Here is a 144,179-nt window from a genome sequence, read left to right as displayed (position 1 = left end):
ACGATGGAGGTCTACCTTCTTCCAGGTATACGATTGGGCTCCCCTATCCCCTGATGTGACCAGTGGAATTTACAGCAGTCCTGGTGACAACCTGGGTATTTCAACACGCTGTCTACTGTATGTTTCAGATTGAACATAAGACATCAGAGAGAGAGTAACAACCTTCATTCACGTGGACTCTGGTGATATCCGGGTGAGAGGTGATGGGATTCTTACCACAGTCCACACCATTTGATCTTCAAACGACAATGGTATTTTTTTTCTGTCTCCAACATTCATTATTGCTCTCTTTTATATGCAGCACTTCAGGTAACAAATTATAGCTTCCTTACCACTACTACAAGCATCGGATGTTTTTACTTCTTCATTTTACGATAATGTCGAAAAATAAACATTTGCTGACTGAGGCATTTGCAAGTGTCCAGGAATCTCATCTTGGTATTCCTGGCTGTAGTCATGACCATGGTTTTTGGCAGGTTTCCTATTAGCTGGTGCCTTCTCTCTGTTTTCGTCTTAAAGTTCGACACACATCCAGGTAGATTCCATGGGTTTCCTAAAACTGGAAAGGACGGAGGGACCTCGCAGTTGACCAGAAGAAAACAGGTGGCTTTAATCACACTTGTCACATGTCCTTTTCAGATCCGAGGGAAGAGATCCTAGAGAAAGCAACAACTGTCTTTCATGTGGAACTTTGCGGATATCCAGGTAAGCCCTGAAGTCATTCTCATCGCGATAAATACCATGTCCTCTTCGAAAACAAGGTTAAGTTTCATCCTGCCCCTGGCATTTCTTTTTACCGTGCGTTCCCTACAGTAATTCAGGTAAGAATCGATAGTTTCACTACGAGTGCTAATAATCATGAGAGATTCCTGATTCCTACTCTATTGATCATGTACATTTAACCCTGGCAGTGATTGAAGGTTTTAGAGGTATCTAGGCAAGCCATCGTGTTTTTACAGCACAGTAATGACCCTGAGTTCTTTGTCGGTATTCACTTAAGAGACGGGATTGCCTCCAACAACGTTCTGACCGAGGAGTTCACGGAAACCCAGGTAGATTATAAGGGTCCCCTGTCACTTGATGGGTGGGATGAATGCAATTTTCAGTGTCACACTGAAATCCCGTGTCTTTAAACACAGTAGTCGACTCTCTCTTTCAGATGAGAAGGAAGAGATCATGGAGAAAGTGCCATTTGTCATTCCCATGGAACTTCGCTGTTAGCCAGTAAATTGTCATCTGCTTCTAAGCACAGTATAGACTGTCTGATCTTCAAGCAAGCAGGTACGTGATTCCCCGTCCCTAACATTTATCATTACTATATTCTTTATGTGGTAATTGCAGTAAGAAATGACACTTTCCCTATCGATACTATTAAGCATAACATATATCTCATTCCTACTTTCTGGATAAATTATATTGAACCTTGGTAGGGACCGAGTCTTTTTCAGTTCTCCAGGTTACTCATCCTTATTTCTCATCACAGTAAAGACCGTGAGCTCTTTGCAGGTGTTCACTCAAGAGACGTGATTGTTTCCGTCCACGCTTTGGACGATGGAGGTCTCCCTCAATCCAGGTATACAATCTGCCTCCCCCGTCACCTAATGTGACCAGTGGAATCTGCAGCAGTCCTGGTGAAAATCTGTGTATTTCCACACGCCGTACCCTGTGTTTTTTCAGATTGGACGTCAGACATCGGGGAGAGATTAACCATCTCCCTTCACCTGGGTGTTGCTGATAACAAGGTGAGTGGTGATGTGATCCTCACCGCAGTACACAGCATCTGATCTTCAAACAACCAGGTAAGTGACTTTTGTGTCTCCAACATTTATCAAGACCTTGTTTTATATGAAGGGTCTCACGGAATAATGTACATTTTTCCCCAGCCCTAGGACAGCACGCGCGAGATCTTACTATTTCTTCGTGCAATGAAGAGGGCGAAACACACGTTTTGGTTTTCAGGGATTAGCAGCTATGCAGGTACGATCTCATGGTGTTCATCACCACAGTAGGAAACTTGGACTCTCTACAGCTGTTTGTAGAAGACACATCACTGCCTGAATCTACGTTTTGACCGTGGAGTTCCACATGAATCCAGGGAGATGCTGGATCCTTTCGCGCTAGAGGAGATTTCTTTGGTTTGCCAGTAGAAAAACTGTGTCTTTTTACACACAGATATGTTTTCCAGGGTCTCGGAAGGAGAGCGGGTGGATCCTAAGAACAGTGGCTGATGGGAGACTTCGCTCTCATCCAGGCTAGTGATGATGTGGGCCTTAACCACAGCGCACATCATCTGATCTTTAGAAACCAGGGCAAGTAAAATGGTTTCCCTAAAATTCCTTGTAAACACGTTTCTTTAAACCAGAGTTCAGGTTAGGCATGAACGCATCACTACAGAAACTAACTAGCTAGGGATTTCATTACATCCTAACCTGGTGACAATAGGTGCGTAGCCTCGTAGTGACTGAGGGGTTTGCAGGTATCCAGGTGAACTCGTCATGCTGTTCCTCCCCAGAGTAGTGACCATGGGTTTTTGCAGGTGTCCACCCGATAGACGTTGGTATCTCTGACTATGTTTTCACCTTGAACTCGTGCACGGTTTCAGCTGGATTTCGTGCCTTTCCTCCTACTAGGAGAGCCCAATGGACGCTGCAGGATTCCCAGCAAAACCGTGTGTCTTTCAACACACTTGTCACCTATCTGTCTCAGACTGCGGAGGAGAGACCATAGAGAATGTAACACGGGTCATTCCCACGGGAATTTACTGATATCCGGGTAAGTCATCCCGTGATTCAAATGTCGGTACACAGTATCCGAGCCTCCAGGAACACGGTAACTGATTTTTCCGTCTTTAACGTTTCTCATGACCATGTTGTTCTGCAGTCATTCAGGTAAGAAATGCCATTTCGCTCTCAGTAATAATAAGCATGAGATACTGCTGATCCCTTTTGCACTGATCATATATATTTCACCTTTGTAGTAACCGCAGGTTTTGGGGTTCTCCGGGAAGTCATCGTGATTTTACATCGTGCTAATGATCACGAGCTCTTTGCAGGTATTCACTCGAGAGATGTGATTGTGTCCAACAAAGTTCTGACCAAGGAGTTCACGGAAACCCAGGTAGATTATAAGGGTCCCCTGTCACCTGATGGGATGAATGCAATTTTCAGAGTCACACTGAAATCATGTGTCTTAAACCCAGTAGTCCAATTTCTCTTTCAGATAAGAAGGAAGAGATCATGAAGAAAGTAACATTCGTCGTTCCCGTGAGACTTTGCTGTTAGCCAGGTAAGTTGTCATATGCTTCTAACCACAGTATAGCCCATCTGATCTTCAAGCAACCAGGTACGTAATTCTCCTGTCCCTAACGTTTACCATTAAACTGTTCTTTATGTGGTAATTCAGGTAAGAAATGACACTTTCAGTATCGATACTATTAAGCATAATAGATAGCTCGTTCCTACTTGTAGATAAAGTATATTGAGCCTTGGTAGGGACTGAGTTTTTTGTAGCTCTCCAGGCTACTCATCCTTATTTCTCATCCCAGTAATGACCATGAGCTCTCTGCAGGTGTTCACTCAAGATGTGATTGTTTCCATCCACGTTTTGGGCGATGGAGGTCTACCTTAGCCCAGGTATACGAGTGTGCTCCCCTGTCCCCTGATGTGACCAGTGGAATTTGCAGCAGTCCTGGTGAAAACCTGCATATTTCCATACACCATATCCTACGTTTTTCAGATTGGACGGAAGACATCGGGGAGAGATTAAACATATGACCACAAGGTAAGTGATCATGTGTTTCTCTCCACACTACATGCCATCTGATCTTCAAGCAACAAGGTAAGGGACTTTTCTGTCTCCAACATTTATCATGAAAATGTTTTATATGAACAATCTCACAGAATAAATTGCATTTTCTTTAGAACCACGGGAGCAAGCTTGAGATCTCGTTGTCTTTACGTAATGAAAACTTGTCAAACAGCCATTTCCGTTTTGAGGGATTTGCATGTGTAGAGGTAAGTCCTTGTGGCGTTCATCAGGACAAATGCAAACTCGGACTCTCTGCCGGAGTTTATAACAGACATGTCGCTGTCTGAAACTAAGTCCTCACCCACGGTGTTCCACGTGAATCTAGGGAAATATGCTGGGTCCTTCCACACTAGAGAATCATTCTCTTGTGTGCCCGCAGAAAAGATGTGTCCTTTTACACACAGATATCAATTTCAGGGTCTCAGGAGGACATCGTGGGGAACCTAGGAATGGTGACTTACGGGACCAGGCAAATGACGATGTGGGCCTTAACCGTAGCACATACCTTCTGATCTTTAGAAACCAAGGCAAGTAAAATGGTTTTCCAGAAATTGCTTGTTACCACGTTTCGTTTTACAGGAATTCGGGTTAGGCATAAAACTGTCACGACAGATACTCACCAGAATGCTACTTCCTTGCTTCCTAACTTAGTGATAATATGTGCTCAGCCTCCAAGTGACTGAGGGATTTGCAGGTATCCAGGTTAAGTCATCCTGCCGTCCCTCACCACAGTAGTGACCATGAGTTTTTGCCCGTGTGCACCCAGGCTGCGTTGCTGTCTCTGTCTGTGATTTCACCTCGAAGTTGTCCACGGCTCCAGCTTGATTTCATGACTTTCCTCATACTAGGAGTGACCAAGGTTCTCTGAACATTTCCCAAGGAAACAATGCGTCTTTCAACACACTGGTCACCCATCTTTTTCACACTGGAGAGGAGAGACCATGGAGGAAGTAGCACTACTTATTCTCGTCAGAGGTTGCTGAAATCCAGGTAAGTCATGCTGTGATTCGAACGCAAGGATACATCATCCGAGTGTGTAGGAACACGGTAAGTGATTTTTTCATCTCTATCACTTATGGGGACAATGTTGTTGTGCAGTAATTCAGGTTAGAAATCACATTTCACTACCAGTAATCATAATCATGAGATATTGCTGATTCCTACTGTACTGATCATGTATATTTGACCTTGGAAGTGACAGAAGGTTTTGGAGTTCTCCAGGCAAGTCATCATGATTTTTTAACACAGTAATGATCATGAGCTCTTTGCAAGTATTCACTTAAAAGATGTAATTGTCTCCAACTAAGTTCCGACCAAGAAGTTCTACGGGAACCCAGGTAGACTCTAAGAATGCCCTGTCACCAAACAGGACGAATGCAATTTTCGGAGTCACACTAAAATGATGTGTCTTTAATCACACTCGTCCAGTGTGTCTTTCGGAGGACATGGAAGAGATCATGGAGAAAGGAACAATTGTCATTCCCATGGGTCTTTGCTGATAGCCTGGTAAGTTGTCATATGCTTCTGACCACAGTATACACCCGCTGATCGTCAAGTAGCCAGGTAAGTATTTCTCTTGTCCTTAACATTTATCATTACTATCTTCTTTATGCAGTAATTCAGTTGAGAAACAACAGTCTCATTACCGATACTATTCAGAAGAACATGTATCTCATTCCTACTTTCCTGATAAAGTGTATTGAACCTTGGTAGGGACTGCCTTTTTTGCAGTTTTCCAGGCTAGTCATCCTTATTTCTCGTGACGGTCAAGACCATGAGTTCTTTACCGGTCTTCACTCAAGAGATATGATTGTTTCCAACCACATTTTGCACGATGGAGGTCTACCTTCTTCCAGGTATACGATTGGGCTCCCCTATCCCCTGATGTGACCAGTGGAATTTACAGCAGTCCTGGTGACAACCTGGGTATTTCAACACGCTGTCTACTGTATGTTTCAGATTGAACATAAGACATCAGAGAGAGAGTAACAACCTTCATTCACGTGGACTCTGGTGATATCCGGGTGAGAGGTGATGGGATTCTTACCACAGTCCACACCATTTGATCTTCAAACGACAATGGTATTTTTTTTCTGTCTCCAACATTCATTATTGCTCTCTTTTATATGCAGCACTTCAGGTAACAAATTATAGCTTCCTTACCACTACTACAAGCATCGGATGTTTTTACTTCTTCATTTTACGATAATGTCGAAAAATAAACATTTGCTGACTGAGGCATTTGCAAGTGTCCAGGAATCTCATCTTGGTATTCCTGGCTGTAGTCATGACCATGGTTTTTGGCAGGTTTCCTATTAGCTGGTGCCTTCTCTCTGTTTTCGTCTTAAAGTTCGACACACATCCAGGTAGATTCCATGGGTTTCCTAAAACTGGAAAGGACGGAGGGACCTCGCAGTTGACCAGAAGAAAACAGGTGGCTTTAATCACACTTGTCACATGTCCTTTTCAGATCCGAGGGAAGAGATCCTAGAGAAAGCAACAACTGTCTTTCATGTGGAACTTTGCGGATATCCAGGTAAGCCCTGAAGTCATTCTCATCGCGATAAATACCATGTCCTCTTCGAAAACAAGGTTAAGTTTCATCCTGCCCCTGGCATTTCTTTTTACCGTGCGTTCCCTACAGTAATTCAGGTAAGAATCGATAGTTTCACTACGAGTGCTAATAATCATGAGAGATTCCTGATTCCTACTCTATTGATCATGTACATTTAACCCTGCAAGTGATTGAAGGTTTTAGAGGTATCTAGGCAAGCCATCGTGTTTTTACAGCACAGTAATGACCCTGAGTTCTTTGTCGGTATTCACTCAAGAGACAGGATTGCCTCCAACAACGTTCTGACCGAGGAGTTCACGGAAACCCAGGTAGATTATAAGGGTCCCCTGTCACTTGATGGGTGGGATGAATGCAATTTTCAGTGTCACACTGAAATCCCGTGTCTTTAAACACAGTAGTCGACTCTCTCTTTCAGATGAGAAGGAAGAGATCATGGAGAAAGTGCCATTTGTCATTCCCATGGAACTTCGCTGTTAGCCAGTAAATTGTCATCTGCTTCTAAGCACAGTATAGACTGTCTGATCTTCAAGCAAGCAGGTACGTGATTCCCCGTCCCTAACATTTATCATTACTATATTCTTTATGTGGTAATTGCAGTAAGAAATGACACTTTCCCTATCGATACTATTAAGCATAACATATATCTCATTCCTACTTTCTGGATAAATTATATTGAACCTTGGTAGGGACCGAGTCTTTTTCAGTTCTCCAGGTTACTCATCCTTATTTCTCATCACAGTAAAGACCGTGAGCTCTTTGCAGGTGTTCACTCAAGAGACGTGATTGTTTCCGTCCACGCTTTGGACGATGGAGGTCTCCCTCAATCCAGGTATACAATCTGCCTCCCCCGTCACCTAATGTGACCAGTGGAATCTGCAGCAGTCCTGGTGAAAATCTGTGTATTTCCACACGCCGTACCCTGTGTTTTTTCAGATTGGACGTCAGACATCGGGGAGAGATTAACCATCTCCCTTCACCTGGGTGTTGCTGATAACAAGGTGAGTGGTGATGTGATCCTCACCGCAGTACACAGCATCTGATCTTCAAACAACCAGGTAAGTGACTTTTGTGTCTCCAACATTTATCAAGACCTTGTTTTATATGAAGGGTCTCACGGAATAATGTACATTTTTCCCCAGCCCTAGGACAGCACGCGCGAGATCTTACTATTTCTTCGTGCAATGAAGAGGGCGAAACACACGTTTTGGTTTTCAGGGATTAGCAGCTATGCAGGTACGATCTCATGGTGTTCATCACCACAGTAGGAAACTTGGACTCTCTACAGCTGTTTGTAGAAGACACATCACTGCCTGAATCTACGTTTTGACCGTGGAGTTCCACATGAATCCAGGGAGATGCTGGATCCTTTCGCGCTAGAGGAGATTTCTTTGGTTTGCCAGTAGAAAAACTGTGTCTTTTTACACACAGATATGTTTTCCAGGGTCTCGGAAGGAGAGCGGGTGGATCCTAAGAACAGTGGCTGATGGGAGACTTCGCTCTCATCCAGGCTAGTGATGATGTGGGCCTTAACCACAGCGCACATCATCTGATCTTTAGAAACCAGGGCAAGTAAAATGGTTTCCCTAAAATTCCTTGTAAACACGTTTCTTTAAACCAGAGTTCAGGTTAGGCATGAACGCATCACTACAGAAACTAACTAGCTAGGGATTTCATTACATCCTAACCTGGTGACAATAGGTGCGTAGCCTCGTAGTGACTGAGGGGTTTGCAGGTATCCAGGTGAACTCGTCATGCTGTTCCTCCCCAGAGTAGTGACCATGGGTTTTTGCAGGTGTCCACCCGATAGACGTTGGTATCTCTGACTATGTTTTCACCTTGAACTCGTGCACGGTTTCAGCTGGATTTCGTGCCTTTCCTCCTACTAGGAGAGCCCAATGGACGTTGCAGGATTCCCAGCAAAACCGTGTGTCTTTCAACACACTTGTCACCTATCTGTCTCAGACTGCGGAGGAGAGACCATAGAGAATGTAACACGGGTCATTCCCACGGGAATTTACTGATATCCGGGTAAGTCATCCCGTGATTCAAATGTCGGTACACAGTATCCGAGCCTCCAGGAACACGGTAACTGATTTTTCCGTCTTTAACGTTTCTCATGACCATGTTGTTCTGCAGTCATTCAGGTAAGAAATGCCATTTCGCTCTCAGTAATAATAAGCATGAGATACTGCTGATCCCTTTTGCACTGATCATATATATTTCACCTTTGTAGTAACCGCAGGTTTTGGGGTTCTCCGGGAAGTCATCGTGATTTTACATCGTGCTAATGATCACGAGCTCTTTGCAGGTATTCACTCGAGAGATGTGATTGTGTCCAACAAAGTTCTGACCAAGGAGTTCACGGAAACCCAGGTAGATTATAAGGGTCCCCTGTCACCTGATGGGATGAATGCAATTTTCAGAGTCACACTGAAATCATGTGTCTTAAACCCAGTAGTCCAATTTCTCTTTCAGATAAGAAGGAAGAGATCATGAAGAAAGTAACATTCGTCGTTCCCGTGAGACTTTGCTGTTAGCCAGGTAAGTTGTCATATGCTTCTAACCACAGTATAGCCCATCTGATCTTCAAGCAACCAGGTACGTAATTCTCCTGTCCCTAACGTTTACCATTAAACTGTTCTTTATGTGGTAATTCAGGTAAGAAATGACACTTTCAGTATCGATACTATTAAGCATAATAGATAGCTCGTTCCTACTTGTAGATAAAGTATATTGAGCCTTGGTAGGGACTGAGTTTTTTGTAGCTCTCCAGGCTACTCATCCTTATTTCTCATCCCAGTAATGACCATGAGCTCTCTGCAGGTGTTCACTCAAGATGTGATTGTTTCCATCCACGTTTTGGGCGATGGACGTCTACCTTAGCCCAGGTATACGAGTGTGCTCCCCTGTCCCCTGATGTGACCAGTGGAATTTGCAGCAGTCCTGGTGAAAACCTGCATATTTCCATACACCATATCCTACGTTTTTCAGATTGGACGGAAGACATCGGGGAGAGATTAAACATATGACCACAAGGTAAGTGATCATGTGTTTCTCTCCACACTACATGCCATCTGATCTTCAAGCAACAAGGTAAGGGACTTTTCTGTCTCCAACATTTATCATGAAAATGTTTTATATGAACAATCTCACAGAATAAATTGCATTTTCTTTAGAACCACGGGAGCAAGCTTGAGATCTCGTTGTCTTTACGTAATGAAAACTTGTCAAACAGCCATTTCCGTTTTGAGGGATTTGCATGTGTAGAGGTAAGTCCTTGTGGCGTTCATCAGGACAAATGCAAACTCGGACTCTCTGCCGGAGTTTATAACAGACATGTCGCTGTCTGAAACTAAGTCCTCACCCACGGTGTTCCACGTGAATCTAGGGAAATATGCTGGGTCCTTCCACACTAGAGAATCATTCTCTTGTGTGCCCGCAGAAAAGATGTGTCCTTTTACACACAGATATCAATTTCAGGGTCTCAGGAGGACATCGTGGGGAACCTAGGAATGGTGACTTACGGGAAGCTTCGCTATCGTCCAGGCAAATGACGATGTGGGCCTTAACCGTAGCACATACCTTCTGATCTTTAGAAACCAAGGCAAGTAAAATGGTTTTCCAGAAATTGCTTGTTACCACGTTTCGTTTTACAGGAATTCGGGTTAGGCATAAAACTGTCACGACAGATACTCACCAGAATGCTACTTCCTTGCTTCCTAACTTAGTGATAATGTGTGCTCAGCCTCCAAGTGACTGAGGGATTTGCAGGTATCCAGGTTAAGTCATCCTGCCGTCCCTCACCACAGTAGTGACCATGAGTTTTTGCCCGTGTGCACCCAGGCTGCGTTGCTGTCTCTGTCTGTGATTTCACCTCGAAGTTGTCCACGGCTCCAGCTTGATTTCATGACTTTCCTCATACTAGGAGTGACCAAGGTTCTCTGAACATTTCCCAAGGAAACAATGCGTCTTTAAACACACTGGTCACCCATCTTTTTCACACTGGAGAGGAGAGACCATGGAGGAAGTAGCACTACTTATTCTCGTCAGAGGTTGCTGAAATCCAGGTAAGTCATGCTGTGATTCGAACGCAAGGATACATCATCCGAGTGTGTAGGAACACGGTAAGTGATTTTTTCATCTCTATCACTTATGGGGACAATGTTGTTGTGCAGTAATTCAGGTTAGAAATCACATTTCACTACCAGTAATCATAATCATGAGATATTGCTGATTCCTACTGTACTGATCATGTATATTTGACCTTGGAAGTGACAGAAGGTTTTGGAGTTCTCCAGGCAAGTCATCATGATTTTTTAACACAGTAATGATCATGAGCTCTTTGCAAGTATTCACTTAAAAGATGTAATTGTCTCCAACTAAGTTCCGACCAAGAAGTTCTACGGGAACCCAGGTAGACTCTAAGAATGCCCTGTCACCAAACAGGACGAATGCAATTTTCGGAGTCACACTAAAATGATGTGTCTTTAATCACACTCGTCCAGTGTGTCTTTCGGAGGACATGGAAGAGATCATGGAGAAAGGAACAATTGTCATTCCCATGGGTCTTTGCTGATAGCCTGGTAAGTTGTCATATGCTTCTGACCACAGTATACACCCGCTGATCGTCAAGTAGCCAGGTAAGTATTTCTCTTGTCCTTAACATTTATCATTACTATCTTCTTTATGCAGTAATTCAGTTGAGAAACAACAGTCCCATTACCGATACTATTCAGAAGAACATGTATCTCATTCCTACTTTCCTGATAAAGTGTATTGAACCTTGGTAGGGACTGCCTTTTTTGCAGTTTTCCAGGCTAGTCATCCTTATTTCTCGTGACGGTCAAGACCATGAGTTCTTTACCGGTCTTCACTCAAGAGATATGATTGTTTCCAACCACATTTTGCATGATGGAGGTCTACCTTCTTCCAGGTATACGATTGGGCTCCCCTATCCCCTGATGTGACCAGTGGAATTTACAGTAGTCCTGGTGACAACCTGGGTATTTCAACACGCTGTCTACTGTATGTTTCAGATTGAACATAAGACATCAGAGAGAGAGTAACAACCTTCATTCACGTGGACTCTGGTGATATCCGGGTGAGAGGTGATGGGATTCTTACCACAGTCCACACCATTTCATCTTCAAATGACAATGGTATTTTTTTTCTGTCTCCAACATTCACTATTGCTCTCTTTTATATGCAGCACTTCAGGTAACAAATTATAGCTTCCTTACCACTACTACAAGCATCGGATGTTTTTACTTCTTCATTTTACGATAATGTCGAAAAATAAACATTTGCTGACTGAGGCATTTCCAAGTGTCCAGGAATCTCATCTTGGTATTCCTGGCTGTAGTCATGACCATGGTTTTTGGCAGGTTTCCTATTAGCTGGTGCCTTCTCTCTGTTTTCGTCTTAAAGTTCGACACACATCCAGGTAGATTCCATGGGTTTCCTAAAACTGGAAAGGACGGAGGGACCTCGCAGTTGACCAGAAGAAAACAGGTGGCTTTAATCACACTTGTCACATGTCCTTTTCAGATCCGAGGGAAGAGATCCTAGAGAAAGCAACAACTGTCTTTCATGTGGAACTTTGCGGATATCCAGGTAAGCCCTGAAGTCATTCTCATCGCGATAAATACCATGTCCTCTTCGAAAACAAGGTTAAGTTTCATCCTGCCCCGGGCATTTCTTTTTACCATGCGTTCCCTACAGTAATTCAGGTAAGAATCGATAGTTTCACTACGAGTGCTAATAATCACGAGAGATTCCTGATTCCTACTCTATTGATCATGTACATTTAACCCTGCAAGTGATTGAAGGTTTTAGAGGTATCTAGGCAAGCCATCGTGTTTTTACAGCACAGTAATGACCCTGAGTTCTTTGTAGGTATTCACTCAAGAGACGGGATTGCCTCCAACAACGTTCTGACCGAGGAGTTCACGGAAACCCAGGTAGATTATAAGGGTCCCCTGTCACTTGATGGGTGGGATGAATGCAATTTTCAGTGTCACACTGAAATCCCGTGTCTTTAAACACAGTAGTCGACTCTCTCTTTCAGATGAGAAGGAAGAGATCATGGAGAAAGTGCCATTTGTCATTCCCATGGAACTTCGCTGTTAGCCAGTAAATTGTCATCTGCTTCTAAGCACAGTATAGACTGTCTGATCTTCAAGCAAGCAGGTACGTGATTCCCCGTCCCTAACATTTATCATTACTATATTCTTTATGTGGTAATTGCAGTAAGAAATGACACTTTCCCTATCGATACTATTAAGCATAACATATATCTCATTCCTACTTTCTGGATAAATTATATTGAACCTTGGTAGGGACCGAGTCTTTTTCAGTTCTCCAGGTTACTCATCCTTATTTCTCATCACAGTAAAGACCGTGAGCTCTTTGCAGGTGTTCACTCAAGAGACGTGATTGTTTCCGTCCACGCTTTGGACGATGGAGGTCTCCCTCAATCCAGGTATACAATCTGCCTCCCCCGTCACCTAATGTGACCAGTGGAATCTGCAGCAGTCCTGGTGAAAATCTGTGTATTTCCACACGCCGTACCCTGTGTTTTTTCAGATTGGACGTCAGACATCGGGGAGAGATTAACCATCTCCCTTCACCTGGGTGTTGCTGATAACAAGGTGAGTGGTGATGTGATCCTCACCGCAGTACACAGCATCTGATCTTCAAACAACCAGGTAAGTGACTTTTGTGTCTCCAACATTTATCAAGACCTTGTTTTATATGAAGGGTCTCACGGAATAATGTACATTTTTCCCCAGCACTAGGACAGCACGCGCGAGATCTTACTATTTCTTCGTGCAATGAAGAGGGCGAAACACACGTTTTGGTTTTCAGGGATTAGCAGCTATGCAGGTACGATCTCATGGTGTTCATCACCACAGTAGGAAACTTGGACTCTCTACAGCTGTTTGTAGAAGACACATCACTGCCTGAATCTACGTTTTGACCGTGGAGTTCCACATGAATCCAGGGAGATGCTGGATCCTTTCGCGCTAGAGGAGATTTCTTTGGTTTGCCAGTAGAAAAACTGTGTCTTTTTACACACAGATATGTTTTCCAGGGTCTCGGAAGGAGAGCGGGTGGATCCTAAGAACAGTGGCTGATGGGAGACTTCGCTCTCATCCAGGCTAGTGATGATGTGGGCCTTAACCACAGCGCACATCATCTGATCTTTAGAAACCAGGGCAAGTAAAATGGTTTCCCTAAAATTCCTTGTAAACACGTTTCTTTAAACCAGAGTTCAGGTTAGGCATGAACGCATCACTACAGAAACTAACTAGCTAGGGATTTCATTACATCCTAACCTGGTGACAATAGGTGCGTAGCCTCGTAGTGACTGAGGGGTTTGCAGGTATCCAGGTGAACTCGTCATGCTGTTCCTCCCCAGAGTAGTGACCATGGGTTTTTGCAGGTGTCCACCCGATAGACGTTGGTATCTCTGACTATGTTTTCACCTTGAACTCGTGCACGGTTTCAGCTGGATTTCGTGCCTTTCCTCCTACTAGGAGAGCCCAATGGACGTTGCAGGATTCCCAGCAAAACCGTGTGTCTTTCAACACACTTGTCACCTATCTGTCTCAGACTGCGGAGGAGAGACCATAGAGAATGTAACACGGGTCATTCCCACGGGAATTTACTGATATCCGGGTAAGTCATCCCGTGATTCAAATGTCGGTACACAGTATCCGAGCCTCCAGGAACACGGTAACTGATTTTTCCGTCTTTAACGTTTCTCATGACCATGTTGTTCTGCAGTCATTCAGGTAAGAAATGCCATTTCGCTCTCAGTAATAATAAGCATGAGATACTGCTGATCCCTTTTGCACTGATCATATATATTTCACCTTTGTAGTAACCGCAGGTTTTGGGGTTCTCCGGGAAGTCATCGTGATTTTACATCGTGCTAATGATCACGAGCTCTTTGCAGGTATTCACTCGAGAGATGTGATTGTGTCCAACAAAGTTCTGACCAAGGAGTTCACGGAAACCCAGGTAGATTATAAGGGTCCCCTGTCACCTGATGGGATGAATGCAATTTTCAGAGTCACACTGAAATCATGTGTCTTAAACCCAGTAGTCCAATTTCTCTTTCAGATAAGAAGGAAGAGATCATGAAGAAAGTAACATTCGTCGTTCCCGTGAGACTTTGCTGTTAGCAAGGTAAGTTGTCATATGCTTCTAACCACAGTATAGCCCATCTGATCTTCAAGCAACCAGGTACGTAATTCTCCTGTCCCTAACGTTTACCATTAAACTGTTCTTTATGTGGTAATTCAGGTAAGAAATGACACTTTCAGTATCGATACTATTAAGCATAATAGATAGCTCGTTCCTACTTGTAGATAAAGTATATTGAGCCTTGGTAGGGACTGAGTTTTTTGTAGCTCTCCAGGCTACTCATCCTTATTTCTCATCCCAGTAATGACCATGAGCTCTCTGCAGGTGTTCACTCAAGATGTGATTGTTTCCATCCACGTTTTGGGCGATGGAGGTCTACCTTAGCCCAGGTATACGAGTGTGCTCCCCTGTCCCCTGATGTGACCAGTGGAATTTGCAGCAGTCCTGGTGAAAACCTGCATATTTCCATACACCATATCCTACGTTTTTCAGATTGGACGGAAGACATCGGGGAGAGATTAAACATATGACCACAAGGTAAGTGATCATGTGTTTCTCTCCACACTACATGCCATCTGATCTTCAAGCAACAAGGTAAGGGACTTTTCTGTCTCCAACATTTATCATGAAAATGTTTTATATGAACAATCTCACAGAATAAATTGCATTTTCTTTAGAACCACGGGAGCAAGCTTGAGATCTCGTTGTCTTTACGTAATGAAAACTTGTCAAACAGCCATTTCCGTTTTGAGGGATTTGCATGTGTAGAGGTAAGTCCTTGTGGCGTTCATCAGGACAAATGCAAACTCGGACTCTCTGCCGGAGTTTATAACAGACATGTCGCTGTCTGAAACTAAGTCCTCACCCACGGTGTTCCACGTGAATCTAGGGAAATATGCTGGGTCCTTCCACACTAGAGAATCATTCTCTTGTGTGCCCGCAGAAAAGATGTGTCCTTTTACACACAGATATCAATTTCAGGGTCTCAGGAGGACATCGTGGGGAACCTAGGAATGGTGACTTACGGGAAGCTTCGCTATCGTCCAGGCAAATGACGATGTGGGCCTTAACCGTAGCACATACCTTCTGATCTTTAGAAACCAAGGCAAGTAAAATGGTTTTCCAGAAATTGCTTGTTACCACGTTTCGTTTTACAGGAATTCGGGTTAGGCATAAAACTGTCACGACAGATACTCACCAGAATGCTACTTCCTTGCTTCCTAACTTAGTGATAATGTGTGCTCAGCCTCCAAGTGACTGAGGGATTTGCAGGTATCCAGGTTAAGTCATCCTGCCGTCCCTCACCACAGTAGTGACCATGAGTTTTTGCCCGTGTGCACCCAGGCTGCGTTGCTGTCTCTGTCTGTGATTTCACCTCGAAGTTGTCCACGGCTCCAGCTTGATTTCATGACTTTCCTCATACTAGGAGTGACCAAGGTTCTCTGAACATTTCCCAAGGAAACAATGCGTCTTTAAACACACTGGTCACCCATCTTTTTCACACTGGAGAGGAGAGACCATGGAGGAAGTAGCACTACTTATTCTCGTCAGAGGTTGCTGAAATCCAGGTAAGTCATGCTGTGATTCGAACGCAAGGATACATCATCCGAGTGTGTAGGAACACGGTAAGTGATTTTTTCATCTCTATCACTTATGGGGACAATGTTGTTGTGCAGTAATTCAGGTTAGAAATGACATTTCACTACCAGTAATCATAATCATGAGATATTGCTGATTCCTACTGTACTGATCATGTATATTTGACCTTGGAAGTGACAGAAGGTTTTGGAGTTCTCCAGGCAAGTCATCATGATTTTTTAACACAGTAATGATCATGAGCTCTTTGCAAGTATTCACTTAAAAGATGTAATTGTCTCCAACTAAGTTCCGACCAAGAAGTTCTACGGGAACCCAGGTAGACTCTAAGAATGCCCTGTCACCAAACAGGACGAATGCAATTTTCGGAGTCACACTAAAATGATGTGTCTTTAATCACACTCGTCCAGTGTGTCTTTCGGAGGACATGGAAGAGATCATGGAGAAAGGAACAATTGTCATTCCCATGGGTCTTTGCTGATAGCCTGGTAAGTTGTCATATGCTTCTGACCACAGTATACACCCGCTGATCGTCAAGTAGCCAGGTAAGTATTTCTCTTGTCCTTAACATTTATCATTACTATCTTCTTTATGCAGTAATTCAGTTGAGAAACAACAGTCTCATTACCGATACTATTCAGAAGAACATGTATCTCATTCCTACTTTCCTGATAAAGTGTATTGAACCTTGGTAGGGACTGACTTTTTTGCAGTTTTCCAGGCTAGTCATCCTTATTTCTCGTGACGGTCAAGACCATGAGTTCTTTACCGGTCTTCACTCAAGAGATATGATTGTTTCCAACCACATTTTGCACGATGGAGGTCTACCTTCTTCCAGGTATACGGTTGGGCTCCCCTATCCCCTGATGTGACCAGTGGAATTTACAGCAGTCCTGGTGACAACCTGGGTATTTCAACACGCTGTCTACTGTATGTTTCAGATTGAACATAAGACATCAGAGAGAGAGTAACAACCTTCATTCACGTGGACTCTGGTGATATCCGGGTGAGAGGTGATGGGATTCTTACCACAGTCCACACCATTTCATCTTCAAACGACAATTGTCTCCAACATTCATTATTGCTCTCTTTTATATGCAGCACTTCAGGTAACAAATTATAGCTTCCTTACCACTACTACAAGCATCGGATGTTTTTACTTCTTCATTTTACGATAATGTCGAAAAATAAACATTTGCTGACTGAGGCATTTGCAAGTGTCCAGGAATCTCATCTTGGTATTCCTGGCTGTAGTCATGACCATGGTTTTTGGCAGGTTTCCTATTAGCTGGTGCCTTCTCTCTGTTTTCGTCTTAAAGTTCGACACACATCCAGGTAGATTCCATGGGTTTCCTAAAACTGGAAAGGACGGAGGGACCTCGCAGTTGACCAGAAGAAAACAGGTGGCTTTAATCACACTTGTCACATGTCCTTTTCAGATCCGAGGGAAGAGATCCTAGAGAAAGCAACAACTGTCTTTCATGTGGAACTTTGCGGATATCCAGGTAAGCCCTGAAGTCATTCTCATCGCGATAAATACCATGTCCTCTTCGAAAACAAGGTTAAGTTTCATCCTGCCCCTGGCATTTCTTTTTACCGTGCGTTCCCTACAGTAATTCAGGTAAGAATCGATAGTTTCACTACGAGTGCTAATAATCATGAGAGATTCCTGATTCCTACTCTATTGATCATGTACATTTAACCCTGGCAGTGATTGAAGGTTTTAGAGGTATCTAGGCAAGCCATCGTGTTTTTACAGCACAATAATGACCCTGAGTTCTTTGTAGGTATTCACTGAAGAGACGGGATTGCCTCCAACAACGTTCTGACCGAGGAGTTCACGGAAACCCAGGTAGATTATAAGGGTCCCCTGTCACTTGATGGGTGGGATGAATGCAATTTTCAGTGTCACACTGAAATCCCGTGTCTTTAAACACAGTAGTCGACTCTCTCTTTCAGATGAGAAGGAAGAGATCATGGAGAAAGTGCCATTTGTCATTCCCATGGAACTTCGCTGTTAGCCAGTAAATTGTCATCTGCTTCTAAGCACAGTATAGACTGTCTGATCTTCAAGCAAGCAGGTACGTGATTCCCCGTCCCTAACATTTATCATTACTATATTCTTTATGTGGTAATTGCAGTAAGAAATGACACTTTCCCTATCGATACTATTAAGCATAACATATATCTCATTCCTACTTTCTGGATAAATTATATTGAACCTTGGTAGGGACCGAGTCTTTTTCAGTTCTCCAGGTTACTCATCCTTATTTCTCATCACAGTAAAGACCGTGAGCTCTTTGCAGGTGTTCACTCAAGAGACGTGATTGTTTCCGTCCACGCTTTGGACGATGGAGGTCTCCCTCAATCCAGGTATACAATCTGCCTCCCCCGTCACCTAATGTGACCAGTGGAATCTGCAGCAGTCCTGGTGAAAATCTGTGTATTTCCACACGCCGTACCCTGTGTTTTTTCAGATTGGACGTCAGACATCGGGGAGAGATTAACCATCTCCCTTCACCTGGGTGTTGCTGATAACAAGGTGAGTGGTGATGTGATCCTCACCGCAGTACACAGCATCTGATCTTCAAACAACCAGGTAAGTGACTTTTGTGTCTCCAACATTTATCAAGACCTTGTTTTATATGAAGGGTCTCACGGAATAATGTACATTTTTCCCCAGCACTAGGACAGCACGCGCGAGATCTTATTATTTCTTCGTGCAATGAAGAGGGCGAAACACACGTTTTGGTTTTCAGGGATTAGCAGCTATGCAGGTACGATCTCATGGTGTTCATCACCACAGTAGGAAACTTGGACTCTCTACAGCTGTTTGTAGAAGACACATCACTGCCTGAATCTACGTTTTGACCGTGGAGTTCCACATGAATCCAGGGAGATGCTGGATCCTTTCGCGCTAGAGGAGATTTCTTTGGTTTGCCAGTAGAAAAACTGTGTCTTTTTACACACAGATATGTTTTCCAGGGTCTCGGAAGGAGAGCGGGTGGATCCTAAGAACAGTGGCTGATGGGAGACTTCGCTCTCATCCAGGCTAGTGATGATGTGGGCCTTAACCACAGCGCACATCATCTGATCTTTAGAAACCAGGGCAAGTAAAATGGTTTCCCTAAAATTCCTTGTAAACACGTTTCTTTAAACCAGAGTTCAGGTTAGGCATGAACGCATCACTACAGAAACTAACTAGCTAGGGATTTCATTACATCCTAACCTGGTGACAATAGGTGCGTAGCCTCGTAGTGACTGAGGGGTTTGCAGGTATCCAGGTGAACTCGTCATGCTGTTCCTCCCCAGAGTAGTGACCATGGGTTTTTGCAGGTGTCCACCCGATAGACGTTGGTATCTCTGACTATGTTTTCACCTTGAACTCGTGCACGGTTTCAGCTGGATTTCGTGCCTTTCCTCCTACTAGGAGAGCCCAATGGACGCTGCAGGATTCCCAGCAAAACCGTGTGTCTTTCAACACACTTGTCACCTATCTGTCTCAGACTGCGGAGGAGAGACCATAGAGAATGTAACACGGGTCATTCCCACGGGAATTTACTGATATCCGGGTAAGTCATCCCGTGATTCAAATGTCGGTACACAGTATCCGAGCCTCCAGGAACACGGTAACTGATTTTTCCGTCTTTAACGTTTCTCATGACCATGTTGTTCTGCAGTCATTCAGGTAAGAAATGCCATTTCGCTCTCAGTAATAATAAGCATGAGATACTGCTGATCCCTTTTGCACTGATCATATATATTTCACCTTTGTAGTAACCGCAGGTTTTGGGGTTCTCCGGGAAGTCATCGTGATTTTACATCGTGCTAATGATCACGAGCTCTTTGCAGGTATTCACTCGAGAGATGTGATTGTATCCAACAAAGTTCTGACCAAGGAGTTCACGGAAACCCAGGTAGATTATAAGGGTCCCCTGTCACCTGATGGGATGAATGCAATTTTCAGAGTCACACTGAAATCATGTGTCTTAAACCCAGTAGTCCAATTTCTCTTTCAGATAAGAAGGAAGAGATCATGAAGAAAGTAACATTCGTCGTTCCCGTGAGACTTTGCTGTTAGCCAGGTAAGTTGTCATATGCTTCTAACCACAGTATAGCCCATCTGATCTTCAAGCAACCAGGTACGTAATTCTCCTGTCCCTAACGTTTACCATTAAACTGTTCTTTATGTGGTAATTCAGGTAAGAAATGACACTTTCAGTATCGATACTATTAAGCATAATAGATAGCTCGTTCCTACTTGTAGATAAAGTATATTGAGCCTTGGTAGGGACTGAGTTTTTTGTAGCTCTCCAGGCTACTCATCCTTATTTCTCATCCCAGTAATGACCATGAGCTCTCTGCAGGTGTTCACTCAAGATGTGATTGTTTCCATCCACGTTTTGGGCGATGGAGGTCTACCTTAGCCCAGGTATACGAGTGTGCTCCCCTGTCCCCTGATGTGACCAGTGGAATTTGCAGCAGTCCTGGTGAAAACCTGCATATTTCCATACACCATATCCTACGTTTTTCAGATTGGACGGAAGACATCGGGGAGAGATTAAACATATGACCACAAGGTAAGTGATCATGTGTTTCTCTCCACACTACATGCCATCTGATCTTCAAGCAACAAGGTAAGGGACTTTTCTGTCTCCAACATTTATCATGAAAATGTTTTATATGAACAATCTCACAGAATAAATTGCATTTTCTTTAGAACCACGGGAGCAAGCTTGAGATCTCGTTGTCTTTACGTAATGAAAACTTGTCAAACAGCCATTTCCGTTTTGAGGGATTTGCATGTGTAGAGGTAAGTCCTTGTGGCGTTCATCAGGACAAATGCAAACTCGGACTCTCTGCCGGAGTTTATAACAGACATGTCGCTGTCTGAAACTAAGTCCTCACCCACGGTGTTCCACGTGAATCTAGGGAAATATGCTGGGTCCTTCCACACTAGAGAATCATTCTCTTGTGTGCCCGCAGAAAAGATGTGTCCTTTTACACACAGATATCAATTTCAGGGTCTCAGGAGGACATCGTGGGGAACCTAGGAATGGTGACTTACGGGAAGCTTCGCTATCGTCCAGGCAAATGACGATGTGGGCCTTAACCGTAGCACATACCTTCTGATCTTTAGAAACCAAGGCAAGTAAAATGGTTTTCCAGAAATTGCTTGTTACCACGTTTCGTTTTACAGGAATTCGGGTTAGGCATAAAACTGTCACGACAGATACTCACCAGAATGCTACTTCCTTGCTTCCTAACTTAGTGATAATGTGTGCTCAGCCTCCAAGTGACTGAGGGATTTGCAGGTATCCAGGTTAAGTCATCCTGCCGTCCCTCACCACAGTAGTGACCATGAGTTTTTGCCCGTGTGCACCCAGGCTGCGTTGCTGTCTCTGTCTGTGATTTCACCTCGAAGTTGTCCACGGCTCCAGCTTGATTTCATGACTTTCCTCATACTAGGAGTGACCAAGGTTCTCTGAACATTTCCCAAGGAAACAATGCGTCTTTAAACACACTGGTCACCCATCTTTTTCACACTGGAGAGGAGAGACCATGGAGGAAGTAGCACTACTTATTCTCGTCAGAGGTTGCTGAAATCCAGGTAAGTCATGCTGTGATTCGAACGCAAGGATACATCATCCGAGTGTGTAGGAACACGGTAAGTGATTTTTTCATCTCTATCACTTATGGGGACAATGTTGTTGTGCAGTAATTCAGGTTAGAAATGACATTTCACTACCAGTAATCATAATCATGAGATATTGCTGATTCCTACTGTACTGATCATGTATATTTGACCTTGGAAGTGACAGAAGGTTTTGGAGTTCTCCAGGCAAGTCATCATGATTTTTTAACACAGTAATGATCATGAGCTCTTTGCAAGTATTCACTTAAAAGATGTAATTGTCTCCAACTAAGTTCCGACCAAGAAGTTCTACGGGAACCCAGGTAGACTCTAAGAATGCCCTGTCACCAAACAGGACGAATGCAATTTTCGGAGTCACACTAAAATGATGTGTCTTTAATCACACTCGTCCAGTGTGTCTTTCGGAGGACATGGAAGAGATCATGGAGAAAGGAACAATTGTCATTCCCATGGGTCTTTGCTGATAGCCTGGTAAGTTGTCATATGCTTCTGACCACAGTATACACCCGCTGATCGTCAAGTAGCCAGGTAAGTATTTCTCTTGTCCTTAACATTTATCATTACTATCTTCTTTATGCAGTAATTCAGTTGAGAAACAACAGTCTCATTACCGATACTATTCAGAAGAACATGTATCTCATTCCTACTTTCCTGATAAAGTGTATTGAACCTTGGTAGGGACTGACTTTTTTGCAGTTTTCCAGGCTAGTCATCCTTATTTCTCGTGACGGTCAAGACCATGAGTTCTTTACCGGTCTTCACTCAAGAGATATGATTGTTTCCAACCACATTTTGCACGATGGAGGTCTACCTTCTTCCAGGTATACGGTTGGGCTCCCCTATCCCCTGATGTGACCAGTGGAATTTACAGCAGTCCTGGTGACAACCTGGGTATTTCAACACACTGTCTACTGTATGTTTCAGATTGAACATAAGACATCAGAGAGAGAGTAACAACCTTCATTCACGTGGACTCTGGTGATATCCGGGTGAGAGGTGATGGGATTCTTACCACAGTCCACACCATTTGATCTTCAAACGACAATTGTCTCCAACATTCATTATTGCTCTCTTTTATATGCAGCACTTCAGGTAACAAATTATAGCTTCCTTACCACTACTACAAGCATCGGATGTTTTTACTTCTTCATTTTACGATAATGTCGAAAAATAAACATTTGCTGACTGAGGCATTTGCAAGTGTCCAGGAATCTCATCTTGGTATTCCTGGCTGTAGTCATGACCATGGTTTTTGGCAGGTTTCCTATTAGCTGGTGCCTTCTCTCTGTTTTCGTCTTAAAGTTCGACACACATCCAGGTAGATTCCATGGGTTTCCTAAAACTGGAAAGGACGGAGGGACCTCGCAGTTGACCAGAAGAAAACAGGTGGCTTTAATCACACTTGTCACATGTCCTTTTCAGATCCGAGGGAAGAGATCCTAGAGAAAGCAACAACTGTCTTTCATGTGGAACTTTGCGGATATCCAGGTAAGCCCTGAAGTCATTCTCATCGCGATAAATACCATGTCCTCTTCGAAAACAAGGTTAAGTTTCATCCTGCCCCTGGCATTTCTTTTTACCGTGCGTTCCCTACAGTAATTCAGGTAAGAATCGATAGTTTCACTACGAGTGCTAATAATCATGAGAGATTCCTGATTCCTACTCTATTGATCATGTACATTTAACCCTGGCAGTGATTGAAGGTTTTAGAGGTATCTAGGCAAGCCATCGTGTTTTTACAGCACAATAATGACCCTGAGTTCTTTGTAGGTATTCACTGAAGAGACGGGATTGCCTCCAACAACGTTCTGACCGAGGAGTTCACGGAAACCCAGGTAGATTATAAGGGTCCCCTGTCACTTGATGGGTGGGATGAATGCAATTTTCAGTGTCACACTGAAATCCCGTGTCTTTAAACACAGTAGTCGACTCTCTCTTTCAGATGAGAAGGAAGAGATCATGGAGAAAGTGCCATTTGTCATTCCCATGGAACTTCGCTGTTAGCCAGTAAATTGTCATCTGCTTCTAAGCACAGTATAGACTGTCTGATCTTCAAGCAAGCAGGTACGTGATTCCCCGTCCCTAACATTTATCATTACTATATTCTTTATGTGGTAATTGCAGTAAGAAATGACACTTTCCCTATCGATACTATTAAGCATAACATATATCTCATTCCTACTTTCTGGATAAATTATATTGAACCTTGGTAGGGACCGAGTCTTTTTCAGTTCTCCAGGTTACTCATCCTTATTTCTCATCACAGTAAAGACCGTGAGCTCTTTGCAGGTGTTCACTCAAGAGACGTGATTGTTTCCGTCCACGCTTTGGACGATGGAGGTCTCCCTCAATCCAGGTATACAATCTGCCTCCCCCGTCACCTAATGTGACCAGTGGAATCTGCAGCAGTCCTGGTGAAAATCTGTGTATTTCCACACGCCGTACCCTGTGTTTTTTCAGATTGGACGTCAGACATCGGGGAGAGATTAACCATCTCCCTTCACCTGGGTGTTGCTGATAACAAGGTGAGTGGTGATGTGATCCTCACCGCAGTACACAGCATCTGATCTTCAAACAACCAGGTAAGTGACTTTTGTGTCTCCAACATTTATCAAGACCTTGTTTTATATGAAGGGTCTCACGGAATAATGTACATTTTTCCCCAGCACTAGGACAGCACGCGCGAGATCTTATTATTTCTTCGTGCAATGAAGAGGGCGAAACACACGTTTTGGTTTTCAGGGATTAGCAGCTATGCAGGTACGATCTCATGGTGTTCATCACCACAGTAGGAAACTTGGACTCTCTACAGCTGTTTGTAGAAGACACATCACTGCCTGAATCTACGTTTTGACCGTGGAGTTCCACATGAATCCAGGGAGATGCTGGATCCTTTCGCGCTAGAGGAGATTTCTTTGGTTTGCCAGTAGAAAAACTGTGTCTTTTTACACACAGATATGTTTTCCAGGGTCTCGGAAGGAGAGCGGGTGGATCCTAAGAACAGTGGCTGATGGGAGACTTCGCTCTCATCCAGGCTAGTGATGATGTGGGCCTTAACCACAGCGCACATCATCTGATCTTTAGAAACCAGGGCAAGTAAAATGGTTTCCCTAAAATTCCTTGTAAACACGTTTCTTTAAACCAGAGTTCAGGTTAGGCATGAACGCATCACTACAGAAACTAACTAGCTAGGGATTTCATTACATCCTAACCTGGTGACAATAGGTGCGTAGCCTCGTAGTGACTGAGGGGTTTGCAGGTATCCAGGTGAACTCGTCATGCTGTTCCTCCCCAGAGTAGTGACCATGGGTTTTTGCAGGTGTCCACCCGATAGACGTTGGTATCTCTGACTATGTTTTCACCTTGAACTCGTGCACGGTTTCAGCTGGATTTCGTGCCTTTCCTCCTACTAGGAGAGCCCAATGGACGCTGCAGGATTCCCAGCAAAACCGTGTGTCTTTCAACACACTTGTCACCTATCTGTCTCAGACTGCGGAGGAGAGACCATAGAGAATGTAACACGGGTCATTCCCACGGGAATTTACTGATATCCGGGTAAGTCATCCCGTGATTCAAATGTCGGTACACAGTATCCGAGCCTCCAGGAACACGGTAACTGATTTTTCCGTCTTTAACGTTTCTCATGACCATGTTGTTCTGCAGTCATTCAGGTAAGAAATGCCATTTCGCTCTCAGTAATAATAAGCATGAGATACTGCTGATCCCTTTTGCACTGATCATATATATTTCACCTTTGTAGTAACCGCAGGTTTTGGGGTTCTCCGGGAAGTCATCGTGATTTTACATCGTGCTAATGATCACGAGCTCTTTGCAGGTATTCACTCGAGAGATGTGATTGTATCCAACAAAGTTCTGACCAAGGAGTTCACGGAAACCCAGGTAGATTATAAGGGTCCCCTGTCACCTGATGGGATGAATGCAATTTTCAGAGTCACACTGAAATCATGTGTCTTAAACCCAGTAGTCCAATTTCTCTTTCAGATAAGAAGGAAGAGATCATGAAGAAAGTAACATTCGTCGTTCCCGTGAGACTTTGCTGTTAGCCAGGTAAGTTGTCATATGCTTCTAACCACAGTATAGCCCATCTGATCTTCAAGCAACCAGGTACGTAATTCTCCTGTCCCTAACGTTTACCATTAAACTGTTCTTTATGTGGTAATTCAGGTAAGAAATGACACTTTCAGTATCGATACTATTAAGCATAATAGATAGCTCGTTCCTACTTGTAGATAAAGTATATTGAGCCTTGGTAGGGACTGAGTTTTTTGTAGCTCTCCAGGCTACTCATCCTTATTTCTCATCCCAGTAATGACCATGAGCTCTCTGCAGGTGTTCACTCAAGATGTGATTGTTTCCATCCACGTTTTGGGCGATGGACGTCTACCTTAGCCCAGGTATACGAGTGTGCTCCCCTGTCCCCTGATGTGACCAGTGGAATTTGCAGCAGTCCTGGTGAAAACCTGCATATTTCCATACACCATATCCTACGTTTTTCAGATTGGACGGAAGACATCGGGGAGAGATTAAACATATGACCACAAGGTAAGTGATCATGTGTTTCTCTCCACACTACATGCCATCTGATCTTCAAGCAACAAGGTAAGGGACTTTTCTGTCTCCAACATTTATCATGAAAATGTTTTATATGAACAATCTCACAGAATAAATTGCATTTTCTTTAGAACCACGGGAGCAAGCTTGAGATCTCGTTGTCTTTACGTAATGAAAACTTGTCAAACAGCCATTTCCGTTTTGAGGGATTTGCATGTGTAGAGGTAAGTCCTTGTGGCGTTCATCAGGACAAATGCAAACTCGGACTCTCTGCCGGAGTTTATAACAGACATGTCGCTGTCTGAAACTAAGTCCTCACCCACGGTGTTCCACGTGAATCTAGGGAAATATGCTGGGTCCTTCCACACTAGAGAATCATTCTCTTGTGTGCCCGCAGAAAAGATGTGTCCTTTTACACACAGATATCAATTTCAGGGTCTCAGGAGGACATCGTGGGGAACCTAGGAATGGTGACTTACGGGAAGCTTCGCTATCGTCCAGGCAAATGACGATGTGGGCCTTAACCGTAGCACATACCTTCTGATCTTTAGAAACCAAGGCAAGTAAAATGGTTTTCCAGAAATTGCTTGTTACCACGTTTCGTTTTACAGGAATTCGGGTTAGGCATAAAACTGTCACGACAGATACTCACCAGAATGCTACTTCCTTGCTTCCTAACTTAGTGATAATGTGTGCTCAGCCTCCAAGTGACTGAGGGATTTGCAGGTATCCAGGTTAAGTCATCCTGCCGTCCCTCACCACAGTAGTGACCATGAGTTTTTGCCCGTGTGCACCCAGGCTGCGTTGCTGTCTCTGTCTGTGATTTCACCTCGAAGTTGTCCACGGCTCCAGCTTGATTTCATGACTTTCCTCATACTAGGAGTGACCAAGGTTCTCTGAACATTTCCCAAGGAAACAATGCGTCTTTAAACACACTGGTCACCCATCTTTTTCACACTGGAGAGGAGAGACCATGGAGGAAGTAGCACTACTTATTCTCGTCAGAGGTTGCTGAAATCCAGGTAAGTCATGCTGTGATTCGAACGCAAGGATACATCATCCGAGTGTGTAGGAACACGGTAAGTGATTTTTTCATCTCTATCACTTATGGGGACAATGTTGTTGTGCAGTAATTCAGGTTAGAAATGACATTTCACTACCAGTAATCATAATCATGAGATATTGCTGATTCCTACTGTACTGATCATGTATATTTGACCTTGGAAGTGACAGAAGGTTTTGGAGTTCTCCAGGCAAGTCATCATGATTTTTTAACACAGTAATGATCATGAGCTCTTTGCAAGTATTCACTTAAAAGATGTAATTGTCTCCAACTAAGTTCCGACCAAGAAGTTCTACGGGAACCCAGGTAGACTCTAAGAATGCCCTGTCACCAAACAGGACGAATGCAATTTTCGGAGTCACACTAAAATGATGTGTCTTTAATCACACTCGTCCAGTGTGTCTTTCGGAGGACATGGAAGAGATCATGGAGAAAGGAACAATTGTCATTCCCATGGGTCTTTGCTGATAGCCTGGTAAGTTGTCATATGCTTCTGACCACAGTATACACCCGCTGATCGTCAAGTAGCCAGGTAAGTATTTCTCTTGTCCTTAACATTTATCATTACTATCTTCTTTATGCAGTAATTCAGTTGAGAAACAACAGTCTCATTACCGATACTATTCAGAAGAACATGTATCTCATTCCTACTTTCCTGATAAAGTGTATTGAACCTTGGTAGGGACTGACTTTTTTGCAGTTTTCCAGGCTAGTCATCCTTATTTCTCGTGACGGTCAAGACCATGAGTTCTTTACCGGTCTTCACTCAAGAGATATGATTGTTTCCAACCACATTTTGCACGATGGAGGTCTACCTTCTTCCAGGTATACGATTGGGCTCCCCTATCCCCTGATGTGACCAGTGGAATTTACAGCAGTCCTGGTGACAACCTGGGTATTTCAACACGCTGTCTACTGTATGTTTCAGATTGAACATAAGACATCAGAGAGAGAGTAACAACCTTCATTCACGTGGACTCTGGTGATATCCGGGTGAGAGGTGATGGGATTCTTACCACAGTCCACACCATTTGATCTTCAAACGACAATGGTATTTTTTTTCTGTCTCCAACATTCATTATTGCTCTCTTTTATATGCAGCACTTCAGGTAACAAATTATAGCTTCCTTACCACTACTACAAGCATCGGATGTTTTTACTTCTTCATTTTACGATAATGTCGAAAAATAAACATTTGCTGACTGAGGCATTTGCAAGTGTCCAGGAATCTCATCTTGGTATTCCTGGCTGTAGTCATGACCATGGTTTTTGGCAGGTTTCCTATTAGCTGGTGCCTTCTCTCTGTTTTCGTCTTAAAGTTCGACACACATCCAGGTAGATTCCATGGGTTTCCTAAAACTGGAAAGGACGGAGGGACCTCGCAGTTGACCAGAAGAAAACAGGTGGCTTTAATCACACTTGTCACATGTCCTTTTCAGATCCGAGGGAAGAGATCCTAGAGAAAGCAACAACTGTCTTTCATGTGGAACTTTGCGGATATCCAGGTAAGCCCTGAAGTCATTCTCATCGCGATAAATACCATGTCCTCTTCGAAAACAAGGTTAAGTTTCATCCTGCCCCTGGCATTTCTTTTTACCGTGCGTTCCCTACAGTAATTCAGGTAAGAATCGATAGTTTCACTACGAGTGCTAATAATCATGAGAGATTCCTGATTCCTACTCTATTGATCATGTACATTTAACCCTGGCAGTGATTGAAGGTTTTAGAGGTATCTAGGCAAGCCATCGTGTTTTTACAGCACAATAATGACCCTGAGTTCTTTGTAGGTATTCACTGAAGAGACGGGATTGCCTCCAACAACGTTCTGACCGAGGAGTTCACGGAAACCCAGGTAGATTATAAGGGTCCCCTGTCACTTGATGGGTGGGATGAATGCAATTTTCAGTGTCACACTGAAATCCCGTGTCTTTAAACACAGTAGTCGACTCTCTCTTTCAGATGAGAAGGAAGAGATCATGGAGAAAGTGCCATTTGTCATTCCCATGGAACTTCGCTGTTAGCCAGTAAATTGTCATCTGCTTCTAAGCACAGTATAGACTGTCTGATCTTCAAGCAAGCAGGTACGTGATTCCCCGTCCCTAACATTTATCATTACTATATTCTTTATGTGGTAATTGCAGTAAGAAATGACACTTTCCCTATCGATACTATTAAGCATAACATATATCTCATTCCTACTTTCTGGATAAATTATATTGAACCTTGGTAGGGACCGAGTCTTTTTCAGTTCTCCAGGTTACTCATCCTTATTTCTCATCACAGTAAAGACCGTGAGCTCTTTGCAGGTGTTCACTCAAGAGACGTGATTGTTTCCGTCCACGCTTTGGACGATGGAGGTCTCCCTCAATCCAGGTATACAATCTGCCTCCCCCGTCACCTAATGTGACCAGTGGAATCTGCAGCAGTCCTGGTGAAAATCTGTGTATTTCCACACGCCATACCCTGTGTTTTTTCAGATTGGACGTCAGACATCGGGGAGAGATTAACCATCTCCCTTCACCTGGGTGTTGCTGATAACAAGGTGAGTGGTGATGTGATCCTCACCGCAGTACACAGCATCTGATCTTCAAACAACCAGGTAAGTGACTTTTGTGTCTCCAACATTTATCAAGACCTTGTTTTATATGAAGGGTCTCACGGAATAATGTACATTTTTCCCCAGCCCTAGGACAGCACGCGCGAGATCTTACTATTTCTTCGTGCAATGAAGAGGGCGAAACACACGTTTTGGTTTTCAGGGATTAGCAGCTATGCAGGTACGATCTCATGGTGTTCATCACCACAGTAGGAAACTTGGACTCTCTACAGCTGTTTGTAGAAGACACATCACTGCCTGAATCTACGTTTTGACCATGGAGTTCCACATGAATCCAGGGAGATGCTGGATCCTTTCGCGCTAGAGGAGATTTCTTTGGTTTGCCAGTAGAAAAACTGTGTCTTTTTACACACAGATATGTTTTCCAGGGTCTCGGAAGGAGAGCGGGTGGATCCTAAGAACAGTGGCTGATGGGAGACTTCGCTCTCATCCAGGCTAGTGATGATGTGGGCCTTAACCACAGCGCACATCATCTGATCTTTAGAAACCAGGGCAAGTAAAATGGTTTCCCTAAAATTCCTTGTAAACACGTTTCTTTAAACCAGAGTTCAGGTTAGGCATGAACGCATCACTACAGAAACTAACTAGCTAGGGATTTCATTACATCCTAACCTGGTGACAATAGGTGCGTAGCCTCGTAGTGACTGAGGGGTTTGCAGGTATCCAGGTGAACTCGTCATGCTGTTCCTCCCCAGAGTAGTGACCATGGGTTTTTGCAGGTGTCCACCCGATAGACGTTGGTATCTCTGACTATGTTTTCACCTTGAACTCGTGCACGGTTTCAGCTGGATTTCGTGCCTTTCCTCCTACTAGGAGAGCCCAATGGACGCTGCAGGATTCCCAGCAAAACCGTGTGTCTTTCAACACACTTGTCACCTATCTGTCTCAGACTGCGGAGGAGAGACCATAGAGAATGTAACACGGGTCATTCCCACGGGAATTTACTGATATCCGGGTAAGTCATCCCGTGATTCAAATGTCGGTACACAGTATCCGAGCCTCCAGGAACACGGTAACTGATTTTTCCGTCTTTAACGTTTCTCATGACCATGTTGTTCTGCAGTCATTCAGGTAAGAAATGCCATTTCGCTCTCAGTAATAATAAGCATGAGATACTGCTGATCCCTTTTGCACTGATCATATATATTTCACCTTTGTAGTAACCGCAGGTTTTGGGGTTCTCCGGGAAGTCATCGTGATTTTACATCGTGCTAATGATCACGAGCTCTTTGCAGGTATTCACTCGAGAGATGTGATTGTGTCCAACAAAGTTCTGACCAAGGAGTTCACGGAAACCCAGGTAGATTATAAGGGTCCCCTGTCACCTGATGGGATGAATGCAATTTTCAGAGTCACACTGAAATCATGTGTCTTAAACCCAGTAGTCCAATTTCTCTTTCAGATAAGAAGGAAGAGATCATGAAGAAAGTAACATTCGTCGTTCCCGTGAGACTTTGCTGTTAGCCAGGTAAGTTGTCATATGCTTCTAACCACAGTATAGCCCATCTGATCTTCAAGCAACCAGGTACGTAATTCTCCTGTCCCTAACGTTTACCATTAAACTGTTCTTTATGTGGTAATTCAGGTAAGAAATGACACTTTCAGTATCGATACTATTAAGCATAATAGATAGCTCGTTCCTACTTGTAGATAAAGTATATTGAGCCTTGGTAGGGACTGAGTTTTTTGTAGCTCTCCAGGCTACTCATCCTTATTTCTCATCCCAGTAATGACCATGAGCTCTCTGCAGGTGTTCACTCAAGATGTGATTGTTTCCATCCACGTTTTGGGCGATGGAGGTCTACCTTAGCCCAGGTATACGAGTGTGCTCCCCTGTCCCCTGATGTGACCAGTGGAATTTGCAGCAGTCCTGGTGAAAACCTGCATATTTCCATACACCATATCCTACGTTTTTCAGATTGGACGGAAGACATCGGGGAGAGATTAAACATATGACCACAAGGTAAGTGATCATGTGTTTCTCTCCACACTACATGCCATCTGATCTTCAAGCAACAAGGTAAGGGACTTTTCTGTCTCCAACATTTATCATGAAAATGTTTTATATGAACAATCTCACAGAATAAATTGCATTTTCTTTAGAACCACGGGAGCAAGCTTGAGATCTCGTTGTCTTTACGTAATGAAAACTTGTCAAACAGCCATTTCCGTTTTGAGGGATTTGCATGTGTAGAGGTAAGTCCTTGTGGCGTTCATCAGGACAAATGCAAACTCGGACTCTCTGCCGGAGTTTATAACAGACATGTCGCTGTCTGAAACTAAGTCCTCACCCACGGTGTTCCACGTGAATCTAGGGAAATATGCTGGGTCCTTCCACACTAGAGAATCATTCTCTTGTGTGCCCGCAGAAAAGATGTGTCCTTTTACACACAGATATCAATTTCAGGGTCTCAGGAGGACATCGTGGGGAACCTAGGAATGGTGACTTACGGGAAGCTTCGCTATCGTCCAGGCAAATGACGATGTGGGCCTTAACCGTAGCACATACCTTCTGATCTTTAGAAACCAAGGCAAGTAAAATGGTTTTCCAGAAATTGCTTGTTACCACGTTTCGTTTTACAGGAATTCGGGTTAGGCATAAAACTGTCACGACAGATACTCACCAGAATGCTACTTCCTTGCTTCCTAACTTAGTGATAATGTGTGCTCAGCCTCCAAGTGACTGAGGGATTTGCAGGTATCCAGGTTAAGTCATCCTGCCGTCCCTCACCACAGTAGTGACCATGAGTTTTTGCCCGTGTGCACCCAGGCTGCGTTGCTGTCTCTGTCTGTGATTTCACCTCGAAGTTGTCCACGGCTCCAGCTTGATTTCATGACTTTCCTCATACTAGGAGTGACCAAGGTTCTCTGAACATTTCCCAAGGAAACAATGCGTCTTTAAACACACTGGTCACCCATCTTTTTCACACTGGAGAGGAGAGACCATGGAGGAAGTAGCACTACTTATTCTCGTCAGAGGTTGCTGAAATCCAGGTAAGTCATGCTGTGATTCGAACGCAAGGATACATCATCCGAGTGTGTAGGAACACGGTAAGTGATTTTTTCATCTCTATCACTTATGGGGACAATGTTGTTGTGCAGTAATTCAGGTTAGAAATGACATTTCACTACCAGTAATCATAATCATGAGATATTGCTGATTCCTACTGTACTGATCATGTATATTTGACCTTGGAAGTGACAGAAGGTTTTGGAGTTCTCCAGGCAGGTCATCATGATTTTTTAACACAGTAATGATCATAAGCTCTTTGCAAGTATTCACTTAAAAGATGTAATTGTCTCCAACTAAGTTCCGACCAAGAAGTTCTACGGGAACCCAGGTAGACTCTAAGAATGCCCTGTCACCAAACAGGACGAATGCAATTTTCGGAGTCACACTAAAATGATGTGTCTTTAATCACACTCGTCCAGTGTGTCTTTCGGAGGACATGGAAGAGATCATGGAGAAAGGAACAATTGTCATTCCCATGGGTCTTTGCTGATAGCCTGGGAAGTTGTCATATGCTTCTGACCACAGTATACACCCGCTGATCGTCAAGTAGCCAGGTAAGTATTTCTCTTGTCCTTAACATTTATCATTACTATCTTCTTTATGCAGTAATTCAGTTGAGAAACAACAGTCTCATTACCGATACTATTCAGAAGAACATGTATCTCATTCCTACTTTCCTGATAAAGTGTATTGAACCTTGGTAGGGACTGACTTTTTTGCAGTTTTCCAGGCTAGTCATCCTTATTTCTCGTGACGGTCAAGACCATGAGTTCTTTACCGGTCTTCACTCAAGAGATATGATTGTTTCCAACCACATTTTGCACGATGGAGGTCTACCTTCTTCCATGTATACGGTTGGGCTCCCCTATCCCCTGATGTGACCAGTGGAATTTACAGCAGTCCTGGTGACAACCTGGGTATTTCAACACGCTGTCTACTGTATGTTTCAGATTGAACATAAGACATCAGAGAGAGAGTAACAACCTTCATTCACGTGGACTCTGGTGATATCCGGGTGAGAGGTGATGGGATTCTTACCACAGTCCACACCATTTCATCTTCAAACGACAATGGTATTTTTTTTTTCTGTCTCCAACATTCATTATTGCTCTCTTTTATATGCAGCACTTCAGGTAACAAATTATAGCTTCCTTACCACTACTACAAGCATCGGATGTTTTTACTTCTTCATTTTACGATAATGTCGAAAAATAAACATTTGCTGACTGAGGCATTTGCAAGTGTCCAGGAATCTCATCTTGGTATTCCTGGCTGTAGTCATGACCATGGTTTTTGGCAGGTTTCCTATTAGCTGGTGCCTTCTCTCTGTTTTCGTCTTAAAGTTCGACACACATCCAGGTAGATTCCATGGGTTTCCTAAAACTGGAAAGGACGGAGGGACCTCGCAGTTGACCAGAAGAAAACAGGTGGCTTTAATCACACTTGTCACATGTCCTTTTCAGATCCGAGGGAAGAGATCCTAGAGAAAGCAACAACTGTCTTTCATGTGGAACTTTGCGGATATCCAGGTAAGCCCTGAAGTCATTCTCATCGCGATAAATACCATGTCCTCTTCGAAAACAAGGTTAAGTTTCATCCTGCCCCTGGCATTTCTTTTTACCGTGCGTTCCCTACAGTAATTCAGGTAAGAATCGATAGTTTCACTACGAGTGCTAATAATCATGAGAGATTCCTGATTCCTACTCTATTGATCATGTACATTTAACCCTGGCAGTGATTGAAGGTTTTAGAGGTATCTAGGCAAGCCATCGTGTTTTTACAGCACAATAATGACCCTGAGTTCTTTGTAGGTATTCACTGAAGAGACGGGATTGCCTCCAACAACGTTCTGACCGAGGAGTTCACGGAAACCCAGGTAGATTATAAGGGTCCCCTGTCACTTGATGGGTGGGATGAATGCAATTTTCAGTGTCACACTGAAATCCCGTGTCTTTAAACACAGTAGTCGACTCTCTCTTTCAGATGAGAAGGAAGAGATCATGGAGAAAGTGCCATTTGTCATTCCCATGGAACTTCGCTGTTAGCCAGTAAATTGTCATCTGCTTCTAAGCACAGTATAGACTGTCTGATCTTCAAGCAAGCAGGTACGTGATTCCCCGTCCCTAACATTTATCATTACTATATTCTTTATGTGGTAATTGCAGTAAGAAATGACACTTTCCCTATCGATACTATTAAGCATAACATATATCTCATTCCTACTTTCTGGATAAATTATATTGAACCTTGGTAGGGACCGAGTCTTTTTCAGTTCTCCAGGTTACTCATCCTTATTTCTCATCACAGTAAAGACCGTGAGCTCTTTGCAGGTGTTCACTCAAGAGACGTGATTGTTTCCGTCCACGCTTTGGACGATGGAGGTCTCCCTCAATCCAGGTATACAATCTGCCTCCCCCGTCACCTAATGTGACCAGTGGAATCTGCAGCAGTCCTGGTGAAAATCTGTGTATTTCCACACGCCGTACCCTGTGTTTTTTCAGATTGGACGTCAGACATCGGGGAGAGATTAACCATCTCCCTTCACCTGGGTGTTGCTGATAACAAGGTGAGTGGTGATGTGATCCTCACCGCAGTACACAGCATCTGATCTTCAAACAACCAGGTAAGTGACTTTTGTGTCTCCAACATTTATCAAGACCTTGTTTTATATGAAGGGTCTCACGGAATAATGTACATTTTTCCCCAGCCCTAGGACAGCACGCGCGAGATCTTACTATTTCTTCGTGCAATGAAGAGGGCGAAACACACGTTTTGGTTTTCAGGGATTAGCGGCTATGCAGGTACGATCTCATGGTGTTCATCACCACAGTAGGAAACTTGGACTCTCTACAGCTGTTTGTAGAAGACACATCACTGCCTGAATCTACGTTTTGACCGTGGAGTTCCACATGAATCCAGGGAGATGCTGGATCCTTTCGCGCTAGAGGAGATTTCTTTGGTTTGCCAGTAGAAAAACTGTGTCTTTTTACACACAGATATGTTTTCCAGGGTCTCGGAAGGAGAGCGGGTGGATCCTAAGAACAGTGGCTGATGGGAGACTTCGCTCTCATCCAGGCTAGTGATGATGTGGGCCTTAACCACAGCGCACATCATCTGATCTTTAGAAACCAGGGCAAGTAAAATGGTTTCCCTAAAATTCCTTGTAAACACGTTTCTTTAAACCAGAGTTCAGGTTAGGCATGAACGCATCACTACAGAAACTAACTAGCTAGGGATTTCATTACATCCTAACCTGGTGACAATAGGTGCGTAGCCTCGTAGTGACTGAGGGGTTTGCAGGTATCCAGGTGAACTCGTCATGCTGTTCCTCCCCAGAGTAGTGACCATGGGTTTTTGCAGGTGTCCACCCGATAGACGTTGGTATCTCTGACTATGTTTTCACCTTGAACTCGTGCACGGTTTCAGCTGGATTTCGTGCCTTTCCTCCTACTAGGAGAGCCCAATGGACGCTGCAGGATTCCCAGCAAAACCGTGTGTCTTTCAACACACTTGTCACCTATCTGTCTCAGACTGCGGAGGAGAGACCATAGAGAATGTAACACGGGTCATTCCCACGGGAATTTACTGATATCCGGGTAAGTCATCCCGTGATTCAAATGTCGGTACACAGTATCCGAGCCTCCAGGAACACGGTAACTGATTTTTCCGTCTTTAACGTTTCTCATGACCATGTTGTTCTGCAGTCATTCAGGTAAGAAATGCCATTTCGCTCTCAGTAATAATAAGCATGAGATACTGCTGATCCCTTTTGCACTGATCATATATATTTCACCTTTGTAGTAACCGCAGGTTTTGGGGTTCTCCGGGAAGTCATCGTGATTTTACATCGTGCTAATGATCACGAGCTCTTTGCAGGTATTCACTCGAGAGATGTGATTGTGTCCAACAAAGTTCTGACCAAGGAGTTCACGGAAACCCAGGTAGATTATAAGGGTCCCCTGTCACCTGATGGGATGAATGCAATTTTCAGAGTCACACTGAAATCATGTGTCTTAAACCCAGTAGTCCAATTTCTCTTTCAGATAAGAAGGAAGAGATCATGAAGAAAGTAACATTCGTCGTTCCCGTGAGACTTTGCTGTTAGCCAGGTAAGTTGTCATATGCTTCTAACCACAGTATAGCCCATCTGATCTTCAAGCAACCAGGTACGTAATTCTCCTGTCCCTAACGTTTACCATTAAACTGTTCTTTATGTGGTAATTCAGGTAAGAAATGACACTTTCAGTATCGATACTATTAAGCATAATAGATAGCTCGTTCCTACTTGTAGATAAAGTATATTGAGCCTTGGTAGGGACTGAGTTTTTTGTAGCTCTCCAGGCTACTCATCCTTATTTCTCATCCCAGTAATGACCATGAGCTCTCTGCAGGTGTTCACTCAAGATGTGATTGTTTCCATCCACGTTTTGGGCGATGGACGTCTACCTTAGCCCAGGTATACGAGTGTGCTCCCCTGTCCCCTGATGTGACCAGTGGAATTTGCAGCAGTCCTGGTGAAAACCTGCATATTTCCATACACCATATCCTACGTTTTTCAGATTGGACGGAAGACATCGGGGAGAGATTAAACATATGACCACAAGGTAAGTGATCATGTGTTTCTCTCCACACTACATGCCATCTGATCTTCAAGCAACAAGGTAAGGGACTTTTCTGTCTCCAACATTTATCATGAAAATGTTTTATATGAACAATCTCACAGAATAAATTGCATTTTCTTTAGAACCACGGGAGCAAGCTTGAGATCTCGTTGTCTTTACGTAATGAAAACTTGTCAAACAGCCATTTCCGTTTTGAGGGATTTGCATGTGTAGAGGTAAGTCCTTGTGGCGTTCATCAGGACAAATGCAAACTCGGACTCTCTGCCGGAGTTTATAACAGACATGTCGCTGTCTGAAACTAAGTCCTCACCCACGGTGTTCCACGTGAATCTAGGGAAATATGCTGGGTCCTTCCACACTAGAGAATCATTCTCTTGTGTGCCCGCAGAAAAGATGTGTCCTTTTACACACAGATATCAATTTCAGGGTCTCAGGAGGACATCGTGGGGAACCTAGGAATGGTGACTTACGGGAAGCTTCGCTATCGTCCAGGCAAATGACGATGTGGGCCTTAACCGTAGCACATACCTTCTGATCTTTAGAAACCAAGGCAAGTAAAATGGTTTTCCAGAAATTGCTTGTTACCACGTTTCGTTTTACAGGAATTCGGGTTAGGCATAAAACTGTCACGACAGATACTCACCAGAATGCTACTTCCTTGCTTCCTAACTTAGTGATAATGTGTGCTCAGCCTCCAAGTGACTGAGGGATTTGCAGGTATCCAGGTTAAGTCATCCTGCCGTCCCTCACCACAGTAGTGACCATGAGTTTTTGCCCGTGTGCACCCAGGCTGCGTTGCTGTCTCTGTCTGTGATTTCACCTCGAAGTTGTCCACGGCTCCAGCTTGATTTCATGACTTTCCTCATACTAGGAGTGACCAAGGTTCTCTGAACATTTCCCAAGGAAACAATGCGTCTTTAAACACACTGGTCACCCATCTTTTTCACACTGGAGAGGAGAGACCATGGAGGAAGTAGCACTACTTATTCTCGTCAGAGGTTGCTGAAATCCAGGTAAGTCATGCTGTGATTCGAACGCAAGGATACATCATCCGAGTGTGTAGGAACACGGTAAGTGATTTTTTCATCTCTATCACTTATGGGGACAATGTTGTTGTGCAGTAATTCAGGTTAGAAATGACATTTCACTACCAGTAATCATAATCATGAGATATTGCTGATTCCTACTGTACTGATCATGTATATTTGACCTTGGAAGTGACAGAAGGTTTTGGAGTTCTCCAGGCAGGTCATCATGATTTTTTAACACAGTAATGATCATGAGCTCTTTGCAAGTATTCACTTAAAAGATGTAATTGTCTCCAACTAAGTTCCGACCAAGAAGTTCTACGGGAACCCAGGTAGACTCTAAGAATGCCCTGTCACCAAACAGGACGAATGCAATTTTCGGAGTCACACTAAAATGATGTGTCTTTAATCACACTCGTCCAGTGTGTCTTTCGGAGGACATGGAAGAGATCATGGAGAAAGGAACAATTGTCATTCCCATGGGTCTTTGCTGATAGCCTGGTAAGTTGTCATATGCTTCTGACCACAGTATACACCCGCTGATCGTCAAGTAGCCAGGTAAGTATTTCTCTTGTCCTTAACATTTATCATTACTATCTTCTTTATGCAGTAATTCAGTTGAGAAACAACAGTCTCATTACCGATACTATTCAGAAGAACATGTATCTCATTCCTACTTTCCTGATAAAGTGTATTGAACCTTGGTAGGGACTGACTTTTTTGCAGTTTTCCAGGCTAGTCATCCTTATTTCTCGTGACGGTCAAGACCATGAGTTCTTTACCGGTCTTCACTCAAGAGATATGATTGTTTCCAACCACATTTTGCACGATGGAGGTCTACCTTCTTCCATGTATACGGTTGGGCTCCCCTATCCCCTGATGTGACCAGTGGATTTCACAGCAGTCCTGGTGACAACCTGGGTATTTCAACACGCTGTCTACTGTATGTTTCAGATTGAACATAAGACATCAGAGAGAGAGTAACAACCTTCATTCACGTGGACTCTGGTGATATCCGGGTGAGAGGTGATGGGATTCTTACCACAGTCCACACCATTTCATCTTCAAACGACAATGGTATTTTTTTTTTCTGTCTCCAACATTCATTATTGCTCTCTTTTATATGCAGCACTTCAGGTAACAAATTATAGCTTCCTTACCACTACTACAAGCATCGGATGTTTTTACTTCTTCATTTTACGATAATGTCGAAAAATAAACATTTGCTGACTGAGGCATTTGCAAGTGTCCAGGAATCTCATCTTGGTATTCCTGGCTGTAGTCATGACCATGGTTTTTGGCAGGTTTCCTATTAGCTGGTGCCTTCTCTCTGTTTTCGTCTTAAAGTTCGACACACATCCAGGTAGATTCCATGGGTTTCCTAAAACTGGAAAGGACGGAGGGACCTCGCAGTTGACCAGAAGAAAACAGGTGGCTTTAATCACACTTGTCACATGTCCTTTTCAGATCCGAGGGAAGAGATCCTAGAGAAAGCAACAACTGTCTTTCATGTGGAACTTTGCGGATATCCAGGTAAGCCCTGAAGTCATTCTCATCGCGATAAATACCATGTCCTCTTCGAAAACAAGGTTAAGTTTCATCCTGCCCCTGGCATTTCTTTTTACCGTGCGTTCCCTACAGTAATTCAGGTAAGAATCGATAGTTTCACTACGAGTGCTAATAATCATGAGAGATTCCTGATTCCTACTCTATTGATCATGTACATTTAACCCTGGCAGTGATTGAAGGTTTTAGAGGTATCTAGGCAAGCCATCGTGTTTTTACAGCACAGTAATGACCCTGAGTTCTTTGTAGGTATTCACTGAAGAGACGGGATTGCCTCCAACAACGTTCTGACCGAGGAGTTCACGGAAACCCAGGTAGATTATAAGGGTCCCCTGTCACTTGATGGGTGGGATGAATGCAATTTTCAGTGTCACACTGAAATCCCGTGTCTTTAAACACAGTAGTCGACTCTCTCTTTCAGATGAGAAGGAAGAGATCATGGAGAAAGTGCCATTTGTCATTCCCATGGAACTTCGCTGTTAGCCAGTAAATTGTCATCTGCTTCTAAGCACAGTATAGACTGTCTGATCTTCAAGCAAGCAGGTACGTGATTCCCCGTCCCTAACATTTATCATTACTATATTCTTTATGTGGTAATTGCAGTAAGAAATGACACTTTCCCTATCGATACTATTAAGCATAACATATATCTCATTCCTACTTTCTGGATAAATTATATTGAACCTTGGTAGGGACCGAGTCTTTTTCAGTTCTCCAGGTTACTCATCCTTATTTCTCATCACAGTAAAGACCGTGAGCTCTTTGCAGGTGTTCACTCAAGAGACGTGATTGTTTCCGTCCACGCTTTGGACGATGGAGGTCTCCCTCAATCCAGGTATACAATCTGCCTCCCCCGTCACCTAATGTGACCAGTGGAATCTGCAGCAGTCCTGGTGAAAATCTGTGTATTTCCACACGCCGTACCCTGTGTTTTTTCAGATTGGACGTCAGACATCGGGGAGAGATTAACCATCTCCCTTCACCTGGGTGTTGCTGATAACAAGGTGAGTGGTGATGTGATCCTCACCGCAGTACACAGCATCTGATCTTCAAACAACCAGGTAAGTGACTTTTGTGTCTCCAACATTTATCAAGACCTTGTTTTATATGAAGGGTCTCACGGAATAATGTACATTTTTCCCCAGCCCTAGGACAGCACGCGCGAGATCTTACTATTTCTTCGTGCAATGAAGAGGGCGAAACACACGTTTTGGTTTTCAGGGATTAGCAGCTATGCAGGTACGATCTCATGGTGTTCATCACCACAGTAGGAAACTTGGACTCTCTACAGCTGTTTGTAGAAGACACATCACTGCCTGAATCTACGTTTTGACCGTGGAGTTCCACATGAATCCAGGGAGATGCTGGATCCTTTCGCGCTAGAGGAGATTTCTTTGGTTTGCCAGTAGAAAAACTGTGTCTTTTTACACACAGATATGTTTTCCAGGGTCTCGGAAGGAGAGCGGGTGGATCCTAAGAACAGTGGCTGATGGGAGACTTCGCTCTCATCCAGGCTAGTGATGATGTGGGCCTTAACCACAGCGCACATCATCTGATCTTTAGAAACCAGGGCAAGTAAAATGGTTTCCCTAAAATTCCTTGTAAACACGTTTCTTTAAACCAGAGTTCAGGTTAGGCATGAACGCATCACTACAGAAACTAACTAGCTAGGGATTTCATTACATCCTAACCTGGTGACAATAGGTGCGTAGCCTCGTAGTGACTGAGGGGTTTGCAGGTATCCAGGTGAACTCGTCATGCTGTTCCTCCCCAGAGTAGTGACCATGGGTTTTTGCAGGTGTCCACCCGATAGACGTTGGTATCTCTGACTATGTTTTCACCTTGAACTCGTGCACGGTTTCAGCTGGATTTCGTGCCTTTCCTCCTACTAGGAGAGCCCAATGGACGTTGCAGGATTCCCAGCAAAACCGTGTGTCTTTCAACACACTTGTCACCTATCTGTCTCAGACTGCGGAGGAGAGACCATAGAGAATGTAACACGGGTCATTCCCACGGGAATTTACTGATATCCGGGTAAGTCATCCCGTGATTCAAATGTCGGTACACAGTATCCGAGCCTCCAGGAACACGGTAACTGATTTTTCCGTCTTTAACGTTTCTCATGACCATGTTGTTCTGCAGTCATTCAGGTAAGAAATGCCATTTCGCTCTCAGTAATAATAAGCATGAGATACTGCTGATCCCTTTTGCACTGATCATATATATTTCACCTTTGTAGTAACCGCAGGTTTTGGGGTTCTCCGGGAAGTCATCGTGATTTTACATCGTGCTAATGATCACGAGCTCTTTGCAGGTATTCACTCGAGAGATGTGATTGTGTCCAACAAAGTTCTGACCAAGGAGTTCACGGAAACCCAGGTAGATTATAAGGGTCCCCTGTCACCTGATGGGATGAATGCAATTTTCAGAGTCACACTGAAATCATGTGTCTTAAACCCAGTAGTCCAATTTCTCTTTCAGATAAGAAGGAAGAGATCATGAAGAAAGTAACATTCGTCGTTCCCGTGAGACTTTGCTGTTAGCCAGGTAAGTTGTCATATGCTTCTAACCACAGTATAGCCCATCTGATCTTCAAGCAACCAGGTACGTAATTCTCCTGTCCCTAACGTTTACCATTAAACTGTTCTTTATGTGGTAATTCAGGTAAGAAATGACACTTTCAGTATCGATACTATTAAGCATAATAGATAGCTCGTTCCTACTTGTAGATAAAGTATATTGAGCCTTGGTAGGGACTGAGTTTTTTGTAGCTCTCCAGGCTACTCATCCTTATTTCTCATCCCAGTAATGACCATGAGCTCTCTGCAGGTGTTCACTCAAGATGTGATTGTTTCCATCCACGTTTTGGGCGATGGACGTCTACCTTAGCCCAGGTATACGAGTGTGCTCCCCTGTCCCCTGATGTGACCAGTGGAATTTGCAGCAGTCCTGGTGAAAACCTGCATATTTCCATACACCATATCCTACGTTTTTCAGATTGGACGGAAGACATCGGGGAGAGATTAAACATATGACCACAAGGTAAGTGATCATGTGTTTCTCTCCACACTACATGCCATCTGATCTTCAAGCAACAAGGTAAGGGACTTTTCTGTCTCCAACATTTATCATGAAAATGTTTTATATGAACAATCTCACAGAATAAATTGCATTTTCTTTAGAACCACGGGAGCAAGCTTGAGATCTCGTTGTCTTTACGTAATGAAAACTTGTCAAACAGCCATTTCCGTTTTGAGGGATTTGCATGTGTAGAGGTAAGTCCTTGTGGCGTTCATCAGGACAAATGCAAACTCGGACTCTCTGCCGGAGTTTATAACAGACATGTCGCTGTCTGAAACTAAGTCCTCACCCACGGTGTTCCACGTGAATCTAGGGAAATATGCTGGGTCCTTCCACACTAGAGAATCATTCTCTTGTGTGCCCGCAGAAAAGATGTGTCCTTTTACACACAGATATCAATTTCAGGGTCTCAGGAGGACATCGTGGGGAACCTAGGAATGGTGACTTACGGGAAGCTTCGCTATCGTCCAGGCAAATGACGATGTGGGCCTTAACCGTAGCACATACCTTCTGATCTTTAGAAACCAAGGCAAGTAAAATGGTTTTCCAGAAATTGCTTGTTACCACGTTTCGTTTTACAGGAATTCGGGTTAGGCATAAAACTGTCACGACAGATACTCACCAGAATGCTACTTCCTTGCTTCCTAACTTAGTGATAATGTGTGCTCAGCCTCCAAGTGACTGAGGGATTTGCAGGTATCCAGGTTAAGTCATCCTGCCGTCCCTCACCACAGTAGTGACCATGAGTTTTTGCCCGTGTGCACCCAGGCTGCGTTGCTGTCTCTGTCTGTGATTTCACCTCGAAGTTGTCCACGGCTCCAGCTTGATTTCATGACTTTCCTCATACTAGGAGTGACCAAGGTTCTCTGAACATTTCCCAAGGAAACAATGCGTCTTTAAACACACTGGTCACCCATCTTTTTCACACTGGAGAGGAGAGACCATGGAGGAAGTAGCACTACTTATTCTCGTCAGAGGTTGCTGAAATCCAGGTAAGTCATGCTGTGATTCGAACGCAAGGATACATCATCCGAGTGTGTAGGAACACGGTAAGTGATTTTTTCATCTCTATCACTTATGGGGACAATGTTGTTGTGCAGTAATTCAGGTTAGAAATGACATTTCACTACCAGTAATCATAATCATGAGATATTGCTGATTCCTACTGTACTGATCATGTATATTTGACCTTGGAAGTGACAGAAGGTTTTGGAGTTCTCCAGGCAAGTCATCATGATTTTTTAACACAGTAATGATCATGAGCTCTTTGCAAGTATTCACTTAAAAGATGCAATTGTCTCCAACTAAGTTCCGACCAAGAAGTTCTACGGGAACCCAGGTAGACTCTAAGAATGCCCTGTCACCAAACAGGACGAATGCAATTTTCGGAGTCACACTAAAATGATGTGTCTTTAATCACACTCGTCCAGTGTGTCTTTCGGAGGACATGGAAGAGATCATGGAGAAAGGAACAATTGTCATTCCCATGGGTCTTTGCTGATAGCCTGGTAAGTTGTCATATGCTTCTGACCACAGTATACACCCGCTGATCGTCAAGTAGCCAGGTAAGTATTTCTCTTGTCCTTAACATTTATCATTACTATCTTCTTTATGCAGTAATTCAGTTGAGAAACAACAGTCTCATTACCGATACTATTCAGAAGAACATGTATCTCATTCCTACTTTCCTGATAAAGTGTATTGAACCTTGGTAGGGACTGACTTTTTTGCAGTTTTCCAGGCTAGTCATCCTTATTTCTCGTGACGGTCAAGACCATGAGTTCTTTACCGGTCTTCACTCAAGAGATATGATTGTTTCCAACCACATTTTGCACGATGGAGGTCTACCTTCTTCCATGTATACGGTTGGGCTCCCCTATCCCCTGATGTGACCAGTGGAATTTACAGCAGTCCTGGTGACAACCTGGGTATTTCAACACGCTGTCTACTGTATGTTTCAGATTGAACATAAGACATCAGAGAGAGAGTAACAACCTTCATTCACGTGGACTCTGGTGATATCCGGGTGAGAGGTGATGGGATTCTTACCACAGTCCACACCATTTCATCTTCAAACGACAATGGTATTTTTTTTTTCTGTCTCCAACATTCATTATTGCTCTCTTTTATATGCAGCACTTCAGGTAACAAATTATAGCTTCCTTACCACTACTACAAGCATCGGATGTTTTTACTTCTTCATTTTACGATAATGTCGAAAAATAAACATTTGCTGACTGAGGCATTTGCAAGTGTCCAGGAATCTCATCTTGGTATTCCTGGCTGTAGTCATGACCATGGTTTTTGGCAGGTTTCCTATTAGCTGGTGCCTTCTCTCTGTTTTCGTCTTAAAGTTCGACACACATCCAGGTAGATTCCATGGGTTTCCTAAAACTGGAAAGGACGGAGGGACCTCGCAGTTGACCAGAAGAAAACAGGTGGCTTTAATCACACTTGTCACATGTCCTTTTCAGATCCGAGGGAAGAGATCCTAGAGAAAGCAACAACTGTCTTTCATGTGGAACTTTGCGGATATCCAGGTAAGCCCTGAAGTCATTCTCATCGCGATAAATACCATGTCCTCTTCGAAAACAAGGTTAAGTTTCATCCTGCCCCTGGCATTTCTTTTTACCATGCGTTCCCTACAGTAATTCAGGTAAGAATCGATAGTTTCACTACGAGTGCTAATAATCATGAGAGATTCCTGATTCCTACTCTATTGATCATGTACATTTAACCCTGGCAGTGATTGAAGGTTTTAGAGGTATCTAGGCAAGCCATCGTGTTTTTACAGCACAGTAATGACCCTGAGTTCTTTGTAGGTATTCACTGAAGAGACGGGATTGCCTCCAACAACGTTCTGACCGAGGAGTTCACGGAAACCCAGGTAGATTATAAGGGTCCCCTGTCACTTGATGGGTGGGATGAATGCAATTTTCAGTGTCACACTGAAATCCCGTGTCTTTAAACACAGTAGTCGACTCTCTCTTTCAGATGAGAAGGAAGAGATCATGGAGAAAGTGCCATTTGTCATTCCCATGGAACTTCGCTGTTAGCCAGTAAATTGTCATCTGCTTCTAAGCACAGTATAGACTGTCTGATCTTCAAGCAAGCAGGTACGTGATTCCCCGTCCCTAACATTTATCATTACTATATTCTTTATGTGGTAATTGCAGTAAGAAATGACACTTTCCCTATCGATACTATTAAGCATAACATATATCTCATTCCTACTTTCTGGATAAATTATATTGAACCTTGGTAGGGACCGAGTCTTTTTCAGTTCTCCAGGTTACTCATCCTTATTTCTCATCACAGTAAAGACCGTGAGCTCTTTGCAGGTGTTCACTCAAGAGACGTGATTGTTTCCGTCCACGCTTTGGACGATGGAGGTCTCCCTCAATCCAGGTATACAATCTGCCTCCCCCGTCACCTAATGTGACCAGTGGAATCTGCAGCAGTCCTGGTGAAAATCTGTGTATTTCCACACGCCGTACCCTGTGTTTTTTCAGATTGGACGTCAGACATCGGGGAGAGATTAACCATCTCCCTTCACCTGGGTGTTGCTGATAACAAGGTGAGTGGTGATGTGATCCTCACCGCAGTACACAGCATCTGATCTTCAAACAACCAGGTAAGTGACTTTTGTGTCTCCAACATTTATCAAGACCTTGTTTTATATGAAGGGTCTCACGGAATAATGTACATTTTTCCCCAGCCCTAGGACAGCACGCGCGAGATCTTACTATTTCTTCGTGCAATGAAGAGGGCGAAACACACGTTTTGGTTTTCAGGGATTAGCAGCTATGCAGGTACGATCTCATGGTGTTCATCACCACAGTAGGAAACTTGGACTCTCTACAGCTGTTTGTAGAAGACACATCACTGCCTGAATCTACGTTTTGACCATGGAGTTCCACATGAATCCAGGGAGATGCTGGATCCTTTCGCGCTAGAGGAGATTTCTTTGGTTTGCCAGTAGAAAAACTGTGTCTTTTTACACACAGATATGTTTTCCAGGGTCTCGGAAGGAGAGCGGGTGGATCCTAAGAACAGTGGCTGATGGGAGACTTCGCTCTCATCCAGGCTAGTGATGATGTGGGCCTTAACCACAGCGCACATCATCTGATCTTTAGAAACCAGGGCAAGTAAAATGGTTTCCCTAAAATTCCTTGTAAACACGTTTCTTTAAACCAGAGTTCAGGTTAGGCATGAACGCATCACTACAGAAACTAACTAGCTAGGGATTTCATTACATCCTAACCTGGTGACAATAGGTGCGTAGCCTCGTAGTGACTGAGGGGTTTGCAGGTATCCAGGTGAACTCGTCATGCTGTTCCTCCCCAGAGTAGTGACCATGGGTTTTTGCAGGTGTCCACCCGATAGACGTTGGTATCTCTGACTATGTTTTCACCTTGAACTCGTGCACGGTTTCAGCTGGATTTCGTGCCTTTCCTCCTACTAGGAGAGCCCAATGGACGTTGCAGGATTCCCAGCAAAACCGTGTGTCTTTCAACACACTTGTCACCTATCTGTCTCAGACTGCGGAGGAGAGACCATAGAGAATGTAACACGGGTCATTCCCACGGGAATTTACTGATATCCGGGTAAGTCATCCCGTGATTCAAATGTCGGTACACAGTATCCGAGCCTCCAGGAACACGGTAACTGATTTTTCCGTCTTTAACGTTTCTCATGACCATGTTGTTCTGCAGTCATTCAGGTAAGAAATGCCATTTCGCTCTCAGTAATAATAAGCATGAGATACTGCTGATCCCTTTTGCACTGATCATATATATTTCACCTTTGTAGTAACCGCAGGTTTTGGGGTTCTCCGGGAAGTCATCGTGATTTTACATCGTGCTAATGATCACGAGCTCTTTGCAGGTATTCACTCGAGAGATGTGATTGTGTCCAACAAAGTTCTGACCAAGGAGTTCACGGAAACCCAGGTAGATTATAAGGGTCCCCTGTCACCTGATGGGATGAATGCAATTTTCAGAGTCACACTGAAATCATGTGTCTTAAACCCAGTAGTCCAATTTCTCTTTCAGATAAGAAGGAAGAGATCATGAAGAAAGTAACATTCGTCGTTCCCGTGAGACTTTGCTGTTAGCCAGGTAAGTTGTCATATGCTTCTAACCACAGTATAGCCCATCTGATCTTCAAGCAACCAGGTACGTAATTCTCCTGTCCCTAACGTTTACCATTAAACTGTTCTTTATGTGGTAATTCAGGTAAGAAATGACACTTTCAGTATCGATACTATTAAGCATAATAGATAGCTCGTTCCTACTTGTAGATAAAGTATATTGAGCCTTGGTAGGGACTGAGTTTTTTGTAGCTCTCCAGGCTACTCATCCTTATTTCTCATCCCAGTAATGACCATGAGCTCTCTGCAGGTGTTCACTCAAGATGTGATTGTTTCCATCCACGTTTTGGGCGATGGAGGTCTACCTTAGCCCAGGTATACGAGTGTGCTCCCCTGTCCCCTGATGTGACCAGTGGAATTTGCAGCAGTCCTGGTGAAAACCTGCATATTTCCATACACCATATCCTACGTTTTTCAGATTGGACGGAAGACATCGGGGAGAGATTAAACATATGACCACAAGGTAAGTGATCATGTGTTTCTCTCCACACTACATGCCATCTGATCTTCAAGCAACAAGGTAAGGGACTTTTCTGTCTCCAACATTTATCATGAAAATGTTTTATATGAACAATCTCACAGAATAAATTGCATTTTCTTTAGAACCACGGGAGCAAGCTTGAGATCTCGTTGTCTTTACGTAATGAAAACTTGTCAAACAGCCATTTCCGTTTTGAGGGATTTGCATGTGTAGAGGTAAGTCCTTGTGGCGTTCATCAGGACAAATGCAAACTCGGACTCTCTGCCGGAGTTTATAACAGACATGTCGCTGTCTGAAACTAAGTCCTCACCCACGGTGTTCCACGTGAATCTAGGGAAATATGCTGGGTCCTTCCACACTAGAGAATCATTCTCTTGTGTGCCCGCAGAAAAGATGTGTCCTTTTACACACAGATATCAATTTCAGGGTCTCAGGAGGACATCGTGGGGAACCTAGGAATGGTGACTTACGGGAAGCTTCGCTATCGTCCAGGCAAATGACGATGTGGGCCTTAACCGTAGCACATACCTTCTGATCTTTAGAAACCAAGGCAAGTAAAACGGTTTTCCAGAAATTGCTTGTTACCACGTTTCGTTTTACAGGAATTCGGGTTAGGCATAAAACTGTCACAACAGATACTCACCAGAATGCTACTTCCTTGCTTCCTAACTTAGTGATAATATGTGCTCAGCCTCCAAGTGACTGAGGGATTTGCAGGTATCCAGGTTAAGTCATCCTGCCGTCCCTCACCACAGTAGTGACCATGAGTTTTTGCCCGTGTGCACCCAGGCTGCGTTGCTGTCTCTGTCTGTGATTTCACCTCGAAGTTGTCCACGGCTCCAGCTTGATTTCATGACTTTCCTCATACTAGGAGTGACCAAGGTTCTCTGAACATTTCCCAAGGAAACAATGCGTCTTTCAACACACTGGTCACCCATCTTTTTCACACTGGAGAGGAGAGACCATGGAGGAAGTAGCACTACTTATTCTCGTCAGAGGTTGCTGAAATCCAGGTAAGTCATGCTGTGATTCGAACGCAAGGATACATCATCCGAGTGTGTAGGAACACGGTAAGTGATTTTTTCATCTCTATCACTTATGGGGACAATGTTGTTGTGCAGTAATTCAGGTTAGAAATGACATTTCACTACCAGTAATCATAATCATGAGATATTGCTGATTCCTACTGTACTGATCATGTATATTTGACCTTGGAAGTGACAGAAGGTTTTGGAGTTCTCCAGGCAAGTCATCATGATTTTTTAACACAGTAATGATCATGAGCTCTTTGCAAGTATTCACTTAAAAGATGTAATTGTCTCCAACTAAGTTCCGACCAAGAAGTTCTACGGGAACCCAGGTAGACTCTAAGAATGCCCTGTCACCAAACAGGACGAATGCAATTTTCGGAGTCACACTAAAATGATGTGTCTTTAATCACACTCGTCCAGTGTGTCTTTCGGAGGACATGGAAGAGATCATGGAGAAAGGAACAATTGTCATTCCCATGGGTCTTTGCTGATAGCCTGGTAAGTTGTCATATGCTTCTGACCACAGTATACACCCGCTGATCGTCAAGTAGCCAGGTAAGTATTTCTCTTGTCCTTAACATTTATCATTACTATCTTCTTTATGCAGTAATTCAGTTGAGAAACAACAGTCTCATTACCGATACTATTCAGAAGAACATGTATCTCATTCCTACTTTCCTGATAAAGTGTATTGAACCTTGGTAGGGACTGACTTTTTTGCAGTTTTCCAGGCTAGTCATCCTTATTTCTCGTGACGGTCAAGACCATGAGTTCTTTACCGGTCTTCACTCAAGAGATATGATTGTTTCCAACCACATTTTGCACGATGGAGGTCTACCTTCTTCCATGTATACGGTTGGGCTCCCCTATCCCCTGATGTGACCAGTGGAATTTACAGCAGTCCTGGTGACAACCTGGGTATTTCAACACGCTGTCTACTGTATGTTTCAGATTGAACATAAGACATCAGAGAGAGAGTAACAACCTTCATTCACGTGGACTCTGGTGATATCCGGGTGAGAGGTGATGGGATTCTTACCACAGTCCACACCATTTCATCTTCAAACGACAATGGTATTTTTTTTTTCTGTCTCCAACATTCATTATTGCTCTCTTTTATATGCAGCACTTCAGGTAACAAATTATAGCTTCCTTACCACTACTACAAGCATCGGATGTTTTTACTTCTTCATTTTACGATAATGTCGAAAAATAAACATTTGCTGACTGAGGCATTTGCAAGTGTCCAGGAATCTCATCTTGGTATTCCTGGCTGTAGTCATGACCATGGTTTTTGGCAGGTTTCCTATTAGCTGGTGCCTTCTCTCTGTTTTCGTCTTAAAGTTCGACACACATCCAGGTAGATTCCATGGGTTTCCTAAAACTGGAAAGGACGGAGGGACCTCGCAGTTGACCAGAAGAAAACAGGTGGCTTTAATCACACTTGTCACATGTCCTTTTCAGATCCGAGGGAAGAGATCCTAGAGAAAGCAACAACTGTCTTTCATGTGGAACTTTGCGGATATCCAGGTAAGCCCTGAAGTCATTCTCATCGCGATAAATACCATGTCCTCTTCGAAAACAAGGTTAAGTTTCATCCTGCCCCTGGCATTTCTTTTTACCATGCGTTCCCTACAGTAATTCAGGTAAGAATCGATAGTTTCACTACGAGTGCTAATAATCATGAGAGATTCCTGATTCCTACTCTATTGATCATGTACATTTAACCCTGGCAGTGATTGAAGGTTTTAGAGGTATCTAGGCAAGCCATCGTGTTTTTACAGCACAGTAATGACCCTGTGTTCTTTGTAGGTATTCACTCAAGAGACGGGATTGCCTCCAACAACGTTCTGACCGAGGAGTTCACGGAAACCCAGGTAGATTATAAGGGTCCCCTGTCACTTGATGGGTGGGATGAATGCAATTTTCAGTGTCACACTGAAATCCCGTGTCTTTAAACACAGTAGTCGACTCTCTCTTTCAGATGAGAAGGAAGAGATCATGGAGAAAGTGCCATTTGTCATTCCCATGGAACTTCGCTGTTAGCCAGTAAATTGTCATCTGCTTCTAAGCACAGTATAGACTGTCTGATCTTCAAGCAAGCAGGTACGTGATTCCCCGTCCCTAACATTTATCATTACTATATTCTTTATGTGGTAATTGCAGTAAGAAATGACACTTTCCCTATCGATACTATTAAGCATAACATATATCTCATTCCTACTTTCTGGATAAATTATATTGAACCTTGGTAGGGACCGAGTCTTTTTCAGTTCTCCAGGTTACTCATCCTTATTTCTCATCACAGTAAAGACCGTGAGCTCTTTGCAGGTGTTCACTCAAGAGACGTGATTGTTTCCGTCCACGCTTTGGACGATGGAGGTCTCCCTCAATCCAGGTATACAATCTGCCTCCCCCGTCACCTAATGTGACCAGTGGAATCTGCAGCAGTCCTGGTGAAAATCTGTGTATTTCCACACGCCGTACCCTGTGTTTTTTCAGATTGGACGTCAGACATCGGGGAGAGATTAACCATCTCCCTTCACCTGGGTGTTGCTGATAACAAGGTGAGTGGTGATGTGATCCTCACCGCAGTACACAGCATCTGATCTTCAAACAACCAGGTAAGTGACTTTTGTGTCTCCAACATTTATCAAGACCTTGTTTTATATGAAGGGTCTCACGGAATAATGTACATTTTTCCCCAGCCCTAGGACAGCACGCGCGAGATCTTACTATTTCTTCGTGCAATGAAGAGGGCGAAACACACGTTTTGGTTTTCAGGGATTAGCAGCTATGCAGGTACGATCTCATGGTGTTCATCACCACAGTAGGAAACTTGGACTCTCTACAGCTGTTTGTAGAAGACACATCACTGCCTGAATCTACGTTTTGACCGTGGAGTTCCACATGAATCCAGGGAGATGCTGGATCCTTTCGCGCTAGAGGAGATTTCTTTGGTTTGCCAGTAGAAAAACTGTGTCTTTTTACACACAGATATGTTTTCCAGGGTCTCGGAAGGAGAGCGGGTGGATCCTAAGAACAGTGGCTGATGGGAGACTTCGCTCTCATCCAGGCTAGTGATGATGTGGGCCTTAACCACAGCGCACATCATCTGATCTTTAGAAACCAGGGCAAGTAAAATGGTTTCCCTAAAATTCCTTGTAAACACGTTTCTTTAAACCAGAGTTCAGGTTAGGCATGAACGCATCACTACAGAAACTAACTAGCTAGGGATTTCATTACATCCTAACCTGGTGACAATAGGTGCGTAGCCTCGTAGTGACTGAGGGGTTTGCAGGTATCCAGGTGAACTCGTCATGCTGTTCCTCCCCAGAGTAGTGACCATGGGTTTTGCAGGTGTCCACCCGATAGACGTTGGTATCTCTGACTATGTTTTCACCTTGAACTCGTGCACGGTTTCAGCTGGATTTCGTGCCTTTCCTCCTACTAGGAGAGCCCAATGGACGTTGCAGGATTCCCAGCAAAACCGTGTGTCTTTCAACACACTTGTCACCTATCTGTCTCAGACTGCGGAGGAGAGACCATAGAGAATGTAACACGGGTCATTCCCACGGGAATTTACTGATATCCAGGTAAGTCATCCCGTGATTCAAATGTCGGTACACAGTATCCGAGCCTCCAGGAACACGGTAACTGATTTTTCCGTCTTTAACGTTTCTCATGACCATGTTGTTCTGCAGTCATTCAGGTAAGAAATGCCATTTCGCTCTCAGTAATAATAAGCATGAGATACTGCTGATCCCTTTTGCACTGATCATATATATTTCACCTTTGTAGTAACCGCAGGTTTTGGGGTTCTCCGGGAAGTCATCGTGATTTTACATCGTGCTAATGATCACGAGCTCTTTGCAGGTATTCACTCGAGAGATGTGATTGTGTCCAACAAAGTTCTGACCAAGGAGTTCACGGAAACCCAGGTAGATTATAAGGGTCCCCTGTCACCTGATGGGATGAATGCAATTTTCAGAGTCACACTGAAATCATGTGTCTTAAACCCAGTAGTCCAATTTCTCTTTCAGATAAGAAGGAAGAGATCATGAAGAAAGTAACATTCGTCGTTCCCGTGAGACTTTGCTGTTAGCCAGGTAAGTTGTCATATGCTTCTAACCACAGTATAGCCCATCTGATCTTCAAGCAACCAGGTACGTAATTCTCCTGTCCCTAACGTTTACCATTAAACTGTTCTTTATGTGGTAATTCAGGTAAGAAATGACACTTTCAGTATCGATACTATTAAGCATAATAGATAGCTCGTTCCTACTTGTAGATAAAGTATATTGAGCCTTGGTAGGGACTGAGTTTTTTGTAGCTCTCCAGGCTACTCATCCTTATTTCTCATCCCAGTAATGACCATGAGCTCTCTGCAGGTGTTCACTCAAGATGTGATTGTTTCCATCCACGTTTTGGGCGATGGAGGTCTACCTTAGCCCAGGTATACGAGTGTGCTCCCCTGTCCCCTGATGTGACCAGTGGAATTTGCAGCAGTCCTGGTGAAAACCTGCATATTTCCATACACCATATCCTACGTTTTTCAGATTGGACGGAAGACATCGGGGAGAGATTAAACATATGACCACAAGGTAAGTGATCATGTGTTTCTCTCCACACTACATGCCATCTGATCTTCAAGCAACAAGGTAAGGGACTTTTCTGTCTCCAACATTTATCATGAAAATGTTTTATATGAACAATCTCACAGAATAAATTGCATTTTCTTTAGAACCACGGGAGCAAGCTTGAGATCTCGTTGTCTTTACATAATGAAAACTTGTCAAACAGCCATTTCCGTTTTGAGGGATTTGCATGTGTAGAGGTAAGTCCTTGTGGCGTTCATCAGGACAAATGCAAACTCGGACTCTCTGCCGGAGTTTATAACAGACATGTCGCTGTCTGAAACTAAGTCCTCACCCACGGTGTTCCACGTGAATCTAGGGAAATATGCTGGGTCCTTCCACACTAGAGAATCATTCTCTTGTGTGCCCGCAGAAAAGATGTGTCCTTTTACACACAGATATCAATTTCAGGGTCTCAGGAGGACATCGTGGGGAACCTAGGAATGGTGACTTACGGGAAGCTTCGCTATCGTCCAGGCAAATGACGATGTGGGCCTTAACCGTAGCACATACCTTCTGATCTTTAGAAACCAAGGCAAGTAAAACGGTTTTCCAGAAATTGCTTGTTACCACGTTTCGTTTTACAGGAATTCGGGTTAGGCATAAAACTGTCACAACAGATACTCACCAGAATGCTACTTCCTTGCTTCCTAACTTAGTGATAATATGTGCTCAGCCTCCAAGTGACTGAGGGATTTGCAGGTATCCAGGTTAAGTCATCCTGCCGTCCCTCACCACAGTAGTGACCATGAGTTTTTGCCCGTGTGCACCCAGGCTGCGTTGCTGTCTCTGTCTGTGATTTCACCTCGAAGTTGTCCACGGCTCCAGCTTGATTTCATGACTTTCCTCATACTAGGAGTGACCAAGGTTCTCTGAACATTTCCCAAGGAAACAATGCGTCTTTCAACACACTGGTCACCCATCTTTTTCACACTGGAGAGGAGAGACCATGGAGGAAGTAGCACTACTTATTCTCGTCAGAGGTTGCTGAAATCCAGGTAAGTCATGCTGTGATTCGAACGCAAGGATACATCATCCGAGTGTGTAGGAACACGGTAAGTGATTTTTTCATCTCTATCACTTATGGGGACAATGTTGTTGTGCAGTAATTCAGGTTAGAAATGACATTTCACTACCAGTAATCATAATCATGAGATATTGCTGATTCCTACTGTACTGATCATGTATATTTGACCTTGGAAGTGACAGAAGGTTTTGGAGTTCTCCAGGCAAGTCATCATGATTTTTTAACACAGTAATGATCATGAGCTCTTTGCAAGTATTCACTTAAAAGATGTAATTGTCTCCAACTAAGTTCTGACCAAGAAGTTCTACGGGAACCCAGGTAGACTCTAAGAATGCCCTGTCACCAAACAGGACGAATGCAATTTTCGGAGTCACACTAAAATGATGTGTCTTTAATCACACTCGTCCAGTGTGTCTTTCGGAGGAGATGGAAGAGATCATGGAGAAAGGAACAATTGTCATTCCCATGGGTCTTTGCTGATAGCCTGGTAAGTTGTCATATGCTTCTGACCACAGTATACACCCGCTGATCGTCAAGTAGCCAGGTAAGTATTTCTCTTGTCCTTAACATTCATCATTACTATCTTCTTTATGCAGTAATTCAGTTGAGAAACAACAGTCTCATTACCGATACTATTCAGAAGAACATGTATCTCATTCCTATTTTCCTGAAAAAGTGTATTGAACCTTGGTAGGGACTGACTTTTTTGCAGTTTTCCAGGCTAGTCATCCTTATCTCTCGTGACGGTCAAGACCATGAGTTCTTTACCGGTCTTCACTCAAGAGATATGATTGTTTCCAACCACATTTTGCACGATGGAGGTCTACCTTCTTCCAGGTATACGATTGGGCTCCCCTATCCCCTGATGTGACCAGTGGAATTTACAGCAGTCCTGGTGACAACCTGGGTATTTCAACACGCTGTCTACTGTATGTTTCAGATTGAACATAAGACATCAGAGAGAGAGGAACAACCTTCATTCACGTGGACTCTGGTGATATCCGGGTGAGAGGTGATGGGATTCTTACCACAGTCCACACCATTTGATCTTCAAACGACAATGGTATTTTTTTTTTCTGTCTCCAACATTCATTATTGCTCTCTTTTATATGCAGCACTTCAGGTAACAAATTATAGCTTCCTTACCACTACTACAAGCATCGGATGTTTTTACTTCTTCATTTTACGATAATGTCGAAAAATAAACATTTGCTGACTGAGGCATTTGCAAGTGTCCAGGAATCTCATCTTGGTATTCCTGGCTGTAGTCATGACCATGGTTTTTGGCAGGTTTCCTATTAGCTGGTGCCTTCTCTCTGTTTTCGTCTTAAAGTTCGACACACATCCAGGTAGATTCCATGGGTTTCCTAAAACTGGAAAGGACGGAGGGACCTCGCAGTTGACCAGAAGAAAACAGGTGGCTTTAATCACACTTGTCACATGTCCTTTTCAGATCCGAGGGAAGAGATCCTAGAGAAAGCAACAACTGTCTTTCATGTGGAACTTTGCGGATATCCAGGTAAGCCCTGAAGTCATTCTCATCGCGATAAATACCATGTCCTCTTCGAAAACAAGGTTAAGTTTCATCCTGCCCCTGGCATTTCTTTTTACCATGCGTTCCCTACAGTAATTCAGGTAAGAATCGATAGTTTCACTACGAGTGCTAATAATCATGAGAGATTCCTGATTCCTACTCTATTGATCATGTACATTTAACCCTGGCAGTGATTGAAGGTTTTAGAGGTATCTAGGCAAGCCATCGTGTTTTTACAGCACAGTAATGACCCTGTGTTCTTTGTAGGTATTCACTCAAGAGACGGGATTGCCTCCAACAACGTTCTGACCGAGGAGTTCACGGAAACCCAGGTAGATTATAAGGGTCCCCTGTCACTTGATGGGTGGGATGAATGCAATTTTCAGTGTCACACTGAAATCCCGTGTCTTTAAACACAGTAGTCGACTCTCTCTTTCAGATGAGAAGGAAGAGATCATGGAGAAAGTGCCATTTGTCATTCCCATGGAACTTCGCTGTTAGCCAGTAAATTGTCATCTGCTTCTAAGCACAGTATAGACTGTCTGATCTTCAAGCAAGCAGGTACGTGATTCCCCGTCCCTAACATTTATCATTACTATATTCTTTATGTGGTAATTGCAGTAAGAAATGACACTTTCCCTATCGATACTATTAAGCATAACATATATCTCATTCCTACTTTCTGGATAAATTATATTGAACCTTGGTAGGGACCGAGTCTTTTTCAGTTCTCCAGGTTACTCATCCTTATTTCTCATCACAGTAAAGACCGTGAGCTCTTTGCAGGTGTTCACTCAAGAGACGTGATTGTTTCCGTCCACGCTTTGGACGATGGAGGTCTCCCTCAATCCAGGTATACAATCTGCCTCCCCCGTCACCTAATGTGACCAGTGGAATCTGCAGCAGTCCTGGTGAAAATCTGTGTATTTCCACACGCCGTACCCTGTGTTTTTTCAGATTGGACGTCAGACATCGGGGAGAGATTAACCATCTCCCTTCACCTGGGTGTTGCTGATAACAAGGTGAGTGGTGATGTGATCCTCACCGCAGTACACAGCATCTGATCTTCAAACAACCAGGTAAGTGACTTTTGTGTCTCCAACATTTATCAAGACCTTGTTTTATATGAAGGGTCTCACGGAATAATGTACATTTTTCCCCAGCCCTAGGACAGCACGCGCGAGATCTTACTATTTCTTCGTGCAATGAAGAGGGCGAAACACACGTTTTGGTTTTCAGGGATTAGCAGCTATGCAGGTACGATCTCATGGTGTTCATCACCACAGTAGGAAACTTGGACTCTCTACAGCTGTTTGTAGAAGACACATCACTGCCTGAATCTACGTTTTGACCGTGGAGTTCCACATGAATCCAGGGAGATGCTGGATCCTTTCGCGCTAGAGGAGATTTCTTTGGTTTGCCAGTAGAAAAACTGTGTCTTTTTACACACAGATATGTTTTCCAGGGTCTCGGAAGGAGAGCGGGTGGATCCTAAGAACAGTGGCTGATGGGAGACTTCGCTCTCATCCAGGCTAGTGATGATGTGGGCCTTAACCACAGCGCACATCATCTGATCTTTAGAAACCAGGGCAAGTAAAATGGTTTCCCTAAAATTCCTTGTAAACACGTTTCTTTAAACCAGAGTTCAGGTTAGGCATGAACGCATCACTACAGAAACTAACTAGCTAGGGATTTCATTACATCCTAACCTGGTGACAATAGGTGCGTAGCCTCGTAGTGACTGAGGGGTTTGCAGGTATCCAGGTGAACTCGTCATGCTGTTCCTCCCCAGAGTAGTGACCATGGGTTTTGCAGGTGTCCACCCGATAGACGTTGGTATCTCTGACTATGTTTTCACCTTGAACTCGTGCACGGTTTCAGCTGGATTTCGTGCCTTTCCTCCTACTAGGAGAGCCCAATGGACGTTGCAGGATTCCCAGCAAAACCGTGTGTCTTTCAACACACTTGTCACCTATCTGTCTCAGACTGCGGAGGAGAGACCATAGAGAATGTAACACGGGTCATTCCCACGGGAATTTACTGATATCCGGGTAAGTCATCCCGTGATTCAAATGTCGGTACACAGTATCCGAGCCTCCAGGAACACGGTAACTGATTTTTCCGTCTTTAACGTTTCTCATGACCATGTTGTTCTGCAGTCATTCAGGTAAGAAATGCCATTTCGCTCTCAGTAATAATAAGCATGAGATACTGCTGATCCCTTTTGCACTGATCATATATATTTCACCTTTGTAGTAACCGCAGGTTTTGGGGTTCTCCGGGAAGTCATCGTGATTTTACATCGTGCTAATGATCACGAGCTCTTTGCAGGTATTCACTCGAGAGATGTGATTGTGTCCAACAAAGTTCTGACCAAGGAGTTCACGGAAACCCAGGTAGATTATAAGGGTCCCCTGTCACCTGATGGGATGAATGCAATTTTCAGAGTCACACTGAAATCATGTGTCTTAAACCCAGTAGTCCAATTTCTCTTTCAGATAAGAAGGAAGAGATCATGAAGAAAGTAACATTCGTCGTTCCCGTGAGACTTTGCTGTTAGCCAGGTAAGTTGTCATATGCTTCTAACCACAGTATAGCCCATCTGATCTTCAAGCAACCAGGTACGTAATTCTCCTGTCCCTAACGTTTACCATTAAACTGTTCTTTATGTGGTAATTCAGGTAAGAAATGACACTTTCAGTATCGATACTATTAAGCATAATAGATAGCTCGTTCCTACTTGTAGATAAAGTATATTGAGCCTTGGTAGGGACTGAGTTTTTTGTAGCTCTCCAGGCTACTCATCCTTATTTCTCATCCCAGTAATGACCATGAGCTCTCTGCAGGTGTTCACTCAAGATGTGATTGTTTCCATCCACGTTTTGGGCGATGGAGGTCTACCTTAGCCCAGGTATACGAGTGTGCTCCCCTGTCCCCTGATGTGACCAGTGGAATTTGCAGCAGTCCTGGTGAAAACCTGCATATTTCCATACACCATATCCTACGTTTTTCAGATTGGACGGAAGACATCGGGGAGAGATTAAACATATGACCACAAGGTAAGTGATCATGTGTTTCTCTCCACACTACATGCCATCTGATCTTCAAGCAACAAGGTAAGGGACTTTTCTGTCTCCAACATTTATCATGAAAATGTTTTATATGAACAATCTCACAGAATAAATTGCATTTTCTTTAGAACCACGGGAGCAAGCTTGAGATCTCGTTGTCTTTACATAATGAAAACTTGTCAAACAGCCATTTCCGTTTTGAGGGATTTGCATGTGTAGAGGTAAGTCCTTGTGGCGTTCATCAGGACAAATGCAAACTCGGACTCTCTGCCGGAGTTTATAACAGACATGTCGCTGTCTGAAACTAAGTCCTCACCCACGGTGTTCCACGTGAATCTAGGGAAATATGCTGGGTCCTTCCACACTAGAGAATCATTCTCTTGTGTGCCCGCAGAAAAGATGTGTCCTTTTACACACAGATATCAATTTCAGGGTCTCAGGAGGACATCGTGGGGAACCTAGGAATGGTGACTTACGGGAAGCTTCGCTATCGTCCAGGCAAATGACGATGTGGGCCTTAACCGTAGCACATACCTTCTGATCTTTAGAAACCAAGGCAAGTAAAACGGTTTTCCAGAAATTGCTTGTTACCACGTTTCGTTTTACAGGAATTCGGGTTAGGCATAAAACTGTCACAACAGATACTCACCAGAATGCTACTTCCTTGCTTCCTAACTTAGTGATAATATGTGCTCAGCCTCCAAGTGACTGAGGGATTTGCAGGTATCCAGGTTAAGTCATCCTGCCGTCCCTCACCACAGTAGTGACCATGAGTTTTTGCCCGTGTGCACCCAGGCTGCGTTGCTGTCTCTGTCTGTGATTTCACCTCGAAGTTGTCCACGGCTCCAGCTTGATTTCATGACTTTCCTCATACTAGGAGTGACCAAGGTTCTCTGAACATTTCCCAAGGAAACAATGCGTCTTTCAACACACTGGTCACCCATCTTTTTCACACTGGAGAGGAGAGACCATGGAGGAAGTAGCACTACTTATTCTCGTCAGAGGTTGCTGAAATCCAGGTAAGTCATGCTGTGATTCGAACGCAAGGATACATCATCCGAGTGTGTAGGAACACGGTAAGTGATTTTTTCATCTCTATCACTTATGGGGACAATGTTGTTGTGCAGTAATTCAGGTTAGAAATGACATTTCACTACCAGTAATCATAATCATGAGATATTGCTGATTCCTACTGTACTGATCATGTATATTTGACCTTGGAAGTGACAGAAGGTTTTGGAGTTCTCCAGGCAAGTCATCATGATTTTTTAACACAGTAATGATCATGAGCTCTTTGCAAGTATTCACTTAAAAGATGTAATTGTCTCCAACTAAGTTCTGACCAAGAAGTTCTACGGGAACCCAGGTAGACTCTAAGAATGCCCTGTCACCAAACAGGACGAATGCAATTTTCGGAGTCACACTAAAATGATGTGTCTTTAATCACACTCGTCCAGTGTGTCTTTCGGAGGAGATGGAAGAGATCATGGAGAAAGGAACAATTGTCATTCCCATGGGTCTTTGCTGATAGCCTGGTAAGTTGTCATATGCTTCTGACCACAGTATACACCCGCTGATCGTCAAGTAGCCAGGTAAGTATTTCTCTTGTCCTTAACATTCATCATTACTATCTTCTTTATGCAGTAATTCAGTTGAGAAACAACAGTCTCATTACCGATACTATTCAGAAGAACATGTATCTCATTCCTATTTTCCTGAAAAAGTGTATTGAACCTTGGTAGGGACTGACTTTTTTGCAGTTTTCCAGGCTAGTCATCCTTATCTCTCGTGACGGTCAAGACCATGAGTTCTTTACCGGTCTTCACTCAAGAGATATGATTGTTTCCAACCACATTTTGCACGATGGAGGTCTACCTTCTTCCAGGTATACGATTGGGCTCCCCTATCCCCTGATGTGACCAGTGGAATTTACAGCAGTCCTGGTGACAACCTGGGTATTTCAACACGCTGTCTACTGTATGTTTCAGATTGAACATAAGACATCAGAGAGAGAGGAACAACCTTCATTCACGTGGACTCTGGTGATATCCGGGTGAGAGGTGATGGGATTCTTACCACAGTCCACACCATTTGATCTTCAAACGACAATGGTATTTTTTTTTTCTGTCTCCAACATTCATTATTGCTCTCTTTTATATGCAGCACTTCAGGTAACAAATTATAGCTTCCTTACCACTACTACAAGCATCGGATGTTTTTACTTCTTCATTTTACGATAATGTCGAAAAATAAACATTTGCTGACTGAGGCATTTGCAAGTGTCCAGGAATCTCATCTTGGTATTCCTGGCTGTAGTCATGACCATGGTTTTTGGCAGGTTTCCTATTAGCTGGTGCCTTCTCTCTGTTTTCGTCTTAAAGTTCGACACACATCCAGGTAGATTCCATGGGTTTCCTAAAACTGGAAAGGACGGAGGGACCTCGCAGTTGACCAGAAGAAAACAGGTGGCTTTAATCACACTTATCACATGTCCTTTTCAGATCCGAGGGAAGAGATCCTAGAGAAAGCAACAACTGTCTTTCATGTGGAACTTTGCGGATATCCAGGTAAGCCCTGAAGTCATTCTAATCGCGATAAATACCATGTCCTCTTCGAAAACAAGGTAAGTTTCATCCTGCCCCTGGCATTTCTTTTTACCATGCGTTCCCTACAGTAATTCAGGTAAGAATCGATAGTTTCACTACGAGTGCTAATAATCATGAGAGATTCCTGATTCCTACTCTATTGATCATGTACATTTAACCTTGGCAGTGATTGAAGGTTTTAGAGTTATCTAGGCAAGCCATCGTGTTTTTACAGCACAGTAATGACCCTGAGTTCTTTGTAGGTATTCACTCAAGAGACGGGATTGCCTCCAACAACGTTCTGACCGAGGAGTTCACGGAAACCCAGGTAGATTATAAGGGTCCCCTGTCACTTGATGGGTGGGATGAATGCAATTTTCAGTGTCACACTGAAATCCCGTGTCTTTAAACACAGTAGTCGACTCTCTCTTTCAGATGAGAAGGAAGAGGTCATGGAGAAAGTGCCATTTGTCATTCCCATGGAACTTCGCTGTTAGCCAGTAAATTGTCATCTGCTTCTAAGCACAGTATAGACTGTCTGATCTTCAAGCAAGCAGGTACGTGATTCCCCGTCCCTAACATTTATCATTACTATATTCTTTATGTGGTAATTGCAGTAAGAAATGACACTTTCCCTATCGATACTATTAAGCATAACATATATCTCATTCCTACTTTCTGGATAAATTATATTGAACCTTGGTAGGGACCGAGTCTTTTTCAGTTCTCCAGGTTACTCATCCTTATTTCTCATCACAGTAAAGACCGTGAGCTCTTTGCAGGTGTTCACTCAAGAGACGTGATTGTTTCCGTCCACGCTTTGGACGATGGAGGTCTCCCTCAATCCAGGTATACAATCTGCCTCCCCCGTCACCTAATGTGACCAGTGGAATCTGCAGCAGTCCTGGTGAAAATCTGTGTATTTCCACACGCCGTACCCTGTGTTTTTTCAGATTGGACGTCAGACATCGGGGAGAGATTAACCATCTCCCTTCACCTGGGTGTTGCTGATAACAAGGTGAGTGGTGATGTGATCCTCACCGCAGTACACAGCATCTGATCTTGAAACAACCAGGTAAGTGACTTTTGTGTCTCCAACATTTATCAAGACCATGTTTTATATGAAGGGTGTCATGGAATAAAGTACTTTTTTCTCCAGCACTAGGAGAGCACGCGCCAGATCTTGTTATTTTTCATGCAATGAAAAGGTTGAAATGCACATTTTAGTTTTCAGGGATTAGCAGCTATGCAGGTACATTCTCATAGTGTTCATCACCACACTAGGAAACTCAGACTCTCTACAGGTGTTTGTACAAGACACATCATTGTCTGAAATTTTGTTTTGACTGTGGAGTTGCACATGTATCCAGGCAGATGCTAGATCCTCTCACGCTAAAGGAGATTTCGTTTGTTTGTCAGTAGAAAAATGTGTCTTCCTACACACAGATATGTTTTTCAGGGTCTCAGAAGGAGAGCATGTGGATCCTAAGAACCGTGGCTGATGGGAGACTTCGCTCTCGTCCAGGCTAGTGATGATGTGGGCCTTAACTACAGCGCATATCATTTGATCTTTGGAAACCAAGGCAAGTAAAATGGTTTCCCTAAGATTCCTCGTAAACATTTCTTTAAACCAGAATTCAGGTTAGGCATGAATGCATCAGTATAGATAGTAAGTAGCTAGCAATTTCATTACATCCTGACTTAGTGACAATAGGTGCTTAGCCTCGTAGTGACTGAGGGATTTGCAGATATCCAGGTGAAGTCATCATGCTATTCCTCACCACCTTAGTGACCATGGGTTTTTGCAGGTGTCCACCCAAGAGATGTTGCTGTCTCTTAGTATGTTTACCCTTGAAGCAGTGCACAGATAGCTAGACTGCATGGTTTCTCCTAACCTAGGAGTTAGCAAGGGACTTTGTAGGTTTCCTAGGAAAATCGTGTTTCTTTTAACAGACTTGTCACTATCTTTTTCAGATTGGAGGGGAAAGACGATGGAGAAAGTAACACTGCTCATTCTTGTGAGACTTTGCTGATATCCAGATAATTCATGCTGTGATTTGAATACCAGTACAAAGCATCCGAGCACCCAGGAACATAGTAAGTGATTTTTCCATCTCTAACATTTATCATTACCATCTTGTTCTGCAGTAATTCAGGGAAGAAATGACATTTCACTACTAGTACTAATTAGCATGAGCTATTGCTGATTACTACTCTACCGATCATGTATAATTAACCTTGGTAGTTACTGAAGGTTTTGGAGTTATCCAGGCAAGCCATCATGTTTTTTCAGCACAGTAATGATCAGGAGCTCTTTGCAAGTATTCACTCAAAACACGTCATTGTCTCCAACTAGGTTCTGACCAAAAATTTCACGGGAACCCAAACAGATGATAAGGGCCTCCTTTTACCTGATGGGACAAATACAATTTTTGCAATCTCAACGAAATGATGTGTCTTTAAACACACTCATCCAATCTGTCTTTTAGATGAGAAGAAAGAGATAATGGAGACAACTGTCACTCCCGTGGGACTTTGCTGTTAGCCTCGTAAGTTGTCATAGGTTTCTAACCACAGTATACACCATCTGATCTTCTAAGAACAATGCTGTCATTTTTCTGTCTCTTATATTTATTATTGCTATCTTTTATGTGCAATATTTCAGGTAACAAATTATATATTTACTACCAGTACTACAAACATCGGATGTTTCTACTTTTTCATTTAAGTATAACGTTGAGGTGTTGGGGCCTAGATGGCAGAGTAGTCACATGCTTCCGGTGATCCCTCTTACAACAACAACCCAAAAAAACAAGTGAGCCATTATATATATGACAAGTTAGGAGCCCTGAACATCAAAGGCAAAGTTAGGAAATCAGACTGAGTGGGAGGGGGAGGAAGAGATGGTTCAGAAGCAGGGAGGAGTTGCCAGACTTGACTCAGCGGGAACCAAAGCCCCTCAGGCATGATCCCCTGGCGCGACCACGCAGAGCTGGCAGAGTTCGGGATGCAGTTTCCTCAGGGACAGTCAGCGAGCCGCACAATCTACTCACGCCTCTGGAATCAGAGAAGAGTAGCGCTCTTGGCAAAAGCTAAGTACTTGTGTCTATCTTATGGTGCCCCCAGCCCTGAGGCTGGCTTCAGTGGCTATCAGTTTACCTGGGCCTAAGATAGGTCCTTCTGTGCACCCAGAGCCATTCTCCCAGCCTTGGACAAGGAATAAATTAACAGTTGGGGGAAAAGATAATCTACTGGCTCCCCTAAACTAGGAACTCATGGTAGATAGCAGCTCCTGTCCAGGCAGAACTTGTCCATGGACTTTGAATGCCTTTCACCCCTGCACAGACCTGTGTGGGCCCATTTAAGGAGCTTAGGCCTTGCCGGCTATGAGTCAGAACCTTGACGGCAGACTGCAACGGTGTATATGCCTGAGATCTGACTGCACCTGTTTCACTTGTGTGCTGAAGAGGCGGGCTTTTGACATCTGACACCGTTCTCCTATTAGACAGGGTCCTCACCTACCCGTATCAGGGGCTGAAGAGTAGTGGCTCCACCCATGCCACCTAGCCACCCAAGACAGGGGTCCAAGGATGAGTGGTCCCTCCCAGGCCTTACAACCAAAAGCTTTGGGTACCTACCCATGGTCCAGCTGGAGAACCCACCCACCTATGCGATCTAGGCAACATGAACATGCTTTCCTCACAGACACTCAGGGTACGGTTGTCAGCCCCCTGCCTTGCACAGTGTGACTCCCTGCTGCAATCAGATACCTGTGCCCACACCAATCACCCCTGCCCCTCTAAGATTGTGGGACAGAGACTGCACCATACACTTTGTGACCAACTACCTGGACACCTAAGCTGAATCCATACAAGAAAAGTAAGTGGACTCCTAGTCTCATATACATGGAAACAGCTCTAGCCATGTGGTGACAGGACATTAGAGCTTCAAACATGCAAATAATCAAGCTACTGCTCTCAAGCAGCAAGGAGCTAAGATACAGTAAGTGAACATAAAATAATACAATAACTTACAGATGGCTTGGAGACAACAGTCAATATCACATCAAATAAAGAAGCAGACCACAATCACTTCAACAAGATATCAAAACAAAATATCAGGAAATCTTCCAGACTAAGAGGTATTCCTGGAATTACCACAGGCAGAATACAAAAGATTAATTTACAGAACTCTTCAAGAGATCAGGCAAAACACAGAACAAGCCAAGGAACACACAGATAAAGCAGTGGAAGAAATTCAGAAGGTTATTCAGGAGCATAGTGAAAAATTTAACAGGCTGCAGGAATCCATAGAGAGACAGCAATCAGAAATTCAGAAGATTAACAATAAAATTTCAGAATTAGACAAGTCAATAGAAAGTCAGAGGAGCAGAACTGACAAAATGGAAGTCAGGATTAGTGAGAATGAAGATAAAACACTTGGCACCAATATATTTGAAGAAAAACCAGATAAAAGAATAAATGAAGAAACCCTAAGAATCATATGGGTTTCTATCAAGAGAAATAACCTACAAGTGATTGGAGTACCAGAATAGGAAGGAAGAACAGTAAATACAGAGAGAATTGTTGAAGATTTGTTGGTAGAAAACTTCTCTGATATCATGAAAGGTGAGAAGATACCTCTTCAAGATGCTTATCGAACCCCACATAAGGTAGATCCCAAAAGCAAGTCACCACGACATATTATAATCAAACTTGCCAAAACCAAAAATAAAAAGAGAATTTTAAGAGTGGCTACAAAGGAGAGCCAATAAGAATAAGCTCAGACTACTTGGCAGAAAACATGCAGGCGAAAAGGCAATGGAATGACATATATAAAGCACTGAAGGATAAAAATTGTCAGCCAAGAATCATATATCGAGCAAAACTGTCTCTCAAATAAATATGAAGGCAAAATTAGGACATTTCCAGATAAACAGAAGTTTAGGGAATTTGCAAAAACCAAACCAAAACTACAAAAAATACTAAAGGGAGTACTCTGGTTAGAAAATCAATAACATCAGATATCAACCCAAGACTAGAACGGAGGACAGAGCAACCATATATCAACCCAGATCGGGAAATCACAAAAATAAACTGATTTAAAAAAAAAAAAGAACACTAAAAACAGGGAAACATCGATGTCATAATGTAAAAGATGACAACGTTAAATCAATAAAGAGGACTAAAAGATGTACTCATAGATCTTTCATATGGAGAGGAAGTCAAGGTGACATAAAGAAATAAAAGTTTGGTTTAAACTTAGAAAAATAGGGATAAATATTAAGGTAACCACAAAGGAAACTAACAATCCTACACATCAAAATAAAATAGAAGAAAAACATAAACACTCAGCAAAAACAAAATCAACAACAATGAAAAAAGAGGAAAAGAATATATAAAGAAAAACCACTCAGCACAAAAAATTAAGTGGAAAAAACAAACTGTCAACAACACACAAAAAAAGACATCAAAATGACAGCACTAAACTCATACCTCTCCATGATTACAGTGAATGCACCAACAGAGTAGCAGAATAGATAAAGAAAAAAAACAGGATCCATCTATATACTGCCTACAAGAGACACACCTTAAAGACACAAACAAACTAAAACTCAAAGGATGGAAAAAACATATCAAGCAAACAACAATCAAAAAAGAGCAGGAGTGGCAATATTAATTACTGACAGAATAGACTTTAAAGTAAAATCCACCACAAGGGATACAGAAGAAAACTAAATAATGCTTAAAGGGACAATATACCAGGAGGATATAACCATAAGTAAATAAGAAATATTTATGCAGCCAACGACAGGGCTTCAAGATACATAAACTGTAACAGCATTGAAAAGTGAGATAGACAGCTCCACAATAACAGTAGGTGACTTCAACACACCACTTTCTGTGAAGGACAGAACATCCAGAAAGAAGCTCAATAAAGACACAGAAGAGCTAAATGCCACAATCAACAAATTTGACCTCATAGACGTATACAGAAAACTCCACCCAACAGCATCCAAGTTTACTTTTTTTTCCAATGCACATGGAACATTCTCTAGAATAGACCACATATTAGGTCATAAAGCAAGCCTTAACAGAATCCAAAACATCGAAATATTACAAAGCATCTTCTCTGACCATAAAGCCATAAAAGTAGAAATCAATAACAGAAAAAGCAGGGAAAAGAAATTAAACATTTGGAAACTGAACAACACCTTGCTCAAAAACGACTGGGTTATAGAAGAAAAAATAAAGCAATTCATAGAATTCAATGAGAATGAAAACACTTCCTGTCAGAACCTTTGGGACACAGAAAAAGCAGTGCTCAGAGGTCAATTTATATCAATAACTGCACACATCCAAAAAGAAGAAAGGGCCAAAATAAAGAATTATACCTACAACTTGAACAAATAGAAGGCAACAAAAGAAACCTTCAGGCACCAGAAGAAAGCAAATAATAAAAATTAGAGCACAAGTAAATGGAATAGAGAACAGAAAAACAACTGAAAGAGTTATCAAGACCAAAAGCTTCTTCTTGGAAAAAATTAACAAAATCGATATACCTCTGGCCAAACTAACAAGAGAAAAATAGGAGATGAAACAAATAACCCAAATAAGAAAAGAAATAGGCGATATCACACAGAACCAACTGAAATTAAGAAAATATCAGATTACTATGAACAACTGTACTCTAACCAATTTGAAACCTAAGAGAAATGGACAAATTTCTACAAACACACTCTACCTAAACTAACACAAACAGAGGTAGAACAACTAAATAATCCCATAACAGAGGAAGAGATTGAAAATGTAATTAAAAATCTCCCCCCAAAAAAAGCCCTGGCCCTGACGGCTTCACTGGAGAATTCACCCAAACTTTCAAAGAAGAGTTAATGGGCGAGGCAAAGATGGCGAAGTAGTCAAACGCTTCTGGTGATCCCTCTTTCAACAAAGTCCCGAAAAAACAAGTGAAACAATTATATTTATGACGAGCCCTGAACATCAAAGGCAAAGTCAGAAAAGGGACTGAGTGGTAGAGGTGTAGGGAGAGATGGTTCAGAAGCAGCGAGGAGCTACCAAACCTGAATCGCCGGAAACCCTCAGGCACTATTCCATGTAGCAACTACGGCAGGGCTGGAGGTAGCATTCCAGACGCGGTTTCCTCAGGTAGAGACAACAAGCCACACAGCCTACTTACACCCCCGATACCAGAGAAGAATGGCACTCTCGGCAAAAGCTAAGTACTTGTGTTTATTTTACCACAGCCCTAGCCCCCAAGCCGGCTTCAGTGGGTGTCAATTTCCCTGAGCCTGAGATAGGCCCTGCTGCATGCTCTGAGACATTCTCCCAGCCTTGAAGAAGGAATAAATTCACAATTTGGGGAAATGATAATCTGTCAGCTCCACTATGCTGGGGAGCTCAGGACAGAAGCGACTCCTGTCCAGGCACAAACGATCCATAGACTTTGAATACCTTTCACCCCTGCATGGACCCATGTGGGCCCATTCCAAGAGAAGAGGCCCTTGTTGGCAGACTGCAACTGTTTCAGCTGTGCGGTGGAAAGGTGGATATTTGATGTTTGACACCATGTTGCCTATTAAACAGGGTTCTCACCTACCTACATAAGGGGCCTAATGACTGGTGGCCCCACCCACATCACCTAGCCACCTGTGACACAGGTCCAAAGATAAAGGGTACCTTCCAGTCCTTAGAACCAAAAGCACTGGGTGCCTGTGGTCAGGCTGCAGAACCTTCCCACCTGTGCGCTCTAGGGAACAGGGATGCGCTATCCTCACAGACACTCGGGGGACCGTTGTCAGCCCCCTGTCTTGTTCAGAGCGTGACCCCCTGCTGCAACCAGATACCTGTGCCTACACCAATCACCCCTGCCCCTCTAAGACTGTAGGACAGAGCCTGTACCACACACTTGATGACCAACTACCTGGACACCTGAGCTGAATCCATACAAGAAAAGTGAATGTACTCCTAGGCTCATATACCTGGTAACAGCTCTAGCCATCTGGTGACAGGACGTTAGAGCTTCAAAGGCACAAATAATCAAGCTAGCAGTCTCAAGCAGCCTATTTGGGCATATCAAAACAAAACAAAGCAAGAAGCTAGGATACAGTAAGCAAACATAAACTCATACAATAACATATAGATGGCTCAGACAGAACAGTCAACATCAAATCACATAAAGAAGCAGACCATGATTGCTTCAGCAAGCTCTCAAAACAAAGAATCAAGGAAACTTGCAGATGAAGGTGTCTTCCTGGAAATACCAGATGCAGAATACACAAGATTAATATACAGAACTCTTCAAGACATCAGGAACGAGATCAGGCAAAACGCAGAAAAAGCCAAGGAACACACAGATAAAGCAGTTGAAGAAATTAAAAAGGTTATTTACAAACATAATGAAAAATGTAATAAGCTGCAAGAATCCAGAGAGAGACAGCAATCAGAAATTCAGATGATTAAGAATAAAATTACAGAATTAGAACACTCAATAGAAAGAGGAGCAGAACTGAGGAAGCAGAAGGCAGGATTAGTGAGATTAAAGATAAAACACTTGGCACCAATATATTCAAAGAAAAATCACATAAAAGAATTTTAAAAAATGAAGAAACCCTAAGAATCACGTGGAACTCTATCAAGACAAATAACCTATGAGTGATTGGAGTATCAGAACAGGGAGGGATAACAGAAAATACAGAGAGAATTGTTGAAGATTTCTTGGCAGAAAACTTCCCTGATATCATGAAAGATGAGAAGATATCTATCCAAGATGCTTATCTAACTCCACAAAAGGTAGATCTTAAAAACAAGTCACCAAGACATATTATAATTAAACTTGCCAAAACAAAAGATAAATATTAAGAGCAGCTAGGGATAAACGAAAAGTCACCTACAAAGGAGAGTCAATAAGAATATGCTTGGACTACTCAGCAGAAACCATACAGGCAGGAAGGCAATGGGATGACTTATATAAAGCATTGAAGGAAAAAATCTGCCAGCCAAGGATCATATATCCAGCAAAACTGACTCTCAAATATGAAGGTGAAATTAGGACATTTCCAGAAAAACAGAAGTTGAGGGAATTCATAAAAACCAAACCAAAACTACAAGAAATACTAAAGGGAGTTCTCTGGTTAGAAAATCAATAATATTAGATATCAACCCAAGACTAGAACACAAGACAGAGCAACCAGATGTCAACCCAGATAGGGAAATCACAAAAATAAATCAAGATAAAAAATACTCAAAACAGGGAAACAGAGATGTCATTATGTAAAAGAAGACAACATTAAAACAATAAAGAGGGACTAAGAAATGTAGTCCTAGGTCTTTCATGTGGAGAGGAAGTCAAGGTGATATAAAGAAATTAAAGTTAGGTTTAAACTTAGAAAAATAGGGATAAATATTAAGGTAACCACAAAAGAGACTAACAATCCTACTCATCAAAATAAAATACAAGAAAAAAATAAAGACTCAGCAAAAACAAAATCAACAATGATTAAGAAGAAAAGACAATATAGAAAGATAAACTACTCAGCACGAAAAATTAAGTGGGAAAAAGAAAACTGTCAACAACACACAAAGAAAGACATCAAAATGACAGCACTAAACCATACTACAAAACCAAAAAACAAAAAACCACACTACCTATCCATAATTACGCTGAATGTAAATGGACTAAATGCACCAATACAGAGACAGAGTGGCAGAATGGATAAAAAACCATGATCCATCTATATGCTGGCTACAAGAGACACACCTTAGACTTAGAGACACAAACAAACTAAAACTCAAAGGATGGAAAAAAAATATATCAAGCAAACAACAATCAAAAAAGAGCAGAAGTGACAATATTAATTTCTGACAAAATAGACTTTAAAGTTAAATCCACCACAAAGCATAAGGAAGGACACTATATAATGATTAAAGGGACGATAGATATAACCATATTAAATATTTATGCACCCAGTGACAGGGCTTCAAGATACATAAATCAAAGAAGAGTTAACACCAGTACTACTAAAGGTATTTCAGATCATAGAAAAGGATGAAATACCCTCAAACTCATTCTGTGATGCCAGCATATCCCTGATACCAAAACCAGGTAAAGACACCACAAAAAAAATTACAGACTATATCCCTCATGAACTTAGATGCAAAAATCCTCAACAAAATTCTAGCCAATAGAATTCAACAACATATCAAAAAAAGAATTCACCATGACCAAGTGGGATTCATACCAGGTATGCAGGGATGGTTTAACATTAGAAAAACAATCAATGTAATCCATCATATAAATAAAAGACGAGAACCATATGATCTTATCAATTGAGGCAGAAAAGGCATCTGACAAAGTCCAACACCCATTCATTATAAAAACTCTCAGCAAAATAGGAATAGAATGGAAATTCCTCAACATAATAAAGGGCATTTATACAAAGCCAACAGCAAACATCATCCTAAATGGAAAGAGTCTGAAAGCATTCCCCTTGAGAACAGGAACCAGACAAGGATGTCCTTTATCACCCATCTTCTTAAACATTGTGCTAGAAGTTCTACCCAGACCAATTAGGCTAGATAAAGAAATAAAGGGCATCCAAATTGATAAGGAAGAAGTAAAAGTATCTACATTTACAGATAACATGATCTTATACACAGAAAACCCTAAAGAATTCTCAAGAAAACTACTGAAACTAATAGAAGAGTTCAGCAAAGTATCAGGATACAAGATAAACATACAAAAATCAGTTGGATTCCTCTACACAAACGAAGAGAACATCGAAGAGGAAATCACCAAATCAATACCATTTACAATAGCCCCCAAGAAGATAAAATACTTAGGAATAAATCTAACCAGAGACGTAAGAGACCTATACAAAGAAAACTACAAGACACTACTGCAAGAAGCCAAAAGAGACCTACATAAGTGGAAAAACATATTTTGCTCATGGATAGGAAGACTCAACATTTTAAAAATGTTTATTCTACCCAAAGCGATCTACAGATACCATGCAGTTTTGATTCAAACTCCAATGACATTTTTTAATGAGATGGAGAAACAAATCACCAACTGCATATGGAAGGGAAAAGGGCTCCAGATAAGTAAAGAATTACTGAAAAAGAAGAAGAAAGTGGGAGGATTCACACTACCTGATTTTACAACGTATTATACCACCATGGTAGTCAAAACAGCCTACTATTGGTACAACAACAGATACATACACCAATGGAACAGAATTGAGAATCCAGACATAAATCCATACACATATGAGCAGCTGATATTTGACAAAGGCCGAAAATCTGTTAAATGGGGAAGAGACAGTCTGTTTAACAATAGTGCTGGTGTAACTGGGTATCTATCTGCAAAAAAATGAAACAGGACCCATACCTCACACCATGCACAAAAACTAACTCAAAATGGATCAAAGTGCTAAATATAAAGTCTAAAACAATAATGATCATGGAAGACATGGCATAAACAGTATACAAAACATCACTAACAATGCACAAACACCAGAAGAGAAACCAGATAACTAAAACAAAACAAAAACAAACCCACTGCCATCGAGTCGATTCCAATCCATAGTGACCCTACAAAAAAAAATTTTTTTGACAGAGTAAAACTGCCTGATAGAGTTTCTAAGGAGCACCTGGCAGATTTGAACTGCTGACCTCCAGATAACTGGGAGCCCCTAAAAGACAAACACCTATGCTCAACCAAAGACTTCACCAAAAGAGTAAAAAGATTACCTAGAGACTGGGAAAAAGTTTTTGGCTATGACAATGCCAATCAATGTTTGATCTATAAGATCTACATGATACTGTAAAACCTTAACAACAAAAAGACAAATAACCCAATTAAAAATGGGCAAAGGATATGAACAGACATTTCACCAAAAAAACATTCAGGAAGCTAACAGATGCTCATGATTATTAGCCATTCGAGAAATGCAAATCAAAACTACAATGAGAAACCATCTCACTCCAACAAGGCTGGCATTAATCCAAAAAATACAAAGTAATAAATATTGGAGAGGTTGTAGAGAGACTTGAACACTTATACACTGCTGGTGGGAATGTGAAATGGTACAGCCACTTTGGAAATTGCTTTGGCACTTCCTTAAAAAGCTAGAAGTAGAACTACCATATAATCCAGCAATCCCACTCCTTGGAATATATCCTAGAGAAATAACAGCCTTCACATGAACAGATATATGCACACCCACGTTCATTGCAGCACTGTTTACAAAAGCAAAAAGATGAAAGCAACCAAGGTGCCCATCAACAGATGAATGGATAAATAAATTATGTTATATTAACACAATGGAATACTATGCAACAAGAAACAACAATGATGAATCTGTAAAGCATCTCATAACAGGGAGAAATCTGGAAGGCATTATGCTTAGTGAAATTAGTCAGCTGCAAAAGGACAAATATTGTATGAGACCACTATTATAAGAACTCAAGAGATAGCTTAAACACAGAAGAAAATATTCTTTGATGGTTAACAGGGTAGGGAGGGAGAGAGATGGGTATTCACTAATTAGATAGTAGACGAGAACTAATTTAGGTGAAGGAAAAGACACAATACAGGAGAGATCAGCACAACTGGACTAAACCAAAAGAAAAGAAGTTTCCTGAATATAACCGAACACTTTGAAGGCCAGAGTAACAGTGGTGGGGTCTGGGGATGATGGTTTCAGGGGGCATCTATGTGAAGTGGCATAAAAAAATATATTAAGAAAACATTCTGTATCCTACTTTGGTGAGTGGTGTCTGGGGTCTTAAATGCTAACAAGTGGCCATCTAAGATGCATCAATTGGTCTCAGCCCACCTGGAGCAAAGGAGAATGACACAAGGTACTTATGAGCCCAAGAGACAAAATGGGCCACATAAACCAGAGACTACATCAGCCTCAGACCAGAAGAACTAGATGGTGCCCGGCTACAACTGATGTCTGTCCTGATAGGGAACACAACAGAGAACCCCTGATGGAGCAGGCGAACAGTGGGATGCAGACCTCAAATTTTCATAAAAAGACCAGACTTAATGGTCTGACTGAGATTAGAAGGACTCCAAAGGTCATGTTCCCCGGACCTTCTGTTAGTCCAAGAATAGAACCATTCCCAAAGACAACTGGACTATAAGACAGAAAATGATACTTTTGAGAAGTGAGTTTTTTGGCTCAAGAAGACACATCAGGGCAACTTCTGTCTGGAGGCGAGATGAGAAGGCAGAGGGGGACAGGAGCTGGCTGAATTAACACGGGGAATACAGGGTGGAGAGGAGGAATGTGCTGTCCCGTTAGGGGGAGAGTAACTCGGAGTACATAGCAAGGTGTATGTAAGTTTTCGTATGAGAGACTGACTTGATTTGTAAACTTCACTTAAAGCACCAAAAAAAAAAAAAAAAAAAGTTTGAAATAAGTATTTGGTGACTGAGGCATTTACAGGTATCCAGGAATCTCACCTTGGTGTTCTTGGCTATAGTCATAGTCATGGTTTTTTGCAGGTTTCCTCTCAAGATGGTGCCTTCTCTTGTTTTCATCTTGAAGTTCTGCACCCATCCAGGTAGATTCCATGGGTTTCTTTAAAACTGCAAGTGACCAAGGGACCTTGCAGTTGCCCAGAAGAAAACAGGTGGCTTTAAGCACATATATCACATGTCCTCTTCAGATCTCAGGTAAGAGATTATACAGAAAGGAACAACTGTCTTTCACGTGGAACTTCGCTGATATCCAGGTAAGCCTGAAGTGATTCTAATCACAATAAACACCGTATGTACTTCGACAACAAGGTAAGTTTTTTTTCTGTGCCTAACATTTATTTTTACCGTATGTTCCTACAGTAATTCGAGTAAGAAATGATAGTTTCACTACCACTACTAATAATCAGGAGATATTGCTGATCCCTACTCTACTGATCATGTATATTTACCTTCTTGTCAGTGACTGAAGGTTTTGGAGTTCTCCAAGCAAGTCATCATGATTTTTCAGCACAGTAATTGCAGTCATTCACTCAAGAGATGTGTTTGTCTCCAACTAAGTTCTGACCAAGGAGTTCTACAGAAACCCAGGTAGTGACTTCCCTGTCTCCAACATTTATCGTGACCATGTTTTATGTGAAGGATCCCATGGAATAAATTACATTTTCTCTAGTACTACAAGACCATGCATGAAATCTCATTATTTTATTTATGAAAGGACAAAGATCAGACAGCCATTTCAATTTAGACGGATTTGCACGTAAGCAAGTAAGCCCTCATGGTGTTTATCAGAACAATAGTGAACTTCTACTCTGTGCAGGTATTTATACAATCACGTTTTGACCATGAAGTTCCCAGGGTGGTTTTGTGGGACCTTTCACACTAGAGAAGTCTTGTATTTAGGTAGAAAAGATATGTCCTTTAAACATGATATGTTTTTCAGGGTCTCAGAAGGAGATCGTGTGGAACCTAAGAATGGTAGCTGACAGGAGACTTTGCTGTCATCCATGCAGGTGATGATGTGGTCCTTAACCACAGCACACACCATCTGATCTTTAGAAACCAAGGCAAGTAACATGGTTTCTCTAAACTTGCTTCTTGCTGTGTTTCTTTTTGCAGGAATTCTGATTGGGCATGAAAGTGTCACTGCGGATACTAACCAGCATGCGATGTCACTGCTTCCTAACTTAGTGATAATAAGTGCTTAGCCTCGTAGTCACCGAGGAATTTGTAGGTATCCAGGTGAAGTCATCATGCTTTTCCTCACCACCGTAATGACCATGGGTTCTTGTAGGTGTCCACCCAAGAGATGTTGCTGTCTCTAACTATATTTTCACCTTGAAGTTGTGCACAGATCCAGCTAGATTTCATGGCTTTCCTCATACTAGGAGTGTTCAAGGGACCTTGCAGGTTTACCAGGAAAACCGTGTTTCTTTCAACACATTTCTCATCTACCTCTTCCAGATGTGAGAGGACAGACCGTGAAGAAAGGAGGACTTCTCATTCCCGGAAGAGTTTGCTGACATCCAGGTAAGCCATTCTGTGATTCAAATGCAAGGGCACACCATCCAAGTGTATAGGAATATAGTAAGTGATTTTTCCATCTCTAACATTATGACCATATTGTTCTGCAGTTAGAAATGATACTTAAGGTTAGAAATGATATTTCACTACCAGGACTAATAAGCATAAGATATTGCTGATTGCTACTCAACTGATCATGTATATTTAACCTTGATATTGACCAAAGGCTTTGGAGTTATCCAGGCAAGTCATCGTGATTTTCAGCACAGAAATGATCGTGAGCTCTTTGCAGGTATTCACTTAGAAGATGTAATTGTCTCCAACTACGTTCTGACCAAGGAGTTCTATGGGAACCCAGGCAGACTATAAGGGTCCTCTGTCACCAGATGGGACAAATGCAACTTTTAGAGTCACACTGAAATGATGTGTCTTTAAACACACTCGTCCAATGTGTCTTTCATAGGAGAAGGAAGAGATCATGAAGAAAGTAACAATTTTCATTCCCGTGGGACTTTTCTGTTAACCTGGTAAATTGTCATACGCTTCTGACCACAGTATACGCCATCTGATCTTAAAGCAACCAGGTAAGTGATTCTCCCGTCCCTAACATTTATCATTACCATATTCTTTATGCAGTTATTCGGGTAAGAAATAACAGTTTCACTACCGATACTATTCTGCATAACATGTATCTCATTCCTACTTTCTTGATAAAGTATATTGGCCCTTGGTAGGGACTGAGTCTTTTGCAGTTCTCCAGGTTAGTCATCCTTATTTCTCATCACAGTAATAACCATGAACTCTTTGCAGGTGTTCACTCAAGAAATCTGATTGTTTCTAACCATGTTTTGGGCAATGGAGGTCTCCTTTAATCCAGGTATACAATTGGGCTCCCAGGTCACATGAGGTGACCTGTCAATTTTGCAGCAGTCTTGGTTAAAACCTGTGTATTCCCACACTTTCCACCATGTTTTTCAAATTGAACATAAGACATCAGAGAGAGAGAGTAACAACCTTCTTTCACCAGTACTTTGCTGATATCCAGGTGAGTGATGATGCGATTCTTACCACAGTACACACAACATCTGATCTTAAGAAAACAATGTTTTCTTTGTGTGTGTGTCTAATATTTATTACTGCTATCTTTTATATGCAGCATTTCAGCTCAGAAATCATATCTTTACTACCACTACAACAAGCATTAGACTTTTTTTAACTTCCTCACTTCACAATATTATTGAAATAAGCATTTGGTGACTAAGGCATTTGCAGGTATCCAGGATTCTCATCTTGGTGTTCCTGGCTGTAGTCATGGCCATGTTTTTTGGCAGGTTTCCTCTCAAGATGGTGCCTTCTCTTGTTTTCATCTTGAAGTTCTACACCCATCCAGGTAGTTTCCATGGGTTTCCTAAAACTGGAAGTGACGGAGGCACATTGTACTTGCCCAGAAGAAAACAGGTGGCTTTAATCACACTTGTCACATGTCCTTTTCAGATCCAAGGGAAGAGATCATAGAGAAGGCAACAACTGTCTTTCACATGGAACTTTGCTGATATCCAGGTAAGCCATGAAGTGATTCTAATCCTGATAAACACTATATGCTCTTCAACAACAAGGTAAGTTTTTTTCTGCCCCTAACATTTATTTTTACCAAATATTCCTACAGTAATTCAGGTAAGAATTCATAGTTTCACTACCAGTGCTAATACTCATGAGATATTGCTGATTCCTACTCTACTGATCATGTATATTTAACCTTGGTAGGAACTGAAGGTTTTACAGTTATCCTGGCAAGTCATCATGATTTTCAGCACAGCACTGATCTTGAGTTTTTAAGCAGGTATTCACTCAAGACAAGTGATTGTCTCCAACTAAGTTCTGACCAAGGAGTTGTACAGAAACCCAGGTAAATTATAAGGATACCTTGTAACCTGATGGGATGAATGCAATTTTCAGAGTCACATTGAAATGATGTGTCTTTAAATACACTCATCCAATGTGTCCTTCTGAGAAGAAGGGAGAGACCATACAGAAAGTACCAATTGCCATTCCCTTGGGACATTGCTGTTAGCCATATTAGTTGTCATATGCTTCTAACCACAGTATACAGCAGCTGATTTTCAAGCAGCCAGGTAAGTGACTCTCCTGTCGCTAACATTTATCATTACCATGTTCTTTATGCAGAAATTCAGGTAAGAAATGACAGTTTCACTACCATCACTATTAAGCGTAACGTGTATCTCATTCCTACTTCCTGATAAAGTATACTGGACCTTGGTAGGGACTGAGTGTTTTGCAGTTCTCCAGGCTAGTCATGCTTCTTTCTCATCACAGTAATGACCATGAGCTCTTTGCACGTGTTCACTCAAGAGATGTGATTGTTTCCATCCACATTTTGGACGATGGAGGTCTACCTTAAGCCAGGTATACAATTGGTCTTCCCTGTCACCTAATGTGACCACTGGAATTTGCAGCACTCCTAGTGAAAACCTGTGTACTTCCACCCACTGTCCCCCATGTTTTTCAGATTGGACGTAAGACATTGGGAGAGATTAACAATGTTCCCTCACCTGGCTGTTCCTGATAACAAGGTAAGGGATGATGTGATTCTCACCGCAGTACACACCATCTGATCTTCAAGCAGCAAGGTAGGTGACTTTTCTATCTGCGACATTTATCATGACCAAGTTTTATACAAAGGATACCAAGGTATAAATTACAATTTATGTAGAACTATGAGAGCAAGCACAAGATCTTATTATTTCTCTATGCAATGAGAAGGGTCAAACGACCATTTCGTTTTTGAGGGATTTCCAGATAAGCAGGTAAGTCCTCATGGTGTTCATCAGCACAACAGCCAACTTGGACTCTCTGCAGGTGTTTATACAAGAGACGTCCTTGTCTAAAACTACGTTTTGACCTATAGAGTTCCACATGAATGTAGGGAGGTTTGTTGGGTCCTGTCCCACTATAGGAGAATTCCATTGTGTGCCTGTACAAAAGATGTGTCCTTTTACACATAGATATGATTTTCAGGGTCTCAGGAGGAGATGGTGTGGAACCTAAGAACAGTGGCTGACAGGAGACTTTGCTGTTATCCAGGCAAGTGATGATGTGGCCTTAATCACAGTACATACCATCTGATCTTTTGAAACCAACACAAGTAAAATGATTTTCCAAAAATTACTTGTTACCATGTTTCGTTTTATGTGATTTCAGGTTAGGTATCAGTACAGATACTACCATGCAATTTCATTGCTCCCTAACTTAGTGACAATACCTCCTTAGCCTCGTAGTGACTGAGGGATTTTCACACCTCCATGTTAAGTAATCATGCTGTTCCTCACCACCTTAGTGACCATGGGTTTTTGCAGGTGTCCACCCAAGAGATGTTGCTGTCTCTACCTATCTCTTCACCCTGAAGTTGTACACGGATCGAGCTAGATTTCATGGCTTTCCTCAAACTAGGAGTAACCAAGGGACTTCGCAGGTTCCCAGGGAAAACCGTTCGTCTTTCAACACACTTGTCACCTATCTTTTTCAGATTTGAGAGGAAAGACCATGGAGAAAGTAACACTGGTCTTTCCTGTGGGACTTTGCTGACATCCAGGTATGTCCTGCTGTGATTCGAATGCCAGTACACAGCATCTCAGCTACAAGGAACATAGTAAGTGATTTTTCCATCCCTAACATTTTTTTTCCATTCCCACTGTGTTCTGTAGTAATTCAGGTAAAAAATGACATTTCACTATGAGTACTAATAAGCATAAGATATTGCTGATTCCTATGCTACTTATCATGTATATTTAACCTTGGGCAGTGACTGAAGGTTTCAGAGTTCTCCAGGCAAGTCATCATGACTTTTCAGCACAGTAATGATCATGAGCTCTTTGTAGGTATTCACTCTAGAGATGTGATTGTCTCCAACTAAATTCTGACGGAGTAGTTCACAGGAACCCAGGGAGATTATAAGGGTCCCCTGTCACCTGATGGGATGAATGCAATTTTCGGAGTCACACGGAAATGGTGTGTCTTTAAACACATTCATCCAATGTGTCTTTCAGATGAATGGGAAGAGATCATGGAGAAAGTAACAATCGTCATTCCCGCTAAACTTTGCTGTTAGCCAGGTAAGTTGTCAGGTGGTTCAAACCACAGTATACCATCTGATCTTCAAGTAGCCCGGTAAGTGACTCTTCTGTCCCTAACATTTATCATTACCATGTTCTTTATGTAGTAATTCAGGTAAGAAATGACAGTTTCACTACTGATCCTATTAAGCATAACATGTATCTCATTTCTACTTTCTTGATAAAGTATATTGAACCTTGGTAGGGTCTGAGGTTTTTGCAGTTCTCCAGGCTACTCATCCTTATTTCTCATCACAGTAATGACCATGAGCTCTTTGCAGGTGTTCACTCAAGAGATGTGATTTCTTCCAACCACATTTTGGGTGATAGAGGTCTACCTTAGTCCAGGTATACAGCTGGGCTCACCTGTCACCTGATGTGACCAGAGGAATTTGCAGAAGCCCTGGTGAAAACTCCTCTATTTCCACACGCTGTCCCCTATATTTTTCAGATTGGACACTGGGGAGAGATTTACCATCTTCCTTTACTGGGTGATGCTGATAACAAGGTAAGTGATGATGTGATTCTCATCGCAGTACACACCATGTGATCTTCAAACAAAGTAAGTGATCTGTCTCCAACATTTATCATGACCATGTTTTATATGAAGGATTTCATGGAATAAATTACCTTTTCTCTAGCACTACAAGAGCAAGCACGAGATCTTATTTGTTTATGCAATGACAAAGGTCAAACAGCCATTGTGGTTTAGAGTGATTTGCAGGTAAGCAGGTAAGTCCTCATGGTGTTCATTACCACAGTTGCAAACTTGGACTCTCTGTAGGTGTTTATACAAGAGACATCATTGTCTGAAACTATGCTTTGACAGTGGAGTTCCACATGAGTTCATGCAGATTTTGTGGGTCCTTTCACACTGAAGCACATTTCTCTTGTTGCCTGTAGAAAAGATATATCCTTTTACACACAGATATGTTTTTCAGTGTCTCAGGAACAGATCGTGTGGAACCTAAGGATGGTAGCTAACACCAGTGTTTGCTCTAATCCAGGCAAGTGGTATTTGCCTTAACCATAGTATACACCATCTGATCTTTAGAAACTAAGGCAAGTAAGATGGTTTCCCTAAAATTGCTGGTTACCATGTTTCTTTTTGCAGGAACTCAGTTTAGGCATTAATGTGTCACTACAGATACTAACCAGCATGTGATTTCATTACTTTCTAACTTATGACAATACCTGCTTATCCTCATAGTGACTGAGGGATTTGTAGTTCTCCAAGTTAAGTCATCGTGCTGTCACTCACCACAGTAGTGACCACGGGTTTTTACAGGCGTCCACTGAAGAAATGTTGCTCTATCTATGCTTTCACCTTGAAGTTGTTCACAGATCCTGCTACATTTCATTCATTTCCTCATATTAGGAGTGACCAAGGGACTTTGCCGTTTTCCAAAAAAAACGATGTGTCCTTCAATATACTTGTCACCTATCTTTTTCAGATTTGAGAGGTGAGATCACAGAGAAAGTAACACTGGTCATTCCCATGGGACTTTGCTGATATCCAGGAAAGTCATGCTGTGCTTCAAATGCCAGTACACAGCATCCAACCGTCTAGGAACATTTATCATGACCATATTGTTCTTCATTAAGACAGGGTAGAAATGACATCTCACTATCAGTAATAATAAGCATGACATATTGCTGATTCCTATTCTACTGATCATGTATATTTAACCTTGGTAGTGACTGAAGGTTTTGGAGTTCTCCAGGCAAGTCATCGTGATTTTTCAGCACAGTAATGATCATGAGCTCTCTGCAGGTATTCACTCAAGAAATGTGATTGTCTCCAACTACGTTATGACCAAGGATTTCTGTGGGAACTGAGGTAGACTATAAGAGTTTCCTGTTACCTGATGGGACGAATGCAATTTTCGGAGTCACACTGAAATGATGTGTCTTTAAACACACCCGTCCAATGTGTCTTTCACAGGAGAAGTAAGATCACGGACAAGGTAAAAATCATCATTCCCGTGGGACTTTGCTGTTAGCCACGTAAGTTATCATATGCTCTTACCACAGTATACACCAGCTGATCATCAGGCAAGCAGGTAAGTGACTCTCCTGTCCCTAACATATATCATTACTATGTTCTTCATGCAGTAATTCAGGTAAGAAATGAGTTTCACTATGGATACCATTAAGCATAACATGTATCTCATTCCTACTTTCCTGGTAAAGTATACTGGACCTTGGTATGGACTGACTTTTGCAGTTCACCAGGCTATTCATCCTTATTTCTCATCACAGTAATGACCATGAGCTCTTTGCAGGTGTTCACTCAGGAGATGTAATTGTTTCCAACCACGTTTTGGGCAATGGAGGTCTTCCTTAATCCAGGTATACATTGGGCTCCCCTGTCACCTGATGTGACCAGTGGAATTTGTAGCAGTCCTGGTGAAAACCTGTGTATTTCCACACACTGTCCCCTATGTTTTTCAGATTGAATATAAGACATCGGGGAGAGATTAACCATCTTCTTTCACCTGGGTGTTGCCGATGACAAGGTAAATGATAATGTGTTCCTCTCCGCACTACATACCATCTGATCTTCAAACAACAAGGTACGTGATTTTGCTGTTCCCACATTTATCATGATCATGTGTTATATGCAGGATCTCACGGAATAAATTACATTTTCTCTAGCACTACAAGAGCCAGCACGAAATCTTATTATTTCCTTAAGTAATGACAATGGTTTAAAAATGATTTCAGTTTCGAGGGATTTACAGGTAAGCAAGTAAGTCCTCAAGGTGATCGTCACCACAATAGTGAACCTGGATGCTCAGCATTTGCTTATACAAGAGATTTTTTTTTCTGAAACTACGTTTTGACCATGGAGTAATGCATGATATCAGGGAGATTTGCTGGGTGCTTTCACACTAGAGGAGACTTCTCTTGTGTGACTGTAGAAAAGATGTGTCCTTTTACACACAGATATGTTTTTCAGGGTCTCGGGAGAAGACTGTGTGGAACCTAAGAATGGCGGCTGACAGGAGACTTCACTGTTATCCAGGTAAGTGATGATGTGGGCCTTATTCACAGCACACACCATCTGATCCTTAGAAACCAAGGCAAGTAAAATGGTTTCCCTAACATTGCTTGTTACCACATTTGTTTTAGCAGGAATCCAGGTTAGGCATGAAGCTATCACTACAGATACTAACCAGCATGCGATTTCATTGCTTCCTAACTTGGCGACAATATGTGCTTAGCCTCGTATAACTGAGGGACTTGCAGGTCTTCATGTTAAGTCATTACACTGTTCCTCACCACCCTAATGACCATGGGTTTTTGCACATGTTACCCAAGAGATGTTGCTGTCTCTGACTAGGTTTTCACCTTGAGGTTGTTGTGCATGGATCCTACCAGACTTCAAGTTTTTCAACATAAAAGGAGTGACCAACGGACTTTGCAGTTTTCCCCGGAAAACCGTGTGTCTTTCAACACACTCGTCACCTTTCTTTTTCAGATTTGAGAGGAAAGAACATAGAGAATGTAACACTGGTCTATCCCATGGGACATTGCTGATACCCAGGTAAGTCATGCTGTGATCTGAATGCCAGTACATTGCATCCAAGTGTCCAGAAACATGGTAAGTGACTTTTCCTTCTCTAACATTTATCTTTACCATACTGTTCTGTAGTAATTCAGGTAAGAAATAACATTTCACTACCAGTATTAATCACCATGAGATACTCCTGATACCTACTCTACTGATCATGCATATTTAACCTTGATAGGGTTTTTAGTGACTGAAGGTTTGGGAATTCCCAGGCAAGTCATCATAGCTTTTCAGCATGGTAATGATCATGAGCTCTTTGCAGGTATTCACTCAAGAGACATGATTGTCTCCAACTAAGTTCTGACCAAGGAGCTCTATGGAAACTCTGATAGAGTATAAGGGTCTCCTGTCACCTGATGGGACGAATGCAATTTTCAGAGTCACACTGAAATCATGTGTCTTTAAACACACTCGTCCAATGTGTCTTTCAAATGAGAAGAAATCATTGACAAAATTACAATCATCATTCCCGTGGGCCTCTGCTATTGCCCTGTATGTTGTCATATGCTTCTAACCACAGCATACACCATCTGATCTTCAAGGAACCAGGTAAGTGACTCTCCTGTCCCTAACATTTACCATTACCATGTTCTTTATGCAGTAATCCAGGTCAGAAATGACAGTTTCACTACCGGTACTATTAAGCATTAACATGTATTTCATTCCTACTTTCCTGATAAAGTATATTGAACCTTGATAGGGACTGAATTTTTTGTAGTTCTCCAGGGTAAAAAAATTACTCATCCTTATTTCTCATCACAGTAATGACCATGAGCTCTTTGCAGGTGTTCACTCAGGAAATATGATTCTTTCCAACCATGTTTTGGGCAATGGAGGTCTTCCTTAATCCAGGTATACAATTGGGATCCCCTGTCACCTGATATGACCAGTGAAATTTGTAGCGGTCCTGGTGAAAACCTGTGTATTGCCATACACTGTCCCCAGTGTTTTTCAGATTGAACCGAAGACATCGGAGAGAGATTAACCATCTTCCTTCACGTGGGCATTGCTGATAACAAGGTAATTGATGAACTGATTCTCTCCCCAGTATGCGCCATCTGATCTTCATGCAATCAGGTAGGTGATTCTCCTGTCCCTAACATTTCGCATTACCATCCATGTTCTTTATGCAGTAATTTGGGTAAGAAATGATGGTTTTACTACGGATACTGTTAAGCATAACATGTATCTCATTCCTACTTGCCTGATAAAGTATATTGAACCTTGGTAGGGACTCAGTTTTTTGCAGTTCTCCATGTTAGTCATCCTTATTTCTCATGAGAGTAATGACTGTGAGCTCTTTGCAGGTGTTCACTCAAGAGATGTGACTGTTTCCGACCATGTTTTGGGCGATGGAGGTCTACCTTAATCCAGGTATACAGTTGGGCTCCCCTGTCACCTGATGTGACCAGTAGAATTTGCAGCAGTCCTGGTGAATATCTGTGTATTTCCACAAACTGTCCCATGTTTTTCAGATTGGACATAAGACATCAGAGAGAGACTAACAACCTTCATTAACGTGGACTCTGGTGATATCCAGGTGAGTGATGATGTGATTCTTACCACAGTACAAAACATATCTGATCTTCAAACAACAATGTTGTTATTTTTCTGTCTCTAACATTTATTTTTGCTATCTGTTATATGTAGTATTTCAGGTGAGAAATTATATCTTTACTACCACTACTACAAGCCTCAGATGTTTTTACTTCTTCACTTAACAATACTGTTGAAATAAGCATTTGGTGACTGAGGCATTTGCAGATATCCAGGAGTCTCATCTTGGTGTTCATGACCATGTTTTTTTTCTGCAGGTTTCCACTTAAGATGGCGCCTTCTCTATGTTTTCATCTTGAAGTTCTATACGTATCTAGGTAGATTCCACAGGTTTCCTTAAACTGGAAGTAGCCAAGGGTCCTTGCAGTTGCCCGGAGAAAAACAGGTGGCTTTAAGCACACTTGTCACATGTCCTTTTCAGATCCAAGGGAAAAGATCATAGAGAAAGGAACAACTGTCTTTCACACGGATCTTTACTGATATCCAGGCAAGCCATGAAGTAATTCTAATCACGATAAACACCATATGTTCTTCAACAGTAAGGTAAGTTTATTTCTGCCCCTAACATTTATTTTTATCATATGTTCCTACAGTATTTCAAGTAAGAAGTGATAGTTTTACTACCAGTACTAATAAGCATGAGATATTGCTGATTCCTACTCTACTGACCGGAAACCCTGGTGGCATAGTGGTTAAGTGCTATGGCTGCTAACCAAAAGGTTGGCAGTTCGAATCCAGCAGGTGCTCCTTGGAAACTATGGGGCAGCTCTACTCTGTCCTATAGGGTTGCTATGAGTCGGAATCGACTCAACAGCAATGGGTTTTGGTTTGACTCTATGGATCATGTACATTTAACCTTGGCAGTGACTAAAGGTTTTGGAGTTATCCAGGCAAGTCGTCATGGTTTTTCAGCACAGTAATGATCAGGAGCTTTTGTAGGTATTCACTCAAGAGATGTGACTGTCTCCAGCTAAGTTTGACCAAGGAGTTCTGTGGGAACCCAGTTAGACTATAAGGGTCTCTGGTCACTGGATGGGACGAATGCAATTTTCAGAGTCACACTGAAATGATGTTAAACACACTTGTCCAATGTGTCTTTCAGAGGATAAGGAAGAGATCATGGAGAAAGTAACAATCATCATTCCCGTGGCACTCTGCTCTTAGCCATGTAAGTTATCATATGCTTCTGACCACAGTATACACTGTCTGGTCTTGAAGGAACCAGGTAAGTGACTCTCCTGTCCCTAACATTTATCATTACCATGTTCATTATGCAGTAATTCAGGTAAGAAATGACAGTTTCACTGCCGATACTCTTAAGCATAACATGTATCTCATTCCTACTTTCCTGATAAAAGTATTGAACCTTGGTAGGGACTTAGTTTTTTGCAATTCTCCAGGCTAGTCATCGTTATTTCTCATCACAGTAATAACCATGAGCTCTTTCCAGGCTTTTACTCAAGAGATATGTTTGTTTCCAGCCACGTTTTGGGCAATGGAGGCCTACCTTAATCCAGGTAGAAAATTAGGGTCCCCCGTCACCTAATATAAGTAGTGGAATTTGCAGCATTCTTGGTGAAAACCTCTGTATTTCTGCACACTGTCCCCTCTGTTTTTCAGAATGGACATAAGACATCGTGGAGAGATTAGCCATTTTCATTCATGTGGGTGTTGCTGATATCCAGGTAAGTGATGATATGGTACTAACCACAGTATACACCATCTGATCTCCAAACAACAAGGTAAGTGAGTTTTCTGTCTCCAACATTTATCATGACCATATTTTATATGCAGAATTTCAGGTAAGAAATTATATCTTTACTGCCACTACTAGCAAGCATGTTGAAGTAACCACTTGGGTGTCTGAGGGATTTGCAGGTATGCTGCTAAGTCCTCACAGTGTTCACCACCATAGTAGTGAACTTGGACTCTTTGCCGGTATTTATACAAGAGATGTCGTGTACAACTACATTTTGACCGTGGAGTTCCACATATACCCAGGTAGATTTGATTGGTTCTGTGAGACTAGACATGACGAAGGGCATTTTCTAGTGCCTCTGTATAAAAGAGATGCCCTTAAACACACTTATTACGTAAGTTTTTTAGGTTCTCAGGAGGAGTTCATGGTGAACATAACAATGGTCATTAATGGGAGACTCCGCTATTATCCAGGTAAGGGATTATGTGGGCCTTAACGACTGCCCAGACCATCTGATATTCAGAAGCCAAGGTAATTGATTATGGTTTTCCTAACGTTTTTTGTTATGACTTTTTCTTACATAATTTCAAGTAAGAAATGCAAGGGTCACTATCAATAATAATAAGCATGAGATCTTACTCATGACTAATTCATCGTTTAGTCTTGGGAGTGACTGACGGATTTGAACTTGTGCAAGCATTTCATCATGGTGATCCTACGGCACTATTGACCGCAGGATTTTTTTTTAGGTCTTCACTCAACTTCTTGTTTCTAACTACACTTTGACCTTGGAATTCAGCATGTATCCAGGTAGAATCTATATGAGCCCTGGAATTAGAAATGGCCAAGGGAATTTGTAGGTGTTTCATAGAAAAGATATGTCCTTAAACACACCTGTTCCATGTGTTTTTCATGTTCTAAGGAACAGATCATCTTAGACCTAATGTTGGTTAGTAATGTGGGACTTTGCTGTTATCCAGGTAGTGATGATGTGGGCCTTAACCACAGTACACACCATCTGATCCTCAGAAACCTAGGTAAGTAATGATATTGTACCTAACATTTTCTGTTAACATATTTTTAAAGGACTTTAGTTAAGAAGTGATAGAAGCCCTAACTATGTCAGGAAGCATGATTCTGAATGTTTCCTAATTTAGAGATAATGTATGGTTAACTTTAGTAGTGACTGAGGGATTTGTAGGCATTTTGGTAAGTCATCATGGTGTCTCCTGCAACAGTAGTTACCACGGATTGTTGTAGGTTTCCTGTGCTAAGAAGAACATGTCTGTAACTACAGTGTTGCTGCTGACCTTGGTGTTCTTCAAATATTCAGGTAGCGTTAATGGTTTTGTATCAGTATAAGTGACCAGCCAATGTGCATGTGTCACAGTAGACAAGGTGTATTTTTAAACACAGTGCTCATGTGTGTTTTTAAGGTTCCAAGGAAGAGATCATGGTGAACCTAACAACAGTTGTTAAGGGGAGAGTTTCCGGATTGTCTAGGTAAGTGATGATGTGGGTCTTAACCATAGTATAGACCATCTCTTGTATACACACCTGCAAAGATCTTCAGTCCCCTAGGTAAGTGATGATGGTTTCCCTAACCTTTGTGTTACCATGTTTTTTTGCATAAGTTCTGGTGAAAAATGATAGTATTCTATGAATAATATTAAGCATAAGATCTTTTAATTTTTTCTATTTTAGAGATAATGTAAATTTAACTCTTGCAATGACTGAGGCATCTGTCATTATCCAGGCAACTTTGCATGGTTTTCCTCACCAAAGTAACCATAGAATTTTTGCAGGTGTCAAGTGTCTCCAATTACCATGTTAACCCTGGATTTTTACAAGTTTCCAGGTAGATTGGAAGGTTTCCCTTCAGTCTGTAGTGACCACAGAATCTTCCAGGGCTACATGTTGAAGAAGATGTGTCTTAAACACTGTTTTCAACATGGGTTTTTGTAGCTGCCAGTTGTGTGATTATGGTGAACCTCCCCAAGGTATTGATGTGGGAGTTTATTGGTATCCAAGTACAAGAGGATGATGTTTGCAGCAAAGTAAAGCTCATGTGACTTTGCAGATATCCAGGTAAGCAATGATTGTGTTACTGCACCAACACGGTAATCCTGTCTATTTGCAAGCATCCATGTATGTTATGATGACTCTACCCACTGTAGTGACCATGAGAATTTTGCAGGTATCCTCTCCAGTGCAGTGGGGTCTTTACGGTGTTTACCTTGGAAATCTGCAGGTATCCAGGTAAGAGTTGATGGTGTCGCCAGTCAAGGTAGTGACAATGGGAATTTTTATTTAACCAAGCAAGGGATGTTATGTCTCTACCATGGTATCTATCCTGGCCATTTGTAGGTATTCATGTCAGAGGTGATGACTGTCTAATCACACTAGTACCATGAAGTTTCTGCAGGTATCAAGGCACAAAATAATGATGTCTCTAACTACTGTGTTGACCTTGGAATTTTGCATGTGTCCAGGTAAGAGTTGATCTGTCCCTCACCATGCTACTGGCTTTGGGGGTTTTTAGTTGTCCAGGTAAGGGTGATGTGTCCCTGACCATGTTAGTTACCATGGGATTTTGCAGGGGTCCTGATAATGGATGATGATGGTCCTAACCATGTTTGTGATGATGTGTCATCAGATCTTGCTGGTATCCCAGTCAGAGGTAATGATGCCCCTAGCCATTATACTAATCATAAATTTTTGCAATTTTACAGGGTAGATATGAGGTTTCAATAGCTACATTATCGGCCATGGGATTTTACAGGTATCCAGGCAAGAAATCATGTATCCACAACTATGTTATTTTTCTTTGGATTTTTTAGGTACTCCAGGAAGCGATGATGGTATTCCTAACAACGGTAATGACCACAGGATTCTGCAGATACCCAGTCAAAAGATGATGGTGTCTCTAACAGCGTTGGTGTCCATGAGATTAAAAGAAAACTGGAGCAATTGTTTGTCTTGTTAACTATATATTTTGTTAAATTAATTTTAATATTTAATTAGTATTGAATTGTTATTCATAATCATATTTTCTTATACTCATTTTCCTATTTATCCAATTTCTACATAATTGCATTTGCATCTGGAATCTTAGTTATATATTTAGTTAAACATTTTAATATCTAGGAGCCATCAGTACGAACATACTTTATGTAAAATTTGGTCATTCTTGAGGAAAATTAGGCTTTAGATACAATTCTTAGTTGAAAGGTTAGGGGAGATAAGCAAGAGGAATATGGGTGTACATACTGTGGAGAAAAACATTTGTACTCTCATCCTGATTATATGGATAGATATTAGAAGATATGGTAAAAAACAAATATGTGAAACATGATCAGCTTAATGGGGAATTTGAACAGTCCTTGGTATTAAATTATTATTTAAAGTATATTATTGAAGCAGAGAAAATGAGAGCTGGATAAGAACTTGATGATCAGCTAGGCCTACGCCACCAGCTAACTTTGAAGGAGGCCAGAGAGGTTAACCGAAGTCACACAGTTATCTAGTTGCAGTGAGGAGTGCTCTTTCCACTCCCTTGCTTCCTTTGTTTGAAAGCCTGAGATCAATTAAGAAGGCAATCCATCTGATGAGGCTCTTCCATATGTAAAAATACAATGGCTCCTATAGGAAAGCCACAGACACCACAATTTAATGGAAAATAATACCAGTTTATTACCTATCTGGGAATGAAGAAGTTATTGCATGACTTCTAGCTTAATACTAAACATAAATTAAATTCCTGAGATGCAAACATATTGACATTTTTCCTTAAAGCATTAAGGAGCCCTGGTGGCATAGTGGTTAAGCACTCAGCTGCTAACTAAAGGGTTAGCAGTTCAAATCCACCAACTGCTCCTTGGAACCCCTATGGAGCAGTTCTGCTCTGTCCTATAAAGCATTAAAATATAAGAGAAAGTGTTCAGTTTTAGAACTTTAGAACAGACTTGTGAATAAATGCAAATATGTGTAAGCTTCATCAAGCTCCCATCCCATCATTAATGCCATTAGTTAAGGGTTATGTGGTTTTCCAGAAATTGGGACAAGTCTCCAGGAATAAGGGTGTGGCAGTTTGGGGCAGACTGCATTAATCTCAGAGTCCCTGGGTGGTGCAAATGGCTGACATGCTCAGCTGCTAACCAAAAGGTTGGCTGTTCAAGTCCACCCAGAGACACCTTGGAAGAAAGAAAGGCCTGGTGATCTCCTTCTGAACAATCCGCCATTGAAAACCCTGTGAAGCACAGCTGTACTCTGACACACATGGGGTCGCCAGGAGGTAGCTGACTCAATGGCAACTGGCTTGGTGGCAGTCCCCGTGGATGGAATTAGTTGGTAGAAGGGAGGAGCAAGATGCCAGCAGTCTTACAGAAGTCCTTGGTAGTAGTTCCTTCTGAGGCATTTGAAGAAGGGCAGCTCAGAGGCCAACTCCATCCTGCCAGGCTTAGTCTCCCAAGGCCGAAGCATTTGGTCACACGGGTTGTGCCAACACAGTGAGGGCCAAATCCCAGGTCACACTCTGCTCCCCAAATCATAGCTCAGAGGAAGGGGCACCTTTCATTGAAGGGAAAGGACCATGCCTAGAGAGGATGCTTTTCCTATATGACACAACACCTTGGTCTGTGCCTAGTGTTCAGGGCACCCTTATAGCCTCTGACCAGGCCCCTTACTGTATAAATCTGTGAGCAGACACACTCTCGCTCACTGGCTAATTGTCTCTTAGTGCTCTCCCTGCACAGGAGACTGTGTTGATTACTTGTTTCAGCAACATCCGGAGTATAAAACAAATAGAAGCACTTTCCATTATTCATTCACATAAATAATTAGTTGCTAGAGGCCAGCTCTGGAAAGCATGACTGTGTCCAGCCCGTCCGCTACCTAATCCATCATTATCTCCAGCATGGCCCTTCCCTGGCGCCAGGAGTCCTGTTAGGCCCTCCATCATCTTCTCTGTCACCATTTGGTACTTCTTGTCTTTTCTGTCTCCCTCAGGACTAGTTAAGGCAGATGCTAATGTGTGGGCGAGGTTTTGAAAACAACACTTTTCATAGCAGTGGTTTGAGCTAATGGTGTTTTTCATCTCAAAAATGGTTTACAAACATTAATTAAGCTTATAGCTCCCTGGCAGGGGCTTAGAAAGAAAGAATACTCACATAGTTTCTGCTTTTCCCCCAAGCCACCCAAAGTCCTCAAGGAAAATAGAAGCCCTGGGACTTCAGCCTAACAGTCCTTTTCTTGAAAGAGGGTTTAATGTAGCTTTAGAACTTCTGTGTTGCTCAGAAAATAAAGTCTTCACAAAATGAAATCCTTTGGAGTGCTTTATTAAATGAGTTCCAGCTAGTATAAACCACATGTCAAAAGGTATTCTTTGTTTATTCATATGGAACAGTATATATCAAGTCAGTACAATATGAAAATAAACTACGAACCTAAATCAATTCAATAAGCCATTACTTTTTTTTTATTTCTTAATACGAAGAGGACAAAGGAAAAAAAAACTTAGCAGGTGTGAGGAAGAAGAAGAAAGGATATGAGAAAATAGGCGCTCCTGGAAAAGGTTCTTTCCGTTTCCTCAGTCGGACACAGAAATCCAAACAGAATAGCTTTAGAAGAAACACCTGGAGAAACAGTAAACCCACCTTCAAAATGCAGAAATACAGGCATGATGGAGAGTGAAATTAACTCATGGCTGTTTTCGACTAAATCAGTGGTTCTCAACTAGCACCAATTTTGCACCCTGGGGACGCTTGGCAATGTCTGGATACATTTTTGTTTGCCACAACTTGGGGGCCAGGGAGGGTGGAGTGATACTGATATTTATGAGTAGAGGCCAGGGATGCTGCTAAACATCCTATAGCGCACAAGACAGTCCCATAACAAAGAATTATCTGGCTAAATGTCAATAAGGGGGCAGTGGCAGTTCAGTGGTAGAATTCCTGCCTTCCATATAGGAGACCTGGCTTCAGTTCCCAGGCAGCGCGCCTCATGGGCAGCCACCACCCATCTGTCAGTGGAGGCTTGCCTGCTGCTATGATGCTCAACAGGTTTCAGCAGGGCTTCCAGATTAAGACAAACTAGGAAGAAAGGCCTGGTGATCTACTTCCAAAAATCAGCCAATGAAAACCCTGTGGATCACAAAGGTCTGATCCACAACCGATCATGGGGATGGCATAGGACCAGGAAGCATTTTGTTCTCTTGTGCATGGGGTCACCATGAGTCAGGGCACTTGATGACAGCAGCTAACAAAAGGGAGGTGCAAATGGGAGGAGAAAGGCAGTGGCACCAAGCATCCCCATGGCAGCTGACTGGGCTGCCATTGCTTCTCTCTCTCTGGCAATAACACAAACCACTGACAAAATCTCCCAGGCTTATCTAAAGCCCTGAGAAGAAAACAACCGGAACTTGGGCTACCAAAGCCCGTTAACCAAAACAGCAGCTGCCAAGATTCTTACAGTTCAAAACACCTTTAGCTGCAACTGTGTTAGGCACGGGAGCCCGGAGGCCAAGTGTCTTCTTGAGTCCAGGGGCTCACTGCTGTGCTGTGTTAGGGACAGGAGCCCGGAGGCCAAGTGTCTTCTTGAGCCCAGGAGCTCACTGCTGTGCTGTGTTAGGGACAGGAGCCCGGAGGCCAAGTGTCTTCTTGAGCCCAGGAGCTCACTGCTGTGCTGTGTTAGGGACAGGAGCCCAGAAGCCAAGTGTCTTCTTGAGCCCAGGAGCTCACTGCTGTGCTGTGTTAGGGACGGGAGCCTGGAGGCCAAGTGTCTTCTTGAGCCCAGGAGCTCACTGCTGTGCTGTGTTAGGGACGGGAGCCTGGAGGCCAAGTGTCTTCTTGAGTCCAGGAGCTCACTGCTGTGCTGTGTTAGGGACAGGAGCCTGGAGGCCAAGTGTCTTCTTGAGCCCAGGAGCTCACTGCTGTGCTGTGTTAGGGACGGGAGCCTGGAGGCCAAGTGTCTTCTTGAGTCCAGGAGCTCACTGCTGTGCTGTGTTAGGGACAGGAGCCTGGAGGCCAAGTGTCTTCTTGAGCCCAGGAGCTCACTGCTGTGCTGTGTTAGGGACGGGAGCCTGGAGGCCAAGTGTCTTCCTGAGTCCAGGAGCTCACTGCTGTGCTGTGTTAGGGACAGGAGCCCGGAGGCCAAGTGTCTTCTTGAGCCCAGGAGCTCACTGCTGTGCTGTGTTAGGGACGGGAGCCCGGAGGCCAAGTGTCTTCTTGAGTCCAGGAGCTCACTGCTGTGCTGTGTTAGGGACAGGAGCCCGGAAGCCAAGTGTCTTCTTGAGCCCAGGAGCTCACTGCTGTGCTGTGTTAGGGACGGGAGCCCGGAAGCCAAGTGTCTTCTTGAGTCCAGGGGCTCACTGCTGTGCTGTGTTAGGGACAGGAGCCCGGAGGCCAAGTGTCTTCTTGAGTCCAGGGGCTCACTGCTGTGCTGTGTTAGGGACAGGAGCCCGGAGGCCAAGTGTCTTCTCGAGTCCAAGAGCTCACTGCTGTGCTGGTTAGGAACACGAGCCCAAAGGCCACATGTTTTCTTGAGTCCAGGAGCTCACTGCTGTGCATATAGACAGCCCTTGTGTTGCTCCATTTTGGATCCCGGCCTTCAAATAGAAGATTTCTCCCAAGTCTTTTTCTTTACCTTTCATTTCCTGCCAAAACATATCTCCAGAATACTGAAGACCTGAATGTGTCATTAGCTTAACTGCCCTTGGTGACCTCAGCAGGTCATTCCTCAAAGGATCCAGGATTTTGATCAAGTTTCTCCTCCTCCTCCCTTCTCCGGAGCCTATGCTGCATCCCTTGTAGTCAAGAGCATCCCTGCCTCTCCCCACACAGAACCTTCTGTTCTCCTCCTAGGCCCCACAACCCGTGCATTTAAGATGGGTCAGATTCAGCTTTCACAAGTATTGTGTTTAGCCTACAGTTAAAAAAAATTATAATAATAATTACTTGCCAACATTCAAAACTAGGAACTTTAGTAACTAAACATTTGTATTCCTCACTTGTCTTCAAGAAAATCTGTAATAGACTGTGTTTCAGTCTTTGTGCTAGCCTTGAGAGTTCAAAAGAGTCCCTGGGTGGTGCAAATGGTTAATACGCTCTGCTGCTAACCAAAAAGTTGGAGGTTTAAGCCTACCCAGAGGCACCTCAGAAGAAAGGCCTGGTAATCTCCTGGAAAATAAGCCACTGAAAACCTCATGGAGAGTCCCTGACAGAGCAGGAGAAAAGTGGGGTGCAGAACTCAAATTCTAGTAAGAGACCAGACTTAATGGTCTGACTGAGACTGGAGGGACCCCAAAGAACATGGCCTCCGAATTCTCTGTTAGCCCAAAACTAAAACCATTCCTGAAGCCAACTCTTCAGACAAAGATTAGACTGGACCATAAGACATAAATAAAATGGTGCTCGTGATGGCAGTGCTTCTTAGCTCAAGTAGATACATGAGACTAAATGGGTAGCTCCTGTCCGGAGGCGAGATGAGAAGGCAGAAAGGGACAGGAGCTGGTTGAATGGACACAGGAAATCCGGAGTGGAAAGGAGGAGTGTGCTGTCACATTACAGGGAGAGCAACCAGGGTCACATAACAATGTGTATATAAATTTTGTATGAGAAACTAACTTGAACTGTAAACTTTCACTTAAAGCACAACTTAAAAAGAAAAGAAAACCTCATGGAGCACAGTTCTACTCTGACACACATGGGTTCACCATGAGTTGGAATCAACTCAATGGCAACTAGCTGAGGAGCTGAAAGTTAAGCCTGTGACCAACGAAGCCACTAACAGAGCCATGCAGGACCTGATGAGACCTGCTGAGGAGGCTGGATTGCTAGATTGCTCCTAGAATCACCTCATTGCTCCCACTCTCAATTTTTTCTCCCCTCTTCCATCAAATGATTTCGCTTTCTCGTTGCACCCTATGGATATCTACAAGCCACTTCAAATTTGAGGGAAAATGAAACAAGGTACATATAAGTTTGCTAAGAGGATGAATGAATGAATGAAGATGTGTATGTGGGCCTGCATGTGTATTCTCAAAACGTCCCAGAGAACTCTGCTTTGAGTTCAGAAAGAAATATAACATTCGAAAGGCAACTTACTGTTTGACAAAATCTTGGAAAGAACTTGTAAGCAGGGGAGAAACGTAGCATCTGCAAGTTAAAGGAGCTCACTGCTATGTGGCGCTTCACAGTGTACAAAGCACTTTGCCATGCATTCACTTGTATTTTCATCTCGTCCTCCTTACTTTCCCATGACATAGTCACTATCCCTGTTTCATCAAGAAGAAGCCCAAGCTCATCAGAGTTAAGTAATGTGCCCAAGATTGTAAAGCTGGTGGCTGAAGGATCCAGGGCTTGAACCAAGGTCTTTATAGCCATGTGTCATCACACTGTGTGCTGCACTTCAATCAGAGCTTGTTCCTGTGCCAAGAATCCAGCCTTGACATTCCACAAACTTCATCATCAGTCGAGGAATTCCATTAACCTGGACTCTTGGATTTCCCTCTCTCTCTTTCCTCCCTCCTTCTCTACCCCAGACCCCCTAACTGTTAAGCAGATTCTTAACCAAGCCCCAATTCCCCCTGGTTCCCAAAGCTCCCTCAGAGACAATATTCTGTTCTTACACAATCGATGATGGTTTTGTTAGGTTTTTTTGATTGACAAAACTACCCAGGACACTCCTCCTTTCAGAAAATTCCTGATCTATTACAAATATAATACAATGAATCTTTCAGAAGTAAGAAATCTTATTACAAAGTATTCTCAGGCATGGTGAACACAAAAAGGAAGTCAGTTGAGAAAGAGAAGCCTGGCTGCTAATCCCACTGCAGCCCCCAGCATCCTGTGGGACTCAGAGCAAGGAGATTATCCTTCCTGGACCTCACTTCGTTGCTCCCACCTTTGTCCAGAATTAAGCTGAGGAATGGGGGAAGGGTCTCAGGACCTGCTCTGTTCAAAGGTTCTGCTGTTTGCTGCGTGGCCCTAGTGCACTACCGAGGGAAAAGAGACCCCAGCTCTACCTGCTGCAGCTGCCGGAGATGGGTGACCTCACATCTCACTCACCTCTGGAGTTCCTTTCATCTAGGCTTGTCCAGAGGACAAAAATGTCACAAGCACCTGCAGCAATTCAAGACATGTGCCCAGCCTGCTAAACCAGAGTCCAGATGGCTGTGAAGCATCAGGAAGAGGAGGGCTCGGGGCTTACGGCCCAGCTGTAGAGATGCAGTTCAGATCACGCATATTTGTCAGTTCATCCCAATTCTGACATGTGCTCAAAGACATAGGCTGACTGGAAGCACCAAAAGAGGAGCCAAGACTGTTTGACGGGGACAGGTCTTCTTGAAATGTTCATTCAAGGCTGGCTTTTTCTTCACATTAATGATCTCACTAGAGGCTCACAAAAACAAACAAACAAAAAAAACAAATCCATTGCCGTCAGGTCGATTCTGACTCATAACGACCCTATAGGGCAAAGTAAAACTGCCCCACAGGGTTTCCAAGGACCATCTGGTGGATTCAACTGCCGACCTTTTGGTTAGCAGCCACAGCTCTTAACAACTACACCACCAGGGTATTATTTCCATTTAACAAATGTGGAAATTAAAACAGAATTATGAATAGTATGCCAAGTTCACACTGCTATTTGGTGAAGGAACTGGAGCTAAAACCCTAGGGAGCTGACTCTATGCTCAGTCTCCTTGCAGCAACTTTGCCGAAAGTGGAGGCCTTGGAACAGAAGTGCCATGGGATGCCAGTGGGTGTTATGCCAAACAAACTAATATATGCACACATACACACAATTATGAAAAATGCTTAAGAGGTCCCATGATCAAACAGATTTGGAAAGTTCTGGATTAAACAAATCTGGATTAAATTTTCAAAAGTCCAGCATATTTCAGACCTTCTCAGAGAGTGAAACATACTACTGTCCACGGCAAAGTTATAGAGAGCTTGAGATACAGCATTTTCCCAAATCATAAGACCATACAACCCATTCTTTAGATGTTTCCCACAACTAGTGTTCTTTAGGACACACTTTGTGAAACACGTCACTGTATCAATCGTGGGTCACATTGCAGGCCCGTGAACTATTCATTCCCCAGGCTGAGTGTTGCCGGCGCCCCAGTTCTGACTCACGGCAAGCCCATGTGTGTCAGACTAGCACTGTGCTCCACAGTCATTTTCAATGGCTGATTTTTGGGGAGTAGGCCGCCAGGCCTTTCTTCTGCAGTACCTCTGGGTGGAGTTAAATCTCTAGTATTCTGGTTACCAGTTGAGCATATTAACTTTGCACTACTTAAGGACTTTTATTTTGGTCTAGGAACACAGAATTAGAACAATAGCTCATTTGAAATATGGGGAGTTTTCCGTGCTCATAAATAGTCATTAGAATTCCCTAGGAAAGAATTATCCTTCCCTACCACTTTTCTTTTACCACATTAATGAAAACCCTGGTGGCATAGTGGTTAAAAGGAACAGCTGCTAACCAAAAGGCTGGCAGTTCAAATCCACCAGGCGCTCCTTGGAACCTCTGTGGGGCAGTTCTACTCTGTCCTATAGGGTTGCTATGAGTCAGAATCAACTTGATGGCAGCAGATTTGTTTTTTTGGTTTTTTTTTTTTTTTAACCAAATTCATGGCAGGCTTGGCTATACAACTTTCTTTGGCCGATGAGATGAGAGTGGACACGACTTGTGTGACTCGGGGCAGAAGGTTTTAGAGCCAGCACGTGGTTTTCCAAGGGCTTTTCCCTCTGCCATGACGACCAGCATTGGTACAGACAGAGGTGGCTCCATCAACCAGGGGCCAAAAGTGAATACAACACGGAATGGAGCTCTCGCTAACCTATGATAAGAAATATACCCTTTGCTGTTGTAAGCCACTGAGATTTGGGGGCAATTGTTACTAAAGCATAATCCATTCCATTCTGACCATTACAATTCCCAAAACATTACCTTCACATAATTAAGTAGTAATATGGTATTTTTCTAGTAAACACTTATTCATAGGCAATATTTGAAGGGTTACCATGATTCAGCAAAAAAAATTCAGTGGTTCTGAACTTAAAGAGGCCTGTTTCTAACTTGATGATGTCACTGAACTACTTTTTAAAAATGCCTGTATACATATATATGAACATACTTTAAAAACTGTAAAGCAAGAAACAACTATAAGATCTATCATCAGTGTGCAGTCCTGTGCTGGATTTCAGAGCTACTGTCTGGTCAGTAATGAATGGAGTGACCCCCACACTGAGCGTCAGGATGTCAAATGCTCTTGATCCATGCCTGTGGTTCCTTTTCATTGAATTGTATGACTTTAGGACAGAAGAACTCCAATCTCATCAATATTAAAGTTTCCCCATCTTGAATCAGGATGTTATGGGTCTAAGTAAAAGAAACCCTGGTTCACAGAGACTTGAAAAGCAAGGGAATATTCCATCTAATAGACACCAGGTCCAAGGTAGGGCAACCAAGAGGCAACCAAAAGCTCAATATGCTCGAGAATCAGTCTCACTCTGACTGTCCTTTGTTCAGCATCACCTTTGGCCTAGAGTTGGGTTCTCATAGGCACTAGATGGCTGCTAGAAGCAATCAAGTCTACAAGTTTCTTTGGTCACATCAGGCAAGAGAAAGAGAGAGGAGATACAAATATCTCACTCACATGAGCTTCGTAAGTCCTTCCTTAATGTACTGAAAACATGGGCCATGGGCTTGGCTTGGACTACTGGGGCCTCAGCTCTGAGCTCAGATGAGAAGGCTATCAGAACACAATCAGGGTTTGTTAGTAAGGAGGAAGGGAGAAAAAGGTAAGACGTGAATACTTTGCAGAGCAGCTCAAGAGGAGACAATCTAGCACCTCATGAATTTTAACAGACCTGTGAACTGTTTAATGTTCAAATTTGCAAACCTGATAATTGGACGTAAGTAAAATCGCCTAACACTTAGCTCTTCCATCTGTTGCTGACATATAACAATTTTACATAATACGAAAAATGCCAGATGGAAGCAACGCATTAGCCGTGCCCAAGATGTTTTATGTTCACAACATATATGGAAGAAAGGTTAGGTTTGTTCCATACACTATTGAAATCATAGTTCTCCAGTTGTAATTCTGGCCATTTTTGGAAAAGGACAAGTCCAGAGCTTCCTAAATCACTTACCATGCCCCCTGCAGGTAGTGCTGGTCCCAGATTTTCTACATAGGACAGACTTTGAAGCTACCATTTGTTTGGAAGTGGGATTGAGGAGGGGTTGGTACACACATTCAAAACTGTTTGCACAGCAAACATACAATATTTTATTTTGAATTTGTATTATGGTAAATAACAGTGTAAAGTTTTCTAAAAATGTTTTTATTTTTACTTTATGTAAGTTTGAGAAAATATCAATTGTCTGTATCACAGAATAAATAATCAAGGGATAATGATTGATACAGAGCAAAGGTAATGGAAAATGTTCTAGGGTAAATAAGATTCCACCCAGAAGCCCTTCACTGGCTGAAAGAACTTTATAAACTTGCAAGTGATGATTTTTTTCCATTTATTCTTGTGCTCAACAATCAGATGTCTCAGATGTTCACATTCTGATGTTTCCCATGTACTCTGCCAGATATCATAATCTTCCTCATGCCAAAGAGATTACCCCCATCTGGTATCAATCATCTGCATATTGTATACTATTATCATGTATGTATGCACCTGCCTTGAAAAGTCCTCTACTATATGTAGTTATCTAATGCCACTATAACAGAAATACCACAAGTGGATGGTTTTAACAAACAGAAATTCATTTTCTCACAGTCTAGGAGGCTGAAAGTCCAAATTCAGGGAGCCAGCTCCACGGGAAGGCTTCCTCTCTCTGCAGGCTCTTGGTGAAGGTCCTTGCCTCCTTTAAACATCTGTGGGCCCAACGTTTCCTGGAGATCTTTATGTGTCTCAGCATCAATATCGCCCTGGATCTAGGAGCTTCTAAGCACAGGGACCCTGGTCCAAAGATAAGCTCCCTTCCCAGCTCTCCTTTCTTGATAGTATGAGGTCTCTCCCTCTTTGTTTGCTTCTGTCCCCTTTTATCTCTTGTAAGATAAAAGATGATGCAGGCCACACCCCAGGGAACTCCACTTACATTGGATCAGGGATGTGACCCTAATTCTGCTTAATTAACATAACAAACATAACCTAATCCTCATTAACATAGCCTAATCCTGTCTCATTAACACACAGAGGTCAGGATTTACACCACATCACAAAATGGAGGATAATTTCATCAGATCACAAAATGGAGGACAATCACAGAATACTGGGAATCATGGTTCAGGCAAGTTGACACATATTTGGGGGGACACAGTCCAATCCACAACAATATCCATAATCAGACTATAGCATCATGATGAGGTGGTATTCAGCAGCTTGCCTTCTCATTTGTTGTTTTAATGAGTTATATGTATGTTGTTCTTGTTCCTTCCTTTGAACTACTCTATACTATTCCATTGTTTAATATGTCACAATCTTTTGTTGATGAACATTTAAGCTATGTCTATTTTCACCATTACAAACAATGCTGTGAGGGACAATCTGGGGTGTGATTCCATGTGCACATGTCAGAGGACTTCTCAAGGTTACAGATCTACAGAGGTGGAGTTCACAAATTCCATTCCAGCATGGTTTATCAATGTACACCTCCACCAGCAATGTATGAAAAGTTCCTTTTTTGCCAATCAGTTGGCTATGAAATGGCACATCCTTGTTTAATTGGAAGTTCAATAACTAGAAAAACTGAGCAACTTTTCGTTTGTTTGGCATTAAACCCCGTTGCCGTCGGGTCGATTCCGACTCATAGCAACCCTATAGGACAGAGTAGAACTGCCCCATACAGTTTCCAAGGAGCACCTGGTGGATTCGAACTGCTGACCTTTTGGTTAGCAGCCATAGCTCTTAACCACTATGCTACCAGGGTTTCCTTGTTTGGTATTAGATTTCTTCTTTTGTGAATTTGCTTCTTCATGTTTTGCCCGTTTGGGGGGTATTTGCCTTGCCTTGCTAAATTGTTAAAGTTTTCATATACTTTAGATATTAGCATTTGTTGATTATATGCATTACAAATATTTTCTTTTTGTCCACGGCTTGTCTTTTGGTTTTGTTTAAGGTGCTTTTCTGCTATATGTAAGTTTATAATTTTAGTGTAGTTCTATTTGTCTGTCTTTTCCATAATGGTTTGATTTTCTTGTGTTTGTCCATGAAATCCTCTAATTCAAGGTTATAAAGACCTTCTCCTTTATTTTCTTCCAGGAATTTTAATGTCTTCTTTTGACATTTAGATATTTAATCTGTCTGGAATTTATCTTTGCAAGGAATAAGATAGAGACTTAACCTTCTTTCCAGAAGAAAAGCGACTTTTCCCAGCCTCTTTGGTTGAATAGTTCATACTTTCCCCCACAGGCTTGTAACATCGCTTTACAAAGGACACAGATGATGGCTGTACAACGTGATTGGTGTTAGCTGATCTCACTGAATTGTATTTGTGAAAAATGTTAAAATCTCTACTTTTTACAACAAAAGTTGAGAACAATGAAATAATGCATCTCTTTTTAAAAGAAGTCTTGAACCAGAGTCCACTGGCATAAAAATTATACTATGCTTTAGTGTCAATTTATTAATCCTGGAGTTGAACTTGTGTTAAATCAATATGCTAATTTGGGAGGGGGAAGACCTCTTATAATACTCAGGCTTCTCATCTCACTGTTGTTGTTCTGGTTGTTGTGTGTTGTCAAGTCTATTTTGACTCCTAGCAATCCTATACGACAGAGTAGAACTGCCCCGTAGGGTTTCCAAGGCTGTAATCTTTACAGGAGCAAATTGCCAGGTCTTCTCTCCCTCATATTGTCTCGTGAATTCAAACTGCTCACCTTTCGGTTAGCAGCTGAGCACTTACTGTGCCACCAGGGCTCCTCCTCTCATCCCACCACATGGGCTATATATTCACTTAGTCAAGTTTTCTTTCAACTCTCTCAATACACGTTTGTAATTGTCTTCACATGACTCATTTTTAAAATCAAGGTTGTATATGGATATTTTGAGGTAGAGTGCTGTTACCCCACATCTCATATATTGTTGGATTGTAAAAAATACTAATATATTTTTTAAGTTTTTCATGGTGAAAATAAATATATTTTAGGATAGTTTCTTAAGAGATACGTGAAGGATAAGTGCAAAAACTTGCTATAGATTTTTAAAAGGTTATGTTGGAAAAATACATGCTATATATGCGGCTGGGTGTGAGGTATGACCAAAAATCTATCAGGGCAAAGAAAAACAACCTGATTCTTTACTGTGATTAGTTTGTCCCCTATAACAATCAATGAGAGTTTCCATTTTTTACTCTAAATTCTTGTCACTATTTGGTATTGTCAAAGTTGAAAATGCTTGGAGAGTCTTCTTTCTTCTGGTGTATGCTGATTTCACGTCCTGGAGTACCTCTATGTATTTTGTTGTTGTTGTTCAGTGCCGTCGTCGAGTCAATGCTGACTCATAGCGGCCCAATGCACAACAAAATGAAACACCGCCCTGGTACTGCGCCATCCTCACAATCATTGCTCTGCTTGACCCCATTCTTGCAGCCACTGTGTCAGTCCATCTCGTTGAGGGTCTTCCTCTTTTTTGCTGACCCTCTACTTTACCAAGCATGATGCCTTTCTCCAGGGACTGATCCCTCCTGATAATATGTCCAAAGTATGTGAGATACAGTCTCACCATCCTTGCTTCTAATGAGCATTCTGGTTGTACAATGTACTTTAGAAGTGATTTTGTTGTACTGTATCCCATAATTCTGTGTATCTGGAGTGTGAGCAGTTGGCCTCCCCAGTCAGCTCCATTATCTTTTCTTTTTGGGCACTGCTGGTTTAATAAGCAGTTATCAAATTTTAGATAGTGGTCTTCTCTTTGGACTCTTTTATTAGTAATAGTTTTCAGGGAGCACAATTTTCTCTGTCTTTTTCCAATATCTATACTTTTTTCATATTCTTTCCCTGTGGCAATACCATATTTACTGGACATGACCTTCTGGACAATATCCATTTCTCTTGGTAGCCCACATCATGGGCCATAGTCTGTCAATCTAAGATTACAATGGCCATAAAAAGCACAATGTGAAATGGTAAAATTGTTGTTCATTAAGTAGAGACTATTTGGAAATAGAAACGTTCAGGGTCCCTGCGGGGTCAATCTGTGACATCAGGGCTGATGACAACACTGTTGGCCTCTTCAGAGGCTTCCAGATTTGGCCCTGATTCCACCCTCTGTCCATGAATTATGTCTACTCACTGCCTCATATCCTTTCCCAGAAACGAAATGGCAGATCAAATGCAGCTCTGAAATATAGCCATCTGGGGGTGTTGAAGCAGGGCCAACTGTGGTCAGCCCCTGGAAGCTGAGCATGTATGTCAGGAGAATGGCTACTCACAGATAATAAACAACTGCTGTGTGGCCAGCTGATGGAGAGGTGAAATGCTCACAAGGAAATGAGGAGCTTCAAGTGATCCAATGTCAGTGTAGACGGCTGGCCAGTGAGCTTGGCTGACACCATCTGCCTGCTGGAGCCCAGCTGTCGGGGAAAGAGACAGCCAAGTGCTGGGGCCCCACGCAGTGCCAGCCTGACAGGTGAAAGCCCAGGTGCAGGGAAGAGCTGAGAAGCTCTGAGACAGCTGGGGCATGGCCTGGGATGTGCAATCATGCCTCATGCCCAAAATGAAATACTGATAAGTGTTTTCCTCTCTCTCTCTCTTTCTCGCTTTCTCTCCTCAAGGAAAACTCTTCCTCACGTGTCTTAATGAATTAAGATAGGGCTGTGGGGCCTCCTGAGCCACACCAGACATAATAAAGTCTACGGCCAGAGCCACTGACCTGAGTCCTAGGATGACAAAGGTCAAAAAGTCCTATATGTTCTGACCACATGGTAGGCTCTGACCAAGATGAGTTGTTATGCCAGAGACAAAGAGGCTAGAGGGCAGGGGTGGGGACAAGCATGAACCCAACATCAAACCAGCACAGCAAACACTGAGTTAGACACTGGCCAGGGCCCAGTACTGGTCGACAGTGAAGCAGCAGTAACCTAGCAAATCTGGAAGTCACATCATGGGGGCTGACTGGGAAAAATGGCTCAGTTGCTAGAGTTTTACAGTCTGTCCACAGGCTACTTTTTTGGAGGCCCAAAGCACCACCACCATGGACACATATTTATGTCTGATAAATAAGGTGTGGTTTCTTGATTTATGAGACTTATAATTAAGTTGGATATAAAATGATAAACCATTTTGACCATGAACAAAGTTTTTGCTGGCTTGTTTGTTGAATGAAAATATGCAGTATTGGTAAAAGAGCAGAGAGACAGGCACGTTCATATGCAACCTGTGAGAAGGTAAACTGAGGCCTTTGTAGGGAGTAACATGGTGACTGGGATCAAAACCCTTGAAATGTACATCCTCTTTGGTCTAGCAACTCTACTTCCAGGAACTTATTTCAAGGATATGATCAAGGGTGCGTAGAAAAGTATGAATGCAAAGAAGACTGATCCATCCTGTGCTGGAAATCATCCGAAGCAGGCACGGGTTGAGAGCCACACCACCATCCCTCAGCCTGCTTCTTGGCAGTTCTGTGGTGGACAGTTCCATGTAAGGTTCCGAACTCCCACCCTAAGCTCACCTTGATAGTTCAAGGCTTTTCTGCTTCCAGGCACAGAAGGCCATTTTGCCTGTGCCAGACACACTAGTTTTTTTTTAGACATAGTAGTTAACGCCCCCAGGGGCCACCCTCCACTGATGGGGGTGAGAAATGGTGATGAGTGAATGCCCCAGCCTCTCCATCCTCCAGTGAGAAAATTTTGAGGCTGATTCTACATGATTCCTGACAAAGTCCCCATGGGATTGCACCCCAGATGCCCCAGTGATCAGCAATTTAATAAACCCATTACCTTTGAGTTGATTCCAACTCACAGTGACCCTATAGGACAGAGTAGAATGGTCTCATAGGGCTTCCAAGGCTGTAAAGGTTTGCAGAAGCAGACTGCCACATCTGTCTACCACAGAGTGGCTGGTGGGTTCAAACCACAGCCTTTCGGTTAGCAGCCAAGTGCTTAACCACTGTGCCACCAGAGCTCCCAGCAGCTCAATAACATACCCTTTATTGCCTTTGCTCCTTTTCCTGACTCACGCTCTCTGCCCCCTCTCTTTTGCATCCTGGGGTCACCTCTCAAATAAATTACCTGAGCCTCAAATCCTTGTCTCAGACAGGAGTCGATGTAAACATCAAAAATAGGAGTTTGGTTAAATGGATTATGGTACATTCATAGAATGGAATATTATGTAGCCATTTGAAATTACCTTGGATAAAAACAATTAATGACATGAAAATTATTCACATTAAATCATTAGGTTGAAAAGGCTAGTTTTAAATTAATATGTCCAACATGAGCTCAGACACTGATATAAAGTCCTAGATTTGTGATTAAATGATAAAATCTGAAATGTTACTAGTCTTCACCTCTGAGTCTGGGGATTACAGGGTGTCATGGATTGAACTGTGATCCCGCAAAATATGTGTCAACTTGGTTAGGCCCTGATTCCCAGTACTGTGTGGTTGTCCTCCAATTTGTGATTCTGATTTTATGTTAAAGAGGATTAGGGTGGGATTGTAAAACCCTTACCCAGGTCACACCCCTGATTCAATGTAAAGGGAGTTTCCCTGGGGTGTGGCCTGCCTCACCTTTTATCTCTCAAGAGATAAAAAGGAAAGGGAAGTGAGCAGAGAGAGGGGAACTCATACCACCAAGGAAGCAGTGCCGGGAGCAGAGTGCATCCTTTGGACCTCGGGTCCCTGCACACGGAAACTCCTCAACCAGGGGAAGATTTGAGGACAAGGACCTTCCTCCAGAGCCAAAAGAGCTGATGCTCTGAATTTGGACTTTTAGCCTACTTTACTGTGAGAAAATAAACTGCTCTTTGTTAAAGCCATCCACTTGTGGTATTTCTGTTGTAACAGCACTAGGTAACTAAGACACAGGGATTTTTTTTCTTTTTTTTTTTTTTTTTTTGTATATCTTCATCTTCCAAATGTTAATAATGAACATATATTACTTCTGTAAGACAGAAAATCAACAGATAAAACACAATACAAGGTATCTTATGCTACATGCCAGGGAAATGATAGAGGCCAGTGGCTTTCAAATTTAGTTTTTTGGAGCCCTGGATGTTTTATGAGAAACCCTGGTGGTGCAGTGATTAAGAATTTGGCTGCTAACGAAAAGGTCTGCAGTTTGAATCCACCAGGCACTCCTCAGAAACTCTATAGGGCAGTTGTATTCTGTCCTTTAAGGTCGCATGAGTTGGAATCGACTTGACGACTTGACAGCAATGGGTTTTTTTTTTGTGGGGGGGGTTCATGTAGGTACCTCAGAAATCAACCCAGGAGGAGGAGGGATACACAGGCCACAGTCTTCACCAGTTCTTTCAGTAGTGTTATGGGTTTCTGTCCCCCAAAAAAGATATGCTGAAGTTCTAACTCCCAGTACCTATTGTTGAATAAGAAAATTAATAACAGACATCTAACTTTGATTTTAAGATTTTTCTTATCCATGAAAACAAATATTAATCATAAAAAACCTGACTCAAACTGCAAAAGCCTACCAGAAACTGCCCTATAACATGTAAATTTGTCTTATCCTGCTGGAAAAGGATAGTCATCAAACCATTACCTCCTAATTTAAAGCTCAAAAAGTCTCACAGCTGCAGGTGGGTGGAGGGTCAAATTATGAGCAGCCAGGCCAGAAGCAACCTGGTATCAGCTGATCTCAGTAAAGGGGAAGGCAAGGTTCAGTCAATCACATGAAGATGAGCCAATGGTTGCTCATCTACATTTCTCCCTCCTCTTCCCTTTATAAGCCTCATTGTACCTAGCTTCTGTGAGCCATTTGTTCTTTATGGAATCAAAATGGTCTCCCTATATGCATATAGAATAACTGCTCAGAATAAACCTTGTGTTCAAATTCCAGTGAGTTTTGATTATTTTTAACACTATGAATGTGACCTTATTTGGAAATAGAGTCTTCGCAGATGTTATTAGTTAAATTACCATGAAGTCATAATGGAGCAGGGTGGGCCCTACTCCAACGGCTGTTGTCCTTATAAAAAGAGGACACAGACAGAAACAGAGGGAAGACGATCACATGAAGACGGAGGCCGAGAATGAGTGATACTGCCACAAATCAAGGAACACCTAGGGCTACCAGAAACCGGAGAAAACAAGGAAGGATCTTCCTCCAGGGCCTTCAGAGAGAACATGACCCAGCTGACGCCTTGAATTCAGACATCTAGCCTCCAGAACTGTGACAGAATGAATTTCTATTATTTTAAGCCATCAAGTTTCTGGTACATACTTTGTTAAGAAGCCCTGGGAAGCTCATACAAGTAAAGTAGCTGTTTTCATTTAAGAAAAAAAAATTGGAGGTCTGAAAAGGACAAATTAATGAGGTTTGAGGCAGTTATGGAAAGTTTTATGGCAAAGATGGAAATTAACAGGAAAGATGGGCCCTGACTAACGAAAGAGCAAGAAGTGAATCTTCTAGAAATGTTTTAGCAAAGACACTAATGGAACCTTTTACCTTCTGTAGCATATGTTTATTCTACTCCATCGCTATTCAGTTCTTCACTCCAGGGAAAGAGAGCTAGCTGCTGTAAAACATCAAGCTCCATTCTAGGTCTACACATGATCACTTGAGTTAGGAATCCAAAGGACTCAGTAGCCATGCCAGGGGTGGTAGTGGGGGATTCTAAAGGAGAGGGCCCTTATACCTCTCCCCAGTCTCCATCAGGCCCCCTCCCCATTTTTGATGTGCACTAGTAATAATGTCTCAAGATAACATGAACTTCTTTGCCAACATAGCTTTGAGGTCATGTCAACACTAAGACAAAGAACTAAGTTTGGTTTTTTGTCTCAGGTTCCTAAGAATGGCCTGAGCAACTGAGGTACCTTTTGTTTTCCTAAAACAGTCAGGCCATACTTAACATATGTAAATGAATTGGGAGCACCCAATTTATCACCTTGATAACAAGTCTCAGGAGGAGAGGGGGCATGATAAAGCCTCCACTGGCCTACCTTCTGAGGCCTAAGGCTTGCATATATGTAGTGTGCCACATGGTTTTTGGAGTGTAAAAATGGCCAGTTGGGGAACTTTATGGTCTCCTCAGTTATGATGCTAATGAGTGGCATTAAGCTTACAACTCACCTAAGGGAATCTACCTAGCCAAGGGAAGACCAACAGAAGGTAAATTCCTGGGAGATTGGCAGTAGGTAACTGTGAGGGTTAAGATTGTGTGTCAGCTTGGCCAGGCCATGATTCTTAGTGGTTTGGCAGTCATATGATGTTGTGATCACTTCCGTGATGAGATTTGATATAATGTGATCACATCCATGATGGGATCTGCTGTGAGTGGCCAATCAGTTGAAAGGGAGTTTCCTTGGGCATGTGGCCTGCATCAAATATAAACAGACATTCTGGCAAGGCTCATGGGCTTTTGCTCGCCTGGATCCTGCAGCTGGCTTTTGTTCATCTGACCTCTGATCCTTGGGACTTGAGCTAGCAGCTTACCTGTGGTCTTGCCTGCTGATCTCAGGATTCGTCAATCTTCACAGCCTGTAAGCAAGACCTCTGCTCTCTGACCTGCCAATCTTGGATTCACTAGCCCCGGTGGCTACATGAATCAGGGGAAGCCTCTTTCCTGACCCATGGGCTTAGGACATTCTAGCCTCTACAACCCCATGAGCCATTTCCTTGATATAAATCTCTCTATACATATATTTATATTTATCCACTTTACTGGTTTTGCTTCTCTAGAGAACCCAGCCTAAGACATTTGGTACTGGGAGTGGGGTATTGGAATATGATTTGGGAAAAGATTGTGGAAGCTCTTGATTGTCAGGCAAAGGGATTTATAACAACGTTGGGGAACAGGGGAAGATATATACACAAGAGATGACATGAAGGATAACTAATAGTTTTATATACGATGATCTGGAGGGAGGGAAAGGCCTGGAGAACTGAAGAGAATATTCGGGGGGCAGGGGGAGGAATACCTAGACTAGGAATCTTTGCCATCTATTATTTTGTGCTTGATGAAGAAGTCAAGACTCTTAAGACTGCAAGTAACAGAAACTCCCAAACAGCCTGGCTTAACCAAAAAGGGAAATTTATTTGGGCTTTGCTGGATCTGGGTTCTCAAAACAGTGTCATCTCATCAAGAATCTTCCTCTTTCCATCTCTTGGTTCTCCTTTTTACCGTATTCAATTCAGTCTCAGTCAAGTTCTCTACGAGTGGTGTCAAAATGGCCATCAGCAACTTTGAGTCTACTTTCCACCACCTTAGCAACCCTGGCAGAAAGAGAACACCTCTCCTGTTATGTCCCTCAGCCATGAAGCCACTTGCAGGGGTTGGGGGCAGGTGTGGAAGAATCTTACCTCCACCAGGACAGTTTCCAGATGCCAAGGGGGATCAAGAGTCTTGTGAGTGTCCCATTTAAGTCTCCCACCCAAGACACAAAGTTGGGTATGCATGGAAAAGTCGTCATCTCTGCCCAGACAGCTTTTGAGCTGGGGTGACTGCTCACACTGCTTAATGTAAGTAATAAAACCTACTATCCATGTGCCAACGTGTGTTCAGGCTCCGATTGGAAGGATGTGATGTTCATGGAGCAATCCATATCAGTTATTGCTGCCCTTTTTCTAATGGCCTGCTGGCTATGTAAAAATAGGATACAATCTGAGAGTACATCGCAGATTTGCCACATTGTACCTCAGATTTTGTGCAGCAGAGCAGGGTCTGGCGATGTTGTCTCTCACCAACTCTCCAAATAGAAGGCCCTGTTCTTACACTACTAGAGGTGCCATGGAAAATACAGCAAATATGGGGAGGGCCGCCTTGAGTCATCACCCTCATGAGAACATCTCTAAAGAGCCTTTTGAGATGTTAAAATAACCTTCTACTGGCTTCCTTTTCTCCAAGATCCTTAGCAGCCCTTGAGCCTGCTTCAATAAACTCATATAACCTTTCTGAAGTCAACCAAGTGGAGAATAGGAAGGGTGTAGGCCATGAGCTGCTGCCATGCATGAGGCAATGGGCTGGCTTTGCAACAACTCAGCCCAAAGCCCATGAGCCAACACATGCTCCAGAGACCAAGAGGAACAAGAAAGGCATGTCCACAGGGGTTTACTGTCTCTTTGTTGCTGTTGTTAGGTGCCATCGAGTCGATTCCAACTCATAGTGACCCCATGTACAACAGAACAAAACAATGCCTGGTCCTGTGCCATCCTCACAATACTTGCTATGTTTGAGCCCACTGTTGCAACCACTGTGCCAATCCATCTCACTGAGGGTCTTCCTCTTTTTTGTTCACCTTCTACTTTACCAAGCATGATATCCTTATCCAGGGACTGGTCTCTCCCGATAACTTACCATCTCTTGGATCCTTGTAATTCTAGCTCAGCACTGGACAGTGTCCCTACTAGTGCTGAAATCTGAGTGAAGCACTTTCTTGTTAGGTGGATGTTTCTAACACACTTGGAAGTACGTGACAGGTCAAGGCCTGCCAAGGAATGGAACGGCAGCTGATTTGTCTCCCGGCTGATGGCCAGCTGCAAGGCTTTCATAAATGACAGCAGGGAAGCAATAAATCAGGTGTAATGGAGTCCCATCCACCGAGAGTTTGTCTCTAGAAATAGAATTCAAGAAAAATTGCCATGGACAATTTGGTTTTAAAATGATTTAGAACAGCATTTTCATCTGCTTGAACCTGAGTTCTAATAACAATAGAGAAGTATTAGTCTAACCCAGTCCTTCACTGGTAAACTACACAGTGCTCTGGAAGATTTAAAAAGAAGCTGAGCCGTGGACGAAGGAATTTCTCATTTACTTGCAGAAAATACAATATTTCTTTTTCCTTTCCTTAGAGAGAGACAATCCTGTAAAAATCACGGTTTTAAACGTAGCATGTACGACCAAGAAAAAAAGTCAGTTAAGTGTGTTGATATTTCTCAGTTTAGAAGAAGGTAAATAAATGTTTTTAATTGTTATCAAATGCTCCCCTCATAACTATCAAAGGAATTTCAATAACTGTGTTTGCATTTGTCGATACTTATTTCCTAAGGCAAGGCTTCCCAACCTTTCATGTCAAGGCACATGTGGAAAATGACCACATTTTTAGGGCACACTGGGGTAAGAACAGTGGTTAAGAGCTTGGCTGCTAACGAAAAGGTTGGCAGTTCAAATCCACCAGCTGCTCCTTGGAAATACTATGAGGAAGTTCTACTCTGTTCTCTAGGGTCACTATGAGTCAGAATTGACTGCAAGGCAACGGGGTTTTCTGGGTTTTTTTGGCTTGAGGGTGGGACTCAAGCATCAGTATTTTAAAGTTCATCAGGAAAGCCCAATGTGCAACCAAGATTGAAAACCCCTACTCTAAAACTCCTCGGGGTCAAGCCAACTGGACACCGATAGGTCTTATATGCCAACTTGAGCATCATGGCCTATCTGGTTGTGAGTGGCTTGCAGGTACGTGTAGATATTGACCTCCCACCCCCAGAAGCCTCGGGGTGGCCAGGTGAGATCTCTAGTTGTAAGATGCCCCATTGGATTACCCCAGAACCAAACTGAGCACTTAACCGCTCTGCCACGAGGGCTCCCCGACCCCCAGACATCCTAATTTAATTGACCTGGAGGCTTGCATGTTGCTATGATGTTGAACAGGTTTCTGTGGATATGCCAAACTAGGAAGAAAGGCCTGGTGATCTACTTCCAAAAACCAGCCAATGAAAACCCTACGGATTACAATGGCCTGATTAGAAACTGATCATGGGGATGGCGCAGGACTGGGCAGTGTTTCATTCCACTGTGCGTGGGGTAGCCAGGAGTCAGGACCGACTTGATGGCAGCTAACAAGAATAACAGGGTGTAGTCTGGGCAACACCCTTGTTCACATTCTCTTCTTCCAATGCGAGGCTTTCTACCACATCCTCATTTTGGCTTTGCCAATGGTTTGAACTGTTCTCCAGCATCATCATTTTTGTGAACGCCTTCATGTTATCAAGCTTTCTAATTTCAGTTTATAAGTCATTTGCATTGCATCATTAGATTTTACAACATCCACATTCAATGATGCAGTTTACTTATCAGGCTCCTTCACTGGGCTACAAGCTCATTAATGGAGGGGATGTGACTTATTTACGTTCTGCCATCAATGACTGCCATAAAGTAGGTACCAATTATGGTTTCTTGAATTGTACAACTTTTCATTTAAGACTTTCATCCTCAAACACTAACTAGCAAAGACACTGATACAATGGTCAGGGATATACCTTAGTGTCAAAAAAGAGAGATGGTGGTTAGGAACAAATTTTATACGAGGTCATTTCCTTAGCATATTTAATGTTATGTTGCCTTTTGCTTCTCCATCTAACTGTAAGAAATTGGATAATAAATGTTTGGACTACAAGAACCTACTGGTATTATTTAATTACCAGGCTCCTTAATAGTGCAGCTTTGACTTATTCATCTTCTACTTCCAATTGAAGCCTCTGCTGAGAATGCCCCCACTCTGCCATGATTCTCCGCCTCCCCCACCCCCCTCCTGCAGCCCGCCAAGCCACAGCTTCTAACTACAGTTTGGCCCGACCACACTGCAGCCATAACCACAGTTTGAATTTGGTGCCAGACTCCTGCGCATGCGCGAACCAAGGCTTTGGCACATGCGCAGGACCTGAACAACTGCGTCCTCAGTCTGTCCTTGGACCTGAACATCACCAACATAATTCAACATCCGGACCTCCAAATGTGGACATGGGAGGGCTAGGGGCGGAGAGTTCCGGCTACCAAACCCAACCCTCAGATGCCACTGGAAATAAAAAGCTTCCCAACCCCCTCAGACAGGGAGCACGCGGCCTTTTGGTCGCTAGACCCTGTGTTGCTCCTTGTCTGCGCAGACAATAAATTTCTACTTTCTGTTTCCCTTGCAACTGGTGGTGTGATGTCCGTCTCATTTCAGTCAGCTAAGAAGATAGGACAAGAACCCTTGTTTGGTTACAGATTTTGGCGACTCTGGTGGGACTTGCGGACTCCGAAACCTGGGCAGTGAGCATCCAGACCCCCACGACCCCTTAAGGCACCCCCCGAACCCCGTTTGGTCAGTAAGAAGTTTCGGGTGGTCACCATGATCCCTGCCCCAGGACGAGGTGCGCCAGGTCCCCACCTCAGCTCAGAAATAGAAACTGGGAACTGGATGGGAAAGGCCTCTGAATTATGGTAAGTGCATGAGGGACTAGGTTGTTCCACTGGTCATCTGAGGGGGGTTAAAGTATCCCCTGAGGCGGTTTACAGTACCCCCAGGGAGCTAGGCAAAGAAGAGGGTAACAACAGCACAGTCCTAAGACCTGACCCCAAGGGTTGTAAAATGAGGGAAGTAGGGGTCGTGGCCCCTGGGACCCATCCTCAGCCTAGCTGGGGTTCCTCGCCCTGTCTGAAACCAAGGGTATCAGGTCACTCTGCCATTGGCGACGATCTTTGTCTATCTGTGATCACCCAAGGTTAATCAGTAGTTGATAAAGGGTATTTAAGTCCCTCAGAGGTTGCCCTGCCATCGCGACAATCTTTCTTTCGGAACACTCTTTTCCTCTTTCCCTTTCTTTCTCTCCCTCTCTGCTCTCTGACAGCAGAAAACAGGTAATTTAATTTATGGTCATTAATTTTGGTTAAGTCCTGGTTTTGGTTTTGGTTTTTGGTTTAGGGGATGTCCTTTTTGCATTGGTATTCTTTGTCTGTCTGGTAGGTACTCCTCTAGGTTGGGGGGCATCCTTTTGTCTGAATGCATTTAAAACTGGTGTTCTTTGTATGTCTTCGTGAGAGTGTGCAGCTATAGGAACAGGGATAATCCTAAAAACATTCCAAAGCATTCACCCTTAAGGTGTACTTCAGAGAATTGAGATAAATTCTGTTGTAATAGTGGGAAAAAGTGAAAGTCCTCCATGCCGCCACCAGGGTTTGTGATGAACAGCCCTTACAACTCCAACAGTGTGCACAGCTCCCTCCTGGACCTGTGCCAGGTGGAGGGGGGGGAGGGTAGAGAATTAACCAGGGAAGGCAGTTCGAATGTCCTGAGGATTTTCCCTTGCCATCACCCCATACAAGGCCGGGGGCGGGGGAGGACACCCTATCACGGGACAAATGTGGCCCTGGGTGCTGCAAAGCCAGAACAGAGCCAACAGGGAGATCTAGCCCCTGGTCAGTATCCCCTCCACCAAACAACTCCAGTGGCAAATAGGGCCTAGGTTCCCTTTAGTACAGCGGACCTGATTAACTGGAAGAATAACACCTCAGGATGTCAAGAGAAATCAAAGAAATTGTATGAAATGTTTATTGCCATCTTTAACTCTTTTGATTCCACCTGCGCAGGCTGTCAATCTGTCTTAAGCACCCTCCTCACCCCGGAAGAAAAGAAGATGGTCCTACACAGGGCTGGAGAAGAAGCCCAGAGGCGACATGACGCTTGACGGACCAGAGATGCAGTCAATGACATCTTCCCCCTTCAAGACCCCACTGGGACCACAATCCCACAGTAGAATATGGTAGGCTCACCCGATACAGGGACTGTCTTTTAGTGGGCCTTAGATGTGGAGTGCCTAAGCTCTTAGATTAGAACAAAGTATTTGAAATTAACCAGTGTAAAGATGAGGACCCTGCAACCTTCCTCGAAAGAGTTATAGAGCCTTTAGACAATATACTGATCAAGATCCAAAGGACCCAACAAATGCTCACATGGTCAGTAATATTTTTACAAGACAGTGTGCCCCGGATATGGGGAATCAACTTCACAAAATAGAGGGAGGAGTAACTATGCGTATCGAACACCTAGTTGAATTGGCATTCAAGGTCTGTAACAACAGGGAGGAAGACAAAAGCAGGAAGTGCCAGGATGCCCTATCAGCAACAGCAGCAACAGTACAGAAACGGTATAGGCCCCCTAGGAGGAAAAGGCCCACGGACCCTAGCGAGGCCCAGCCCTGACCCCCACTGGGAGAGAACCAGTATGTATATTGTAAGCAAGAGGGCCATTGACAAAGAGAGTGTCCTGACACAGAGTGAGTACCGAGTAATTCAATACCACACCTCTCTAGCCTCTAGTCAGTAATTCCAGCATATCAGTTCACTCTGTTGCCACCAGCCACCCCTCTTCCCACTCTGTCCCTGGGAAACTCCATCCACCATGACTGTGTCCAGATGGTGGGCCTGGTCCATACCAGATGTCCAGACCCACAAAGTCAACCTCTAAGAGATGCCAGTATAGAGATCTTCAGAGGTGAGAGTAGCTTCATCGAGGCTGGCCAAAGGAGAGTGGGCTATACACTTGTCAGCCACACCGAGGTCCTCGAGGCAAACACTCTCCCAAATAGAACCGCAGCCCAAAAAGCTGAGCTGGTTGCAGTGATCCAGGCCTTGTGGCTGGCCAAGTCCAAGTGAGTGACCATTTATATATATTCGGAGTGCATGCTATCAGTTTTACATGTATATGAGACTTTGTGGAAGCAAAGAGAGCTTTTAAATTGGGTTAGTAAAGAAATCAAACACAGCCAACAGATTTTACAACTCCTTGAGGCGGTGTCTCTCCCTGCCGCTCTGGCTGTAGTACACTGCAAAAGACACCAAAGGGCCGACTTATAGGCCAAGCAAGCAGCAAGAATGGTGACCCCGGTAGTAGTGACTGATTCTAGCTTGCCGTAAGCTACAGAAGACCTTTATAGTTACAAAAATAGGGGCTGGACAGGGAAAAAACTGATAAGGCTTAGAGCAATAAAAGGGTAGAGAACAAGAAGAATGAAGAGAAAACAAAAATGTGAGAAGGAAGTAGAAAGGTAGAGAAGAAAGGGAGGGATGGCCCCAGGCTGGACTGTCCTGGGCTTCCAGGAAAAACCTAAATGTAAATTTATTGATTTATTCTGCTACTAGATCGTTTTTTTTTTAGATCAGGTTTTAGAGTCATGTGAATGGCTGGCTCTGCACCACTTGTCACTCTGCATGGTCCCTCTCAATATTAAGAACTACTACTTAAAAAAAGAGAGACAACAAAGATCTTCTTGGCAGCGTTAGAAGAGAGTAAGCACCAGGAATATGTTCCAGAAAAAGATTGCAAGAAAAAGGTAAACTGGACAATTGAAGCCCGCAAGGCCAAACCTTGCAAGAAGACCTAATTAGCATGGACTAAGACCCTTCCCTTGGCTCTGTTCAGGACTAGGGTTGCACCTCAAACCAAACTTAAGGTAACCCTTTTTGAGCTTATGTATGGGCGTCCCCTCCTCTGTAACTTGTGGGAGGGCTTCATTACTCTGGGTCCTGAGGATACCTTGGAGGCTAGAGACATACACAAAGCTGGCTCGCTATTAAACAATATTTGTATTCTGTGGCAGGGGTGCTTGACTCTCTTTATAGGCACATGATGTGACAGGCTCTTCCACAACCTGAAGTCTCTCTCTCTCCCTGTCAAGACCTGGAGCACTACAGACCCAGCAAGAGAACAAACCCCCAGCACTACAATCAAGATTGCCAAAAAGAGAGATTGGATCCACCACTCTCGCATCGAGCCAGCTGCTACTCACAATACCGACCAACAAGCCCTGCAGAACAGTTAGAATTGTCAAGACAGTAATAAATAAAAAAGTCAGGCTTCAGACGATTTAAAATGATAGACAATTGTGCCAGCTGACTGTCATCCCCTGGCAATTGTGCAGGTTGTTATTCATGACTCTGTTCAAGTTTGCCACCTATATGCAGCCTTATATCCTGTGTCTCTCCAGAAGAAAAACAGGGCCCCCTGAATGGCAGGATAATTATCTCATAAACACCTCAAATGCTCTCCACTTAAAAGATCACTGGGTCTGCTTCACCCCCCCCACCCCCCCACCGCCACCACCAGGAAGGACTAAAGACAATGCAGAGGCAGTCCCGGTCCAGGTGCTCCCACCTACTAAAAACACCACTAGATTCCCCAGGCGATGGGTCTCCCCCTGGACCCATCTTTCATTAATTACAACAGGGACTTTGTCCAACAGACTATCCAGGGTCTCACTGACTCCACTGCTAAAACCCCAGACAACTGGAATGAGACAGCTAGCTCATCTCCAGACTAATCTGACCAACCAAGTCTGCTACATGGGGATACCTACTGAGAGAAAATATCCAAGAATTTTCCAAGAACTTTTTATTTTATTTGCTCCTTGACTATTGCTTGCCCAACAACTTGGGGCCTACACCCCCGGGCACACTCATTTACCTCTGAAATACATTTACAATGCCACAAGAAAAAAATACCAAAGCCCCAAGTGCCGAGTGTGCCGACCTGGACTTTGTGGTCCCCTGGCCCCAAATTGGTGCCACCCTTGGTGGCTGGGCCATCACTGAATCTGTGCCATCACTGTGCCCCCGGTAGACCTGTCTGAGTGTGTGAGTCTGGCTCGTGCCTGGGTGACCGCAGCCTAGCTTGTCGTTGTCCTAGTTGTGGATGGACAGCTTCTTACATCGGCCCTGTCACAACCACCGGTCAATGTTCCCTAAGATTTTTGTTTCAGGCACCAAGTGTCTGCATGTACTGGGCCTCAAGGCGAGCCTCAGGCTGTAGACTGAAGACAGCACTGGGTTTAATCCTAACTGGGGCAGGTGCAGTAACAGGGCTCCTGGCCCCTTGTTGAAGACTTGAGTCCCTCTGTAATAAATGGCTAGACAAGTTCAACCAAGGCCTAACTTCACAAGATATCTGAGATATAGTAAAGACAACAATCCCATATTTAATATGGTGTCTTCCCCTTCTAAGATCCTTCGCTGTGGTCGTCCTGCTGCTTATATTCAGGTTTTGTTCGTTTAACCTTTTAGTAAAGTTTGTGTCTTAAAGGCTTCAGAAGTTCCACCTGCAGATGATGCTGCAATGGGGATATCACCCCATCTCCCTGAGCAGGCTCCAGCTAGAGCCCAGTTCTATGCCAGAGCCCCTAGCCAGCAAGAAGAAGCTACAGAAGATGAGACCTTCTGCCTAAACCCCTTCTAAGATGAAAAGGAACCTGTCAGAAGGGGGACTGAAGCCTCTACCAAGACTTCCCGACTCTGCCCGGGTCCCCCTCCCCCGACCCCCCGCAGCCTGCCAAGCCACAGCTTCAAACCGTGGTTTGGCCCGACCACGCTGCAGCCATAACCAGAGTTTGAATTTGGTGCCAGAATCCTGCGCATGCGCGAACCAAGATTTTGGCGCATACGCAGGACCTGAAGAGCCGTATCCTCAGTCTGTCCTTGGACCTGAACATTGCCAACATGATTCAACATCTGGACCGCCAGATGTGAACATGGGAGGGCTAAGGGCGGACAGTTCCGGGCACCAAACCCAATTCCCAGACGCCACTGGAAATAAACAGCTCCCCAACCCCCTCAGACAGGGAGCACATGGCCTTATGGTCACTAGACCCCCGTTGCTCCTTGTCTGTGCAGACAATAAATTTCTACTTTCTGTTTCCCTTGCAACTGGTGGTGTGGCATCTGTCTTATTCCAACTGGCTAATTTTTTAATAAGACAGGACAAGAACCCTCATTCGGCTACACAATGACTGCCATAAATTAGGTATCAATTAGCATTAGTTGAACTGATTGGCCTTTCACTTAAGAATTTTATCTTCCCATATGTCCTGGTCAACCACAATCACATACTAAACTGCACAGAGCATAATTAGGTCACTGGCAAGACTGGAAAGACAACCTGGAAGTGACTTTGGACACACACCAACTGCTTCATAAGTGTTATTTGAATTGAATACTGGATCTTCAAACAAGACCAACAGAAGCCTTGAGCTATCAGATTAATTTCCAGTTTCATTCATTCATTCGTTTAGTATAAAGAAGTAACCATTGACATTCTAAAGGACCAAGGCAGTTGCTCACAAAGGCCAAATATGTCAATGTCTATGATAATAGAGATTCAAGAGGCCCGTGAAGAAAAGCACTTGCTTGTCTGGGCATTGTATGTACTTGCTTTCAGTGGAAAACGTATCTTAATGTGCTCCTTTATTCCTCCTGTCTTCAGCAGATCCTCTAGCCACTTGGCCTGCTTGATGACTCTTGCCCTTTCACAAAGTAGCCATAAATGCTAGGCTCTCAAATAGAAAAGCCTGTTCATCTCATTTAGAAGGCCCCTTTTTTTTTTTTTATCTAGGCAAGGCTAGGAAGATGGGAGATAATAATAGCCCTTTCCTAATCCCTTGAATTTAAATACACAACTTAAATAGCACATTAACTCTTTGTTTCAAAGGAAAAACAAAATACCACATAAGGCAAAAACAATTCAAATACAATTTAGGCTAATGAGGGAGCTGTGTCCTTTCACTATTTTATTCTGGGAGCTTTTCAATCAGTCAGCATTGGCAAAGCTTCTGAACAAAGAGAGTAATTACCAAATAAAAATCGACATCGGTGCATTGTCGTTCATAGTTAGGCATGAATGAATTTATGTTCCTTTTATTCCAATAGGAACTGCCAGTCCGCCCTTCACTTCAAATAGTCTATTCATCTCAGCATAAAAACAGCTAAAATATACTCTCTAAACATGCTATCTCTGCAACCCAGGCCACAGACAGCAGGAGTCAACTTCCTGGGCCCTTCCAATAGGCACAAATATCACTGGCTTTGGGAAACTCTAAAAAGCTCTTGCATAATCTACAACACAGCAATTATTTGATGCCAGTTTGTGTTTTTGTCTTTAATGCTCTGGATCGTTTGTCCAAAATGAAATTAATTCCATTGTGTTCAAAATGGTTCAAACATGCAGAGTACAGCTTAAGTAATGATCTATGGCTGTTACTCAGATACATAGATTAATACTTTCTATTCTTTACAGGGAAATGGTACAGAGAATTTTTTAATAAGGCATAAAGAATCACTTCATCAGAAAACCTAACTGGTGGCATTATCCCGACACCCATCTGCAATGCCTGATCTTTGTCTACACTCTAGCCCACACTTGAGGTAAATGCATATCTACATATAAGCCATGTATTCGTGGCTGCATAAAAACCAGGGAATAGCATTCACAAAGGATGTCTCTATAAAACATTGAGACCTTCACCCAGAACTTTCTGATGTAATATAATACAGGGCATGTTAAAATGGTGACCAGACTGTCTACAAGTATAATGACTTCAAGATTAGTTCTAAACACAATTTTCTCATAAGTCAATATCACACTATGTCAGCAGTGTGAACTCAGCAATTGATCCCTCTGGTTTCACTTATCAACGTTGCTCCACTGGATTATGCCGACTCATGTTGGTTTGTCTGGAATGTACACTGGATATGGTGCCTAGTTGGCTCACATGGGTGTAAGTATGACAGAGTGGAGTCCTGAAGAGGATACTCTCCAAAAAGTTGGGAGACTTGTTTCTGCACCTCGAACTGTTACTCAGTCTATTTATGGCATCAGGTTGCTGTTCTTTTGTTGTTATTGTTGAAAGTATGGACAACAAAACATAAACCAATTCAACAATTTCTACATGTACAATTCAATGCCGCTGATTACATTCTTCGAGTTGTGTAACCAATCTCACCCTCTTTTTCTGAATTGTTCCTCCCCCACTAACATAAAGCTTCCTATTTGCCCTTTCCAGTTGCTGTTGTCAATTTGCTCCCACATAGATAATTCTTCAAAAGAGCATGATGTTTAAGGCAAGCATTCTTTTGTTGTTGTTGTTGTTGGGGAAAACATTCTTACGAACTAAATAAGCTAGCCTACTGTCTGGTTTAAAGAAGACTTCAGGGGATATTTTTTATTTAAGATTTGAGGTTTAAAGATTATCTCAGGGCAATAGTTTCAGGGGTTCATCCAGCCTCAACGGTTCTAGAAAGTCTGGATCCCGTGAAAATTTTCAGTTCTGTTCTGCATTCTTATACCCCTTTCGATCAGGATTCTATTATCTTTGATCAAAAAAGATGCTATTCATAAAAGATGGGGGGGGCTAGTCCAGATCACTCCTTTTGTCTCAAAGTATACTTCAAGGAGAAGTGAACTAGTCAGATACATCAATTTATAAGCTTCTTACTATGCCCCACTGGAAGAACCAAGCTCCTGAGAATTCCTGAAAATAATGAATCTGTTTAACTTGTGAAGCCACCATTATATGAACTTACATTACCACAGAATTCCTTCTTTTTTTTAGTGGAACACTCATTAAAAACCCCACCATGACTGTTTCATAAAACACACTTGGGAAAACACTAGACTAGAGTGTCTAGAAGGTCCCTCTCTATCTACCACTCGATGATCTAATTTCAGGCTCATTCCTACCTTGTGAACCAAGGCCATGAACCAGCATCATGGCCAAACGCTACAGTGTCTGAGAATTTTTAAAAACTCAGTGCAATTCCTCCCTTCTTCAACAACTATAAGGGCAGAAAAGACCTCTCCTTCCCTATCCACCATCCTCCAGGTACATGGGAAGTGTCCACAGTGTCCCTAGTCATGGGAATCTATATTCTCCAAGTGTGTCTTGGCTTCATGGTCCCTTAGTAGAGGAAGATAAACGGTCAGCCCTGAGCAATCTGAATATCGATTAAGCAATAACATTTTGCCATTTTTGAAATCAATGCAAATTTACCTTTAAACATCGGCACAAATACCATAATCTCCTCCCAGCTTCCCAGCATTTCACAGATGCCACGTCATGTGGTAGTGACCAGGCAGGTTAGAAGTGCTCTGTCAGGGCCTTATCTTCATGTCTGTTTCAAAGCCCTATTGCTTCCATTTTTGCTAGCTTTCACTTTTTTCATTCTGGATGCACCCAGAGAACAACTGTCAACTACCACCATATGGTAGCAATTTGTATATTTAAAGTCTAATCCTTCCCTCAGCCTTCTTTTCTTCATTTCATTTACCAATTTTTTTCTAGAATTTCACCATCCTTACTTTTAATGACTTTTATTGGTTTTTACTGGACTGTCTCCAAGTTCTACATCTCTCCCTTGAACTAAAAGCTCCCAATTTGAAGACCGTGATTCCATGGAGATATGGCTAATACTTAAAGCACTGGCTCTAAAATCTGGCTGAACACTAGACTCATATTTTTAAGCTATAGATTACTGAGCCCCACTCACCCACGTGTGGTAACCATTAGTTTAAATTGTTAACTTAGATTTCCTATACTTGTTAAGTAAAAGGATCCAGTTGAACTAAAGAGCAGCTTCAACTTATTTTCCCACCAGCTCTGTGACCATGAAAAACCAGCCACAATAGATCTCCCTCAAAGACAACTTCCCTTGCTTGGAAAAGCTACTGGGAGAGGGAGTCATCATACCCATGAAAACCATATTGATTTTTATTCAAATAGCTTCCTTCCAAAATTCCAGGCCCATCTCAGTTTTTACCTCTTTGGGAAGCCTTCCTTGACCAATGCTATTCAACCTACCCAACAGCTCTCTCAGTTTATAAATTCCTTTGGAGGTTAGCCCATATTGCATTATATTACCAGCCAAGTTCACCCTTTGGGAGTTTTTAGATTGTGAGGGCCCTTACTCTTGTGTTGTCTTCTGGCCCCAGTACTGGGGATGAATCAATTTCAGTTAGCATCAACATTTGGGACAATACCATATTCCTCTGCACACATTTCCCACTAAACAGCAGCCAAAATGGAGGCCCCTTCAAGTCTGAGGACAGAGCACTTCTAACCTGCCTATCACTACCACATGATGTGGCATTTAATAACTTCTTCTTTAGTTGAAATATTTTTTGCAATGAGATTTTAAGCATTCTGAAGGCAGCCGTTGTGTCTTAGAAATTTTTGCATTTCTTAGAAGGAACTGTACCTTGTAAATAGTCCTCAATAAACATACCATCAGAATGGAAAAACTCAAAGTACCTTAGTGATTAATATTCTAACACTCATTTTATAGATGAGGAAACTGAGGCCCAGAAAATTTAAGTGATTTACCCAAATAAATATAGGTAGTCAAAACTAGACCTCAGGCTACCCTAGTCACTGGGTGCCTTTTGCTTACTCCATGTGTCCCTTGTTAATTGACTAGTGGTTAACTAATGGGCTTCTCATCTCTAACTCTAGGAACTCTAAGGAAAATTCCACCACTGAACTCCTGAAAGGCATGTCTTCTGAAGGGTAGAATTTCCCTCAAGGAAACAGACGAAAATGCTGTTGGGTATAAACTGAAGACTGGCTATGAATTACAGTGCTAGGCATGATTTTCAGGGCGGATTATCCAATAGGCAAGGTAAGCACAGTGCTTACCTTGCTTACCAGATCATCTATAATGAACATATGTAGTAAAACCCATGTGAAAATGTTCACTACAGATTAGTAAGTAAGCACAAGTAAGCCCGTGCTTACCTCGCTTACTGGGTCATCTGCCCCTGTCAGGGGCTGTAAATCTGAAAAGAGGCTTTGATTCTTTAGAAATGTGCTGTGGGGTTGGGAGAGAGACAGATGCCAGCCATACCTAGAAGCAGAATCTTAAATGTAGTGAGAAAAATGTGATATTGTTCACTACGGATGATCTGGTAAACAAGGTAAGCACCGTGATTTTAGTAACTAACCACTTGTACAAACATGTAGGCCATACCACCTTAATAACTAACCACTTGTACAAACATGTAGGCCATACCACCTTAATAACTAACCACTGTACAAACATGTAGGCCATACCACCTTAATAACTAACCACTTGTACAAACATGTAGCCCATACCACCACGGGGTGGATTCATAGTATTTAAATAAGTTAGGTAACTGAGTAGGAAAGCATAAGCACAAGCTAGGCTAGATCCATACACCTGGCCTCATACCAGCCACATCAAGAATAAACAGTAGAATCTGAACAGACTCATAACAAGAGACTGAAAAGGTAAGAATAAACAGTAGAAAGCTATTGCTTTTATTGACTTCAGCTGGAAACATTTACATTTCAACTTAGCCAGATTTCACCAGAAGGTTTCTTCTGCAAATTGAGTTCTATCTTATTATTATTTGGATTCTTTTGTGTGTGTGTATACGTTAGACTATCTCGGTGTTATTGCTGCCACTGCTGTATCTATTCTTGTTGGATGCTGGGACTCTTACACTCCAACCATGCTTTTACCTAGCTGAGTAGCCTCCGTATCGCCCCTTGCTGATGAGGCAGACCATCTAGATAGAGTCTCCAAAAGAAACCCCCAGTGAGGAAGGGGCAACAATGGTGGCCACAATCCAGTTCTAGTGAACCTGGAACCTGAGCTTAAAAGATTACTTGATAAACATTTAAAGGAACTCCAGAAGGAGGGAAAAATAGCATAGCAACTAGGTCTTTAACTTGCACGATATATTCTTTAGAAGTGGTTCCCAGAGCCATGCTAAAACCCCTCACTTGCCCAGACACTGAAAACCCAAAGCAACACTTCTAGTAAACGTCCCCTGTTTGATAGGGTCAGGGAAGCAGCGGAATTGCTCAAAATGTGTGTCTTCTTTGGCATCATATGTCTGACAAACTTTCCAAGTCCTTAATTCCAACTGAAAATGAGTCAGCAGAGTTTTCTGGAACAGCCAAGGAGAGGATGTTTTCCTTAGGAGATTATTTATTTGGTTGCTACATAATACTGTAGATAAATTAGGAGTAAGAATGAGTGAAACTATCTGGAAAAAGTGATAGCAGTTTGAAAGCTTCACCCACTTCTGACCTAATGGAGGAAGAATACTACAGTCCTATGCAACTCATTACTTTGAGGGGGAGTAAGAAAATGACATCAACTAATAAGTTATTCTAAAATCTTTGATCACGTTGGCCCAGATTTCAGCCTTGTAAGGCCAGGATTATAAAAAAAAAAATAGACACAAAAAATTGGTTCAAAAATTGTTTTTTATTTAAAGGTAGACAAATACGTTCAATGTGGCTCACAATATGTTGAGAAATGCAGCTGAGAGCAAAATATAGCCAAAATATAAATTAATATGACTTAGAAATGCCTTTCCTCATTTTCTAAATTTATCTGGAGCTGGCAAGGTGACCAGGGAATCTACAAGTTCTAGATTCAATCTCTGAGTTTTTGATGAAGATTTGAGAGACTTTAGTCTCTGAAATTCACCCGCCCTCACATCCTTTGGAAACCCTGATGGCGTAGTGGTTAAGCGCTACAGCCACTACCCAAAAGATCGGCAGTTCGAATCCACCAGGCACTCCTTGGAAACTCTATGGGGCAGTTTTAGTCTGTCCTATACGGTTGCTATGAGTCGGAATCAACTCGATGGCAACAGGTTTAGATTTTTTTTTGGACACATCCTTAAATGCTTGCTCCTTAGGCTAGTTCTTCTCTCTTTTTGGTGATCAAGAGCTTCATCTCTACTAGACCATTCAAATTAGCATACATACATCCTCAGGGCCTCATCACCAGTTTAAAACAATTATTAACTCGTGGCCAACCTTATTTCATCCACACCCCTCCCCCGGGTCCCCAAATAACTTTCCTGAAATCATATAATTTTATCCATAAATAGTTAAACATTTATCTCTAAAAAAATAACAATTATTTGAAAATATATAACCATGATAACCCTATCCCACCTAAAACTATGTCTTACTGAGGACTAGAAAAAGTACCAAAAGTTGACTAGACACACACAAAAAATCACCAGGTTCTTTCCTTTGAATATCTGCTTGCAGAGCAACACATGTCCATCTAAATAGGGTCTGTCACTTGGTGTTCTATCTCTAGGAGCAGAATGACATTTTGGGGTGAGAGAAGGAAACTGAAATGTCATCTCTCTACAATGCTATAATCTGGAAGTGCTGTTCTCAAAAAGGTAGGCTTTTAGGTCATCATTGGTTTTTAAGAGAATATATACTGGTAACTTATTTTAACAAGGGCTTACAACAAAAAAATCCTGCCTTGAATACTGGCTTCGTGGATGAGAAAAAATAGAATGCTGTGGGTGAGAGTGGCTTTGTGGGTGGGTAAGACTGGCTTTGTACAAGCTGTATGGCTTAACTGAACAAGAAGGTAGACAGACCCCATGAAAACCTTCACAGGGTCATAACTTCCTCCTGAGTCCAGCACCTACCACTGATATTTTTTTTAACCAAAGAAATTGATCTTAAAAAGCTTTGCATTTGTTTTTATGTGTATCAACTCCATTTTGCTTCCTAACCCTTTCAAGACCCAATTATTTTCTCCTTTGAATTTTTTGAGAATACTATGTACTTTCACTAATGAAAGCATGCTGATTAAAGGACAAATTCAGAATTTTTGTTATGAGTTATAGATTCGGATACATATTATCTAGGATCCCATGTGTCCCAGCAGACCCTGGAAACTGTAAATCCTGTTGATATGAGTCAATGATAAAATCAGGTTTTTTTTTTTCGTTTTACTTTATTTCTTAAAAATTTGCAAACAAGGGATAAAACATGAAGGCATCTGGCAATGACTGAACATACATTTTATTCTAGTCTCCTTTTTCTTAGCCTTCTTATTATTTTCCACAAAACTTCTCAAAATATGGTACAACGCATTCTTCCTTACTGCAAAAGCAGTACTCACAGCCCAAATAAATAAAGCCAAGAGATTTTTTTTCTCAGGAAAATTACCACTATACTCCATTCTTTATTACTGCAGAAGCAGTACTTACAGGCCAAATAAATGAAACTAAAGGAATTTGAATCTCAGGAAAATTACTACTACCATGTATTTTTCATTATAAAAATAGCAGTACTAACAGCTAAGTAGCAGAAACAGCTGACTTGAAATACTGCAGAATGCTCACAGCAGTGCGTTTTACCTGCTACATGTGGAAGCAATGATTGGGCTTTAAGGTGGAATGCAGGGTAAGAATAACTTACAGGAAATCCAATCTCTTGAAAAGTATCACTGCAATGCATTATTCCTCATTGGAAAGGCATTATTTACTGTTCCAAAACCCAAGCCAAACCCATTGCCATCGAGTCAATTCTGACTCACAGCAACCCTGTAGAACAGAGGAGAAATGCCCCACGGGGTTTCCAAGGAGTGGCTGCTAGATTCAAACTGCTGACCTTTTGGTTACCAGCCAAGCTCTTAATAACCACTGTGCCACCACAGCTCCATTTACTTACTGTTCAGAAGCTAGAAAAGAAGGGAGCCAGTAACACCTGGAAACACTGAATGATGTAAAGAAGAAAATGGCCACTATGATTGAATAAAGACTGGCAATAGCTTATTCTCACAAGAACATAGTAACTGGGAAACATAGTGAGGAGGCTTATCTCACAGAAATAAAGGCAACCTCTTCAAAAGTTTAGAAAATTCACACAACCAGGAGGCATCACCTAAGACATTGCTCAATCTACAAAAAAATGAGGCTCCAGCTCAGGGTTCTTGAGTTTCAAGTATTTCAAAAGGCTCCCATCTTGAGGCTCAATGTATTAAAACTGGGCTACCTCCTTTCCAAACAACTCCAGAGGTATAAATAGTGGGTGGAATACTTATGTCCCAGGGGTCTTGAAAGGGCTAAGGAGCTGCAACAGGAAGGCTACAGATTAAGAAAATCCATCAAATCTTGAGAAAAGCACTGAAGAGGGAGGGGAAGACTCCAGGCCCCAAGACATCTTCCAAAATTAGATCCAAATAGTCTGGCAGAACAGACAACCTCGTTGTGTCATGCCAACCCCTAAATGCTGGCTGGTTCCAGAATTTAGCATGATAAAGGTAAACTTTTGGTTTTTGGAGTGAGAACCCACCCCAGGTCCAAATGTTCTGGGAGCAGGATGGCCTGCTACCAGGAGTCCCAAACCCTTGACCTCTCCTTTTCAGGGCTCATCAGCTTTACTGTCAGGAGGGCAGCAGCATAATGGATGAGCACTTTCTAGTAAAACAGTTTTGCAACCTCCACATTGTTGATATTTGGGGCCAGGCAATTCTTTGTTATTGGGGCTGCCTTGTGCATTGTAGGATGTTGAGCTGCATCCCTGGTCTCTACCCTTGAGATGCCAGTAGCAACCCCACACCTCCACGTTGTGTCAACAACAAATAAAGTCTCCAGACATTGCTGAATATTCTCTGGGGGGGGTCAACTCTGAGAACCACTGCAATAGAGTAATATTTTATTAAATACATGAAGCATTAAGGTTGCTAAGGGGTATAAAACCAACTACTTTAGATGCCAAGTCTTAAAGGGAACCACAATCACCATCATTGAAAAACCAAAAACCAGTGCCAATAATTAGAGACAAAATAAGAAATGAAAATGACTATTGCACTGAAACACTCCCTCAAGGAAGTGAAGCATTTGTGCAAATTCCATCCCTTCATCTGTGAAGATGACTGTGATAGCAGGTGTGCTGGCAAAGACATTGACAGAAGCTGGTTCCATGTTTGCTGGGGAGGTTATCCCCTGGCTTGGGACTGTAGCTGCTATGCATAGTCTCTCTACTGACAGTCCTTCTCAACCAGTCTGGAAAATTCCCACACTGTTCGAACTCAAGAATCATAATTACAGAGATGAGGTTTGTGGAGCCAAAAATGGAGATGCTTGACTGGAGCAGTGGGATATACAATTGACCCTCGTGAGTGGTCAATTTGAATTTGTGTAGTTTCATGCGCTCACAAGTGAAGGTGGAGAAGGGTTTTGGAGTTGATCCTCAACTCATCAGAGGCCCTCTCATTTTTCACCCACAGCAATTGTAGAGACTCCACCTCTAGGTCAGGAATGCCACAGAAGTGCTCTTTATGAAGAAAATATTCTACATTCTACTTTGATGAGTAGCGTCTGGGGTCTTAAAAGCTTGTAAGCAGCCATCTAAGATACTTCACTGATCTCACCCTGTCTGGATCAAGGGAGAATGAAGAAAACCAAAGACACAAGGGAAAGATTAGTCCAAAGGACTAATGGACCACAACTACCGCAGCCTCCACCAGACTGACTCCAGCACAACTAGATGGTGCCTGCTACCACCACTGACTGCTCTGACAGGGATCACAATAGAGGGACCCAAACAGAGCTGGAGAAAAATGTAGAACAAAATTCTAACTCACACACACACACAAAGAGCAGACTTACTGGTCTGACAGAAACTGGAGAAACCCCAAGAATATGGACCCCTCCTGAGGTTCACCCTTCAGCCAAAGATTAGACAGGCCCATAAAACAAAATGAGACTAAATGGGCACACCAGACCAGGGGCAAGGACGAGAAGGCAGGACAGGACATGAAAGCTGGTAATGGGGAACCCAAGGTCATGAAGGGGAGAGTGCTAACATGTTGTGGGGTTGGCAACCAATGTCACAAAACAACATGTGTATTAATTATTTAATGTGAAACTAGTTTGCTCTGTAAACCTTCATCTAAAGTACTGTATATATATTCTTTATAAGCCTGGGTGGTTGTGTGTGAAAGTTAAAAAGGACGAAGCTATGTATGTATGTGCATACTGGTCATTAAATGCATGCACACACACGTAGGCATATGTAGTATAAGTAAATCTCTATAAATGCTGAAGGTGATGGCAGTGGATGGGGTAGTTTAAAATGTTGAACACAAATTGGGGCTGAGGCGCTGATCAGAGAAAAATTATCTGTAATACTGAGCAAGGGCCATCTGTCATGGCTGGAGGCTCAACAACAGATGGGGAGGCTTGAACACCCACCCCACCCCCACCCCACCCCCACCCCTACCCCCACCCCACCCCACACCCCTACCCCCACCCCACCCCACCCCTGCCCTGCATACTGAGCAGAGGGTACAACAGCTGGGACCAATCAATCCAGACAGCTGACAGTGATTACTATCATGTCCAGGTGAGTGGCCCAAAGCTCAGGCCAACGTGGAAGTGCTTCACAGACGGTGTCCACTGTGGGAGTCCATGAGGAATGAGGATATTGCTTAGCCCTGCCTTGTCCCCAGTGGAAAGAGGAGGAGGAAAGGGGAGAGGCCCTTCCCTCTCCCCTCCTTTACTCTTCTATCGGGGGACAGCCCCAGCAAGGAAAGACCCTCACTGTGCGTCCTGGCAGATAATACAAAGAACTGCACACAGCCCTTTCCAGATTCATGTGTTCAGGGAAACTTACTGACACCAGCAAGCAGCTGCTCTCCAGTGGCAGCCGGCTGGAGTATTTTCCGCAACCACCTAGGCAAGGGACACAAGCCTATATACCATTCCAGCTGGGACCAAGGCTCATTGTTCCTCTCCCACGTCCTTGGGGAGTCAGTGTTCCCAGGGACTTCACGTCCAGGCCCAGATGTTTTCCTCCTTGTTGTTAAGGCATTCCTCGGCCTTGGACGCTGCTGGCCCAGTCATGCCACTCCCAGCCTTGTACCTTAGCCCGAGTCCATCTCGAATTCATCCCCAGCATGCTTCAGGGAAGAGCAAAGCTGATTCTACTAGGGAGGGGATGCATATAGCTGAACAGCATTACCCTACAGTCCACCCCTGCATACCCTCCTAATGTCCTTACAATCTTACCGCCCCCTCTTCCACGATAGCCCTCAGACTTGGTATGCAGAGGAGCATTGCAAAACCCGATCACATACTCAGTATAACCAGCAACACAGGAAAAGACATAGTAATAAGAGTCCCAATATCACCCAGAAGTCTGTCCGCCAGGCGGATGGAAGGGATTGCAGCCAGCTGCAGACAGGGTCAGCGGCGTCATGTTTGCCAGCAATGATGTGTTGCTGCAAGTCCTGCAGAGCCAAAGACACATTTTTAGAGGCATCAGGGCTATACATGCAACATTCAGTTTTCATCGTGGCACAGACGCCACCCTGGGTGGCGGTCAGGATGTCCAGGGCCATCCTACTCTGAAGGACAACCTTCTGTATTTGTTGAGTCTCCCCGTTCAGAAGGGTGATAGCCCACCTGGTGTTGTTAAGTGCAGCTGTGGTATGTCTGGCTTGTGTCTCTACCTGCCACTCTGCATCTATAGTGGTGGCCTGGGGCGAGAACAGGGACAACGGGCAAACCACCACAATGTGTGCTGGTATCTGTGCTGGGCTGTTACAGTTTGCCAATTGCTAGGAACACTGGGGAGGGTGGTGTAAATATTAGCAGCTACGTACAGCCGCCTCCAGGTGCAGCGCCCCACCCAGTCATAGGGCAGTTACGGCCACCCATGCAAGCCACATGTCCAAAGCCACCCCTTGGGCAATGGGTATGCCCCTGCCCGTAGGCTTTGCTTTTGTTTACCTAACCAACTGTTGGCAACAACTAGGAGGGTTCTAGTACACTGTTGTCAGGGGTTCAACCCATCACTATGAGGGGGCGAGAGGTATTAGTCCTGTTCTAGTGCTCCCAGCAAAAGGGAACTTGGCCCTTTATAAGGACTTGCTTCCACTTGCAGTAGGGCATTATACACTGCGCATGACTGTTTCTCCAACATGCTGTACCTTCCTTTCTTCACTAACCTATATAGGGGCCGTAGGGTGTGGGCTACATGGAGTATGAAGGGGCACCAATGCCCTAGGAGCCCGACAAATGCTTATAGTTGCTTCACAGTTCCTGCACAGGGGTAGGCTTGGACTTTATCTATCACCGCTTCAGGCATCACTTGCGTCTTGCCCGACCAGATAACACCTAAGTACTTGACCGACAAACCAGGCCCCTGCGTTTTTCCCTCGTTCACTGCCCATCCCCGCGACTGGAGGTCTACGACTACCTCACCAGTTGCAGTCTGCAAAGACGCAAATGAGTCAGAGGTCAGCATGATATCAGCAACATAGTGGAATAGGGCCACCTCAGCAGAGGGAATCCACCACTTGAGGTCAGTGGCAACCATGCCATGGCATATGGTGGGGCTATGCAGGTACCCTTGTGGGAGCACAGTGAAAGTCCACTGCCTCACCTCCCAACTGAAAGCAAACTGGCCCTGGCTGTCTGGGTGTAGAGGGATGCTAAAGAAAGCATTAGCCAAGTCAAGCACAAAGTGGTAAGTGCCCAGTGCCTCCTCTATTTGCCCCATCATCTGCGAAATGTTGGGTACAGCTGCAAACAAGGGGGGAGTCACCTTATTCAATTCCCAGTAGTCTATTGTCTTTCTCCAGGAGCCGTCCGGCTTGCGCATTGGCCAGACAGAACTACTGAAGGGGCTTTTGGCCGGTCTCAGAATCCACACTGGGTGTAGCTCCTGCACAGCCTCAGCGATTTCTTGGTGACCGCCAGGGAGGCGGTACTGCTTAAGGACCATAACTCGAGCTGGGGAATGCAACTGCACAGGGGACCATTTAGCATTACCTTGTACTACAATTTTCACGGCTCTCACTTGCAGGTAGAACTTACCAGAGGTCTGCAGCTCCAGCCCCAATATCTCTGCCCAGAATGTATTCCGGTATCGGGGGCTATGTATACTTGGTAGGCCTTTGGGGGTAGCCTTCCAATCTGCAGCACTAGTTTGATTTGGTGCACCCAGATGGCCCCACCCCCATACCCATCAATAGCTGTTAGTGGCCCTTTAAACCTATTTGGGTTACCATACTTCAGATTGCTTTCTGCTCTGGTATCCACCAAAGCCAAAACATGTTGCTTGTTAGTGGGGGTCCAGTGTATGACCATTTCAGTGTGTGGCCTCTGGCCCCCTGCCACCCAGTGGAGGGCTTCCTGCACCTGTGGTGCACCTTGGCCACATCCCGAGTCAAGGGGTGAGGGATACTCCCACCCCTTGGCAGAGGGAGCCGTAGGCTTGGCCTTCTCTCGTGGGCTCTGGTTGGTGCCTTTGTGGAACCCAGATCATTTGTCAGGAACAATTCTACACCAAAGAAACACATTTTATAGAATAGACAGTTTTATCAAATATAGAGCACAAATAAATGTCCTTGCGAGGAACTGCTGCACTGAGACCCCAGACTGCTTGTCTGAGATGCATGGTCCAGGCTGGGGTTGTCTTGTCCCCTCCCATACACCATTTAAACCTGTCCACTGAAGTGCTCAATTGCGCCTATGTCTTGGGGTGATAAACAGTGTGAAGAGTTCATTCAAGATCCAGAGGAAGCCTCTGTGTAGGATAAAAAGCCCCGATACTATCTACCTGCCGAGAACGCCCTGGCCTGTTGGCTCGGGAATCTGTCCCTGCACAGGTTTTAGCCTTGGCCAGGGTCTTGTAGGTGGGTCAGCTTTCCTATGCTATCCAGCATTTTCTGATGACAGTGGCAGTCCACGCGTGTAGGCCCAGTCTAGGATGGTGTGTGAATTTCCCTGGACGGTCCTCTCTTAAATCCAGGAGGTGGTCAATTGCACATCTCTTTGCTCTGGAGCAGACAATGCTTCAGCCTCTGCAGTCAGCTGGTGAGACCAGTCTGCGCGTTGACTGTTTTCCACTCTCAGCATAGGGGCTTTTCTGATGACTACCCACACAAGTAACAAAAGCTTCTCAGGAGCAGAACTGATTTTGATTATTTTTTTGTGCAGATGTCTCATCTCTGTATGGGCTTGCCTTATATGTTAGTCCGAGGGTTGTCAGTGGCCAGATTGAAGGCCAGGCAGTTAGCTATAGCCCACATCACAGTTTCCTCGTGCCCCTCTAAAAATGGCCCTAACTGCAGCAATTCCCATCAGGACTTGGAGGCAAAAGATTACAAAGGTGTGCATTAATACATCAACTTCATCAACATATACAGTAAGGATTTGTAGGGGCCCCAAGGGACTTATCCATAGTCAGGCTGGGGCAATGATAGTGACCTCAGACCCAAAGTATACCTCCTTGGACTTTAATTGTAGCACAAGGCCTTTGTTCCTCGCTGGTGACAGGGAAATTAGGCTTAATCCTCAACCTTAATTATTTCTGAAAGAAGATCTGAGAAAAGTTGGCACAGCCCTCACTCATATGTGGGACCACGCCTCCACCACACCAAGTGCAAGCATGGGTCCAGCGCAGTTGCCTGGTAACCTGGAGGTGGGCCCCCCTCTTTCAGTTTTCCCCTTACCATTGCAGCTGCAGCTAGGTTGCTGTTCAGTTATCTTGGCCGGGGCAGCTATCAGAGAATTCTGAAGTCTCTTCAAGGTTGCTCAACACAAGCTATCTTGAAGGGCTTTTTACTCCTTTTTTTTTTTTCTTTTTTCCCTGCTGTTTTAACTCTTGCTTTGCACTGGGTGTTACAGGGCGTTCTCAGCACCAGGGACCTGTTTATCCCCTCCAACTAGCTCCAGTCCCATGCTCTACTGACTGAGCTAGCCGAGCTTCGCTGGCCAACCTGGGATTTCTCCCACAGAAAAGCATACAGGCCAGACCTCCCCATAGAGAGGTCGCTGGCCACCCCAGGATGTCCCCTGCAGACACCTCTTGCTTCTGCAAACGGGGCACTAACGTTTCAGTGGAGGAGGAATACGCTGCGCACAAATCCTCCAGTTGCAGCTCTGCTTCCAGCTGCCTAATTAGGGCCCTAGCGGCTGGCTCTGCGTCGGACGCCCCTCTCAATGCTGCCGGTAGAAGCCACCCCACACGAGCCACCTCAGCACGGCAATCTGGCTTTCGCTTTGGGGCCTCCCATGAATATCCATCGCCATGCCCACAACAGTGGCCATGCAACTCCCGCAACCAAAACATGAACATCCTTCTTTTCTTTCTCAATATGCAAAGACTCTAGCAACTGCAACAATCCCTGTGGCGTTTTCAGGGTGTCCCCATACTCACGCACAGGTCCCCAGGCATAAACAGCCTGGGCTAGCGGTCCCAGGGCATGCATCCCTGGCCACCCTGGGACTTCCCCCAGTGGAGCCCACTTTTCCCCACCCATCTGGAAAGGCCTGGTGTGCTCCCCAGAATCCTGCCGACTACGCCACTTGCCGGGGGACAGCCCCAGCAAGGAAAGACCCTCACTGTGCGTCCTGGCAGATAATACAAAGAACTGCACACAGCCCTTTCCAGATTCATGTGTTCAGGGAAACTTACTGACACCGGCAAGCAGCTGCTCTCCAGTGGCAGCCGGCTGGAGTATTTTCCACAACCACCTAGCAAGGGACACAAGCCTATATACCATTCCAGCTGGGACCAAGGCTCATTGTTCCTCTCCCACATCCTCGGGGAGTCAGTGTTCCCAGGGACTTCACGTCCAGGCCCAGATGTTTTCCTTCTTACTGTTAAGGCATTCCTCGGCCTCGGCCGCTGGCCCAGTCATGCCACTCCCAGCCTTGTACCTTAGCCCGAGTCCATCCCGAAGTCATCCCCAGCATGCTTCGGGGAAGAGCAAAGCTGATTCTGCTAGGGAGGGGATGCATATAGGTGCATAAGACTACCTTCTTATTTAGTCTAAGGGTAAATGAAAGTTCAGAAGGAAAGAAACTGGACTTTTAAAGAAGCCTGTTACCTCTGCCTTTGTTCTCTGTTTGCTCTGTAAATCATATTGTGAGGGAACGGTAAGGAGCTTTAATGTATGAAATCCAACCCAACAAAGTGATTCCACAGTCCAAGATGTGGGAAATATTTTCTGAGGATGAACTTGATCCATTTATGTATCTTAGTGATCCCATAAGCACTTTGAACAACATATCAGAAGCTGAATTTGACACCTGTTCCCTCTCTAGTGTCCCCTTCAAGTGAGAAACTGAACTCCCAGTGCCCAGGTCTACCGTCAATCAGTCACCAAGTCCTATAGATACTATCTCCTTAACAACTCTTCAGTACCTCATGGCTTCTCCATCCCCACAGCTGTTGTCTTAGTTCTGACTTTCATTAGGTTCTACCTGGACTGTTGCAAAAGTTTCCTCTAGTTAGCCACTTTCCTCCAATGTATTATTTTCACAGCCTCTAGAATAATTGTTCTAAAACTCAAATCTGTTCACATTAGTTTCCTGCTTACAACTCTTGAATGGCTGCCCATTCTCAAAGGCTTTTTTTAAACTTTTTTTGTGTATGTCCTGACAGACACCATACAGATGAAATTTATCAGAGCAATACAATCCTACAAGTATAGGCAGATTTTGATCAAACCGTACATTTTTTTAAGGAAATAAAGCTCAGCACAGCAAATCACAATGACTCATTACAAGCTATACCACACATCACATGGACTGGGTAATGTACACAGCTGCTTTTGGGCTAAGTATAACACATCACCTCCCTCTCACAAAATGATATGTGCTAGTACAAATGTTAATTTCTTAGCTTTGATAATTTTACCATGTTAACATTAGGGGAAGCTGATCGAAGAGTACATGGAATCCACTGCACTATCTTTGCAACTTTTCTGTAAACCTAAAATAATTTCATAATTTTACTATTACCTCTGTTCTTGAGGTTATTTATGTCTATTATACCTGAACAGTGGAAATCCCATATAACAGTGTACTACTGTGTAGCTCTCCCTAACTTAACAGTCAGTGATAACTAGTTGGAAGCTTGAAATCAGACAATGTGGAGGTATTTATAACACAGCAATTAGCAAATGTTATAAATGTAGGCTTTTTTGTTATTCCAGAGTTGGCTATCAAACATTCACCAGCACATAACTACAGGAGCTTTCCAAGGCAACCACATGTGACTCTTTCTGCCTGAAAAGTTAAAAGATATTGCTATATATAGGTTACCAAAAGTGAGGAAGAGAAGGGATGATGGCCTCTATGAAAGCAAGCTCCTTTCCTTCTCTACGAGGAATATGAGCCTCCACTTACGGATGTTTCAGAGCCTCAGGCATGTGGCAGAGACCCCTGTGCTGCTCCTAGGCCCCAGGAAGGCAAGGTGTGGAGCCCACCATTTGAGATCCTGAAGGTTTTGCACAACAGGGTTGGGGGACGGAGACAGTGGAATCCAAAGAGAAAGATTCCCATAATTTTAGCCATTGTAAGTAAATTGAGAGGCATTCAAAATATTTAAAATTTGGCATTGGGGGACAGGGCTCATCAGTTCTATATAGCAGTGACCAACATAGTTTTCTGTCCATTAAACTTCATAATATTATTCTCTGCTAAAAACATTAGAAAGAGTCAGTATATGGAGGAAAAAGGTGCACTTCCAGGGACCACACACCCAACAGAGTGGGATGTTAACAAGAGTCACAATCCAGATCTTGCATGGGAGAGATGGTCAGCAATAAAGTTACATTTTGATCATTTTAAGGCACAAATGACATTCAACTTTCTATATATACAGGGTTACATCCTTGTGGGAGAGAAGGGAAGGCAGGGATTAGCCTTGAAAACATTATGCTGAGTGAAATAAGTCAGTCACAAATGGATAAATATTGCATGGTCTCACTTATATGAAATAAGCAAATATATAGAAACCAGAACCCATTAGTGGCTACCAAGGGTAGGCATGAGGGACAGCAAGCTCCTGGTTCACTTCATCAGATCACAAAATGGAGGATGGTTACATAATATCTGTTAAACCACTGAGAATCACAACTTAGCCAAGTTGACACACAACCTTAACCATCACAGATGCCTCTTTGTGCAGTAGTAAGGACGTCGAGGACCATTCAGTCTTGAAGAACTACTTCTCTCATCATAGTCATTTCAGTATTCATTTCTTATAGTCCACGGGTGGAATCATTTAAAACACTCTGAACACATTCAGTCAGAACTTTGACACAAGCCATGACATCTTCTAACCCTAGCTGAGGTACAAAAATAGAAGCCAAATGATTATACCACTGAAATACAGACCTGGACTAACGAGCTCTGAATAAGGCAGATGTCCACTGGAAAAAGGTAAGTCAGTTAATATTAGACCTGGAGTCCATCTCAATCCCATAGTACATCTGCTAATCCATCCAGGTGGGAGCCAAGGCAAAAGGTTAGAGCCACATAACTGAGATGTGCTGTTTGGGCTAGTCAAATAGCAAGAATCAGAAGATGAGAAAAACCCTTACCATAGGATATCCTGTAGTCAGCATACTGTTATTAGTTACTGAAACAGCTGATCTGATTCTTACATTAAAAAGGGAAAGAAAAATAAACAATGGTTTCCTATATCTAGAAAACAGAGCATTGAACATCAGCAATAGTCTCATATAAACCTTAGAGTAATTCTTTTAGTTTACTCAGTCCTATGTAGTTAATTTTGGTTCCATGGAACTCTAGATCAGCAGCAGACTGAAAATCATGTCAGTTTCGACACCAGGGTTCTAGATAGCTTGGTTTAGTTCAATAGTATCCACATTCGAAATGTTATAATCCTATTTATATGTCTGATACAGTCAATTTTTGTTGAAATATTTTAATCAAGTGTTTTTTTTTCAGTGAATCAGCAAAGTAAAACTAGAAGTAAAGTTATCACTATTTGCAGATGACATGATTATATACACAGAAAACCCTAAGGAATCCTCCAGAAAACTACTGAAACTAATAGAAGAATTTGGCAGAGTCTCAGGTTATAAAATAAACATACAAAAATCACTTGGATTCCTCTACATCAACAAAAAGAACACCGAAGAGGAAATAACCAAATCAATACCATTCACAGTAGCCCCCAAGAAGATAAGATACTTAGGAATAAATCTTACCAAGGATGTAAAAGACCTATACAAAGAAAACTACAAAGCTCTACTACAAGAAATTCAAAAGGACATACTTAAGTGGAAAAACATACCCTGCTCATGGATAGGAAGACTTAACATAGTAAAAATGTCTATTCTACCAAAAGCCATCTATACATTTAACGCACTTCCAATCCAAATTCCAATGTCATATTTTAAGGGGATAGAGAAACAAATCACCAATTTCATATGGAAGGGAAAGAAGCCCCGGATAAGCAAAGCATTACTGAAAAAGAAGAAGAAAGTGGGAGCCCTCACCTTACCTGATTTCAGAACCTATTATACAGCCACAGTAGTCAAAACAGCCTGGTATTGGTACAACAACAGACACATAGACCAATGGAACAGAATTGAGAACCCAGACATAGATCCATCCACGTATGAGCAGCTGATATTTGACAAAGGACCAGTGCCAATTAACTGGGGAAAAGATAGCCTTTTTAACAAATGGTGCTGGCATAACTGGATATCCATCTGCAAAAACATGAAACAGGACCCATACCTCACACCATGCACAAAAACTAACTCCAAGTGGATCAAAGACCTAAACATAAAGACTAAAATGATAAAGATCATGGAAGAAAAAATTGGGACAACCCTAGGAGCCCTAATACAAGGTATAAACAGAATACAAAACATTACCAAAAATTACGAAGAGAAACCCGATAACTGGGAGCTCCTAAAAATCAAACACCTATGCTCATCTAAAGACTTCTCCAAAAGAGTAAAAAGACCACCTACAGATTGGGAAAGAATTTTCAGCTATGACATCTCCGACCAGCGCCTGATCTCTAAAATCTACATGATTCTGTCAAAACTCAACCACAAAAAGACAAACAACCCAATCAAGAAGTGGGCAAAGGATATGAACACACATTTCACTAAAGAAGATATTCAGGCAGCCAACAGATACATGAGAAAATGCTCTCGATCATTAGCCATTAGAGAAATGCAAATTAAAACTACGATGAGATTCCATCTCACACCAGCAAGGCTGGCATTAATCCAAAAAACACCAAATAATAAATGTTGGAGAGGCTGCGGAGAGATTGGAACTCTCATACACTGCTGGTGGGAATGTAAAATGGTACAACCACTTTGGAAATCTATCTGGCGTTATCTTAAACAGTTAGAAATAGAACTACCATACAACCCAGAAATCCCACTCCTAGGAATATACCCTAGAGATACAAGAGCCTTCATACAAACAGATATATGCACACCCATGTTTATTGCAGCTCTGTTTACAATAGCAAAAAGTTGGAAGCAACCAAGGTGTCCATCAACAGATGAATGGGTAAATAAATTGTGGTATATTCACACAATGGAATACTACGCATCGATAAAGAACAGTGACGAATCTCTGAAACATTTCATAACATGGAGGAACCTGGAAGGCATTATGCTGAGCGAAATGAGTCAGAGGCAAAAGGACAAACATTGTATAAGACCACTATTATAAGATCTTGAGAAATAGTAAACCTGAGAAGAACACATACTTTTGTGGTTACGAGGGGGGGAGGGAGGGAGGGTGGGAGAGGGTTTTTTATTGATTAATCAGTAGATAAGAACTGCTTTAGGTGAAGGGAAAGACAACACTCAATACATGGAAGGTCAGCTCAATTGGACTGGACCAAAAGCAAAGAAGTTTCCGGGATAAAATGAATGCTTCAAAGGTCAGCGGAGCAAGCGTGGGGGTCTGGGGAACATGGTTTGCAGGGTCTTCTAAGTCAATTGGCAAAATAATTCTATTATGAAATCATTCTGCATCCCACTTTGAAATGTGGCGTCTGGGGTCTTAAATGCTAACAAGCAGCCATCTAAGATGCAGCAATTGGTCTCAACCCACCTGGAGCAAAGGAAAATGAAGAACACCAAGGCCACACGACAACTAAGAGCTCAAGAGACAGAAAGGGCCACATGAACCAGAGACCTACATCATCCTGAGACCAGAAGAACTAGTTGGTGCCCGGCCACAATCGATGACTGCCCTGACAGGGAGCACAGCAGAGGACCCCTGAGGGAGCAGGAGATCAGTGGGATACAGACCCCAAATTCTCATAAAAAGACCAAACTTAATGGTCTGACTGAGACTGGAGGAATCCCGGCGGCCATGCTCCCCAGACCTTCTGTTGACACAGGACAGGAACCATCCCCGAAGACAACTCATCAGAAATGAAAGGGACTGGTCAGCGGGTGGGAGAGAGACGCTGATGAAGAGTGAGCTAATGATATCAGGTGGACACTTGAGATTGTGTTGGCAACTCTTGTCTGGAGGGGGGATGGGAGGATAGAGAGAGAGGGAAGCCGGCAAAATTGTCAAGAAAGGAGAGACTGAAAGGGCTGACTCAAGAGGGGGAGAGCAAGTGGGAGTAGGGAGTGAGATGTATGTAAACTTATATGTGACAGACTGATTGGATTTGTAAACGTTCACTTGAAGCTTAATAAAAGTTATTTAAAAAAATGGCTATGGTTAACTTACAATATTAATAATTTTTAAAAGTGAAAGACTTAATGGGAATTAACTACAAAAGTGACACAAAGCCAAATAAAATAAAAAGAAACTTTAGACAAAGATAGCTCTAAACATAATGATTAACCTTATTTTCAAAGAGTTTCAGATATAACACATAGTAATCTTGAGACATAATACTAACTAGTCAGGATATACCAAGAATTTACCAAGATTATCCAGTTTCTAAGCCTCTGAAGAGTCTCTTCTGACATCCAGAAGAGACTCTGAAACTTGCTCTTTAATGATGAGTAGCTAAAGTGAATGGAAGAAATGATGAAGTAAAG

Source organism: Elephas maximus, chromosome X (assembly GCF_024166365.1).
Source record: "Elephas maximus indicus isolate mEleMax1 chromosome X, mEleMax1 primary haplotype, whole genome shotgun sequence".
Classification (NCBI taxonomy): Eukaryota; Metazoa; Chordata; class Mammalia; order Proboscidea; family Elephantidae; genus Elephas; species Elephas maximus.
The sequence above is the reverse complement of the archived record's forward strand: the minus strand, read 5'-3'. Positions refer to the sequence as shown.